The sequence below is a fragment of the Perca flavescens genome, chromosome 17, assembly GCF_004354835.1.
Source record: "Perca flavescens isolate YP-PL-M2 chromosome 17, PFLA_1.0, whole genome shotgun sequence".
Lineage (NCBI taxonomy): Eukaryota > Metazoa > Chordata > Actinopteri > Perciformes > Percidae > Perca > Perca flavescens.
This window is the reverse complement of record NC_041347.1, coordinates 6,012,317-6,139,888: the sequence shown is the minus strand read 5'-3', so window position 1 is coordinate 6,139,888 and position 127,572 is coordinate 6,012,317. Positions and strand designations below refer to the sequence as shown.

The 127,572-nt window shown below is 41.6% G+C and overlaps 2 protein-coding genes across 3 annotated transcripts; one reads left to right on the top strand and one right to left on the bottom strand.

The window, feature by feature from the left end:
* Window positions 1-21,191: 21,191 nt before the first annotated feature.
* vrk2 (VRK serine/threonine kinase 2) lies at window positions 21,192-56,899 on the top strand. 2 transcript variants are annotated; one of them, XM_028603132.1, is made up of 14 exons: window positions 21,192-21,267; window positions 23,082-23,216; window positions 26,169-26,224; window positions 30,462-30,531; window positions 31,381-31,468; window positions 31,924-32,032; window positions 33,491-33,583; window positions 34,298-34,430; window positions 40,371-40,491; window positions 42,036-42,094; window positions 48,292-48,470; window positions 51,332-51,457; window positions 54,950-55,129; window positions 55,605-56,899. In XM_028603132.1, exons 2-14 carry the CDS (start codon window positions 23,087-23,089, stop codon window positions 56,019-56,021), a joined length of 1,761 nt encoding a protein of 586 aa, XP_028458933.1. In that variant the 5' UTR covers window positions 21,192-21,267; window positions 23,082-23,086; the 3' UTR covers window positions 56,022-56,899. The 2 variants fall into 2 exon arrangements, with proteins under 2 accessions (XP_028458933.1, XP_028458934.1); XM_028603133.1 differs by having other exon boundaries at window positions 21,215-21,239.
* fancl (FA complementation group L) lies at window positions 55,969-96,062 on the bottom strand. The gene is made up of 14 exons (XM_028603134.1): window positions 95,699-96,062; window positions 94,474-94,532; window positions 92,862-92,922; window positions 92,271-92,327; window positions 90,337-90,434; window positions 77,695-77,791; window positions 72,617-72,685; window positions 66,940-67,090; window positions 65,666-65,749; window positions 62,488-62,533; window positions 59,984-60,065; window positions 59,039-59,155; window positions 56,550-56,621; window positions 55,969-56,161 (listed from the first exon to the last, which is right to left on the bottom strand). The coding sequence occupies exons 1-14, from the start codon at window positions 95,783-95,785 to the stop codon at window positions 56,129-56,131; spliced, it is 1,113 nt and encodes a 370-aa protein (XP_028458935.1). The 5' UTR covers window positions 95,786-96,062; the 3' UTR covers window positions 55,969-56,128.
* Between the last annotated feature and the right edge of the window lie 31,510 nt (window positions 96,063-127,572).

Sequence of the window (127,572 nt, the reverse complement as noted above, 5' to 3'; positions counted from 1 at the left end):
GTGTGTGTGTGTGTGTGTGTGTGTGTGTGTGTGTGTGTGTGTGTGTGTGCACACACACACACACACACACACACACTCTCTCTCCTCTTCCCTTGGCGTAATCTTTAATAATTGTAGCCGTAATAATCTTGCAAACAGAGGAAAAGGTCAAGTCTGGGAGGTGAATATGGGAGGAATGAGACGGGAAAAAAAGCAGAAACAACAGGAGAGTGATTGAGAACGAGACGAGAGGTAAACAAAGGTGATGAGACTGAGAGGAAAATGAAAAACGGGAGAAAAGTCAGCGTACTGTACGTTGCCATCTTTCGCCACTAGTCCCTGCTGTTGCATCAAGGATGAGTGATCCTCTCCGTCATCGGATTGGACACGGCACACTTTTTTCTCCCTCTCCTGCCTTTTTTTTTTTTTTTTCTCCCTTTTCGTGAAAGCCCAAGGTCTCCCAGGCAGCGTTGAATTCGTGTTGAACTACACATACGGCGCTGACAGCTGTATTGTTCCATTGCAGAAGGGAACAGCACGCTGTTCGCAACAATTGAGCTCCACTAACCATGCTTCCTATGGAGAACAAAGGTGACACTCTACTATAAAGCATGATGTGGAGCATCATGCATACAGTGTTACATAATGTGTACAGTGCGTTTATTATGTTCTCATAGTGGGCCTCATAAGCAGGGATGGAGTGCAGGATGAAAGCACTCATTTTGTTTGCTGATTGCTGAAATGAAAGATATATTTTTAAATCAATCTCTATTGACCATCGTTTGAATTTCAAGAGTGAGACATTGTATTCCCACCATGACTTCACAAATCTTTATTTTAAATTTTTTTTTTTGCACAATGTGAGTGTCATATTTGCAAAATCACACATTAAAAATAGTCGATGCAGAGTCTGGCTTTGGCAGTGTTAAAGAACAGTTCTGAAATGGCACAGTGGCACATTAAGTTAATTCTTTGTATCAGTCCCACCATTTATATGCAATATTTACACAACTGGTTAATGGCTAACACATAGCATATAGTAGTTTCAAGCAGATGCATTTTTTAGTGTTAGTGTGTCAGCAACTATATCTTCTGTGAAGCATCTGTAGCAAATAAGGAATGTCTGACAACAACTGTCAATTGCAATCCTATACTTTACATTTAATTAATATGAAATATGAAGTATTTATGTTATGTATGTTATATTCATTAATTATATTATATTTGTTTGTTTGTTAAGTATTTATTTGTTTATTAACACTTCACTCTTCATGCGAACTGAGCAAAATCTACCCACTGATAAATCCCATGACATGCAGCTGAAAGCTACAGTATAAATCAAGTAAGTGGACGTTGAGTAAGACTTGTTTGAATTGCTGTTCAAGCACAGAACATCCCATGATGTTCTGTGCTTGAACAGCGGCATGATCCAAAAAAACAAACCATATATGGTGATATGTATTTTCTTTTTAAACAATTGGATTAGGAAAGGATTAGCACTTCTTACTTCTTAAGAAAAAAACTCATTGGATTACCTAAAAGTACATTTCCACAAAGCTAAAAACAAGGCTTTTTTGGAGAGTTGTGATTTTTATGAGCTAGAAATGCGTGTACAACATTTTTTTTTTTTTTACACACTGTAAGGATTTATTTGTGTGTAATCATACACAATTACAGCTGTGTTATTTTATGAAATCAGTCATTCATTAACTGTTTTAACACCAGTTATATGACTCACGGGAGAACTTATAACCATTGGCAAACACATTAAGGGTGCTATGTTCGACATTCAGAGTCTGGGCCGAGATTGCCTGCATACGGTTCTCACCTCTGACGTAACATGCAAACGTGGATGTGGCTGAGCCGAAATGGCGGCGGCTAGCAGTGCTGACACATCGGTGCAGAATCATCCAGCTCCACATCGCGATGCATCGATGCAACAATTCATTTCAACACCCCTAGCCCACGTAGACTTTAAAGACACCAAAAAACACAGATCCAGTAGCGATCGCACATTTGTCAAAACAGGACATGAATTACCAGGGGCCACATGGGAATCTGCGGACGCAGAATTCCGCAGAGTCTTCCGCAGAGTCTTCCGCAGAGTCCTCCGCAGATTTCAAGCAAATCAAAATAAAACTCAGAATGTTAACACATCTCCATCCCCGAGCAGAAAAACAGTCCGCTAAAATCTTCAGATCTTCATTCTGCATCACCGCTGAAAACTTCCAAAAGAAATCTGCAGATTCAGTTTAGGTCTGCTTGTTACCTATACAACCCATTCTCACTCCAAACTCGTAAAATACAGACGTTTGGACAGTGGCTGTCAGCGTCTGTAGCAACGAAAAAAAGCGCCCTTCAGCGTGTTTGTAGAACGTACCGGGGAGAACAGCATGTACACAGGGTTTAGCGAGTACTATGTAAGGGGGAAATTCCGTGTAGGGAGGGTGGTTGGGGTGGTGGAAGGGTCAAACACAGGACTTTCACCCAGGAGACCGGGATTCGTGTCCCGTGTGTGTCTTTAACCGTGCCGTTTTTGCCGCGCGTCACGGAAACGTAAGCCCACCCACAAGCTTTTCCTTAACCTAACTGTGTCAAAAGGGTCCTGACCAAGCGCGTTCGTTATATGACGCTAAAGTAGACTTTTAGAGTCAATAACATCGACAAAGGAACCTGACCAAGCGTCTGTATTTTACGAGATGGGAGTGAGAATGTGTTGTACCTATAACATCATGTTATGAAATGCACTTTATCTTCAGTCTTACCTAAATCCCGAAACAGAAACAGCCATTCCAAACAAAGACCATTAATCCTGTCTGTTTCTATTGTATAGTATAGTATCCGTCTGGAAATACCACAGGCAAGCTCAATGTTCACAAGAACCGGATGGTGTTTCACAAAAACAATTGGGGATATACATATTCTCTCCATGAAATTCCAATGTCACCTTTTTCAACATTCATCTGAAGAGTACTTCAAGATTGACATACACGTTTTGATAAATTCTGACATCAAATCCCCAAATATGATTTTCTTTTTTTGTTTTTCTAACAGCATTTGGATGTCACAGACGCAAGATGCAATCCAGTTCACCCTGATTATTATTTTGGAGCTTAGATCAAAGAAGGAGAAGGGAATTTTGGATCACCTGTACCTGCATGTTTAGTCATTTAAAGGTTTGGCTTAAGTGGATCAACTGAGCTTTTGACTCATGATCATTACACCGATTTGGAGCCATTCAGTTGACGTTAGTTGATAATGGTTTCCGTGCTTGAGCTACATTCGACTGGTTGGTACTGTCTTTATATACTTTTTAATAAACTGTCTGTACACTTAAAAAGTTAAGGTTAAAGATAATTTTTTGGGCATTTCCGCCTTTAATCACTAGGACAGCTTAGATATAAAGGGGAGAGAGACGGGGGAGACATGCAGGAAATTGCTGAAGGTCAGATTCGAACCCTGGGCCTCTGCGTCGAGGAATACACCTCTACATTTGGGCGCATGCTCTATCAAGTGCGCTACCCAGGCGCCCAATGGTGGGTCAGTTTGACCTAAAAAACATTGTTTGTGTGTCAATGAAAGTAAACTGTGAATTTAGATATGACAGAAAAATTTATATAAAAGCATTGCCTTAAATTTTTAATATGCAGTATTTTGCATGCAAAACCAAAAAAACACCCTGCCACCTGCCTGTATTTGAACCCACGGCTGCCGCGACAAAGACCGAGCTGCTGCACATGGGGCGTACACTCCACCAGGCGAGCACCCAGGAGCCCTGTATTTTCTCTTTTTTTCTTTAGTTTAACTGACACACGCAGTCAGGACAAAAGTTCTGCATTCACACAAAATCCAGCAATGCAGCACCTTCCCAGTTCCCGCGGATGTATGTATTTGTATTTTGGATCGGAAATCGAAGATCGAAAGAAAATAACACGTATTTCTCCGATTCAGTGCATTGTTCGGCGCTCCCTCTCTTCATTTACTCTCTAGCTCGCTCAACCACCGCTGTGCTCTCTCTGTCTCTGGCTCGTTGAGCGGGGAAGAGGGCCCAACTTTTACGAAGATCCTACTGAAGCATGGGCAGTTAGTTTACTCAGTATATTCTGACAGGACTGGCTATTAGACTCGCTTTTTTTTTTTACTGGTAGCAACCAATGCTCTATCAAGCTGGACCCAAGCAATTATGAATATCATAGAGATTACATAATAATTCATATGAAAAAATTTAATTGCTGATATTATACATGATAAATGTATTGTATTTGTATTGTATTGTAAATGTATTTCAGATAAACTAAATGATTAAATGCTCTTTTGTGGGTAGAGAAAAAACTGATATCTTATTCATTATGCTTCTTTTGTTTTACATGGACATGACACGTTTCTACATTCTCTTATATCACAGATATCTGCGTCACATGACTCTGGTACACATACTTCCATAACAGACAGAGATAGACAGAATAACTGACTTAATTTCAAAGTAAACTTTTGTGGCGTGGATGAAGGCATGGAAGAAGAAAAGAAAAAGGAAAAGTAATGCAAGGCAAATATCACACAGCGCTGATTCACTGCGTGACCAAACACTAAGCCCAAGTTGAGACTAATGAAGTCTTTAATTCGGTTATAGTTTATTAATGTCAGAGACACTCCCCCATTAATCATATTATAACGCCCCTGAGTGTGCGTGTGTTCGCACTAATGTGTGTATAGCCTGCGTGCGTGTGTGAACGTGTGTCTCTTTGCGAGTGAGTTTGAGCATATGCCTGTGTGTTTCTATCGGTGCTTGCCTGTGTACACGTGTGTGTGGTGTGTGTGTGTGTGTGTGTGTGTGTGTGTGTGTGTGTATGTGGAGAAAGAGAGACAAGTGTGTGGCTCTCCACCAGCAATAATATTGCATACATTTTAAAGGACCGTCATTATCGCCGTGGGTTATCCCGCGGCCCCCCATCACAAACCCCACAAACCATTTTCATTCCAAACTCATTAATATGCAAACTTATTCAAATGAGATTGTAATTAAGCATCTACTGAGTGGGAACCCTTTTCATGATAATTTATGATAAACTCCTCGCCACCTTTGATTGAGATTGATTTTTGGCGCAGGCAAGACGACCTGAATACAAAGATACACCTGAGAGACCTGGAGGGAGAATAACACTTTTAAAACAGCAAACTTATTTCATGGCTGATTGTGCCACAATCATCTTGGAGGAGTAACAAAGATCTATTTGAATAATGCATTCCCACTGTGCTGGCGATGTGCTGAGCCTAAAAAGAAAAAAAACGAACTTGGGTATATCTGATTCTGGCATCGAGGTGACAAAGTGGTGTGTGTGTGTGGATGCGTGTCTGTGTGTGAGGTTTATAATGGAAGGTAAACCAAGCATAACTCTGTTTACCCAGCGTTTTATTACAAGGATTACAACCCTTTCTGACTGAAACTGACATTTTATGAAAATATTATTAGTTTTATGTTCAAAAAGATGGTCTGTTGGCCTTATAGTGATCATCATTTTATTTACCATAACTTCGCTAATTACATTTTCCTGTAAAATTTGACATTGCGTGTGCACATAACAAAAGCCAGCACAAAACTTGAGAAATTTGTTTTCCCACCATCAAACGGTTACATGCATACATACTTGCATGGTTTAGCACCTGAGAAAGGTACTCCAGTGATTTAGTGTTGATCTACCATAAAGTTGGCGGACTCACAAGAGACACATTTTTAAAAAACAATGGTCAAAATCAAGGCAGCAGAGGCTGAAATATCATGACCTTTACTTTAATGCTATTTTTTCCAAACTCCATGTACCCAGTTTATGAGGCATTCTGTCATAAATTAATGTAACTATATCATGTAATGTTACTAAGTCATGTAGACAAGCTGCTGTTTACGGTGAAAAAGCTTTTAATACCCACTGTACACTTCCGGATCGGTACCAAACTGCAGTTAGACAAGTTAGCGACTAGCTGGTGAACATAGTGGTGCATTTAGCAGCTAAATAGTCTGATATTTCCCTGAAGGAGTTGGTAGAGACTAAAAAAAAGAGCTAAAAAAGGAGTGACTTTTATTAATGAGGTAGTCTTACCAGACCTTCCTCCACAGCTCTGCGGAGTAAGGTCTGGCCTTTCCACAAAACATTCCTTGATAGCAGTAAAACGTCTGGTTTATTGGCTTTAAAAAAACAAAAAACAATCACAATCTTCTGAGGCAGTGCTAAGCTCTAAGCTTACGGTGCCCTCGGAGGAAGCAGTGGAAGAGGCCTACGACCACAAGAAACTAAGGTATGCTATGCTAGCAGCCGACACTCGGCAATGTGGCTGGAAAGCAAAGATCTGACCAGTGGAGGTAGGCTGCAGAGGGGTCATAGCCACATCAACAGCAAAGCTACTACTAAGGCAAGCAATGAAAGACCTCTCCAGAGCTGCTGAAAAGCCTGTGGCTTTGGATGAAGAGAAAGGACACCAAAATAATGTACAGATTTTTAGGCATTCTTCTATCAAATGGCTTGAAAACTAGTGCATATACAGTAGCTGCTGTAAATGGAGCGTGGCCCCAGACCCTCCCTAGGTTTGGGCTGAGCCCCCGAATGCTTACAGATTCTAGTCAGAATATGAGTCTGATGCTGCTCCATTGGGCTGGGATTATGGGGCGTGTTTCAACCGAACCAGGAAAGAAAATGCCTCTGCACTCAATTGGATAGACCTACAACCAATCAGAGCAACGGAGCCAGCTGATAAATTAAACTTTTGCCAAATCCCGTAGGAAGGACGGCAAAAACATCTTTCCGATGTCTTGATCGCGGTTCTCTGTTCCTCTTTTAAAATGAACGCGCTGTCGATATCTTCTATAACAGATGCCATGCCGGAATCTACACATCTCAATTCTCCAGCGGCAGCCATCTTTGTTGTAAACAAATTCAACCCAAGCGCTCTTTGGTGACATGGTTGATTACGTTACTGTTGATCATCTGTCCGTCATCATATAAAGCCTGCCCTGACAATTTGATTGGTCCAAACAGCTCTGGTTGGAGAATAGTCGCTCCACAACGGATCAAGTCCAGACCGAACTTACCGACCTCAAATGTTGTGAGCAGGGCTAAGTTCGGCTGGCATCCAGGCTAGGTGAACATAGTGGAGTATTTAGTAGCTTAGGCATTTGTACTTATACCTTTTCACATAACTGGAGAAAATGCTTTATGCTTCTGTAGCATAAACAATTCTAATTTGTACAGTACTTTTTTCCCATATTTCATATCAACATCATCTTCCTGCTTATTTCACAGCTTTGTTCTAGACTGTTTTTATGTTTAAAACCAAATAATCGCCTTTACTAAAAACCCAGTTCATCATCTGACGTGAGATCCACGTTCTAACTAATTAAACGTACTCCTCGGAACTGTGTGCGACCCACATCAGGATCCTAGCCCACCGTTTGGGAAACAGTGTTTTGGATGCAGATGGTAATCGCCTTGGTAATTAACACTGTGAGTACCAGTGGGGGATGAAGAGAAGGAAGGCATTGTTGTTGTTTGAGGAACATCATCAAAGACAAAGGCAGTCTCCGGCAAATGATAGTTGTGTAATTGCCCTGCGGTACCTGCGAGCCATATGACTGTACTCTCCGAGCTAGTTAGGAGGCCCAGGTGAGAGAACAGTAGGGCTGGATCTCTGCATCCCCTGTAGTCCCCCCCCCCCCCCCCCCCCCTCCACACACACACACACACACACACACACACACACACACCTGCATAAATTGGATAGAAACTTTGGGATCAACATCAGAGATGCTTTTGTATTTTCAAAAGTAAACTGTTTATTGGGGTCAGAATGATTTAGGGGTGGGACTTGGGATGAAACAAAAGAAAAGTGAATTGCGCTTTGTTTGTGCAACTAACTCTAGTTAGCATAAAGAGTAAATCAATAAATTCTTCTCTGGCAGCAGTGTTCCTTTGTTGTTGTTTTCTTTCCCTTTTTTTATTTTTCCAAAGACAGGTTTTTGTCGGAGGCTTAGAGGAGGTAAAATAGGTACGTCTTGTTAGTGTGAAGGAGCTTCAGGTGTTCACAGAAACACGAGTAAAGGTGAATACGAACACAGTTTTTTATATATGTGTGCTAGTTCCATCTTAATATTTTAGTTTTTCCACTTTATACTGATGTCCTCCATGCCTTTCATATTTCATATCTAATACATAAATTCCTACATCACATATTTGTGATATTTTTCAAGGAAAAGGTTTCCTTGAATTTACAGTCACTCTGGAGACACATGAGTTATGCCAATGTTCTTGACTCATTGAACTTTCATATCTTATACTGTACATGTGTCTTGTATTATGTGCTTGCATATTTTGCATTTTAAAAGACAAAGGAAGGCTGTTGCATCAAAAGTGTTTTGAAATGAGCAAGGTTCTATATGCTGATTAGGTAACCTTTTCAACTGTAAGAAGCCAACTTCTTTCTTTCTTTATTTCAAAAGTTACACAGTTTCACTTTAAACTCAAATCTTGAGTAGCAAATTGAAAAGTTCTTAACAATATTGGACAGATAGTCTAGCTAGCTGTCTGGATTTACCCTGCAGAGATCTGAGGAGCAGATAACCATAGTCCTCATAAATCCACCTGGGTTTAAAATTCCAACACAAAGAAAGAGGAAGGTAACTGACATCAGGCCGAAATGAACGTGATCCAGTGGAATTTCCAGCGGCACCGGAGTAATCCCGAACGTGGAACATAGTGGATATAGACTAGTCAGTACACTACTGGATGGATTGCCATGTATGCTGGTTCCTCACAGGGTGAAGTGTAATAAATTTGGTGATTTCCCCTGGCTTTACATTTTGCGCCATCATCAGGTCAAAATTTCAATATATCCAATACGCTCGGTTTTTCTTTTACCAAAATGGATGACATTCACTCTCACCTGTGTTTGTGTTTAGTACTAATTAGCAAATGGTAGCAAAACTAACACTGTAAACTAAGATGTTGTCCTCTGTAAACATTTTACTTGCTAAGCTTCAGCATGATAACATTGTCCCTGGGATCATGTTAGCATGCTGGTGTTAGCATTTAGCTCAGTATAACCGTACAGGCCTGCTAGCAAGGCTCGACTCTCTTGTTCAGTTATATCCTGAGACGAATCGGCCAGTTGTACAGTTCTGTATGCGTGAGTGCTTACTCTATTCTTTGCTGACTTTCCAAGCTGAATTAAAATTTTGTCTTTGAGGTTTTGCATTGTACAGCCATTCCTAATAGTAGTCTACAATTGCTTTTACTGGGAGCATGCCTCTGTTCCCACAGCCCTACGTTCCCACATTTTTAAGAATTTTTTTTTCACTGAAAATTAGGCCCTATGTTCCCACAGCCCTATGTTCCCACATTTCTAAGATTTTTTTCCAAATTAGGCCCTTCTAAGATTTTTTTCTCCAAAATTAGGCTGTATGTTCCCACATTTCCGTTTTCATGAATTTGTATCAGATTTTATCCTTGTTTCTCCCAATTTGGTAGCCAATTACACCCAACCTATTATCCAGTAGCAATGGACTACAGATGGAATGTAACCCTAACCCTAATTTTAAGAAAAATCTTAGAAATGTGGGACCATTGGGATGTGGGAACATAGGGCTGTGGAACCATTGGGCTGTGGGAACATAGGGCTGACCCCGCTTTAATTTAAGTTTAAATTAAGTGCATGAACAATCAAAACAAAATGTTACATCTGTATTATTTACATGTATGTTAATATAACCTGGATAGTAAAAGAAAAACATAAAAAGACCCATGTATATTACAGACCGATGCATCTGTCTCACTTCAAGTTAACCAAGTTGCTTGTGTTATTGGGTTAAGGACTGAAATTTATTAACATTTTGTTAACCTAACCAGCTTTGTGCTGAATGATATCTGAATCATGTCTTCTAAACCCCTTAGGAGCAATTAGAACACAAGCGATGACACATGGTTAAAATTACTTTAAGACAAAATTAGCCTGGCTGTGTGTTGTGTTGTTTACTGCTTGATTTACGGCTCCTAAAATCCCTTAAGACCATAAAAAGGATAATGTTAATAAGCTACTTGAAGAGACTTTCAAACACAAGAAAACATATGGAGTTTTGTGTTTATTGTCCTGCAACAACTTTAAATTTTTCAAAATATGTAAAAACTGTGTCAGGAGATTGGTATATTAGCAGGATATTGAAGCTGCCTGTTTGCTTTAAACAAGTCAGCAGAAGGTTAGAACATATTTTAACCCTTCAAAATGGAATAAATAGAGACATACATTTAGTAAATGCTTAGGGTATATTCTAATAACTTACAATTAAAGGTAGAAATTGTGCACCAGTCTATGAATGCAAACACATTTGATTCACTCCTCAAATTCGAACATATCAACAAACAAAAAAAATCCCCCTGAAATTCCTTCAAACTTTTACTAGAGTTTCATGGTATCATATGTGGACACACGCACTGAGGAAAATCTAGTGAGTGCCAGTCAAGAAATCAAGTATACGTACAGTAAATGTCCAGCTATTTCTGCATTTAAGATGCTGAAGATGATGTTCAAGATCTCTTTCAAACTGCAGTATTAATACATGAAATACTGCTTAGAAGTCATAGAACACTGGGATTTTCTTCAGACTGATTACTTTTGCCAACTTTCGACTTTGACACTACAAAGAAGGTACCTGTTATGTCCGTTTCACACAAAAAGAAGTTGGACCCACATGCAGGAGACAGGAGACGGCAGTCCAACTTAAAAGGTCTTTACTTGAAACAAGTTAAAGGCAGTCATACAAATTAAGTAAACTTCTCTGCAGCAAAATAAACATAGGCAAGGCTCAAACCTTCCATTCACCTGATAGACAATTGATCATGTCCATTTTCTCTTCTCACATATTCGCATGTGTGCAGGGAAATGTAGATTGATGAGAAACGTTTGACAGGAGAGCTTCCAGTGGATTTGTATCGATCATTGTCCGAAGAGATAATTGATATTGGGTGTTTAGCTGTTGGAGGGTATATGGCTACTGTCAGGATAGATTGAGTCTGTGAATGGAAAATGGTCCCAATGCTGCAGTGCAGATTTATTTTCAACTTTGGGCTTTGTCAATTGAGCAATTATGAGTATTGTACATGCTTTTGCGTGTCTATGTCATGGATGTACTACAATAATTTGATCCCGGACTCACCCATTCATTTGAATCACAGTTGTTCACCTAGTTCATATGCTAAAAAGAACACATTAGCTTCTGTTTCCCTGAAACTGCCAGTCCATCCCATAAACTTTACACTCCCGCATAATAAATCACTGCAGTAAGATTGTTTCACCTCAAACCTGCTTGCAATAACCACTCTGAACAACATAAAATATACACTGCACAGCTGTTGTTTTGTATGTTTTAAATGTGTCTTTGAAATGTGTGTTTTTTAATGTGTGTGTTTTTTAATGAGCCTTGTCGAAAGGAGAATTTCTGTCACTGCCTTGGGACAGACAATAAAGTTACCTATCTACATCAGACAACAACGTCACACATAAAATAAGTGTGTCTGGGCTCTGGGAAGGTTTTACAATATATTGACGCTGCATGTTACAGTGACTTTGTTTGCAGGTTCTGTCAACCCTAATGGAAGACGAGGGGGCTTTTTCTGAGTTTTTTGTTACAGTACTGTGGTTGGTTAGCCTGACAAGCCAGACCCACATCAAGATGTTGGGTCTGGGAACTCACCATTGGAAGGGCTCATTGTTGTCTTTCAAAATCCCTCTGCACGCAATAGGATAGCGCTACAACCAACCAGAGTGTTTTCCCACCAGCAGAGCTAGTTGATAGATTAAACTTTTGCCGTATCCGGTCGGATACACATCTTCCCTTTTTAAGAATGACTTCAGCGGGTTGGCCTCTGGCTCGCCCAATGGGAGCGTTCTCCCCATGTTGGCTGAGTCGTGCAGCGGCACGGGTTCGAATCCGACCTGCTGCCCTTTGCTGCGTGTCATCCCCCATCTCTCTCCCCCTTTCACGTCTATGACTGTCGCTATAATAAAGGGAAAAGCCCCAAAAAAAAAATCTTCCAGAGTCGCGGCCAAAGCCGATTCGAAAGACTGCTGTTTGCCAGCAGCAGCAGCCATCTTCTTTGTTTTCAAGTAGCAGGGAATTCACACGCAACCCTCGCAACTCTGCCGTCCTTATATTAAAGGAACATGCCGACTTATTGGGAATTAAGCTTATTCACCGTAACCCCCAGAGTAAGACAAGTCGATACATACCCTTCTCATCTCCGTGCGTGCTGGAACACTGTCTGAAGGTTCCAGCATTAGCTTAGCACAGATCCTGCAGGTAACTGGTTCCAACTAGCCTACTGCTCCAAATTGTGACAAAAGTGACAAAATAACGCCAACATGTTCCTATTTACATGTTGTGATTTGTAGAGTCACAGCGTGTACAAAAAACAACATAACATGAGACACAGCCATCTTCTAACAGTAAACAAACCGGGAACTATATTCTCAGACAGGCTTGCTGCGAGCATATCACTCCGCCCAAGTACTATATTCTTCCGCCTGAGAATATAGTTCCCGGTTTGTTTACAGTTAGAAGACGGCTGTGTCTCATGTTACGTTGTTTTTTGTACACGCTGTGACTCTATAAATCACAACATGTAAATAGGAACATGTTGGCGTTATTTTGTCACTTATTCGGAGCAGCAGGATTGCTGTAACCATTCACCTGCATGTTCTGTGCTGGCCTGATGCCGCTGAGCCGTCAGACAGCATTACAGCACACACAGAGATGAGAAGGGTATGTATGGACTTGTCTAACTCTGGGGGTTACGGTGAATAAGCTAAATTCCCAATAAGTCGGCATGTTCCTTTAAGCCCTGTTATGTGCTCCCCGCCCTGCTCTATTCTCCTTTCTCTTCTATACATGCATGACATATGGCACAAATTAAATTTCTGTCCTCTCGGACCCCCGGTGCAAAATGCAATAAAAAAAAAAATAAAAATAAATGCTCGGATTGCGTTGTTTCTTTTGTTATCTACTTTTGGCTTTCTTTTGTGTTTTCTTGCTTTGAGGATGGAGTTCAGGTAGTCTAGTTTTCGCGGCTTTGTTTCTGTTAGTTAGTTACTACTTTTTAAGTTAGGGGAAGAAGTTCTCAGACCTCAGACTGATAAACTGACAACTCAGACAGCAGAACGTTATCTTGAGTTGTTGACAACTTCATTAAAAGACCCAATTACCATCAATATTAGCTTGTTACTGGGGAGAAAACACAGTAACCAATAACATTGCCATGTGCTTGATACATCAAATTGACCATGGCGTGTTTTTTTTATTTGTATCTGGGGAAAGAAACAAATTGACTATGACGTTTTTTTTTTATTTGTGTCTGGGGAAAGAAACGAGGATCACTGTCAATCACAAACAACTCACAAGCCGTCCTCGTCATTGCACTCATATCTGCACTCGACTCACATCGGACAGGAAACAGGAAACATCACTGCCTCTATCGCTGCCACATGGAAGTTTTAAAACACTACGAGGGTAAAAAAAAAAACGAAACACCAGCACTGAACTGTCCGGGGAGTTTGTGTAATAGCTGAATGTTTCCTGCAACAACAAAGCGCTAGCTATGTCTCGCTCGTCTCTTCTCTTTCTCTCTCTCCTGTAAAAAATAATGCTGCATTCAGATCAACGATCTGACGGAACACCGTAGCCCAATTGTGAAATATAAAGTCTACTTGTGCTTTGTTGGGGGGTTTAAGAACACAACAAAGCGTCACGCAAATGGGCCGTTTTGTTGACACCGTTTTCCCCCGCCACACCACCCTGCGAAGAAATTGCCAGATCCCTTTTCTTGGTCTGAATGCCCCGTAAGACGGTAACAGAGACAATGAGTGAGATAGCTATTTGTAAAACTGTTATGTAATTTGGCTGTCATTTCTACATTACTGTTGAAGTAGAAGGCCTGTTGTTTTTTGGCAGTTGGTCCATGAGATTATTTTTATTGGGTCAGTGGTCCTTGGTTTGAAAAGGTTTGAGAAACACTGAATGACGGTGGCCCTCCCCAGATTCAACTGTGATCTATCGGTCAGTGTATTGATCAGCTGATCTGTCAGGCCAACAACATTGATCTGATATCTAGTCCAGTCTGAGTGGTCCACCTCTGAAATGATGGATAGGATGCATTATGATTTTATTGCAGAATTGATCCATACTGGTTGTTTATGACAAGCCTCTAAGCTGAATTGACTCCAATGCAACATTTGGATTGATCTTCATACATATTACTATGACTACTACTATCAATAGGACATAAAACTGTCAAATAATTGATTTAGATTTAGCTTCCGTCCAAATAGTATTAAAAAGTCTTGTATTTTCAAACTTTCTATACACTCTCAGCACTGCTTAATGTGTTTTTGTGGCTAATACCCACCAGAGGAAAAACTCATAGGTGCTTAAACAGTTGAATTCATTGGGAGGAGGCTGCTGAGTGGACGCAGATTAACAGAAATGAACAGCCGTAGCATCGCAATGTAAATCCAGGCGTGCATCTTTGTTCGTCTGGCGCAGCCTCTTCAATGCAATGTTTGCATAAAACAAAGCAAATTACAGTTAAACAGCTACATGTCTCCAATTTCCACTTGCTGGGCCACATCTAGAAACGTAAGGACTAAATGATGTTTGGTTTGGGGATTTTACATTTCAATTTAGCCCCAGGCCTGGAAGCCATTAAGGCCTAATCTGAATCCTGGTCAGTGCTTGCTTCCTGGAGCAGAAAGTATGGTTTTATTAGCATCAAATCATACACAGCATTGAGAACGTACCCACACACATATACACACACACGCTGGCATAGACCCAACCCACGTCCAATAATGGCGAAACAGCATCTCATTACTGGCCATTAGATTTATATTACTTTCATTTGAACTGGCAATACATCTCATTTTCATAAACGGAACAAAGTCACAACATGAAATAGTGACACAGCTGCATGATGGGAGCTGAGAGACAAGGCCAGGAACAAATGATTCATAAAATGAAAATTGAAAATGTCGTTTATGATATGGGGGCAGGATGTCCATAATTACTGACAAAATGTTAACGCTCACCAATGTGCTGACATATATGACTACTGTAGGTAATTAAGCACATACCTTTTGAGTGACTTTTGTCTTTTTTTATGTTATTGGAGCCAGCATGTAAATGTCTGAGTGTATGAGTGAGCGAAATGGTGGAAATGGAAAAGAGGGCATAGAGAGTAAAAACCCCCTGCATCTCTTTGGCACAACGTCCATACTGAGTATCTCTCGCTGATGGACACAGCACATTAACTGGCTCATTATCAGCCTCCCACCATATGGACTCCGGCCGGTGTGGGTCAGAGCCGTGGGCACCCCGTCTTGCGGCCCCCTAATTAGGACAATTATGCTATCTCCATCACGAGGGCCAGTTACACAAAATGGTGTCGCGCCCTCACCGAGATTGGTGTCACCGAAGCCCAGACTATGAGAGGTGGCGAGAGGAAACCGCAGTGTCGTTTCGGCGGGTGGCGCCGAGCTCACGGAGCAATTACCCCGGTCGAGAGGTGGCAGAGTCGGAAGGGGAGGGGAAGAGAGAGGTAGGGGGCAAGTGAAAAGAGAGAAGACAACAGAGAGAAAGTGGTAGAGATGGAGGGAGGCGAGGGTTAAAACCTGGACCACAGTGAGAGGTTAACAGTATCAATGAAGTTAACATCGGTGACTCTTGGATCGATTGGGTGCGAGGCTGTTCAGTGGTACCTTACTGGACAAGGACAACGACTTTATCGAGTCATTTAACCTTCTATTGGTCCCATTGAAGTGAAGAGTCTCTTTTAGTGGAGAACTGTTTGAAGGAATAGTTCAACATTTCAGTAAATCGGCTGCGGACGAAACAGGTGGACTGGTTATCCACAAAGTTCAAAATACACCTTCCAACAACTCTAAAGCTCACTAATTAACATGTATCTCTCCATTTTCAGAAGGGGGACTGCCCAGGACACGTGTATGCACATGAAAACTAGCATGCTTTGAGCATGCACCGAGACGTTTACGCTCAATGCATTGTTCCTTGCAGTTTTCTCCGAAACGCCAGCAGCCATACGAACAAAATATTCTGAGAATAAGCCAGAAGAAGTAAAGAAGAAGTAGAGAGCGGGTGTAAAGGAAAGCAGGCTGCCTTGCAACAGTAGTAAACACACCCAGGATAAACACAGACGTATCGCCAAACATTGCATTGCATTTGTGTACTCTTATGTGTGTATTAAATATTAACGTGACTATCGTTTATCTCCAAGTCTAAATGACTGTCTGCCTCTAAATGTTATGAACACTCTAATGGGCCGTTATGGCCCTCATGTTTTTCCACACTCTCCAGCAAAAATGCTTCTTCTTTCCCCAGTGTGGCGTCTCTCTCAACATACGGTATTTAAGGCTTCTCGTCTCGTCTTCCCAGCCGACCATGTTGAACTGAAAGCGCAGCATGCGCAAATAATAATTCAGAGGTACACGACCACATGGGGCGACAACTTGTAGAGCGTTTGACGCTCACGCACCTCGCGCCGGGAACACCACGGTGACCATAAACCTAGCTTAAGAGAGGCAGAATTCCACATCAGGAGGCAAGTTGGGTGGATGGGTCAGGACGCAGCAGCCTGTGCTCTGAGTGCACGTCCAAACTTCATATGATAACGTGCTTGCACCTTTGAATGCAGGACAAAAATACTAAATTATTTTGGTTTGATGAAAATTAGAAGTTGGACTGAGTGGCAAAGTATGGGCTAATTTCATTTCTAAAGCTTGAAAAATTTGACAAACTAGACTGAATGATACACATACAATATGAGATCAGTTTATGCGATGCATGTAAAGTATAAAGGCAGATTATTCATGTTTTCCTATAATTTGTATTTGTCTCACACCCATGATAGTCTGCCTTGTAATACCGTTTTACAGACCCCACCATCCGAGTACATTGTTGGCCATAATTTAACGTTAGTCCATCTAAATATCAATATATTTTAGCACTCTATAGTTGTAGCCTACATATTTTCCAGTATAACGTTATGATATCATTTGAGAATGTATTGTCGGTCAGATAAAAGTCATAACCCTAACCCTAACCCTAACGTGTCATGACAAAAACCGAATGACACTTAATGACAGAAGCGTTATGTCATAAACGTTTATGACTTGTTTTATAATGTTTATGACACATTCATGACAGTGTCATGTCACTCTTATGTAGATACCTTCAAGTAAAGTGTAACCCAAAATTCTTGGTGTATTTTGGCAAATTGACAATCGCCAAAAAATACTTTTTAAGTCTACAATTAGATGTGTGGTCTTCTGTAGGTTTAATTTTGGGGTTGAGGCAAATATTAGGTTAATACAAAACTTTTTAGGTTAATACAAAACTTTTTAGGTTACGGTTTTGTAAAAAATAAGCACAATAGGTCACAGGTTCAAATCTGTCTGGTTTCCTGGGAAGACAAAAAACTTGCAGGTCTGTATTACCAGCAATATTTTTTAAAGGTATTAATTAACACCACACTGAATTGGTGATGTACATGTTTGTAAAAATATGTTAGGGAAGGCCTATGCAATTAAAAGCATTCCTGGGCCAATTAGATATAAGCTCAGTTAATAGCAGGTATTCAGACACCGTAGGCTCTATCGTGCAATAATTAGGCCACATTCATTGTAAGTGTTGTCTCATTGATCTTCAGACAAACAGCACACATGACTTAGAGCTCATCTTCAGTCCAAAGCAGACCCCTTTTTTCCCCAAGATTTTTCTTGTGACTACCTGATGTTCAACCAGTGATGTTTTTATTTTCTTTCCTTTTATAGCAGAATCCTTGAGTCTTAAATTAGGCCCTGAGGGTACCTTCAGATCGATAGGCTCGCTGCAGGTGCATGCCGACAAAAACACCAAGACAAAAGCATTTTCCCTCTCCTTTCATCGGCATAAAACAGGCTTGATTGGGAGCCATGAGCGGAGAGAAAAATGTGAGTTTGTGTCCACCACCGGTTCCAGCGTTGCATTTGTTCCTGCAGCCTGTGTTCATTAGCCAGGCATGGTATTGACCATGTTGTACAGCAAAACGGAGATCAAGCTGGGTTACAACAGGGACGCCTGTATTCCCGAAAACAAACTGTTATTGATTTGTGTGAGTAAGTTGAATAAGCAGTATACAAGAGGCTGCTTTGAAGGCCCAATCCCATGTCAGAATCCAGCAGCCCCTCTGCTTCCATTTAACTGCATGTTACTGCTAACACCGGCTGCCCTTATTGACTATTTGGAGTATTTATGCATAGGTGGAGTCCACTTTAGTACTGAGTGTAAAACGGGCGTACTAGGATCTTTGTGAAGCTAGAATGTGGATGACACCATGGAGGCTGCCTGATAGCTTTTTTACAAGGCTGATACACAGGAGGATATCTTTTTAAACTGAAATTACCTACACCAATATCAATACAATTGAACCATTTTAGTGCCAAAACGTGAGAAACACTCTTGACAGAATGTTAAGTCCTCCATAGTCTGGCACTGCCAGATTTATCTCCACAGCGCTGTGGAGTAAGATCTGGTTACATCACAAATCCATTCTAGGATAGGAGAAAAAAAACTCTTGGGGTTGTTTGCATTTCTTTAAACCAATCACAATCGTTGAGGGCAGCGCTAAGCTCCGGATGCAGCGACGGTGGCTCTGCAAAATAGTCTCGGGCAGGAACTTGTTTTGGTGGAACATTTGCACCGCGCAAAAGAAAACGCCACATACAATATCAAATTAAGTTAACTGTTCACACAATACAGTAACACAAGTTTAAATTAATTTAAATAATTAAATTAACTGGATACATGGTTAAACCCATAGGTGTAATGTACGGGGGTAGGGGGGTTACAACCCCACCTAAGTTTTTGTTCCTTTTTAAGGTTTTTGTAGCTGTTTTTAAAGTTGTTGTCGCGGTTTCAATGTTTTTGCTGCTTTTTCCGACGTTTTTGCCACTTTTTCAACATTTTTGTTGCTTTTTTGAATATTTGTTGCCTTTTTCAAAGTTATTTTTGACATTTGTTTTTGACGCCATTTCTAATACTTTTAAATTGTTGTCGCTTTTTCTGTCATTTGTTGCGTTTTGACATTTTTTGTTTCTTTTTTTTTTTTTTTTTTTTTTTTTGACAATTTTTCCATGTTTTTGCACTTTCTTCAATGCATGCATACATCCCTGGACTTCCCTAGATAGTTGGAGATCTCGCATCAAGCTTTCTCCGTTGCCTACGTAATTGGCCTGAAGTTTATATTTGTGCGTTGGTGTGTGCGGCGATCTCTTTTAGAGAATAACAGGGCCGGCATGTGTGTGTGTGTGTGTGTGTGTGTGTGTGTGTGTGTGTGTGTGTGTGTGTGTGTGTGTGTGTGTGTGTGTGTGTGTGTATGGTAGAGTCAGTGAGAGAGTGATTAGCTTCAGAGTGAGTACCAACTCTAGAGTCATAGTCAGAGAAACAAAGTGTCTCCCTGTTCTTTCTGACCATGGTGGAAAATCTGTAGCAGGAAAAGTTAACCCCCTCCTTGATTTCACGTTGTTTATGGAGAAGGAGAACCAGGAAATGACTAGGGGGAAATGGAACGCTACCAAGCCCCAGCCGAGCGACGTGTGAACAAAGCCACGCCTTAGATTTAACGCAGAAGCATAAATCATGCTTTAGTCCTCTGAAATTGCATTTAGACCATTTTAAGATCTTACAATCTAATCCCCAATGGATTTATTGTATTGGAATATCAGTGACCGGGAAATGTAATCAATAATGAGGCATTTAAATTAAACATTTGTTTTGAATATTACTGACTAATTGAATGAATGAATACACTTTTATGCAGGGACAAACTTCATATTGAAAGTGAAGGACACAGCCTAGCTGAAACCAGTAAACCTATTCTATTGCGAGAATAAAATGACACTGATTAATAAAAGCAGTCTCTGCAGTTTAGTTGATATTCAAATGGGGTTATGTGAGATTTATTTGAAGATAGGTTCATTGTAACAGGTTAAATCATCATTGTGTCTTTTCAGAGCAGCCTTTATGCTCTTAGCTCCAGAGCAGAAGCCAATACCATACATACTTAACACGACCCTGTGACACCTTTTTCTGTTTAGAGGATGTCACAAATTCCTACGTATTAAATACCATGCAAGAAGGAAGTAAGGTCACTAATATCTATTCTAAAGTGACATAATGAAAGTAATATTTAATCAGCAAACAGCAGGTTTGCTAAAGCTATAGCTTTCCTATACAATACGACATTTTTTTTCAACTTTTTTGTTTAGCTTTTGACTCCTTAAATTATTTCGAAAACTGTGACAGTTGGACACGAGCCTGAAATGTCCAACCTGAGGGGGATTTTTCTTCTTTGTTTAATTTAAATGATTGTATGTGACAAAATTGTACAAGAAGAATGCAAAACGAGTGCAACAAGTCAAAGAAAATAACATGATTTTGTGTAACAGAAATATTTTTTTTCCTATCTCTTTAAATGTATTTTGTGATTCTCTTAGGCTTACACAATTGAAACTTTTTTTTTTTTATAATTTATGAATTTCCAAACTATTACATGAATCCCATCCTTTTGTTCCTGGTCTTTATACCATGTTGATGAAGTTCATTTTTAAATAAAAATAGTAAAGAGTGTTTAATAAGTTGTGTTTAATGTTAGATAGATAATCCAATCTGTATAATAAGAATGTTCCACCTTCCAAAAATCTCTAAGACATTCGAAATAGTAAATTTACAAACCAAATGATTTGAAATATTTAATAATACATGCTTAGCAGCATGTAATTTCTCAGGTAATCAATTACCATAGAATATTACACGTACAGCCAGTATGCCTAAATGCATAATACTACATATTCCCGCCTCTACTGCTTTCCTATTGGCTATTGGGTTGTTGAGAAACTTTTTCTTGCATGCCATTGGCTGTGCGGGTTAACGGGAGGGACAACTTTTAGGAAGGAGCAGATTTAGTTACTGTTTCCCACCGGGCCATCGACGAAGTTAATGGAAGAAGGCAAGCTAGACATTTCAGGAAGACATTCGTTATAACGTATTGATAACGACAGGGTATATATATATATATATATATATATATATATATATATATATATATATATATATATATATATATATATATATATATATATATATATATGTCTACTCACAAGGCTCAACTGACGACGTACGTACGGCTTGGATTCCCTCCGGAGGTCGGTGCACATTAGCATAGCGTCAAGTCTGCTTCTTACTATTCAAGTAGCTAAACGTTAGCTGCTAATTAGCTAGTTGGGTACTAACCATAGAAATAGAATGTAACGTTACTCTAACGTTAGTTGACCTAACGTTGTCTTCTAACGGTAACGGTACCCCCCAGAGGTTTTTGAATCCAAAACTTCCGCCTGTCATCGTTAACTGCAGTGTGTTCAACAGTCTTACCTAGCTAGCTAGATTGTCCAGCTATTCTGTTGTCATTCTTGTCTTTCGTGTAACTATATTAAAGAAACGTTAATACTATACAACTGTTAGTTCCGACCAAGTCATGTGATTAGATAAGAGGCATTCCATTAGTTCTGATATAGATATATCATGTTGTATGCATAGATATATCTATGGTTGTATGTAGCTAGGTCTGGGCAATATATCAATATTATAATCGAAATCGATATGAGGCTGGCTAGATATAGTCGAAAAGTGTGGATATCGTAATATCATGATACGATATTTGTCCTTTCCTGGATTTACAGGCTGCATTAAATTAAAGTGATGTCATTTTCTGAACTTCCCAGACTTCCTAGCTGTTTAATTATTTGCCTTTACCCACTTAGCTAGTCATTGTATCCACATTAGTGGTGATTATTTATCAAAACTGTCATTGTGTTAATATTTTGTGAAATCACCAATAGTCAACCCTACAATATCACAGCAATATTGACATTGATGTCCAAGTTTTATGTATGTTTTATGTCTATAGTACTGTATCAATCAATCAATCAATCTTTTTTTCACATGATAGTTTAGTTCTGAAAATAGCACGCAGGCCAAATAAAAATAGCCTAATGCAATAAACAATATTAGGCCTGCAGTTCAGGATATAAAATTAAGCAGCCTAGTGTGGCTTTTAAAGGAACACGCCGACTTATTGGGAATTTAGCTTATTCACCGTAACCCCCAGAGTAAGACAAGTCGATACATACCCTTCTCATCTCCGTGCGTGCTGTAACGCTGTCTGACAGCTCCAGCATTAGCTTAGCCCAGCACAGATCCTGCAGGTAACTGGTTCCAACGAGCCTACTGCTCCGAATTGTAACAAAAGTGACAAAATAACGCCAACATGTTCCTATTTACATGTTGTGATTTGTATAGTCACAGCGTGTACAAAAAACAACGTAACATGAGACACAGCCATCTTCTAACAGTAAACAAACCGGGAACTATATTCTCAGACAGGCTTGCTCCAACCGCATCACGCCGCCCAAGTACTATATTCTTCCGCCTGAGAATATAGTTCCCGGTTTGTTTACAGTTAGAAGACCGCTGTGTCTCATGTTGCGTTGTTTTTTGTACACGCTGTGACTCTATAAATCACAACATGTAAATAGGAACATGTTGGCGTTATTTTGTCACTTATTCGGAGCAGTAGGATTACTGGAACCATTCACCTGCATGTTCTGTGCTGGCCTGATGCCGCTGAGCCGTCAGACAGCATTACAGCACACACAGAGATGAGAAGGGTATGTATCGACTTGTATAACTCTGGGGGTTACGGTGAATAAGCTAAATTCCCAATAAGTCGGCGTGTTCCTTTAAAACAACCCCCCTTTTTTTTTTTTTTTTTTTTTTTTTATAAATTTGTTTTGAATAATAGCATATTGTTTAACTGTTTCAGAAGCCTACAATTTTGTTGGTGTGGTTTGGGATCAGAGCATCAGTTTTGCATATTTCTTTACTGTATAACATTTTTGCTCTTTACTATATAATAAAGCTCATATTTTCTTACACATACTTTCTGAAACTTCTGAATCAGTTGTCATGGCACCGCCAAGGAAGAGGGCGTTACCCAAACCTCTCCCAGAGGGCTTCATACTGACCGACAGCGAGAAGAAGAAATGGAGGCTGGGGAGAATCATTGGTCAAGGTGGATGTGGACTGATCTATCTTGGTAATGAGAACACTGCGTCTGATGACACACCTACACACACACACACGCGCGCACGCACACCATGTACAATCACACTGTCCTAAGCATGTGCATGCATGCAGACTAGTAGAACACCTCCCTCTCTTTCTCTGTTAGATACACATTGGGCCTCATTCACATCTGTTCTTAAGAAGAAATGTCTTCCTAAAACCCACTTACGCAGTTTTCACGCAGAGTCTGACATCCACCATTGTTTTCTTATTTGGGATTTGTTCTTAGGTAAGAACAGAATTTATACATGTATGCTTCGTCTCACAGTTAACATGCACTGGACACTGTGTACCATGGATCTCTGAGGTTCATCACTGGTTTTAAAGCCCTCACTCACCATTGTGAACTGTATGAACGTGTTGGATGGCCTTCTCTATCAACACAGAGACTTCAACACTGGCATATCTTCATATACAAGGCTATTTTAGGTCTACTTCCATCCTACCTTCTGACTTATATCAGTATAAATAGTATCGGGACTTACAATCTTCGTTCCCAGGATGTTTTCCTTCTGTCTGTTCCAAAGGTTAGAACTAGGTGTCACGATACCAAAAATTCAGTAGTCGGTGCCAATACCAGTAGAATAACATGATTCTCAATGCCGATTTTGATACCACGGTAAAAAAACGGATTTTCTAAGATTCCATTTACTTTAACTTGAAACACTTCTTTTATTAAAATTTTTTGAAAAATATCAAAATGTCATAACAAGACAAAACGTGTAATAGGCCAATGGTTTTCTCAATGAGTCTCTTCCTCGTTAAATAAAGGTAAATAATAAAAACATAATAATAATAATAAAAATCTACACACACACTAAAGAGCCCACCTATGCACATTTCAGTACTGACATGTATGTACAAAAATAATAGGGCCTAGTTATTGCCTTTTCTTCAATATTCAACAATATTTTTGTATATATTATATAATACAATATTATCATGTATAATATTTTTGAATAATATTTTCATTATTTTAGAAAGCAATTAAATCTTTTAAATTAAATAAACACTACACATTGGACGCTTTTATGCCTACAGTTCGGTGCGATTCCGGGGTGAAGTTGAACGTTTGTTGCATTTTTCATTTGGTTCGGTTTGCTTTCAAACTGCACTTTGTCAAACACACCGAACACTGTAAACACATGTCACGCGAGCGAGTCGCTTGTTTATTGGACAGAATATCAGAGTGAACACTTCTGACACTTCTCAGAAATAATGGAGCAACACCACTATAGCAGCTCCGCTGCTGCAGACCTCTGTTCACAGATACACACAAACACTCGGAGAGGAATGTTTTCCACAGCTCTTTATTTAATGACCGCATCAGCAGTGAATTGTCCCACAGTTCATCTGGAGCTCCCTCGCTCCCACCTGGCCCGAGGCTCTCGGTCGCGAGGGTAGGAATTCACGCTGTCCAGCTTATCACACAGTGTTCACGTCTTTTCTCTCAAAGTCGGCCATAAAAAGTCCTCTTGCTCCGGCTCGCTACTGCTTTTAAAGGGGAGAGTATGATTAGACAACTCGCTACAGCTGTAACAATCAGTCCCTCCCTGCCTGCTCACCTGAGCCACCACCTCCTCCCCACACTCTCTCTCCCCGCACCTCCACAGCCACATTTATAACGTCTTGGGTTTTCTGGTTCTGCGGGATAATAAGTCTTACATTTAATATGCTAATAATAAGGCCTTAAAAGTGTTAAATTTCAATTACAAAGTATCACATTTTTTCTTGTCCTTTTGGAAGGATTAGATAAATACCGTAATGTCGTAAATAAATATTTTGTGTGGAGTTACATTTAAGATTCCTTTTTTTCTATTGATATATTGTATGCTCTAAATGCAACAAATATTATATACATTTTATGTTATTAGAGTACAAACAGTTTTATTAAATTCCGGTTACGTTACATGGTAAATACGTCTTTTCTCGGCCTGAAAATTGTTTTACATCATATGGTCGTGAAGTTGGCCTGAAAATGTAATCCTAGGTGGTATTAAAAAGATCTAAAAAGTCTGAAATTAACCTGGAGAATCCTGGGGGTACCCTGCGTAGACTTTTCCTAGGACAAATTTAAGAGAAAATGTAGGAATCTATTGGTGAATAAGGCCCATTGATTCTGGGAGACACTGTCTGTACTGTGATTGATCTGTTTTTCTCTTGGTTGTGAAAGCAGTTTGAACAGATTAGACTGCTACAAGAATTTCAACTTGTCATGTATTTCATAACAGCTCCCTATCCCTCTAATCTATACAGGCCTTTCCAATAGGGCTGCACAATTAATCGCAATTTTATCGAAATCGCAATATGGACTAGTGCAATATCCAAATCGCAGGGGGGCGCAATATTTGTTGAAGGCAAAATGTTTCAAATCGTTCTGAATGAAGTAGTGTGGCGCTGCAGAGACGTTCCCAGCGTACAAATCCGATCCTACAGACTAAAGAAAAATCTTTGTCGTGCAACCTCTAGCTCACCCAGTAGAGTGTGCGCCCCATGTAGGTGGAGTTTGAATCCAACCTTTTGCTGTGTGTCATCCCCTCTCTCTCTCCCCCCTTTCCTGTCTATCCACTGTCACTATCGAATAAAAGGAAAAGCCCCCAAGAAGTTATCTTATGAGACAAAAATGATCATTCCCTCCAATATCGTGAATCAAATCGCAATCGCAGTAACAGTCAAAATAATCACAATTAGATATTTTGCTCATATTGTGCAGCCCTACTTTCCAATTAGCAATAACTCCCAACATTTACAAATCCATTAATGCTTAATACAGAGTTTTGTTAATTTTTTTCTTGGTTTTGGATATATTAAAAAAATCCAAAGGGCTGACCTAGTCAAAGAGTTGAGACTTGACCCAATGTATCACAACTTTGTAGACTGCGTTTTGTCTGACCTCTCTTTTCTTCCTCCTGTTGTCCCGAAGCCTCACATGATGTGGACAGACCTGTAGCAGCAGACACCGACTTTGTCATAAAACTGGTGAGTACATTTAGTCTTGCATCTTAAAGCGGAGCGGAAATAATGTTTGGAAAATTTAAGTGTATACTGCTCTTACTGTACTCTGTGCTGGAAGCAGAAATCAGCCGTTACCGTGGTTATGGACAATAATTTATAATGTATAAATTGTTTACAGCAAAGTGATGTTTCCCCTTTTTTATGTTTCAACTTCAACAATCATCACATTATTTAGTTTGAAGTCAGTGTATAAAAGTATGTGAGAAAATTGCAACAAATGAAGACCAAAAATAGCAAAATGGAATTTAAGTCAGTGTGATGGATCCTCCAACTTAGGGGAAGTAGAGTATCCTACAGCGCACAGATGAGTTACACACTTTTACATCACTTTTTGCTGAATTGTAATATCCACTTCTGATTAACTGGTTTGGAAAATCCTTCACTATGTGAACCCTTCATGCGAATTGGCAAACTCTGGCTGAGCGAATCGATTGAGACTGCAGTGGCAGGTTACTTTAGGCGTTGGACTAGGGATGAACGATTTGCGGAAAAAAAATCTAATTGTGATTTTTCCTGCCAGATGTTGGGATTACGAATAGACTTACGTAGTTTTCATTAATTTTTTTAGCTAAATATTGCAACTTCTACGATCATGTTAAGGTGTAGACACATATAGCCGACGGGCGAACCGTTGACAGAAAACCGCGTCGATAAGATCAGTCGTGTCCCCGAGGTCCAAAAAACTGCCACAGAACAGACCAAAAAGACGAGAGGAGACGAGACGTAATACATCTCTATAACAGCAGGCGGCGCTAATCTGTAATGTCGCCCAAGAAATGAAAACCGGCAGCTGATTGGACGAACGCGTCACATGGGTTTGTTTTCTCCGGAAATCCAAAGCCAGACTGTCATGGCGGCCGTTCAGAATACGATCTCATATTGTACTAAAATAGTTCACTGAAACATGTTTCTGAAAACATTTTAATCGAGAAATAGGCCGTGCAGTTGCTGAATCTGTCTTCATTTCAGCTCAACAAAGGTCAGTTTAAAAGATTTTTGTCAGATTTTGAAGACTCTAGTCACCTCATTCCGCTCGTCATTTCCGGGTGAGTCCCGACGGCCCTGCCGCCAACCGAACATGTCAGGTCGGCCAAAATGAACGCCGACAGCCCCCCAGACGGACGACGACACGGGACACACCGAACAGATTCGAGTCACTGACCTCGCCAGACTGTCCCACGGCCGATAATCGGCCTGATGTGTCCCGGCCCTTAAATAAAGTTTCTGACATTTCTGTAAACAATCTGTGATTGAAACATCATTCCAACATTTATCTTATGAAAAAAAACTGTAAATATAATAATGAAAAGAGGAATCAAAAATGTTAAAGCTTTAGTGCATAACTTTTTGATATTAATGGACATTACATTACATTATTAATGTTACATTCAAGCCATTGCCAAATGAGTTGCTACAAAGCTAATTAAGACTATCAGCTCCACACAACTCTCTCTGGATTTCTCAGTATGTTCAGAAGATTTTGTCTTCCGGTGACTTTCCCGCGCAGAAGCTCGAGTGAAGATAAGCTAAATACCTCATCATGTGTTTCTAATCCTCCGTGTCCTCCTTGGCTACTAGCGACTGTGTGCGCGATCAAGGAAGGCTTGTGTGATGTCGACGTGCCGACATTTTAGTTGTCATTAATTAGAATTCCTCATGGGGGCGACAGAAACTACGCACAATATATTAAAATCAAATGTTACACCAAACAAGTAAACTAAATATTTCACATTCGATTAATCGCGTTCTTAGCGATTAGCTTTTTGCTTTCTTTCAAATTTTTCATTTGAAAACGATTAATCATTCTGCTCTACTTTGGACTGTATTCAGATTGCAAACTAGTGTTGTAAAACACAGGACTTGCGTGTGACTTTATGTCCCACGTGTGATGTTTCCTTTCCACGTTTGTAGTTTTCCTAAAACCAACCCCGTTCTTCTTTTCCTAAACCCAACCAGTTGTTCTTTTCCTAAACCCAGTCCGTGTGTCACGTTTCCTAAACCCAACCGTAGCTTCGGGATAACACGTAACCTCACGATAACACGCCACATGGCTTTAGAAAGTGCCACGTGGCGTGTATGTTTACACTGTGACGTTGAAGACTGCCGTCCGCTGTATACAGCGTAGACATACACGCGGATAGCTCATAATGCGTACAGATAACAAAGTGGCGTGTATGTTTACGCAAAGTCATGATATTGCATTGCTCAGAAGGGTAACATATCCCGGGCCAATGATGAAATAGGATTTCGTGCAATGACAAAAAAAAAACGATAGCCCACCCTCGGTCACCGATTGTTAACCGACTGCAGCCACCTGAGTCTGGGAGGCTCGAATACTCTACTTCATACTATCCGCACAAACCATATGTCATACAAAATCGTTGCTGGTTGCTGGTGTTCTTCACCACTGTTTTAGAAGAAGGAAATAATGTCAGTAACCGGTGAACTAGCTTCTTTTTGCACCTGCCAGATTCCACACTAACCCCTGGCCATAACTATAAATGATGTCTTACCTTTTCTGTTTTGTGATGAAAAGTTGTGTTCAAAGGCAAGCTGCTAATTTTCACTCCAATGTCTCTGTGTCACTTTTTGGAATAACTCCTGACAGTCTACATGGTAAATGGTGTCAGTCATCCAAATTGGCCAATGGTGTCTGTGTCGTTCCCCCGCTTTGAAAATGACTGTAATAAAACACCTAATGGAAGGCAACATTATCCACACTCGTGTAACATGAATAGGCATACAACCAGCACGCTAGATTAACTTACATATGCATGATTATTGTGCCCCAGTCACAGAATACCACCTATAAATACAATCTATTAAATCAAATGTTATGATCACAGCTGAATTGTGTTCACGGATTAGGGAAACTCGTTGAAGTTAGAGGGGAAAATCGAGGGAATGAGAGAAGAGGGATTCTCCATTTCACTTAATTGAATCAAAATAAAACTGTCCTGGATCAACAACAGTACATTTCCTTGCCTTTGCCATTGCCTCACATTCAGCGCTGCCAGATGTTCTGCCGAATGTCCCTCACCTTCCGCTCTCCTTCCCGCTCTCAAACTCTGTTCGCTTTGGGAAACAACAAACTTTGAGCTAGCAAGCTACAAGCTGAAATCGTCAAGTTTCAAAGAAAATTTGGATGGTCTGCTTGGTTCTTTCGGGGAATGATTGTAAAGATTTACAAAGAATATGTTTTTCTTTTCTTATTGGGACGTTTTGGGACCGATTGGTGGGGATTGCTTTGGACAAAATGCATACGTCGACAGCTTTTGTGTGCAACTAAGATTTATTTTAGTTTTATTTGCTGGGGTGCCAGCCAGGAAATATTCTGGCAAAAGTTTGTAGTCAACACACTCAAATGTCAGCCAACACAACGCCTTGTTACGTTTTGATTTCAAGTAGGCAAGTAGCATAAAGACCATAAACAACAACTTTGGTTTTCTTATAGTTAGGCAGTGTATTAACATACAAATTAATAATGCTGATAACCTTAAAACAATAACAAGACTTAATAACATTTAGTCCAGAAAAACACAAAGACAAAATATAATCCCTAAACATAGAGCTGGGCAGTATATCACTATTATATCGATATCGTAATATGAGACTAGAATCGTCTTAGATTTTGGATATCGTAATATTGTAATATGGCAAAAGTGTTGTCTTTTCCTGTTTTAGTGATGTCATTTTCGGAACTTACCAGACTGTTCTGTGTGTAACTGTTGTATTATTTGCCTTTACCCACTTAGTCATTATATCCACATTACTGGGGATTATTTATCTAAAATCTCATTGTGTAAATATTTTGTGAAAGCACCAATAGTCAACACTACCATATCGTTGCGGTATTGATATCGAGGTATTTGGTCAAAAATATCGTGATATTTGATTTTCTCCATATCAACAAAATATATAATTCCCAAAACACAGTCAATTGTTCATTTTTGGCCGAATCAGGCACGAGCTGTCGGCCTGATTCAGTTCAACAGGCGAGCCATGCAGCAAAATGCAACAGTCAAAACAGTCAGTCCCGTCAGTCAGCTGATCGGTACAACGTTACTAGTTTTTCCCGTCACTGACCCTACAACCCCTACTAATGTCTCTCACGACCCAAATTTGTGATGTATGCCAGGGCTTAGTGCTTCTTTAACCAGTGATAATCAAAAGTGTTAATAATGTGCGCTTTAATGTGCAGGAGTACCAGGAGAATGGCCCCCTGTTCTCGGAGCTCAAGTTCTACCAGAGGGCAGCCAAACCAGAGAGCAGTGAGTAGCAGCGCCCGTCCAGCGTCCCGGCAGCTCACTGGCGCAGGAGTGTGTTTGACTGATGAAGTGGCCGCAGACGCAGAGGCTTTGCTGCCTGCAGCACAGTAATTAATAATAAGCCAAAGCAAACATGCACCTCAGTGGCAGTTAGCCCCCCTCTCCGCGCTTGTCTGAGCTCTCCAACACCAATCGCTTGGAGAGGTGCGAGAGAGAGGAAGCCACTCACACGTAATGATGCCCGGGCCTCCGCTGAGCCCCTGACCACCTGCCAATCTGGTTGAGAGCCAGTAAGGCCAGCCGCCATCAAGCCCTGAGCCAGGTCCACTGCTGTGTGTGTGTGTGTGTGTGTGTGTGTGTGTGTGTGTGTGTGTGTGTGTGTGTGTGTGTGTGTGTGTGTGTGTGTGTGTGTGTGTGTGTGTGTGTGTGTGTGTGTGTGTGTGTGTGTACCCTCAATACTGTAAGATTGATATCTGCATGCATGCGTTATTACACTTACAAGGACAAATTGGAATTCTGGACAAAACATTTTCCCACTTTTCATAGAGTTTAGGGGCTTTGGTTCAGATTCCTCTTTGGAAAAGGAGAGCGTTGGAGTGGGGGCTGGGTCAAGGTTAGGGAATGATTAGACTCTGAAATCGTTGGGATAAGTAAAATCAAACGTTTTTTTCTAGTTGCCAACCGTTCTCTTTAGACCGACTGTCAGAACAACTAAGTGGTCCAAGGCTCCAGGGGTCTCTTCTTTCTCAATTCAGCTGCTGTGGTTTAGAGTTAAATTTAGTTGTTGGTTTTGACTCCTGTAATTCATTCAGGAGTGTAAAAAAAAGTACACCTCTGCTAATCTTGTTCCAGTGGAAAAATGGAAGAGAAGCAGGAAACTGGTCTTCCTAGGCATCCCAACGTACTGGGGATCAGGACTTGCGGAATATAATGAACTCAGGTATTGATGAAGCCAGCACTTGGAGGACAAATATTATCAGATGATTAGACACATGTCTGCTCCCCTTTTGAATGATATATATATATACATACACACACACACACACACACCCCCTCCTTACAGTGTCAGCATTCTTCCACATTCTGTTCACATAAGATTTTTTCCTGACTGTCTAACTTAATGCTAAACTCTTTGACAAGTATAATATAATGTTCTACATGTTAAATAATGAATAGCTTTTGCTTGTGGATGTTATGTTAAAAAGTATCCTTAAGTTTAACTGTATTTCTACCATGGCTACCTTTCCTATAGTAAGCTTATCTTCAATGTGTAAATTAAATGTTTTTTTTTTTTTCTCATAGAGCCATGTACATCTAAGGAATTGGGAAATGGGAGTTTTATTCAGAATCTGGAAGAAAACAATCTGACCTGTGATCTGTTCCTCTCCCTCTCAGGTATCGTTTCATGGCCATGGACCGACTGGGCACGGATCTTCAGAGAGTGTGCGAGCACAACGGAGGTCGACTAAAGACAGCCACCGTTCTCCAGCTTGGTCGAGGACTGGTGAGATCATCTTCATAGAAAAAAAGTGGCCGACTGTTTTTATTTTTTATATGTTCAGTGATTAAAGAAGCTGGATGGAGCTGGAGCTCAGGGGCCACTTTAACAGATAATGACCCCTCTTAACCGTGAGGTGAACAGAACAGTGACTGTGTTTACATGCACATATTATTCCGGCTTTTTCCCTTGTTCCGAAAAAGAGAATATTCCAAATAAGCGGTTTACCTCGCTAATCAATGAAAATGAATATTCCTCTAATATTCCCGTTTACAAGAAGCCGCGCAAAATAGGATTAAGTAAATTAAACTTGTCTGACTGTGCAAACACAGCATCTCTCTTTCATTCCTTCAACCACCTTCTTGAAAAGCTCGCTGTTGCGATGTTGATATCCAAGTCTTTCGTAATGTTTGAAAGTAGCTGTGTTTCTCCTTCTGACCAGAGATGTGGGCTTTTCTTTAGGGCATACATCTCTACCGCAACAGCAGCCATAGAAACGCACAGAGCTGACCGTAAGCCTTAAACAGGCAAGAAACTGTCAAAACTGTCAAAAAATGCGGTGAAAAACCCCGATTGAAAAGCATATTCCGAATGCGCCGACATACGTGTCTAACGAATGCTTTTAAAATGTAATAATATTGCCTTGATCGGAATATCCAAATGGAATATTGGGGTTTCCGCGGGGTCTCAAAAAGTGTCGAATTTCAAAATCATAATTTTAGGCCTGAAAAAGTCTTGTATTATGTTCTAGGTCTTAAATAACTTTAAACGGGTCTTAATTTTCCAACGTCCATGTAATGCTACCTCTAATGCTCATTGAAAAACTTTTTTTGTATTATTCTGTGGTGTTGTAGTTCTTTCTTTCCATAGTCCAAATATAATTCCCTGTATGTGTACTAGGGGTGGGGGGAAAAAAAAATCAATACAGCATAGTATCGTGATATTTGTCTTGGCAATACTGTACTCTGATGCCAAGTATCAAACTTGTATTATATAAATTGCACATGACAATTTTTAACTTTTTGGTCCTATAATGATATAATAAAATCAATTGCTTTGCCAGTCCACTAGATGGACTGGACCATTAAATTGAAGTATCGTGATAATATCACATCGTGGGTCCTCTGGTGATTCCCACCCCTACTATGTAAAGATTATTACTCTGTGCTGCTTTTATTCAATTTGAATTCATGTATTTCCTTTGCATAAGTACTTTAGTGACTCTGCATTTCAATGTACTTTATTGTCATGATATAAGTCTTACATTTCATTCATAATTGCCCTAAAAAGTCTTAAATTTGACTTGTTGAAACCTGCAGAAACCTTGAATATGCTGTTTACAGGACCTGTATCCTGTGCATGTAAACATACTCATTGTGCATTCCCTTCCATTTCATCATAATCTGCTAATCATAATTGTCATTCTTTTGCTTGCGTGTATTCTCTGTTTGTGGCCCGTGCCAGGTGGATGTTCTGGAGTATATTCATGAGAACGAGTATGTCCATGCAGATATTAAAGCTGCCAACCTCATGCTGGGCTGCAGAGACCCTGAACGGGTATGTCTTGCGTTAATTATCCTGCATGTGCATAGTAGTGCGGTGTGCTCTATTCTACAGAATATACACCTGACCTAACACAATCAAGGGCTATGATGCTGTGTGCAAATTATGCTATTTTTTAGCAAATGGTTTTAATGAGGATTACGTCTCTGATAGGGACAGGGTAAATTCCCTTTATTGGTTGAAGGGCTTTGCAATTACAAATGTGCAGTGGTGGAAGAAGTATTCAGATAATTTACTTAAGTAAAAGTACTAATACCACACTGTAAAAATACTCTGTTACAAGTTAAAGTCCTGCATTGAAATGTTAATTTAGTAAAAATATGTAGGAAAATGTACTATGTACTAAAAGTAAAAACCCTCACATTTTAGAAACTGAAAACGAAGAAAACCGTTCTGTCAATCAACTAAGCGTTTTAAGAGGCTAATCATTTCAGCTGGACTTGGAGGCCGTTGTATTGTTGGTTAGTTTAATTTATAATAAAACATCATATTTTATACACTACATGTGGTTTGTGTGCAAGAACAATCTTATTTTGTAAAGTACCTAGTAACTAAAGCCGTCAGATTAACGTAGTGGAGTAAAAAGTACAATATTTCTCTCTGAAATGTAGCGGAGCAAATGACATGAAAAGACTTAAGTAAAGTACAAGTACCTCAAATTTGTAATTAAATGGTGTTTGTGCGTGTGCGCGTGTGTCCGTCCTGTAGGTCTATCTAGCAGACTATGGGCTGTCCTACAGATACTGTCCTGATGGAGTCCACAAAGAATACAAGGAGAACCCCAAGAAGGGCCACAATGGAACCATCGAATACACCAGCCTTGATGCTCACAAAGGACTCGGTAGGCCTTCCACATTTATAAGGCTAGTACTCGGGCATGTTAACAGTATCTATACATCAACCCTATCATAAGCTCTGTCCTTTTTAGTAGGACGTCTTTGATTGTCAATACATGTAAAATAGTCTTGTCTCTCCGCCCCGCCGCCCTCTGTCTGCCTCCCTTGGCTGATATTGGGAACACATTAACTGGCAAATTGCCTACATGCTCCCTCTCTTCATTGACCATCGATTCTCCATCCGCGTCCCCTGCTGAATTCCCCGGCACAGTCTCTGTTTAACAATTCTCTAATTAGCTGAAGTCATAACCTGCATCGTGTATTCATCCCCCATTAATTAAGGGCCCTGATGTTTGGTTAAAGGGAGGCCCAGGCCACAGATAACCTCTATGAGCTCCACGCCAACCAACTCCACTACCCTCCAGTTCGATATTGTGAGTTAGCATGGCTCAGACTGCCTAATCCCCACTGTAGTGTTTCTATCAACACAATCGATAAGTAAAAGAGGGGCAGAAAATGTCCTGTCAGCAACAACTATCGGAAGTAATGTCAATTTTAATATGATTTTGAAAAGAGTGGGAGAAAGGTGAGCTATAAAAATTGTGATACAAGTTTGTTTTGCTACTCTACATGAAAAAACACATTGAAAAAGTAAGCAGCCATCTTTCCACCAAGTGCTCTTATTGGAGCTACAAGAGTGCTGCAATCCTGACGTAGTTAATCATCATTTTAAACCCATATGCCATATTCAGACCAGTAAACTGCGATCCGGCAGTTCGCCGCAGGGTTGTGCGGTGGTGGGAGTGTCACAGAAATGGCCCATTTGTGTGATGTCCTGTTGTGTTATTTAACTCGCCTACATTTTCTAGATGCACTATATTCCCAAACTATTCAACCGCTTTGGAAGAAGTTTTGAAGGGCTAACCGAAAGATATTTATCTCTGAATTCCTTCCACACCAACATCTATTTGAATGGTTTTCAACTTCTTATGGCTTCAGAATATACCCGATAATTAATTTTTGCAAAAAAAAGCCAGGTTTCCCCCTGCGGCCCCCACCGCCACAGCCAAAACGCATTCAAAATGAATGGGCAGACCTGCGTTTGACAGCCGATGCGGGCACTGTGAATGCAGGTTTACACTAATCTTCCGAAGAACTGAAGAAACCTCTATGGGAAGACAACAGTAAAGCCTGTATCTCCCTAAGGTATTGTCATCTTTAAGTGTTCAAGTATTTTCCACTGCGCATGGAGATTATGGCCGAGGGCCAGATCCTTATCGGCCCTTCTCTGACCTGATGGCACCGATCCCCGCTAAGATGTTGACAGGTTGCCATGGCGAGGTCTGGTGAATGCAGCTGGCGGAATGGCAGGCCTTTGAACCGAGAGCTAAACTGTGTAATTACCACCATTCGGTGGGCGTCCGGCGGACAGAAGACCGTCTCCAAACGACAAGACTGCAAAGCGGAAGGGGTTAAGAGTGTGACACTGCTGAATGCTTTAGGGAATCTGAATAACAATAGGAGATAATTAACAACACCATCGCCGCCTCACCTCGCTGTCTAAAGCGTGTGGAGAACGTATGAGCTGTGCGTGCGTGTGTAGCTGTGTAGGTGTTTTTGTATTTGTGTGTGTGTGTGTGTGTGTGTGTTTGTGTGTGTGTGTGTTTTACAAGCATGTCCCAAACTCTGTTTGTGTGTATGTAAATGTCAAATGCATATCTCTCTGCACTGTCCTGTGTCATTGCTCATATGAGGGCAAAACGCATTAAATACAGAAGAGCAGACTCACAAAACACCATAATGAGCTGTGATAACGTGCCCGGAACACGCACAGAGGGCAGCGCCACTTAATGTACTCGCTGATCTTTTTAATTGTTAATCTATTATGGCACTCTGGGATTTAGCAACACTTTTTCCCAGTGTTGGTATCGCATGTATTTTTCCTCTTCATTCTCCTTTAACAGGCTCTCAGTGGCAATGAAGTGTTGTAGATTATTTACAACAATGGGAAGCACTGTAAAGCTGACTAAATGCATACTGTACACCCACAAGGGCAAACAGACCTACTGTAACTCTTATTATCAGAGATGTTTAATGAAGTGTAACAGACAATGGCAGTGTCATGTTGGGACCTAACGTATAGTGGAAACTTGGTACTGTTTTCGCTACATGTTTGTGCATACCTGTTGGGTTAAAAAAGTGGCCATGAAAGTCAACTCTAGTTTTACTAGTGATGACATGTCTGTGCTTGGCTTGCTCTGAACAGGGATCCAATAGTTTAGTCAAGTGGTTTTATTTCTGGCTTTATAGTCCGTGCAACATACAACACCCTCGATCCTAAAGCCGTGATCTGACGTCAAATACCTGAAAATCAAATATCACGATATAGCTCTATTGATATTGCGACGATATTGTAGGGTTCACAATTGGTGCTTTCACAAAATATTTACACAATGAGATTTCTGATAAATAATCATGATTAAGGGTAAAGGCAAGGGTTCTATAATAATAGAACAGCTAGAACAGTCTGGTAAATTCAGAAAATGACATCACTTTACTGTAATGCAGCCTGTAAAACCAGGAAAAGACAACGCGATATCTAGTCTCGTATAAAGATATCGATATATTGCCTAGTCTGACTACACAATATTTGTCTTTTGAGATAATCTCAGATCAGATTAGTCAGATTGGGTAGTAGATTAGATTTAAAATTGTAATGGCGTATTCATGCCGAGCCGTCACTGTACGGGGGTCATGGTCTGGTGCGCGCAGAATACACCGTACGTAGATTGATGCACCTAATAAGGAACCAAAGTTCACAAGTGTGAGTTCCACCTGGGAATGTTTAGCCGTATGGCGTTAGCAACAGGTGAGGAGGTTAGCACAATACGCTGATGGCCGTGCCAGTCAGTACACTGTGTACACACGATGTCAAGCACAAATGAAATGCGGGAGCTGGAGACCCGCCTGCAGATTCCCGGTCAGCTACAACAGCAACGGAAAGAGTTGTGTATAGGACAAGGAGGGTGTGTCGGCGTTGCTCCACCGTTGTATAGTATATGAATGGAAACACATCCACCATGCCAGCAAACATTCATTACCCAGATTAACTGTGACTTCTGTGTCCTGTTACACCCCTAATAGATTTATATATTGACCAAAAGATATGGCAGACTACACGTTGGACCCTGACCAAACATAGCTCGAGGTCTTTCCCGAATTGTGACCTTACTGATCAGTAAGATGGCCACGTCTGACGTTACTGTTTCGTCTGACCGCACCAATAACAGACGTTAATGTATGCAATCACAGTTTTATGAATAAAAGTGCATCAATTAGGTATGATGCTCCTGACCGGATGATGATGGTCTAATGGTCACAGGTTCAGTAAAGTAAAATAAAAATGATTCCTTTTTTATGCATTGCCGTGTCTACAGTTGAGTGCATAGAAGAGCGCTTTGTGCTCATGATGGTCACATCCTGAAAGTTGTCAAACTAGCCGAGGGAATGTGTCAATTGTCTTGCCCTATGACACTACACGGGATACCAAACCAAAAACTGTTGCACATAATATTCATTTTCATTTTAGAAAATGAATATTGCGCCCCATGACTGTCGCTTGAAATGGTGCATGTAGTCTGATTTTGGCATTAGAGCCTGAATTTGGAAAAGGAAGCTGGCCTTTGACAGAAGTGTCTGCCAGAGTTAATGTATTATAATCGATTAAGACCGTTTCTCAACCTTTGTCTGCCCGTTGCATTGGAAGGTAAAAAGAAATCTGATTATGTAGTTATATAATTATGATGGAATTCACATTAAGACTGCAGTAGTTGATGAGAGCTTTTGCTTGATACAGTGACGTTTATTGTATTCTTCCTTTTAAGAGCAGAAATTACACATTTCAAACTCATATTAAAAGGCCCACTTTGCTGCTTTTAAACCAGCTATGTGTCATCTTTGTTTGGGCAGTGTATTTAGATGAACGGCGTTTGGCTTCCCTCCACGCACAGAGGAGCGGAGCAGCGGAAGTCTGCTGAGCATTGCTCCGCTGCTCTGTTCCTACACACTGTTCATCTAAACACACTGCCCACACTGCCATGACCCAGAGCTGGATTTAAATCTGCAAAGCATCTCTTTAACACAAAAGAAAATCTCTTTAAATTCTTCTTGGAACACCCACGTGGTTTTGTAGCCTCAAAGTTGAGTTGTTATACGGGTTTGTGATGACAACATGGAAGGACATCGGCTAACATCACTCCTCTCAAAGGCCCTTCCTATGGAGTCAGTGTCAACATCAGTCTTTAACCAGCTCTCCCATTCTGGTCTTGGGAGATGATCCTCATTGATTGTTGAGCCCCCTTGCTGGGTCCAGACAGTTTATTGTTCCCTGCTAACTCCATAGTTTGTTGTTAAGGCACACCTCCCAACATTTATTTCCTGGAAGTGATTTCCTTTCATCTTGCACTCTTCTCATGAACACATCCCTACAACTTGATATTCTGTGCCATGTTGAAGATTCCCAGATATGATTGCTATTTTTTTTTTTTTTTAACTAGGCCTTCTTATAATACAAATTTGTCAACGTGTAATCAGGTTACTTCCCACCCATTCAATGTAATCTGGTCCTGTGTGGCAGTGACCACGCTTGTTCTTTAGACCAGCCGGTTGGCTGAGGAGAATCAATGCTAGCTGCGGCTCAGGGAGGAGATTTCTCCCCTCTGATGGAGCCAGTCGATAGGTAATTTCTCCGGAGACGTGTGGCAGCCGTTACAATATTGAGCTGCTAAAACTCCCTGGGCTCGACCCCTCCGGATGGACTTGGTCGACAAGTATTGATAGACCTCACACATTAATGTAGACCCCTGCAATCACACACTCGCAACAAGACGCAAACACACTCTAGACTCGTTCTTAAAGAAGTCTTAGCACATGGGATATCACACTGGTATTATACAGCGGCAACACAATTCTTGATTGGCCAACGGCACATTCAAATCAAATGATTATGATGCGATGACGACCGAACAGGTAACTGGGTTGTTTACTTGTTTATTTACTTGCCCGACGTGGCGTTTCACTTGCCCCGGGCCATAGGGCAACCCTTTTTGTTGAACCCTGCCCACACAACCCCACTTCAAAGTATCTGAACTAAATACTTGAATAAATACAGGTAAGCTAACTTCAAGAGAGACAGCGTGCAAGTGTGGACTGAAGTGTAAATGTAACCCAAAAATTTAGTTTGAGCATGAATCTGATTGTTACTGTACAATCATCTGGTTTATCAGTGAAGTGTATGAGCGAATCTTCAGAAATGGAGTCTTTACAGTGACAAACACGCTGACGGCTGATTTATATGAACGGGTATATCGACAGGTCCACGTTATATACATCTGGTGTATGAAATGTCGGTCTCCTCACTGCCCTGCACTTTTATACACTATGATATTCTGGTCAGAATTTTATACTAGAGAGAATTTAATGTATACACAAAAAGGAACCAAAAAGCGAGACAAGCTCTCATCTTTGACATTTCTTTTGAGACACGATACACTGGCAGTTTTTGCAACTTCAGCCATATCCCTTCCTTCTGCCCCTTTCTCATCTTGTTACTGCACTTTAATACATACTTTGCCATTTGCAAGTACATTTACAAAATGTGCACGTTTGTAATATAGTGTAATTCGCAATAATTCTGTAGTCTGTAAATAATTTTAATAATGTGTTTGTTTTTTTTATCTACGGTGTATGTACACTGTTTGTTGGAAAGCGATGACATTTTGTTACATATGTGCCAGCCTGCACATTGTGTCATTGACGATAACGTTGAATTGAATCTGCTACCTTAGGATGGAACCACCGTCTGTAGCACAGCAGCCTTCAGTAATATTGACTATTAAGATGGAAAACAAATCTTCTGACAACCTTGTCTTTTTGTCTCTTTATAGCTCCATCTAGACGTGGCGACCTCCAGATTTTGGGTTTTTGTCTTCTTCACTGGTTATGCGGGTCTCTGCCTTGGGACAAAGTTCTCAAGAACCCAACTCAGGTCCAGGAGGCCAAGGCCAGGTCGGTCTTCACTTGTACGGTTTCTACAGCCGTGACTTAATGACCTGTAACAAAACGTGTAGCCATGTACTACAATCAAGGGATGTGTCCTAACTTACAGTTTATACTCTTCATTTGTTCAAGTACACGCAATAAGAGCCTGTGGGTAATTATTTGGGTAGCAAAGACTTGCACTGAGCTGAAATGGAGTCCTGCCCTAATTAGGGTTGGGTACCGAAACCCGGTTCCACTATGGACTCTTTTATTTATTTTTTTTCTTTCTCCCTTTTCTGCCGAGTGGCGCACGTGCCCGCTGTCGGTGTGATGCGAGTGTCCGCGCTATTCTTGGACATGCACTCTACAATCCCTGCTGATAAGACGGCTTTTTGTACACGCTCTGAAACAGATGTAAAAATATCACACTTTTTCTGTAGTCTACCGTTAGCTAGCTATCATAAATGTAGGCTACTTTTAAAATGCCATATTTTCCCTCTGGGCTCACCAAAACGGACGTGAAAGCATATTAACCATTCACTGACTGCACGTGATCGCTAGTAAACATTACACTTGCTCTGCTCAGGACAAGACCCTGTAGCCTGGTGGTGGGGGAGGCAGGACAGCCTCCCCAAATTGTCTGTCCTTTCAAACTCCTACCTGTGTGTGTACAGGCCTCTTGGACACCATCTGAGAGAGTTTTCTCCTGTGCAGGAGAGGTGTAGTATTTTGCCAGAGAAGGCAAATATGGTCATTTTTCTGCTAAAGAACTGCGAAAGTTTGCAGCTGGTTGGCATACCAACTCAACATTTATTTTGTTGTTACTTGTTAATAGTGTAACTGTTATTTGTTAAATTATTGTAGTTATGTGTTAGGTGACTTAGGTTTTCTTATTATATATTTAAGTACTTTAAAACGTTAATATATTGTTCAATTTAAAAAAAAAACTCCATAAAAAAAGCCTTTCTTTTGCCATTTTTCAGTTTTTCAAGAATCTGTTTAGGAATCAGTTAGGAATCGGAATCGTTTTAAAAGTACCGGTTCGGCATCGGAATTGTAAAAAATGTATTAATTTACTCATCTACCAAAATGCATTTGAATATTTTTAAATACTTCTCATGGCAATTATTGATTTATGCGATTCATGTACATTAATTCATCCCGAAGCATATTTTATACATAATTTTATTCGCATGACATCCCTGGATATAACGTTACAACATTTAACACACTCCTAAAGTTATTTTTAGTATGATTGTAACAGCGCTGGGCTTCCCTATGATTGAATTCGCTACATAATGGTATATGGTAATCGTAGTTTACTCATCTAATCCTAAATAAGCAAGTTAGCGAGCTAGCGCACCCCGCTCCCTCCGCCTCACTCCTCAACAAATAATTAAAACAAATGAGTGTATTGGCTGTCAGTGTTTATTTTTTTTTATGAACATTTGCTTTGACTTGGATTGGGCGTGTTCTCCCGCTGCGTTCTTCCCACCCTAATCTCTACCCCTGACCTCCATCTCATAATGTTTCTGTCCTCACTGTTTAATCTCCTCCTCCTCCGTCCTCAGGCTGATGGATAACCTGCCAGACTCAGTCCTGCAGCTGTCGATGAGTGGAGCCAGAACAGGTAAGCCCCGGCCACAGGACGTCATTTACACTATTTACGATAAACTGAGAATTTGGAAGTAATATTGGTGCGTTCCATTTGTACTCGGAAGTTGGATTTTCTGAGGTCAAAGTCGGAAATGTGCCCCCTGACCTCGGATTTCCGAACTCGGAACTCTGACAACCTTGCAGTACCCCGAACTCAAAATCCAACATGGCTGCTCCGTGCATCAACAGTAGTGAAAGCCGTAGTAACATACAGTTTATCCGCACTTCTGTCTTTAGAAAATTAGAAAATTAACGTTCGCTAACGAGCAGCAGCCGGCCGTTCGGTCGCTCCGCTCCCACTGTAGGGAGAACGGCTGACAGCCCGGGAGAGGCTCTGTCTGGTTAACACAAGTTTTTAGCTGTGACTGTCCTTCCTTTGCCGTACCTGAAGTTGCTGTGTTTTGGCTGCTGTCTGTAGATTCCTTCATGCACAACTTGTATTCTTTCGGATGTTTCATGTGCAGGTGTTTTGGCAGCGGCTATGTTGTGTGTTGTTCAGGGGGGCAAAGGGCAGAGCCAAGACTAATTCAGCTAGTGGGCTGACATGCAAAGGGCATATGGCTAATGGCTGTTTTTAGTGATTGAAGCTTTGTTAACCATTTTCTTTATTTTCTGAGCCCAATAGATGGCGCTCTCTATTGAACAAATGGTTAAAAGCACACTGAATTGCCATTCCTTGAGCCTTCTTTTTTTGTGTGCCACGTTTGGGCTCAGAAAATAAATACAATGGTTCACAGAGCTTAATGAAGCTTTATTTGGCCATCAGTAGCACACTACAACAAGATTCCTGTATGCATAGACAACATATTTAAGACTGTTTCCAGTCATAAAAACTAATCATGAAAAGCATTAAAAACAAGGATAATTTTTGGTTTGTCACGTTTTCCCCTTAGCGAATTTGTCAGCTAGCATCTAAAATGTAGCCTGGCTCCGCCCTCCTACGTACTTCCGCTTAATTTTCATTTTCCTTCAGTACTCCAGTACTGCGGTATATTCTTGGGTTTTCTCTGGCCAAATATTTGGTGGTCCAATCAGCGGACAGAGGAAGCGGCTGAGAACGATGACGTTGAGGTTGTGACGTGCGCTAGTTTGAGTTGTAGTTCCGTAATGGCGGCGGAGAAAGATGCGGTCTGTTGTGGCAATGCTGCCGAATATCCAGAAGTTAAAGCCCGAGCAAGAACAATCTTTGCTGAGTTGTGTTGGTGGCCATGATGTTGTGGCCCTCCTCCCCATGGCAGTTTGATTTTCCAGGTCGCTACCTTAGTGGTGAAGGCTAACGCTAACGATGCTAAACCGATAGTTGTTGTCGTCTCCCCTCTTGTTAGCCTGGTCCTACCAGAGAGTACGTAGGAGGGCGGAGCCAGGCTACCAGAGTGGCTCTGGGCAGATCCAATAGTTTTAAACTTCAACAGAGTACCCGCCTTCAAGGAAGTTAACACTTGTCAATGGAGAGTGGCCAGAAGCTGTATAAATGGAATGGACCAGAGTCTGGTAGGACCAGGCTATCTATATTTAAGGACAAACTAGGGCTGGGCGATATATCGATATTAAAAATATATCGATATATTTTTAAATGAGATATGGAATTAGACCATATCGCATATATCGATATAGTTCAAATGTGATCCTTGCTCCCATAGATATATACACAGATGTCGCCTTGAGGTTCTAAACATACGTCAAAACCGCCGCCATCTTGGAACAGAGGTCCGAAGCATTCAGATCAACGCTAAAGATGCCGGACTTTTGTACTGCTTAATTATGTTCGATAGAGGAAATGAAAAGAACAAACAGCAATGAATAACATTTAACAGGTGACAATGTGTTTTATGATTATGTATGCCGCCTTCGACCAGCAACCTGAGCTCCGGCGGCAGCGGGAGGCGGAGAGCTCCGTGGCCGGCCGCAGCGTCTCTTCCCCGGTAAAAACACAGCTTTGCCTCGCTGCTGCGCTGGGTCCCCGCTGATCCAGATCGGACCAGCCAAAGACAGAGTGGTGATCGGTAGGATCTTACACGTAGTCCAGGACGACCTGTATGTCGATATCGGCGGAAAGTTCCACTAAGTGTGCCGGCGGCAGGCGGACGGAGAGAAGCTACAGCGGGGCAGCAGAGAGCGTCTGCAGCTGCAGGATCTGGAGCTCAGTGCCCGTTAAAATGACATGTAACGATAAATACATACAGAAATAAATAGTGGAGGAATGAGCCTGGACATTTCAGTCTGTTTTAAACTTCACCTTGAAGCAGAAACTTTTAGTTCAGAAGGGTGAAGTTTCCGTTTGGACTCAGATCTGTGAACCGATCATAATAAATATTCTTTGTATTAACACATTAATTAGTTTCTTTGTTTTGTAGTCGATAGTTCATCTTTTAGTTTACTTAAGTGGAAGCAGTATCAAGTGGAAGAATGGGACTATAAACCTAGGCTTACAGGCATGAGGCATTACATTTTGAACAAAGTAGATTATATTAATATCAAAAGCTTAATTGACCTTTGGAACGAATCACAAATATGGAGCTTTGATTTCAAAAAAGGTACTCCTGTTATACAGTATTTAGGTTTACATTTTATTGTTATTTGAACAGCTGAGCATTTAATCATGAACCAGGTGAAGAAACCGGTTTATTATTTATTTGATTTTGCTACTGTTTCTATGAAACTACTTGTGACATGTCATATTTGATTTTGGCTTTGACTGAACATTTGCTCTCACTTTGCGGAAAAAAATATCGGGATATATATCGTATATCGATATTCAGCCAAAATATATCGGGATATGACTTTTGGTCCATATCGCCCAGCCCTAGGACAAACTACGATTCACATCACATAAACTGCACTCTAATGCTGTGTTTCCACTACATGGTTTGTCCTCTGCTCGACTGGAATTACTTTTGGTACAAGGTCCTTTTCTCTATTTTGTTTATCCACTGTGGATAGGACCCGTGGTATTTTTAGCTGATCAATATAGCGCTGCTGCGTGAAACAGCTGTAATTTCAACGCTACACTTGCTGTATCCTTACATTGGCAAACTAAGAGAGGAAAGTCTGCACTTTGTCAATTGTACACTGTAGAGTACACCGCAGTTTGTGGCTTTTTTTTTTTTTTTTTTTCTTAAACTTGGGGAGGGATGTGGATTCGGATAGCCTATGGCCTATAAGGTAGATCAAATCCTCTGTTTGCATTATCACATTTTCCCCATTGGACAATCTCCACCATCTTTCCTTCCCCAGCTCCACCCTCTTGTCAAAAATATCATCTTGTCCGGTTCCAAAAAGTCAACGTGATGTCGACGGCCAATTAGCCAAACTCGAGGCTTCAAAACGGCATTCCACACACCGCCAGGTGACGTCGCTTCTGCTACTTCCACTAATTTTACAGTCTATGTCCAAAAGTCTGTAGAAACGAGTCCAAACGTGGCCGGGTTGGCTCAGTGGGTAGAGCAGGCATACACATACTGAGAGGTTTATGCCTCGACGCAGAGGTCCAAGGTTCGAATCCGACCTGTGACAATTTCATGCATGTCTTCCCTCTCTCTCTCCCCTTTCTCTACTAGCTGTCCTGTCAAGAATTAAAGGCGGAAAAGCCCAAAAAATAATCGAGTCATTCAGACTAAATCCTCCTCCTTCCAAAGCTTTCCACCCACAATACAACGCTCCGTCTCTCCCTCAGCTCCCCTCAGCTCCTGAATAACTTTTGTACCAATTAATAGGCTGTCCCATTGACACGCCTTTCAAAGTTTGTCGTGTTTTATCTCACGTCTTTATAAGGAGAGGTCACACCTGTGTGAGGGCTTAGTGTGTGATGTATGTTTGGGACCGGGTGCTCCTCTGCTGACAAGGCCCGGCTGCCCGCCACAGATAAGAGCCAGGGTATGCATCAAGTGTGTGTGTGCGTGTGTGTGTGTGTGTGTGTGTGTGTGTGTGTGTGTGTGTGTGTGTGTTACAAGTTCTACCGCAGTATGTGTCATACACATTATCTGGCCAGTGTGTGATGCATCGTGGCTGTGTATGACACACACACACACACACACACACACACACACAATGCATATCCATAGCTGTGTGTATGCCTAATCTCTGCGGGGAGATACATTGCCAGCAGTGTATTATCTGGACTGTGAGACCTTCAGGTTCATCTTGCCTTTGCCGCTGCATGACTCAAGTGTCCCAGAAATGATTTCATACCGAGGATTCAGCTTTACTAAAGATAAAATAGTATTGCTGTGTACTTCTGTACTTACACTTGCTATTTTGAGTACATAGTGCGTTCACACTAACAAAGTGTGTCCAAATGCAGTGCGCTACGAGTACCCAGATGGTGGACTCTTAGCAGTCAAAACGTTAAGTGTGGAACATGGATGGAAGGTGTGGAACGATGGACACTACTCGCACTAAACGGTCGCCATCTGTGGCTACGGAGGGGAAGCTACAGGGCCACTTTATACTAATGAATGTGGCGGGTGAGGAAGCTGCAGCATTTAGTATTGAAAGGACGAAACACAAACTACACAAATGTAATATATACGAGAGGTGTGACGAGATCTCGTCCCCTGCGAGATTAGCGATACGCAAGTGCAGAATTACGTTGGTACTACCGAGGACACGCGCAGAGCTGCGGTTCGGACGGAGCGAAAGTTACACTTGCCTCTGCAGTTTGTTAAAGTCACAGTGAGACGCGGCAATGCAGTAAAGCGGACACAGTGTGGTTACACTTCTCAAAACTTCACGCAGACACCGTTTGCGGCAATATAATAGCAAGATTGCCGTGCAGTTAATAATGTTACACTTCCGAGGAAGACAAGTGTTCTCTATTGCCTGGTGACTGACTGACAGGCTGTGGGTGTAGGGCATGCCAAGGGAACTTTTTATTTCTATAGCACCATTCAGCAACAAGGCAATTTGAAGTGCTTTACATAAAAAATTAAAGAGTTCATGAAAATAAAACTGGCTAAAAAGAATAAGATACAAATACAAGAATAAAAGTGTGTGCAGTGTGAGAAATGAATAATTATTTGTTTTATTAGGTTGTAGGGATGGGTTTGGGAGGAGAGAGGGGAACCGCAGTTTTTAGGTCTGATGAGGTTAGTTTTACAGGAGAGAAGCCATTTGAGTCTGGCAAAATCTTTCACCGTGCTCATATTTCATTTTGTGACTTTCAATTGAATTAAAGACTATTTTTCCAATCATATTTCATCATTTAAGTTTTCTTTAAATAGTGTTAAAATCTAGTTTTGTCTCATGAGCTGAGTGTCTCGTCACACCCCTAATATATATACATGTATATATACATCTCAAGAAGTACCACTATACTGCCATCAGTTAGTGAGTAGTCTATATCCTTGGCGTTCCACTTCCGGGATTGCACTGTTGCCGGCAGAAAATCTGCCGGATTTTACTCATTTAGGCCGGATATCCATTGCCTTGGGCTTCCTTTGTGTTGGCATTCTAAACTCCGGTGGATTTCTGAGGACTATGGTTAACTGCTCCTCAGATCTCTGCAGGGTAAATCCAGACAGCTAGGTAGACTCTGTCCAATCGGAGTTTTCTGTTGCACGACTTAAATTATTGTTCCATCAAAACAAGTTCCTTCCGAGCCTATTTTGCAGCGGCACTGCGGCTTTTCGCCGGAGCTTAGCACCGCCCAAGACGATTGTGATTGGTTTAAAGAAATGCCAATAAACCAGAGCACATTTTGAGCATCCCCGAATGCTATGTGGAGTAGCCAGACCCTCCCTCAGCGCGCTTTGGAGGAGGGTCTGGCAAAGTGAGACTAGTTAGTGAGAAAAGAAGCCGGGCAGACGACGGTAGGTGGATGTAATGCTCCGCCTGGCTGCAATTGACAGTTAAACAAAAGAAGAGTCATTTTCTGGTCAGTGCAGAACGGCCGTGTGCAATTTGAGAAAACACTGCCCTGTCGAAATTTACAAACTACACAGGACATAGTGTACACAGTGTACGACATGTAAGCGTACTCACAGAAGTATCCGAATTGAGACACGCTAAATGCCTCAAATAGTAAAATCAAACCATTGTCTGATAATGGCTTGTGCAGCAGATGACACATTATCAAATGGCCTGATTGATCTGGCTTGGTCCGTTATTTTCTTCAAACATTCTGACTTAAATCTTTGACTTGTTGTCAAACGTTGACTCTCTTCCTGTCTTCAGATGAGGTGGCCGCATTACTCCGTTATGTGAAAACTCTGGACTACCAAGACAAGCCAAACTACCAGCATCTCAAACAGCTGTTGGCCAGTGATGTCACGGGAAGACTGGACTTCTCCATGCCGCAAGGAGCTGCAGGGGAGTCCACCACCAAGGGACAAGACCCCCCCACCAAGGAAAAGGTGAGAACATGACGAGGTCAGGGGCCTGTTGAAGGAGGCGAGCATAACTGTTGGGCTCCATCTGCTCCGTGCAACGCCCGACGGCTGAGGCACGTATTTTGAGGGGAGCGGAGCCGCTTCTGGAACACGCCGCGGTGCGTCTGGTGGAATCACAAGCATCGTCTAGAGTTGCCGCGTTCAGCTCCGACCGCCGCGGCGCTGCTGCGCCCGGTGGAATCCAGGCTTTAGGCCGCCCACTCATTTACAGATGTGACTGGTTTAAGTTGAGTTCCATATCGTCTCAAGTCAAATAGTCACAAAACACATTGGGGTGGCCCACCCAACTATTGTATTTGCTGCCCACGAATATTGTGACCCACTGTTATAACGACAGAGATGAGTCATGTCATGTACTACTCGTCAGAGTCAGCTTTTGTTAAAGGTCCCATGACATGGTGCTCTTTGGATGCTTTTATATAGGCCTTAGTGGTCCCCTAATACTGTATCTGAAGTCTCTTTTATATAGACCTTAGTGGTCCCCTAATACTGTATCTGAAGTCTCTTTTATATAGACCTTAGTGGTCCCCTAATACTATATCTGAAGTCTCTTTTATATAGACCTTAGTGGTCCCCTAATACTGTATCTGAAGTCTCTTTTATATAGACCTTAGTGGTCCCCTAATACTGTATCTGAAGTCTCTTTTATATAGACCTTAGTGGTCCACTAATACTATATCTGAAGTCTCTTTTATATAGACCTTAGTGGTCCCCTAATACTGTATCTGAAGTCTCTTTTATATAGACCTTAGTGGTCCCTTAATACTGTATCTGAAGTCTCTTTTATATAGACCTTAGTGGTCCCCTAATACTGTATCTGAAGTCTCTTTTATATAGGCCACAGAGAAGGGGGGGGGGGGCAACGTGGAGGGTGGGGGTGTGGCCTTGACCAACTGCCACTTTGCTCGTTTGAAAGCCATGATGCCTCTCTCTCTCATGGGTGGGCCAAATTCTCTGGGCGGACAAAGCAGAGAAAGGGGAGGTAACCTTGCTCCTTATGACCTCATAAGGAGAAGATTCCTGATTGGTCCATCTGAGCTTTCATTTTCTCAAAGGCAGAGCAGGATGCGATATTACGAATCCCACTATGGCCACGCCAAGACCCGCCCTTCAATAGCGTTCACACACTACTATTGGCCAGGCGTCCATGCTTACCGCAACCAATCAAGCTGCTTCGTGGGGCGGGTCTTGGCGTGGCAATAGTGGGATTCGTAATTTTGCGAGCAGGATACCCAGGGCTCGTTTTACACCTATCACCATTTCTAGCCACTGGGGGACCATAGGCAGGCTGGGGGAACTCATATTAATGTTAAAAAAGCTCATAAAGTGACATTTTCATGCCATGGGACCTTTAATTCACCTGGAAATGCAGCATGGTATGAAAGTCAAATGAACAGTGTGCACGCCAACCCTAACTGCTAATTTCCACCAACTGCAGAACGGCGGCGGAGTCATTAGGTTTCCATTAAAGTCCTTTTTGTACATCTTGTATGATGTACTTATTTCTTTCTGATACGAGTATTAATATTTCTATATCCTATATACATTTTTAAAGTGGGTATGGGGCACATACAGTACAGTAGACTATAGAGCAGTGTGGAATTTACATATGGTGTTGTATAGTGTTTTAGGGGGTGTATGTGTCCTTGCTACAGAAAGTGTAAACACTTATTAGCTTATTAGTTTGAAGCATTTGATAACCGGTTTTTATTTTAAACATAAATGCAGTCAATCAGTGGGGTTGCATTCAGTGAACATTCAACGACTAAAGTGTTGGTCACAAAGATTTCCGTTCCCTCCGTTGAGGCTCTTAAACCCCCCCGAGTGCAGAAACGTGACAGCAGTAAAGGGCAGGATTAACCTGCAGGTGTATAGCTGGAGAAGGATTCCCCTCCAACTCACCAGGATCACTTCTTGACCCCTTCGGGCCCAGCGAGTGCCCTCTCAATGGCCCAATTTGAAGAAGTTGATGACACACACTTTCCACAGCACAGGGTGTCTCCAATTATGCTCCCGATTTGCTCTCCTCTCCTTGTGTCATTTAATTTCCATGCTAAAGTGCTGGCCAGTTTGATCCCTAGTTAAACAGAAGTGGCCATTTACTGGCGGTATAGCGCAGAGAGTAAATGTCAGCAGAGATAAAGGCCGTCCAGCGGGCGCGTTTACTCAATCATTTGCCATTAGTGTTGTATAAATATATCATTATTTTCTGGATGATTATAGTCGGGCAAAGTTTTATTTAAGAAAAGTCAAACAAAAGAAAGCAACCTGACATTTTAGTGCCATCTGAAGGAAGTTGCTGTACAAAAGCAGCTAACACTGGGTTCAATTTCCACCTGATACTGTACATCTGTGCAACATAAGCTATTTGCACGACAATAGTATTACTAGGTGTGTAAAAAAACACGTCTGTGTTTCGTGTAGCACACTCACACGGGATAAGCAAAGTCTGTATTTTACTTAAACTTACAGTACTGACATTATCCCCCACATATGATGGTAAGGCTTTCATTCATAATTGCCAACGCAGCCAATACAACCCCGAGTCACAGATAGCCGAATCCCTCTGGACTAATATTATCACACAACCTCTGTGCTTGGCGAAACTTGGTTGGTAATTTGCGGCAACATTTTTTTTTACTTGATAAATTACAGACACGGCAGATTCACAGGATATAAGATCACAGAAGACTTCCTCAAGTATTACAAACTGCTGGAGGTGCCCAGGTAACACTAGTCCCGTGTGTTACCGGTGGTATTCAGTGGTAAAAAGAGCAGGACACGGAAATGTTGTGGATGGAATCATCCGAGCATTGTCTCAACAGAAAGCAGGACGAGCCAGAGGGCCCTCCAGAGCCAAGGCCGTGGCCACCGAGCTGGATGATGAACAAGAGGAGGAGAAGATGAAGTATAAACCGGCGCCAGCTCGCCCCAGACCTCAGTCACAACCGGTAAGCGCTGGGCAACGTATCCATATTATATCAGATATCGATATATGAGCAGGGTTTCCGCGGGGTCTGTAAAAGTCTTAAAGTCTAACATCTCTAAATCAAAATTGTGTTCTAGGCCGAAAATCATTTTAAACAGGTCTAAATGTTCTTTGAAATGCTCCCGCGTGCTCCCTCTGTTGTAGTTCTTTCTTCACAACTCCAAATATAATTTTGCTGTATTACGATTACTAATGGGACCAACATGCTTATATTGCAGCTGCGTGTCTTTCCAAACAGATTATGTTCTTTGATTTTTTTGTCATGATATACAGTAGGTCTTAAATTCCATTTGTAATGGTCTTAAAAAGTCTTAAATTTGATGAAACCTGCAGAAACCCTGATGAGACTAGATATCGTCTTAAATTTTGGATATCTTAATAACGTGATAGAAGTGTTGTCTTTTCCTGGATTTACAGGCTGCACTAGCTATTATTGTCCTTTACCCACTTAAGCTTGATTTATACTTCTGTGTAAAATCTACGCCATTGTTAGGTACGTAGAGACCCAAACCTACGCCGGGCCCTACACCGTAGCCTGATGAGCACTTCTTGAAAAATGCGGGGGGGGGGTCAATACAGCATAGTATCGCAATATTTTCCTTGGCATTACTGTATTGATACTCTGATGCCAAGTATTGAATTTTATTATATAAATTGCACATGACAATTTAACTTTTTGGTCGTATAATAATATAATCAATTGCTTTGTCAGTCCACTAGATGGACCGGACCATTGAATTGAAGTGAGAGGAAAACACAGAGGGCAGGGGCACTTGACACAGCAAAGTCTTTACTTTCATAACCCGTTAGAAAGTCTGGTGATGGATTTGATATGTTGTGATGAGACATTTACCCAGCCTGAGGTTAGATGGGTGGGGGAGGGAAACCAAACGAAAAAGAAAAGCCAGAGAAACATGAACAGAGTCAATCAACCCTCAATCATCGAGGCTTTTCACAAAGGCATCAAAATACAGTCAACGGTGGCCAGACTGTACTGTAGTTTTAAACTAGACCGAGGAAACCGAACTAAACTTCAGAATTAATCAATGAGTTAAACGCCCAGAGTCTCTCTTAATCATGGCGCACATGCCTGAAAAATAAAGCTGTCTGCAGCTCTGCTGGGTTAAAAGTTTAGAGAATGTAATTGATAGTTTCCTTCTAGATGCCTTATTATGTCACTCGCCTGCAAGCCATCTGCTATTAAAGGAAGACAGAGACCTAAAGAAGGCCTGTGTGCCGAAATGCGTTGGTGCGTATTTTTTTACCCTTTGCTATGCATTAGCCGCATTGAGTTTTCATGCTGGTCTGATACCATCCGCTATTAATCAGAATGTTAATTTTTATGACCCAACCCGCCCACTGTATATCAATGAAAGTTGATTGATCTGATTTATTGATCTCAGCATGCTCTTGTGTAATATAGCGGTTACTGCCACTTTGTGGCCACTGATGGGTAATGCAACATATGCGTCTCCAGTCCATAAATATTTATGGGGGGGGTGATAATTTAGTTTTTTCTTCGAGCAATATCGTCGGTAGAATTTCAATATCGCCCAACCATAATGTAGGCTATATGCTTTCGCGACATACCAGGATGCACTTGTGTCGAGACACAGCAACCATTCATCACAACAAAAAGCCTTTTAATTTGGCCCCGCCTACCTCCTACATCAGGCGTCTATTCCAGAAGGCAGGCAGAGAGCCTGAAACGTCATGTAACAGGATCCCCACATGGTCTTAAAAATATTTCAAAAATCTTTAATTTAATATTATAAAAATAAGGCTTTAAAAGTATTGAATTACTTTTTAAAATGTCTTCATTTTTTTTCTTGTCCTTGTAGTAGGATTATATAAATGCCAGTATGTCATGAATAAATATTTTGTGGGTAATGTTTGAATTTACTTCATTTTGTACTTTTAGTTTCATAGCATAAAAGCTCTAAACGTGAAAAATCTTTTGTTATTAGCATATAATCAGGTAACGTAACTTACTAAATACTTCTTTTCTCAGGCTTAAAATCCACAGATATTCCATTATATGGATGTAAAGTTGGCATTAAATCATCCTAGGTGATGTTAAAAATGTCTTAAAAAGTCTTACATTTAATTTGGAGAACCCTGGGGGGTATCCTTTATCAAATAATGCATGTTCTCAAGTAATTGTTAGAACTGTAATGGTTTTATTAAGTACTCATATTGGTTCTCGGTTGTCAAGTACCCAAATGTAATTACTTGGTGTAAAACAAAAATTGATATTGATGCACCGAAAACCCAGAGTTTCTCTCATCTCAGGGTTAAACCCAGAGTTTTCACTAAACCAGAGGCCTGTACTACGAATCAAGATCAACATGTCCTGGATTTCTTTCAGTTCCCCGGCTTCACCAAACCTAACAACCACGGTCTAATAAGCTGTGTCACAACTAGTTCAATCAACCCAGGCTTTCCCAATCCAGCGGTGCGCACGTTCACATAAAAGAGGCGGTGTTTGCACAGCACGACCAATCGCAAACATCTACCAGAGCAGCATATTTTATATAAGAAGAGCAAACTATAATTCTACATAAATATGAAGAACACAGACTCGGTTTTTCAGGCAAAACGCAATACAATCGCTGCTTCCTAAAACAGGAAGGAAAGCTGGCAAAAAAATAGCAGACGCTGTAGATACGTAAATCACAACTCTTATTAGTATCACTTCCTCATCAGTCAGGCACCAGATCTGACCATAATTATACTTGTGTTTTCCATAAACAGCTGTTGCTTTAGCCTTTTATTTCAGTAGCAACCCTGGAAGTGGTAAGTGATGAGAGCAAGTAAAATATATAAAAACATAATTCAAACAGATATGCGCATTGGCAACACGCGGCTCAAGAAGCTGACAAATATGTAATTCCTTCCGCTGAAAATCTATATCTTTCATAAAAATACCCCTCGGGGAAGGTTAACGGGGTTGTCGGTCTTTGTTTTAACTTGAATGAGCGCACCTCTCTCTTGCACTGAGCTCCACCGGATCTTCTAAGAACGGTGATGCCGTTATCAATCGAGTATTGATTGGTCGGTAGGCGGTGCTTTGACACCGGTTGATCTCTGATCTCCATATAACCTACTCCCGACCAGAACAGATCCAGATCCTCAGGGTGTTGGACCGTTGACCGTTCCCAAAACACCGGTTGTCCAATCAGTCTAGCTTTGCATTTTTTTGTTACGGTGATTTAACCCGGTAACAAGTGATCCACCGCCGTGATACACAAAACCCTCGGTGGACCCTGAAGTTACCTTGTTAATGCCAAAACTTGCTTCGTAGTACAGACCTCAAAACAGGGCACATTTAGGGTGTAAACACAGATACATGTTAATCATATCATTGAACTCAATGAGACCAAGTAATCCAGTCAAACTAAAATATTTATGAATCAATAATGAACTGCTATTTTTTCCTGTTTGCTCATACAAGGAAGAGGGAGTTGTGCCTGCTGTCAGCAGATCATTGAGGCCAAGAACTGTGGTATCTTATGAAGAAGATGACAGTGAAACGGAGGAGGAAACCGAGGAGGAAGAGGAGGCCAGACCCAGACCCATCCCTGCATGCTATCTGAGAGGCCCTCCAATCGGCCCCAGAGCTCAGCCTAAACAGGTGTGAGGCCAGAGCAGCCGGGCTCCGCGTAGGACTGCTTTTAATTTGCTGTGTAAAAACTGCATTAACACCTTTTGCTTCAGACAAATGTTACAAAACTGGCTCCAACCAAGTACTTTATTGTCAATAAGCCTTTGTAAAAGTTTTAAAACTTTCAAATGTCTTTTTCTCAAGTTCCTCAAGAACGTTACAAGGAAATACACCAGCATTCAGTTGGTCAATCAATCTTTTACATGTATTACAGTCGAGTTGTTTAAAGTGCTCGTATTATGCTCATTTTCAGGTTCATAATTGTAGAGGTTATATCAGAATAGGTTTATGTGGTTTAATTTGGGCTTTTTCACTTTGTAAACTTGTAACGTGCACAAAAAGATATATAACGCAATAAAGGAAAGGGGAAAAAAGCCAAAAAGCATAATATGAGCACTTTAAGATTATACTGTCAGTTCTAAAAGAGCATACACCTCTTTAACAGAAAACTAAACCCAAATGGAACGGCAGGAAAACGGACGCCCGCACTGTGACATCAGAGAACCAGGAAGGACGACTCCACGCACAAAGGACCAAACGCATATCGACCAAGTGTGACGATCAAACACGCGCAGACTGCAACACGGGCTGGGCCGGTCTAAAGGAGGCTCACCCTCGGGCCAAGCCGGTGCTCCAGCACAGAGAAGGCCACAGCCATCAACAGTGTTGCCACGGCAACCTGTGTTACGAACACCGATACGGCTTTGGTGAATGGGACGGTTCTGCTGCGGTCAGGGGTCCAGAACAGGAAGCTGGTCCCGCACAGAGGAAGGGGCCGTTTTCTTGGTTTCTCTTTGTGGGTGTCTTCCTTTCCCTGGGTGCTGCTCTCTGTGTTTGTCATAGTGCATTTAAACCCACTTGAACTTTTTTGGCCAGTGTGTGGGGGGGTCTACTAGTTTCCGCATGGTCTCTCAAGCCGTTTCCCAAAAGTCGAGGTGGCCGCCGTCAGGAACACAAAGCCACCTCTCATCACTTCTGGGTCGCCATTTTCACAGTAATAGGCTGAAAGAGAAGGAGAAGTTTATTCTGCGTATTCAGAAGTGAGCTCTCATTTCACACTGGACTGTAAGATGAAGGACTCCCAAATGCACTCAGAAAAAAAATTAATAACTCATATACACAAATAAAACTGCCTTTTGAATTAGCGGTGTGCTGCATTGACAGATATCCAGGATTGTACTCCTTCATCACATAAGGAGTAGCGTGAGTGAAACGGACTGAATGCAGCGTATAGTTGTGCGAACACACTCGGCAGCCTTTCAGCAAACGAGAAGCCGACGTGGCGTACAAAGCCATGCTAATTAAGCCTGCTGAATGTCTATTGAGTGCGCGGGCCCTTTATGAAGCCCGGTGGAGCAGCTGTCAGTCACACTGTGAGACGCACACGTACCTTGCTGCAGTAAGGACACTCTCCAAAAACAATGTTGAAGCTCTGCCTGCTGGAGGGCAGCGCTCGCAGCCACTGAAGCAAAAGGACAAAGAAGAAAGGGAAGAGAGAGAAAAAAAAGAAAAGACCACTTCATCAAATCATTACCCTGGATATAATGTGTCGGTGTGTTAAGTGATAACACTTGTTTCAATGTACACATATTACTGCACACTTTATCCGTGATTATCTGACATGTAGCATTTTAAAAGGCTTTTATGTGGAACTTTGAGTCTTTCCTGCCACTTTTTGTAGGTTTTAAAAAGAGATGAATATCCTCAGTCTCATTGAATAAAGAGTATATAAACAATGTACTTCCGGGTCAGTTCTTTCCTCACACGGCAGCCAGATTCTTGCAATATCACAAGATCACACATGAATCCATCTAGTCAGGCTTCAAGTAATGCGTCTGCAGCGTGCTCTGAGGAGCTACTGGCGTGTGTGTGTGTGTGTGTGTGTGTGTGTGTGTGTGTGTGTGTGTGTGTGTGTGTGTGTGTGTGTGTGTGTGTGTGTGTGTGTGTGTGTGTGTGTGTGTGTGTGTGTGTGTGTGTGTGTGAGAGAGAGAGAGAGTGAGTGAGTGAGAGAGAGAGAGAGAGAGTGAGAGTGAGAGTGAGAGAGTGAGACGACGCGGAGCGGCAGCTGTTCGTTCAAAACAACAATGGCGGCTCCTAAAGACGTTGGCGTAGATCGCTGCAGCAGCATCCGTTCTTCTGTTTCTTCATTGAAAGAAGAGCAAAGAACGGAACTGAAGGCTGTTCTCCATGGATGGATACGATGTGTTTGCACTTTTGATCGACAAACGGCTAATCCAATCACCTGCCGGGCATTTTTTTGAAAGTGCCTGCCCTTTACCAAACGGTTTGGTGTAACAAAGCATTTGGCGCGTCAGGTAAGGTCAGTTCGGCACCATGTGGGGGGAAAAAAAGACAATGAGAGAGCACACACCCGTGGGAGAGGCTCATAAGAGTTGAGTTTTGGGATTTGGTCTCAAATATAAACCATAGCATAACTGTGCAAACAGTTCTGACATTGAACGTGCGCCTCATGTACTAAGGCTCAGGTTAGATTCCGACCCGAGGCCCTTTGCTGTATGTCATCCCCCTCTCACTCCCTCGCCCCCTTTCCTGTCTTCAGCTGTCCTATCCATTAAACAGCACTGACACAAAATATGTAAGGTTTAATGCCCGACGGCAAGGCCCACGCCGTTACAAAGTCCCTTAATAACGGACAGTGGACACCTTGAAGGGCATTAACCCGCTTATACCATGGTCACTTGCCAAATAAAATTTTTAAAACAGTTTATATTTGTATTCGTTTTACAATCAAAATCTAAAGTTTTTCAAAACGATAACTGTTTGCCTGGCTACGCCTGAGGGTTTGACTAATACCTGGGACAATCATTCCCATCCCATAAGATTCTTATACAATGCAAATGTTATTCCCTGCACCAGGAAATAGGAAGGAACTTAGATACGACTTGCCAGCCTTAGCAACGGGAGATATTTATACAGTTCGCTCAGCTCGTAGAACCCTTCAGCTCAACTCCGAGCCATAAAGCTAACGCTATGCTAGCGAGATCCAAAGTAAATAACATTGTGTACAGTTGGCTATTAGTCAAAATAATTGTACAGTATATTTAACAACAAGACAAGCTAGCTGTCCAGCACTGATACTTTGACTGCCTGTTGCTATGGTTACTCACAGCTGATGTAGCCAGCGCATTTATTTATTAATTTTGAACTGTAAACCGTCAGTTTCACCCAAACTCCTTTACTAGGTGTCCTACAACATTTTTTTATCGACACCCTGCAGCCAATCAGAATCGAGTATTCACCCAGACCATGGTATATGGCCGCTACAGTAGCTCGGGGGGGATAAAAAACCCCTACGGGGCGCTGAATTTGATGGATTCGCAAATGAGACCGCAAATGAGACTCGCTAGCTTGCCCCGCAGTCCCGCCGCCTTAGTCCCCGCCCCTAGGAGACTCCTCCGTTGGGCTCCGGAGAAGGACCTTCAGTTCGAGGCTGTAGCAACGCGAATATCAGCCAGCGCAAAACTCCAGTCGCCGGCGGCCAGCAGGAGCGCTGTCAGGGTCTGACCTGCGGAAGGCCAGCAACAGCGTGGGGAGTCGGCGCGGCCCGGGATCGCCTCTCCCCACCGGTGTGCGCTCGCCATTGTTGTGGTTGTTGACCCGGAAGTAAACTGACAACGCAAACGTCTCTTGGGAATATCCTTGTGTGTCAGGAGTATTCACTTTTGTCTCGTGAGTCCCCTAACTTTATGGAAGTGCTAAATACTAAATCACTGGAAGAGCCCTTTAACTTGAAATTCTTTGTTATCTCTGTTATCCACGAAGTGCTTGTTATTTCATCGTGCTGAACTGAAACACCGGCCTATTCACTGTGTGTGTGTGTGTGTGTGTGTGTGTGTGTGTGTGTGTGCGTGTGCGTACCTCATATAGACAGGCCTGGTGGAAGGGCTGGCCACAGCGAGGGTCATTACACACCTGATCAGGGATCGCAGCTTCAAGACGATAGGAGTAACAGATCCCACACTCAACGCTGAAACTCTACACACACACACACACAAATAAATATTCAGCTTGCTTTCTCCCATTCAGTATGGCTACAGACTCCTAAGATTTGGCTCCTGTGTAAACACTCAGTGTTAAACAACCCCCCGTTAGCTTAAACTCCAGTGCTGACATCACCCTGTGTCACCCCGAGCTCTCCCTTCCTCTGCAGGCACACCGTCACAAACTCGCCTTTTTCTCTCTCCGCCCTCGTTTGCATTTTGGCATAATGAGAAGCTCCTGTTTTTCTGGAGCGATCCATTAAGAGAGAGGATGGCAGGTAAAAAAAAAAAAAAAAAAACTCAACATCTGGTCAACTCAACTTTTTTTGCACTCCTCTGAATGTTAATGAAGCTAAGGCATTAATCACCGCGGCGACAGCGGATAAACACGACGCCCTTTTAACCCGTGCGCAGAGAAGGGAGGGGAAAGAACGAGTGTTAAAAAAAAAAAAAGATAAGTGATTTTTGCGTGATTAAAGCGATTTGATAGAGCAGAGAATATTGCCATCTTTGTTATTCTAATGATCTTTTCTGTAAACAACCCAATTAAAAAGGAGAATTTGTGCCCACCGCATTGGAGAGAGAAAAAAAAAAAACTAAACAGGGAGAGAAAGAGAAATATGGAAATAAACAGAAAAATAGGCGATAGCGTATGTCCGCCCCCTTATAACTCGAAGCTCAAAGAGACGCACAAACAGGAGTATGCATGCATAGATGTAAACACACACACACACACACACACAAACACAACACAGCTCCTTGAGGTAACAGTGGTGGGAATGGACATGTTTGAAATGGAAAGGGGGGCAACTGTGTCACGTACAGATTTTTCGTGGGTGGCAGGTGACGGGAATTCGATCTCCAAAACATCCCGGAGGTTGTGCAAGACGCTGCAGTCCGGGTTCCTGCCAGCAGACCACAGACAGCTTCTTCACACACTAATTAAGCACATGCAAATGAGCCTGCCAAGACACTGGAGGATGATTAGGACACTTTCACCATTGGTTCGAAAAAAAAAATATTTAAATAAAAAAAAAAACAGCATTTCTGCTGCTTCAAACGGAACAGTGATGGAGGATGATTTGTGATGCGAGGAGGCAAATGTTGAAACCTCTGAGATTTTAAACATGTACTTTACCTTAAAATTAAGTGGAACTGTGTGTTTTTTTTCAGGGTGATAATCCGAGTGATTGTAAAATGGTGAAAAGAATAGGATTGGACGATATGCTCAAAGTCGACAGATCACTCGAAAAGACCAAAATCGACAATGAATGGATCTACCAGTGGCGTAGTACTCGAGACCGGTCTCCAGAATCCTTTTTAAAAGGTCTCGTCTCGGAATCGAGCGTATTTTTGGGAGCGTGCCTATGTTCCCACAGCCCTATGTTCCCACATTTCTAAGTTTTTTTTTCTCCAAAATTGGTACTTATGTTCCCACATTTCCTTTTTCATACATTTTTATCAGTTTTTATCCCTCTAACTCTAAAAAAATATGGTGGGAGGATAGGGTTTAAATTGCAGGGAAATGTAGGAACACAAGAAATATGGGAACCATATTGGGAACATAGGGCCTAATTTTAAGAAAAATCTTAGAAATGTGGGACCATAGGGCTGACCCGTATTTTTACTCGCTCTCGTCTCGGTCTCAGATAAAGAGGACTCAAGATTTTATTTCAAGACCACATGGCAGTAATATGAGGTGAATGAAGAAGAATCTTAATCTGTTTTCTGTGTTTTTTTTTATGGCAATGTGGATCCTTTGAGATTAATTTGAGCAGGGCCTATGGTTAGCATTTTCCGCATTTGATCGTGTCATGCAGTCTGTGGTCTTGGCAATGCCAGACCTTCCTCCACGGCGCTGCAGAGAAGGGTCTGGCTAGTGCTCTGGTTTTTTGGCATTTCTTTAAACCAATCACAATCGTCTTGGGCGGTGCTAAGTGCCAGATGGAGCCATGATGCCTCTGCAAAATAGCCTCTGGAAGGAACTTGTTTTGGTGGAACATGTGTACGTTAGGGCTGTCAAAATTGCTCAAAAATGACGTTTGAATATTCCCTCTAAAATAACACTGAATGTTCGAACAATTCGAACGTCTGGTTGCGCATGCATCCAAGGTGGCGCGCGACATGGTGACGTCAAAATGATGCAATATCCGGCCGAGCCGAGGTCGCGCACGGCTCTTTTTTTTTTAAGCGGCGCACGACAAAGCGGAAACAGGAGGCCTGAACGAGTTTGCCAACAACCGGATGCCAGGACTCTCAGAGTGACTGCAGGTCTCTCCTGTAAACTTACTGGGTTAAGAGGAGTTCTTTTATGGTGAATGAAAGGCTCGATCCGATGAAGTAGGTCAGCAAATCACATCGAAGCATTGACGGCAACACTGCTGCCAGTTCTGCCGTTGTTTACCTTTTTCTTCTTCTTCTAGTCCGTAGAAAGGGCAGCGTCGGTAGCATTTGCTCATTAGCGCCACCGCTGTTCAGGAGAAGACTGCAGCTAGTGTCGCGACCACCAGCGCAGGTATAAATAGTCACGGCAATCTCATGATGTCACATTTGTATGCGCCAGCTGGGCTGCGTCCAGTATGTAACGGCTTTCAGGCGCGCTAGCAAAGCAGACAGCCAGACAGCCCCTCAAAATTCTTTTTTAAAAAACTATTCGAATATATATTCGAATTTAGAATATTCGTTGACAGCCCTAGTGTACGTTCAAAAGTTGTTTTAGTAGTACACAACTCTGATTGGACAGACAGTCTAGCTAGTAGAGGTGTTGAAATTAATCAAATGATGCATCGAATCGTGGACATGGACGATGCTGCATCGATAATCGGCCGGATCATAATCGATTATTTCTGTTTACAATTTAATGTAGGCCTAACAACATTTCTGTTTACATATTTGGTTATGTTTTGCACATTCAGGAAGTGCCATGTGCTCAGTGCTGTATAGTTTTATGTAACCAATTTATTTAGCATTAGAGCACTACAGAATGTTTGGTTTTTGAAGCTTGAAAAGCTATGAATTAAATATCCTACATGGCTTTAATAAAACGTGTATGTATTTGACGCATCGTGATGCATCGAGATATTGAATTGAATCGCTGACATGATAATCGTAATCGATTCGGGAGATGAGTGAAGATTCACACCTCTACTAGGTGAAAATCCCAACACAAGAGAAGCGGAAGGTAACTGACATCCGGCCGGAAATGAGGGAGAATATGATATTTTGATCATGATGTGACTCTGCTGAAAGTCAGTCAATGATTAGACGGTATTATCTCACAGTCCAAAAGGCCGAGGTAAAAGCTTGGTGATGCAGAGAACACCTTACCACAAGTGCATGTTGGCGTTCAGCTTATTCCTCAGCGGAGTCACCACTGCAACAACACACACACAAAAAAAAATGGAATTATTGGTTGTTGGCTGTAAACTGTACTACTCCTAAAAGCCTTGAATTGGATTTCAAGCACCTGCAGATGCATTATTACTTTACATCAGCCCTCAGAATAATTTGAAAAAAGAAAAAAAACACACACTCTGCATAGCCTCAAACGCTGTCTCTTATTTGACAAGCCAACCCCCCGTTGGTTCACCGCTGTCAGAATGAACCATGGCTGCTTCCTTCTGTTCCACAGGGGAGCTTTGTCTCCACGCAGCACTCATCACTTTCATTTTGTTTGTTATTCCTACATGCAAAAAGCAATATTTCTGCGCGACCCGTCGCATTTGAGGGTCAGCGCCTGCCTCCCGTCTTGGTGGCGGAAGTGTGTATGTGTTTAATATCTTTTTTTTTTTTTTTTTTTTTTTAAGTTGCATTGCTAGGCAACAGGCTAGGAGTCGCATGACCTTGGATTTACAGAAACAATGGCCGACAATTGACGGGGACTTAAATGGAAAGCTGAAGCCCCGTGCTCGCAGAATGAAAACTTGCCATTCTGAAATGACAACAGACAATAGGCAACGTTCAACCCGCCTGGTTGGAGTCGAGACTTGGACATCACTAAAAAAGCAGAGCTATTCCTTCTTTTTTTGTTTTTATTCACGCCTGATGGCTTCTCGCTGATCTGATGTGAATAATAGTGGGCACACTGTACTTTATTGCCTGGGTTGATCCTCAGCTGGCAGATTTATGTGAAAACAGACATTTGGATGGCAGTGATATGGTCTTATGAAGAGCCTCGGGACATTAGTGATGAAGCAATTCATCTATTTGTTTTTAATATATAAATAAATAATTTATCTAAGAAAAAATGGCAAATGTGTGTATGTTTTAGCTTCTCAAATCTAAGGATTTTCTGCTTCTACCTTTTCTGTTGCTGACCAATGTAAATGGAATATTTTGGGGGATTTCGTTGGATAAAACAAGGAGTTTGAAGATCAGGTCACTTTGTGCTCTGGGGAAAAAATTCTCAGTATTTTCTGACATTTTTATACCACTGACATTTTATATAGACTACAGTAATAATCAAAGAAGTATTAATCGATTGGGTTAAATAACCCTGGATGCATGCTCAGTCACGCCAACATATCGGATGACAACATTTCTGATAGAAATCAATTCATTTCAATGGAATTGCTGCAATCTGGGGAGATTTGTTGGTGCTTTTGCATAGAGTTCAATTTTGGGTCAACTTAAATTTGGAAATTTGCACCATTTACCAATTACAAACTGTCTTGATAGCAAGAGCGTAAACTCCACAGAGAAAGGGTCCCCATCACTTTTAAAATCCCAATTTTGTTCCCCCTTCACTTCTTTTAATCATGACAAAAGGCATCACATACAAGATCAACTCGTTCTGTTCTTACCTTTCACTATAAAAGTCCTAGACTGCGTAACTGTGTGCATATTCACAGGAAAGCATTTTACATTTTTGTGTCTTTTATTCGTCAAGCCTACAGTGTATAAAGGCCTTTAGTCAGACATAATTCAGAGAAAGTAATGTTCATCGCAGTCATCTTCAAATATTAGCCTGTGTTTCAAACAGCACTGTGAAGAAGTGCTTGCTGGTAGATGCTGCGCTAATCAGACGTATCTGCGGTATACATATTTACATAAGTTCATACATTTTTTTATGAACTAATTTATTCCTAATAAAAAAAAACAGGGAATCAATCAAAGCTAAAGCAGCAAAGGGCAGTATCCCTGAGACAAAAACAGATGCTAGGTTAATATAAATAAATGTTTTTGATTAGGGTGTGTAGGTAGTCCTTACTGTATGTCACTAAGCTTCCAGTGCCAGCTATTTCATGAGGTGAAGTGTTTGAACCACTTTCTGCTGTTACCATTCTCCTGCTTATTGTCCGTTTGTCAGTTAAAGGCATGGTTGGTAATGTTGAAAAGCTAGCAAGATTTGAAAGTACCCCCCTCCCCAAACATTGAGTTTTCTCCCCATTCTCCGGTAGATTTGCAGTGCATTGACGACGTACATGGAGCTCTGGCTCGTACGCGGGAGGGGTAGAGTACGCGCAGCGGGGTAGGGAGGCATTCCATTGGTTCTTTCCAAGCCGACGGCGAGGCAGTGATTGGTGGGCATTTTCACATGTTTATGGCAGCTGCAGATGACATCTTCTTCGCTCCTTTTTCAGAGCCCATAAGTTATTTATAGCTGTCGGGGTGTAAAGACCATTTCAAACAATATACAGTATAAAAAAAGTGTACATTGAAAATAGCTACCAACCCGGCCTTTAAAGGCCCTGAACACCCACACGGGTGATCTCAGATAGAGTCAGACCGATATATCGGCCGATATTAGGCATTTTCCAAACTATATAATTTACAAATTATAATGACAAATTATTCTGATAAATGAATATTAAAAAAATTAAATAAAAATGGACTGAATGGAAATAACTACAAACAACTAATAATAATTTTTTTTTTTTTTAATATATATCAGCCGATATATCGGAATATCGGATTTTTAAATCATCAAATATTTGTATGGGTATGGGCATTAAAAATCCTTTATCGGTCGGGCTCTAATCTCAGTTATTCTGGCTGATAAGACCTCTTCCCGGGACTCTGTGGCTGTGTTTTAGACTGATTAACTGACATCTTCCTGAGCCTCCAGTTAGCTCTGTTGCACCTGTTAGGGCGGGACACATGACTCCTTTATCATTCTTATTGGTAGATGAAATTTGCCAAGTAATAAATTCCCATCTACCCACCTTCCCCACCTTTGACCTGAGCAGAGTCTAATCAGCCAGGAGAACTGAAAACACCTGTGTGGGTGTTCAGAGGCTTTAAATCAAGTTGCATCGGTGACTTTGATGACTGTCATCTCAGTGTGTCTCCTGAAAGTCCTAGAAGAACCTAAAGTAACTACTTATTTACAAACCTCATGGCCTCGAGGTGAAAGGTTATTATTTTAACAAGGAGAAGATTTCACATGCTCTAATACAGTGTGTCAGTTTGGGGGTGTGTATAGTGCAGATACACTTTGTGTGCTCTTGCATTGCCTGAAAACGCACTTTCAAGTGTTGCCATGTCTCTGGGGTTTCCTACCCACCATGCTCGGCTCCCAGCAGGCAGCACTCTGGCAGCATCTTAGGGTGTCTGGGATCCACCTCCACTTTGATGGATACGTTGTTTCCTGCGCGCGCACGCACGCACGCACGCACGCACGCACACACACACACACACACACACACACACACACACAATTTACTTTTTTGTTCATTCGGATTGATTCTTGTTTTTTGTTAGGGCTGGGCAATATATTGATATTATATCAATATTGTGATACAAGATTAGATCTTAGATTTTGGATGTCGTAATATCGTAATATAGCAAGTGATGTCATTTTTCTGAACTTACCAGACTGTTCTATTATTTTACCCATTTAGTCATTATATCCATGATGGTACTGATGAATATTTATCCAAAAAATCTATCTGTGTAAGTATTTTGTGAAAGCACCAATAACCAATAAGCTACAATAACGTCGTAATATCGGTATCGAGGCATTTGGTCAAAATATTATTCTATTTGATTTTTCTCAATATCGCCCAGCTCTAGTTTCTCTATCAGTTGCATGATCGATACATCGACCTGTGTGGTGCAGTGAGAGACTGTGCAGTTTGTGATACTGTGGTATACGTGTGGCTCGGGTGGTAGAGCGGTCGCCTACCAATCGGAAGGTTGGCGGTCCGATCCCTGGCCCTGCAGTAGGGCTGCACGATATGAGGAAAATAATTGCGATTATTTTGACTGATATTGCAATATGATTCACAATATTGGAGGGAATGGTCATTTTTGTATCATTATTCTCATTGAAAGAAAAAAAAAAAAAAAATATATATATAAAGATTGAAGTGTGATTTTTTTGCAAGGATCTGTACCAAACAAAGATATTTTTTCTTTTTTTTATGATTTGTAGGCCGGGACGTCTCTGCAGCACCACAATACTTTATTTTAGAATAGTTTGACGCATATTTTGCCTTTAACAAATATAACGCCCCCCTGCGATTTGGACTAGTTCATTTTGCAATTTCAATAAAATTGCGATTAATTGTGCAGCCCTACCCTGCAGTCCCACGTCGAAGCGCAAGACATCGCGCTGTGTGTGAATGCGTGTGAATGTTTATCTGATGAGAAGGTGGCACCTTGTATGGCAGCCTCGGCCACAGTGTATGAATGTGAATAGTTCCTGTACTATGTTAAAGCACTGGGAGTAGTCGTTAAGACTAGAAAAGCGCTATATAAATACAGCACAGTCCATTAACATATAAACTGTCTGGACTTGACTTTGCTGAGATCTTCTTTCATACAGTAATACAGTACCGATGGCGATCCGCCTCATGGTGTCGGACAGGCTGGCTTTTTCCGGCTCCAGGATCCAGGTCTTACTGTCAATCTCGTCCAGGACGTCCCAAAACTCGGTCAGGGACTCCAAAATCAGCAGGAACTGGTTGTGGAGCTGGTCCAGAGTACTCTAAACAAACCAGACCAGAACAAGCACAGCACTCACTCACAATACTAGAGAAAACTGACGTTAAGGCTGTGCGAATTTTAATCGCAATTTTCGGCTCATAACGATCACATAAACAATGTAAGTGAGAAAATTACTATTTTGCACATTACATTTTGCAAGTAAACTTTTATTTTGTCTTGTGTTCTGAATGAAAACAAAAAAAAGTTCAAACGGGAAAAGTTATAAGGGAAATTTCACAGTTCAAGTTAGAAGAAACAGTTCAACATTATGGGAAATACACTTCTTGCTTTCTTTCTGAGAGTTGGATGAGAAAAATTCTTTCAATTTCATGTCTGTTATTAAAGTATAGGGCTGGAGCCACAAGGTGGTTAGCCTAGCTTAGCATAGGACTGGACGCGAGGGGAATTAATTTGCCATGTGTCTTGTTTGATTAGTCCGAAACAAACATATCAATCTCTCATCGCAATCTCGAAAAATAAAATAAATAAAAAATGCTAGTGACTCTAAGGCTGTGCTTTGAGTTAAATGCTAATGTTAGCATGCGAACATGCTCACAGTGACAATGAAAACATCGTGATAGGCAGGCATAATGTTTACCACGTTCACCGTCTTATTTGAGCATGTTAGCATGCCATCATTAGCTAATCAGAACTAAACAAACAAAAAATACAGCTAGGACTGCTGGGAATGTTTGTAGTTTTGCAGATGTTGGATGATGATGGCACTATGGAATTTAAGGAGATCAACAAAGTCCGTAGCATTCATCCTCTGGGAAGTATTTACCCTCCTGTTGTGCTCGGGGCAAAATTTGACCCATTTTTTAAAAGTTTCCATATCAGAAATTTGGGTTTCTTTCCACCAAATTGTCAAAGAAACTAACGTGGATGGTTCCATACAACCATTACTCTTCACAGGTAAAATAAATGATCAGTTCACTACTTTTATTGAATTTGGGTGTTTTATTTAATTTCATAGCATTTGAAAAAAAATCTTTTCAAAAATATTGACAAAAACCTCAAAAGGGTGACAAAACAAAAGGCTGGGAAAAAAAGTTTTTATTTAAAATTTTGACCCAGAAAAAACTAAGTTGCGTGGTCGACGGGAAGATAACACAAGGGTTAATGACTTTACTAAACTTCATGGCAATCCATCTCATAGTTGTTGAGCTATTTCAATGCTGCTAGCTTGGCTACAGACGCCAGACAGTATGAGTTTCCTGCTTCTCATAATGTGAGGATCTGCTGCTTGCAAGTAGTGAACGTATTTAGGTTATGACTTTTGTTTGGACAAAACAAGTAACTTAGATGTCTACAGTACAGCAGTTGTGCGCTGGAAAACTGATGTACATATTTTATGCTTTTCTGATATTTTATAGACCAAACTATTAACTGATAAACAGCAAGACATAACCAGCAGATTAATGATAACAACGGTAATAATTTCCTGCAGCACTCCGATGAAGGTTAAATGAAGCTCAATAAAGTACAGAATGCCTTACAGCATGGAAACAGTAAATTGTGAAGAGTGACAGAAGGGCAAAGAATCCTTCAAATGTATTATGTTTATAATAATTACATGGAAACACCACACTGAGGAGCTGTACATTTCTGCTTTTGAGCAACTGGAAAACAAAGGCAACTGGAGTGAACTAAAAGTGAAGATAGCAATTGACCAGTTGGTTAAAACTGTAACAACTCAAGGCACACACGCACACACACTGAAGAGAAAGAGAGGCTGATAGAGGTGTCAGAGACCAATACAGATGGAATGAGAGGAAAAGAATTAGGGGAAAAAATGAACCAAAAATTATGGGTCATTGTGCCAGCACAGTGCACACAATTAAGCATCGTCCAGGTGCTGAGAGCCTCAGCAATTACAGCCCAATTAATGGCAGTGGCATGATTACGGTTACAGCTCAGGATAACTATGCTAGGCCCAGTTTAGAAAGAAAAGAAAAAAAAGGAAGAAGAGCTGGTAAATGAATTCCTGCTGTCTGTATCTGTAAGAAGAACACGAGTGAGAGCCGAAGGCTGTAAGGAAGTATGAAAGGCACTGAATCTGAGCTGAGATCTGCGCCTTGGCCATCTCAATCAGTCCTCTTCATCTATTTATGCCATCTCTGACTTCTCTATACAGGAAACAAAGGTACAAAACACAATCTGGCCAAGTGATCACTAATTACCTCTAATAGTGAGTCAGTCAATGCACCATGGAACTGTAGAAAAGTCTGTTTGTGTTCGTCTTGAAGAACAGATCATATATATATATATATATATATATATACACACACACACACACACACACACACACACACACAGTATATGTACTCCCTATATGCTGACTGTGTGATGAATTGACAGAAAAACCAACAGTATGTTTGACTGGATATGTTGAATGTTTCCACCTCTGATGACGCAGAGTTGGGAACTAATGCCAAATAAGAGGTTATGATTGTGACTGATTTTACAGTGGGTTACATGTAGGGCTGGGCCTGATATTTTGGGCCTGATCATATCTCTACTTTGAGATTTGAGCTTCAGTAAGTTTATTTTTTTCTTATTCTCCCTTAGTTTGACAAATAGACACAAAAGTTCAAAACTTTAAAGGTTGTATCCCTACGTTGTGTTTAATTATGTGTATTAGTAAATGTACATGTACGTATGACTTATTTATTAATTATCCCGTTGTCCTTCTGAGATGGCCATGGCAGTTTAGACTAAATGTTTAATGCGCCCATATTATGCTCATTTTCAGGTTCATAATTATATTTTAAGGTTGTACCAGAATAGGTTTACATGGTTTAATTTTCAAAAAACACCATATTTTTGTTGTGCTGCACAGCTCTCTCTCACTGCTGCAGCTCCTCTTTTCACCCCGTGTTCAGGTCTCTGTTTTAGCTACAGAGTGAGACCTCTTTTCTTCTTCTTCTGTACTATCTTGGATTGCACTTGCACATGCTCAGTAGCTCAGATGTAGATCATGTCAGCTAGCTCCATAGACAGTAAAAGAAAGGCTGTTTCTCCTACTTCGGTCAGTTACAAGGCAGGATTAGCAGGGAGACTTCTTCTAAACCAGGGAGCACATGTAAGTAGTTCTTTGCTAGATTATGGTGAACTTCTGTTGTAGCAGTGCTTTTCCATTGAGAACAAGCTAGCATGCTAGCGGTTCCGGTTAGCCAGCTCGTTTCGGCTACTGACCAGAGACACAAAATAACACATAATAATGGGACCATGTTGACTGTGTGATGATGTGTTAGGCTATCTGTTCTTTTCAGATGCATCATGATAAGAGTTTTATCCATAGCTAACAATAATAATATATGTAAAGTTTACAGCATGATATAGGATATGTATTATATATCACCTACAGAACTGGAAAGGGGATTGTTTGGATACCCAGGTTGTTGTTTTTTTTCTTTGCTGCATTTATTACACTCAAATTTGAGTTAAATGACTAATTAAAAAACAACTCCACATATATATGTCAATCCTACAATATCGACATCAAGGTATTTGGTCAAGAATATCGTGATATTTGATTTTCTCCATGTCGCTCAGCCCTATAATATATATATATATGTGTATATACACACACACACACACATATATATACACGCACACACACATATATATATATACACACACACACACAAGCAGTAAGTCTAGCTGTGATCTGCGTTCAGCAGTGGCTCTGGTGTCCACTACTCACCATTCCATAATTCATGCAGTTTTTGGTTGTTAAAAATCACCTTTGTATTGTCTGCTAACACAAAGGACACACGCACAGGTTTATTTCTCTTCCCATTCTAGTTCCACCCAAATGCACAGAGTGGCATGTCTTGGCCCTGCAACAGAGCAGGCAATAATTACTCATTCAAATGAACATGTCAGGACTGCCGACAGACAGGCCCCTCCCCCCCCCCCCCACACACACACACACACACACACACACACACACACACACACACACACACACACTTTACACATCAGACAAAAACACACTTGGCACAGATGTAAGCACACACACACACACACTTCATGTTGCAGTGTGGGAGAGATCCATCACCGGCCCAGCAGGCCGACAGGTTCCATACGGTAGCGCTGTTCTAAGCTGGTCCTCACTGTACGCCTGCCATGTATCAGCTCAACGACACACACACACACACACACACACACACACACACACACACACACACACACACACACACACACTTCTCTGCTCAAATTCGCTTTCTCACTGTTCTCTCCTCTCTCTGAATTTTTTTGATTTGCCTAGACTGTCATACACGCACATACATAGCAGTACTTTTTATGATGGACAAGCAACGGCTGGTGTGACTGTGAAAAAAAAAAACAATACGTGTGTAAGTGAGTGAGTGTGTGTGTGTGTGTGTGTGTGTGTGTGTGTGTGTGTGTGTGTGTGTGTGTACATGCATGTGTGTGTGTGTGTGTGTGTGTGTGTGTGTGTGTGTGTGAGTAAGTGACAAAAAAACTCTGAGGCAGTGACAGAGATGAAAAGCAGAGCCAGAGTGAAAGAAGCAAGACGGCAAACAACAATAACGAGGAAGCAAAGAGATACAAAGATCCCACAGCTGGTTTCACATCAAAACAGTTTTATGCCAATTAGAGTAGACTCAATTTGAGGGGCTGAAATAAAACGTATAAATAAAACAGGGGGAGAAGTGTTTTGTCAAATTATGCAATAGGTAGCACAGGATGAGTCAAGTGTATTTGTATTAAATTAAAATCCAATGGACATTAGTCATTATTCGTGCATTTTTATGTAGCCTTTTAGGGATTTAATTACAGTGCCTTGCCTAAAATGATGAGGAAATGTATGAGAAGAAGAGAGAGAACGCATACTGTACATTCACAATAGGACGATATGCTTTTGTCCCGATTCGATTCTTTCACGATACATGGGGGCCGATTTAATTTGTATTGTGATTTTCATTTATTGCGATTCAATAGTATTGAGATTTTCTTTGACTTCTTTAACAAAAACAAAAGTTGAATAATACACTTATAGACACAATATATCATGAGACATTTCTAAAAAAAAAAAAAAAACAATAATTGTTTAATAATTGTTTTCTAAAAAGAATGCACATCACATTTCTGTGTCTGTTATTATTTAATTTGTAAAAAAGTACATAACATTTTCTGAATTTGGTCAGAAAACGGACATGATGTAGTCGGCGATACTGTTTAAACAGAAAATATTTAGGTGAATCATTGGCACACAAAAAAAAAAAAAAGATTCTACGGAAAATAATTGATTTTAAAAAAAAAAACGACGCATTCGATTTTCTTCCCCCACCCCTTATTCACAAGCTGCATGAAATAAAGGTTAGTCATTCAAAACAGCACACAGTAGCTTTGGCCTTTACATGCTTGCGGACCATTGTGGCAAACCTTTAATTGACTGTTGTATGAACCCAAAGAACTTCTTCATTTCTGTTCAGCATTTCAAAATAAAGTGTTGGGATGGAGGAATAGTTTGGGTGGATAGTGTATCTGTGCATACCTGTGGAGTCCAGGTCATGGCCAGAGGGACCGGCAGGTCTGCTGAGCATTCAGGAGTCTCTGCAGGGTGCTGTGGGTGGAAATGATACTGTAACAAGACATTTAGGTATCTTAAATGTAAGACCTCCTTTAAAAGTAAAAGCTCAACGATCGGTCATGTCAGCGGACAAAATCGACAGTCCCAAGTAGGCATGGGCAGGTATGAGATTCTGACGGTATGACTGACAACCTTTAGCAAAAATATCACAGTTTCACGGTATTATGGTTTGCAATTACAGCTTTAAAATGTATTATTTTGAAATGTCTGGGTAAAAAAACAACTGTATTTTATTTTGAAACACACTGCACACTTGCAGGGAGAGGGATTTTATAAACTGCACTTTCTGTCCTTGAAGACTCATAGAAACAGCTCTTACCGCAGGATCGGTATGACGGAAAATGTTAGTGGTTTGGAAGCCGTGACTTCTTAAAACCCGCGTTGTACCTTGAAACCGGTAACCGGCCCACGCCTAGTCCCAAGCTTGAAATGAGAGGCTACTTCGGTTTAGCTTTGTCTGAAATCAGAGGCCATTATTATGGAAGTAACAATGCATCGTGAAACGGCTAAAAATCAATATAAATGTGTAAAGATTACAAACGGTTGAGATAAAAATAAAAAAATAAAATTAATCGCAATGCAGTTTTTAATCGACCTAGGGCATGATGTACTTCTGATTTCAATTGTTTGGCTTCAGACGTCATTTGTTTATTTGAAGAGATTTATTTTTTCTTCTATTTATTTTGTTATTTGGAGGACGGATTTGTTTTAGAAATCTAGTTATTCATTCTTTATTCAGTCTTTGCTATTTAATATTAAAACAGAATTTCAGTGTCACTTTTGAAAGGTGGACACATCAGTTGATTTCCACAGTTTATATATAGTGGCACTCATAAGTTAATGAACCCATGCTAAAGTTGACTAAAAAGAGGAATAAAAAAAATCATCTTTTGGAAATTGATCTTAATGCCTTAATTACAAAAAATTAGAAAGAAAAAAAAAAACAACCTTTAAAGGGGTGATAGAATGCAAAACCGATTTTACCTTGTCATAGTTGAAAAATGTCAGTTTGGTGGGTAAATAGGACATACATAGAACCTCTAAATCCCATTGACAACTCTTTCCTCTGCAAATCTCACAATTTGAAACTGCCTCTGAAAACGGGCAAATCTCAACGAGCCGCCTAGTTGACATCAACTCGGTGGCTCCTCCTCATCTGGCTCTAGTCTCTCTCTTTGTCACACCCCAACATTTACATAGGCTACACAACTGACCTGATATCAGGTAGTCTTCTGAATCTAGGTCGTGCAGATCTCTGCTATTCCATTACAAAATTCACTTCTGAAATCAACTATGTAAAGCATAAATGTATGGGCCGTTTTACAAAAATGTATGGCAAATTTTGTCATACATTTCAGTTCAGCGGCCGGTGCTGCCTGGGTTGCTACATCGGCGCCCTGCCTTTCCTCCGTCACAGACCCCGGCCTGCTGTGAGCTCGATTGAGCTCCGTCACGGCCGGCATACCTGCGCAAACTCAACCTTTCTTGGTGACTGGACTACCAAACGGCGGTGGCCTGACAGAGCTCCAGGGCCTGCAGCTCGCTGTTCTCCCTCCCCTCTTCCTGCCAAATGGCCGGTGTGTGACTGAGAGCGCGGTCAGCGAGCTTGCTATGCCCGCAATCTCTTACCGCAGGTTCCAGTTAATCTTATAATGGATATGTGTGTTGAGTTATTTAAAGGGGTGATAGAATGACTATATAGGGTATTTCACACTGTTCCTTAAGGTCTCCTAATGGGGTATGTAACATTGGTTGGGCTGAAAATGGCCTGGTTGATATTTTATTGGCCCTTATTCATCCCTGTATTTTGGCCCTATTTGTAACAAGAGCTTTTCTTTCAAATATGGTATGCTCATGAATATTTAGATGAGCTGCGCGCTGATTGGTTGAGCGAATCCCCATACACACACATTAGAGAAGCGACAGAATCTCATATTCCAGACACTGCAATGTTTCATTACCAAATTCACTTTTTTATGCGAGAAATCAACTATATATCAAATATGGGCCGTTTTACGAAGACTGATGGCTAATTGCAAATTAGGTAAGACGTGTCGGACTTTACGAGCTCCACACAGTCTGACGAGAAAGCGGCAGCCTGCTGGGCTTAATACCCAGGGCAAAGTCACCCTTTGTGAATTACCGCACTACCGGGGCTCTGCGGCCGGCTGCCGGCATAACTATAATATATTTACAGTTTGAATTTCGTCACGGCACTTATATCACAGCTACCCCAAGGTCTTACAAAGCTAACCGTTGTGTCCAATTTCAATTTAAGGCATTTTTGTGTATACTTATGCCCCCTGTATTTTAAGGAAGAACATTTATTTATTTACGATACATTATTCATTCACAAAGAAAATTGGTGTCCTTAAAGGTTGGATTTTTCCTCATTTTGTTTTAATTAAGGCATTAAGATCAATTTCCAAAAGATGATTATTTTTATTCCTCTTTTTAGTCTGTAAGTTAAATTAAGGAACATTTTTCAGTCATTTGTCTTCAACTGATTGTGTCAGAAAATCGTATCGTGAACCTAAAATTGTGACTTGAATCGTATTGTGAGTTGAGTGTATCGTTACACCCCTAGCCATTATAATGTAAGGTAATTCTACAGCTTCTTATTTTTTCATGCCTGGCCTGTATTAGCAACCTGACTATTTGTTTGTGCTTATTACTTGAATACCGTCTTTTATTTAAGAATGTACAGTTAATGTTGTTTGAAGATTCCCCTTCTGTTTTCTTTGTCAATAGTATGATTTTAGATTATTGACTTTCAAATCTATTTTCAAGTCCTCCCCAGTCTTACCACCTTTTGTTTGATGTAAACAAGTTTCATCCCAATCTGTGTTAAGTTCCTGTTGTCATTATTCGAAAAAGGAAAATGGTCAGCAGAGAAAATGAGACAGATGTTGCATTGATGGAAGTTTTGTAATTTACACTGCTGTGCTAAAATTTAAAAAAAGAATGTACAGTTAACCCTGGCATTAGTGCTGGTCATTTTTAATACGTTGCCAAAACGTCCTTAAGCCCTTGATAAGAAGCTTTGGTTGATACATATGAGCCAGATATGCTCTCTCTCTCTCTCTCTCTCTCTCTCTCTCTCTCTCCCTGTGCTCTTCCTCTCCCCCCCCCCCTCACCACCACCATCCAAGCCTCTGTGTGTCCATGCCAGTACTGGGCCTGCTGAGGCATGACCTGGCGCTGGATTTGGTTGGAAGCAGCTGGAGCGCAGGTAAGACTCCAAGCTATTTTTACCCAATGCCAGAAGGGGGTGAGGAGGGCCAGGTGGGCAGGTGGACACAGAGTGGGGTCCCACTACCCTCCCTGGTCCCACCCCCCCCCCCGCCCGGTGGATGTCATCTGGGCTTAGGTAAGCACCAGCTCACCATGCCTAGAATACGCAGCCCCACTGTGAGATACTAACACTCCTGCCAGCTACTAGAAGCTCCGTTCTGATTGAGATTTTAGATAAGAGTACTTTTAACCCATGCAGTGGTTGCAAAGAAACTCCAAGACAAATGCTTTTTGGGTTGCAGGCGATTTTCTTGTTGAAGAACCACACTTGGCCAATGGAGCAACCACCTACAGCTCTCTTAATACATCTATACAATTTACAGACCAACTTTCCGGTACAACTTTGACCTACCATGCTTGCCGTAGGAATGAGCATGAGTTTTCTTGGGCAATGAGAGACTACTGCATTTTTTATTTTGTTTTGACTGCTGCTCCGGTTTCTCACTTTGTTGAAGCAATGTCCCTGTGTTCTCAGATCTCAGCAACAACTCTGTACAATATTGTCATTACTTATAGAACCAATGAAAATTAGAGCCAAGATGTAATGAACTGGAATTATCCTTTAGGGTTAACAGGAGGTAATCATTTCTGACGGTACTGACATTTGTATAAATATTCCTTTAGTAGAGTAGTGTTCTTACAATATGGCCCTTGGACTCGTTGGGATCCTTGAGCCTATTATGGCGGTTTTCCATTACATGGTACCTACTCGCCTCGACTCTACTTTTTTGGTTTTCCATTACGAAAAAAAGTACCTGGTACCTGCTAACAGGTACTTTTTTTAGTACCTCCTCAGTCGAGGTTCCAAGCGAGCCGAGAAGGTGACATGAAACCCTGCAGGCTTCAGATTGGTCGGAAAGAATCGTCACTGATCACTGCATTGCGTAGAGTCGAGGCGAGTCGAGCAGGTACCATGTAATGGAAAAACGCCATTTGAGGGAGTTACTATTGGCACGAGGAGCATTGTTATGTCGCAATAATTGAATTTATACAACATTTTTTAGATTTTGAGAATGTAGAAAGTACACTCTGACATCTCTAGCATCCGGTCTAGATGCATCTACAATTTGATTTTCCAAAAATAAACCAAAGCCATTATGTTTTCCTGGGACAAAATGTCATTAAGCACACCTCCTTGTCACCTCTTATCTGACAATTTGGAGATCTGTGACATGGAAACATTCCAAACGCTCCGTATTACGCTGCTATTTCGCCAGCCTACATTTACTTCTACCTACAGTAGGTAAAGGGTTTGTGTACTTCTCTCAATAGCAGCGAGCATAGACAGCAGCTATGCAGATGAGTGTGGGTGTATTGCTTTTTCTCTATGCATAGAGGAAGGTTTTCCATCATGCTGAGGTCTATGTGGAGATGTTTTATCTGTGCTACATCTCAGTCACAGCGGGTTATCATGTCTCTCCACACCCTCTCCAGTTTGACCTAGATTTAGGGGTGCAGATGTAAATCACTGATTTGCTATCAGCAAATTGAACATCCCAAATGCGGTTGGTGAAGTCGGCCTGTTTGGATTTGAATTGGCTGCAGGTCAACATCAAGCTGCAGAGTATTCCATTCGATGATGAGTAATTTTCTGTGTGGAAATTATCCAGTCCTTACAGTAAACTTTGTGTGTGTGTGTGTGTGTGTGTGTGTGTGTGTGTGTGTGTGTGTGTGTGTGTGTGTTTTACCTTAGACTTGAGTTTAATAGTGAGAACGTGGTGCCTTCCACAGGAGTCCTCCGCCTTCAGTCTCAATGTCCGGAACTCTGTGTCTATGAAGAGCAGCCTGGAGACACATGCACAATAAATCAACATGCATTCACAGAGAAAAGGGTACACAACACTGGGAACTGACAGCAGCCATCATCCATCATTAATCACAGCAGCAGAGATATTGTAGCACATTGAGGCATCAACTCTGCCTTTAGATTTATCACTCTGGGTACCAAACACAGTGGCATTACAGCACATCAGGCTACAGCTCCACATGCACGCCCCAAAAAAAAAAAACAGGTAAGACATAACTACAGGCTTTTTTTCTCGAAAATTCTGATTTGCATTCTTCTCCAGCAAGTACCTTTTTAAAAGCTCTAATGGAGGAATATAACGGTTACGAAAATAATGCTTACTAGCAAACTGTTTTTCTTCATTTAATTATCCTAACAATAATATAACCGTAAGCACACATACTGACTGGATGTACACTGTGTACACTAGTGCACAGTAGTCACTAATCTCAGGGCGCGTCAGCCAGCATATCTCCTGATAGATACAGGCCAGCCATGAAATTAGTAAAATGTAACAACTTAATGTTTCATTCACACTCACACACACACACACACACACACACACACACACAAACACACACACACACACACACACACACACACACACACACACACACACACACACACACACATCGTAGGGAAGCATATTGCTGTCGCCAGATGAGTGACAACTTTGTTCGGCTCATTTTCTGTAACCAGTGTCGCATAGAAAGGTATGTTGGGTGGAACTACTACTTGCTAACTAGCCAGCCATCCGCAGCGGGGCGCTCAGTGCCTCTGCTTCCCCCATCCCGCAGGGAGACTTCTTTGCCGAGCGAACGGATGACAGCCCGGGAGATGGACAGCCTGGTTAGCCATCTCCCGATGTCCGCTGTCGCCCCCGGCGGGGCGTGAAGCAGAGTGAACGTAGGCGCTGTGCTGCCGCTGACAGATTCGGGCGACACTTTGGTTGTAGATACAGTATCAAAGAAACGGTGTGTATCCGGTTTCCCCTTTTTGAATGACAAATAGATTACCGCCGCCTGCTGGCATGGAGAGTTTTTTCCTCTCACGCAGGCAGCGATGGAGTGCTCGAGTCCTGGACTCAGAGCCGAGTCTGACTCGAGTCGCTCTTGACTCGTGACTCAACTTGGACACACGCACTGACTGATGAACTCAAGGATTTATTAAAATCGTACTTTTCACGCGTGTGTTTCCAGGCAAAATAGAATAGGATAAGATGTTTATATGTCATTTAGACACAAATACATATTAATAAACAACATGTTGATGTTTCAAAGTCTCTAGGTTTTGACATTAATGCAGAGATAAATGTAATAATAAAAAAAAAATGATTTTCAAATATTGCACCTCGCCGGCCTAATAGGCAGTGATGGAGCACTCGAGTCCTAGTCACTATTCTCTGGACACGTGACTCGGACTTGAACTCAGATAATGGTGACTCGACACAGACTCTTCTTTGGTGACTTGGACTCGAACGCTGGGGACTTGAGACTTGACTCGACAGTTGGTGACTCGACTACAATGCTGCACGCAGGCGTAGAACGTACGTGCTAGTTGGCCGTCGGCTGTAGTCTTTGCGGTGTGTTCAAGAGCAACCTTTTGGCCAAGACACAGGCGACACTACCATCACGACTTTCAGCAGTTACAGGGGGTGGATTCAAGCTCTCATAAAAAGGATGTGTGTCTCTGTGACCTTAAGGTGGGTTAACATTTTCAAGCTTGAGTATACCAGTAAATCAGACCCTTTCCTTCCTGAGCTAATTACAACCTATTGAGGCTGAGGACAAAACACTGATGTGGCCCGAGCGTGCACCAGCACCGCTGTCAGATTTACTGCTGCTCCAGCACGCTACGAAGGAGTCACTTCCTCCCCCTCTCAAGACCTTCTCTAGTCCACTGAGACCGGAGGACAAAAGACTGATTGGAGACAAAAGGATTTGGACGGTCCTTTCTCCAGATTTACAGTACATTACGATGGATGCTCTGCGCCGAGGCGGACGTGGCTGTAAATCTGCTGAGGATTTATGGAGTGTGTTAGAGAGGAGTGATGTGAGCAGTGTGCTCAGAAATGACACACACACTTAGGGAAGTGATGGAATGATGGGAGTCGGTTTCCAATGTACCCGAATTCATTAAAGTGTCTGCTTGCTTACACACACTTGCAATCAAATGCCAGCGAAGGGCAACGGTGCCCAGGTGTCACATGGGCACTACCTACCTACCTACCTACCTACCTACCCACACACACACACACACACACACACACCCCAATTCTACTTCTCTTGTTCTTGCATGCTGACCTGATACATCTCTGTTCCCACTCAATTTCACCAACCACCCCATCTCTCTCTCTAAAAACATCTGCATATTAAGATCTTGCAAACACATTGTCCTATTTGCTCCTTCTAACACACACACACGCCGATTAGGGTTGCACATACATTGTTTTTTTATTGTCATCGCGATATCAACTGGCGCGATAAACACATCGCGTTAAAGACGCAGATTTTTTTGTGTTAGTTGAAGGAAAATATCAGTAGAAAACTGTCCTTTAAAATGTAACTGTCATTCTCTTAGTGGTGCCTTTTATATTCAATTTAGTGCTCAATAAGATAACGGAAATTATTTCCCTTCATTTGTTTTAAATTCAACAAGCAATGTGTTGTCTTTTAGCAGAATATGGAAAGCAGCAGAAATGCAGAACTGAGTACACTTTAATATCTGTTTAAATGCAAGTTATCCAGATATTCAACAACATTATCGTATATAGCTTATTTTCCTCATATCGTGCAGCCCTAGTGCCGATATTAACGTCACCTATCAGGCCAAAATAATCTAGCTGCCGCATAGAACTTCTTGAATAGACAAGACCCAGGTTGCTTTATATCCTCAGGTACACATTTACAAAGAGTGCAGGCCCATAAAATACCCATTACTGCTAAACAGCAATAAATGCACAAATCTGTCAAGCATGACCGGTTAATAGAACTATGCAAGTGAAGGAAGTGACACGCATCCAAATGAACGACTCAATAAATAAGAATAAGAAGTTGGATCTGTGAAATAAAGTGCTGGTGATTTGCCGAACACATGAATAAAAGAATGGCGGTTCTCTCAATTAGAAAATCTGTTTCTCTTTAACCCCATTTCAGTCATGACAGCTTAGTGAATCACTGCATGTTCCCATGTATTTTTGCAGTTCCCAGTCTGTAAGGTCTGATGGGCAAACACAGTTGTAGGTTTTTTACAGGTTTTAAAAAGCCAGCTATTAGACATTATACTGTACCAGCTTTTTAAATCCACCTGGAATGAAATCAATGTTTTACCACTAGGGTTGGGTATCGTTTGGGTCTTTTCTGATACTGGTGCTAAAACGATACTTTTAAAACGGTGCCGGTGCCTAAAAGGGGCCTAAATCAAAATATATATAATATATTTATAATATATATAAACAACAGTTTGCAACATTTAAGAATGGCTTGTTTATTTCTAAGGCCATATGGTCAAAATTAAATGATTGATTAATAATGTAATAACAGCAACTTATAACAATAACTTATTTAACCAAGTAAATTGCTGGTAAACGACAAAAACAAGCACCAAATGGGAAAAGGGTCATTTCCAATAACTTTGAATGCACCACAAGGCTGGCAATTGCAAGTCAACGCACCGTCTGTGTTGTTTTTCCGACAATGGCAGTTGCAGTCAGACTGTTATGTCCCGGTGTACTTTACACCGCGTAACGTAAGCAGTCAGCATTTTAACCATTGTGTTTAATCCAGCTACTAGCTAACGGTAACGTAGCGTCCTGTGCAGCAATGCTTCTGAAAAAAAATAATAAAAAAAGTCAGGCTCCAAAATGAGGCACCGAAATTTTCGTTCTTATTCGGTCTCGTTACTACCGTTTACGTCGGAACCGGTGCCCTAATGGCACCGCGTTTCGGCACCCAACCCTATTTACCACCCACTGCTCTACCGGTCGAATGGTATCAAATGCGCACACTGCTGTTGCTATGAAAGGTTCCATGAATATGACCATGTATAAACTGTATGTTTTGAGTAGGGCTGCATGATATGAGGAAAATATCTATTTGCGATCATTTTGACAGATACTGCGATTGCGATATGATTCACAATATTGGAGGGGATGATCATTCGCTGTATGTATTATTGATAGCTTAATCATTTTATCTCCTTTTAGGGTGACCCATTACCACCAGTCCAGGGACAGCAGCGGTAAAATAGCCTCCATGCTAATTCTGGCACATTTTACTTTTATGTATTATTAGGGTGCATTGTCCCTGATCAATAAACCTGAAATAAATAAATAAAATAAATGTTTGTATAAAATAGCGTGACTTATGCGGGGATCTGTACCAAACAAAGATGTTTAGTCTGTAGGATACTAAAGTCCTTTAGTCTGTAGGATACAATTTGTAGGCCCGGGACGTCTCTGCAGCATTTTTTTATTGCGCCCTCCCCCCCTGCGATTTGGATATTGCACTAGTCCATTTTTGCTATTTAAATAAAATTGTGATTAATTGGGCAGCCCTAGTTTTGAGTTGGGTTAGATAGCACTTTATCCAATCCAAATCAAGTATGAATCTTGTTGGATCCAAATCATGCTGTATACCTAATCAAATCAAATTAGGTTTCCGCTTTCAATCTGCAAGCAACTACAGTTAAAAAATATAAGTAAAACTCAACACATGTATTCACCTTTAGTTGCCTTAGAAGGCAAAAACACTATAGTTTTGCATGAATGTCAAACAGGGAAATTCTCCTGAAATTGATGCAACACAATCAGATAGATTATTTCTCTAGAGAAGAGTTGCAACACTGTTGAGTCTTGTTGAACTACAAAAAGACACCAACCAATTTTTGGCTGCGTACAGACACCCAAAAATAGACAGCACATTAACCAGTAAACAATCACGTTTCCTTTTATCTGTTACGGAACTCATTTAAATGAACTACAGCTGATATAATCTGCTGCCGGCCAGTGATGTTCGGTATTTTAACTGTAGGGTAAGCGGCGATCAGCAGTGGCTAAAAATGAGAAGCCCCCTAAATGTATTCCACATTGCTCTTACGGTAAGTACCATAGAAATTAAAATTAAAAGAAATGAAACTTAGTGAATCCAGATATTTTATCAAATGGAAACTAAACCTTAAATGGAACCTATTGGAGCCCAACCCAATGTTACCGTGCATTAGACTTTGACCTTCTCAGTCATTATGGAGTCAAGTATAACCTTAGTACGGTATCAACAGTGGATGTGAAAGAGTTAAGGAAAAATAAGACAGTAAGGCAGTGACATTTTAAATAAAACATGGGCAGAATAAAAAAAAAATTAAAAATAAATCTCATGATAAGAGACATTATTCACTTTTATTTCATACAGCAGATATAACGTAACTTATACCACTTTTTTCACTCTGTATTAATAGAAGAAGTACTCGGTACGGACCAACTTTAACAAACCGTATCGGCAGTGAAAAAGTTTCATCGGTGGATCACTGACACACACATTTCCATCTCCTCTGCTCTGAGGTCTCACACTCAGGATAACAGGGACGGGCTGCCGTCCCTACTTGGCCATGATGGAAACAGCGTGACCGTCAGATGTCCTGCTGGGAAGACTGATGAGAGCATCCCATTTGCAACTCCACAGCCAAGTGAGCTGCTTCCAGACAGTGCACACCACGCACATTTGTGCTTGTGTGTGTGTGCGCATGTCTCGGATTTATTTTTTATTTCTTTTGGGGTGTGTCGACAAAGTGATTAATGAAGGGTGAGATCAACACATGTGTACTGTAGTGTTTGTGTTGCATGAGAAATTCACAGGCGAAATGATGGCACGCACGAGGTACGATAGAGGAAAGTGGAGGACGACATAAGTCGCATGCACACAATGTATGTGCAAATCAAGTGAACAAACAACCCCCCACACACACCGCTCAGAGACACCTATATATATACACATTAATCAGCCTGGTTTGTCTGTGCTAACCAGGACATTCTCATTACTTACTGGACGTAACTGTTTAAATCCCAATACTATTTCTGTTTGCATTTACATCCCATGATTATAGGAGTCATTTACTAGCTGGCCTAATAATATAGAAAAATTAAAATGGAAAAAAAAAATCCATGTTCGCGTCTAATTCCTCGGCCCTGGGCCTGGTTGGCCCAACAGAGTCCTGCTGTCAGAGAGCTGCTATAACTGGCCTCACAAGAGTAGCAACACAATGTGACAGAGTGATAACACTGTGATAAGAGGAGACTTGGTACGTACACCGAGAGGCTGTGAACACGCAGCTGTGCCCGTAATGAGCCCCGGAGCTTCCAGGGCCACGTTCGGTGGGCCACCGAGTGATGGCGGCTGACCTACTTGACCTCATTTTCCATTAATTAACACATGGTATGCCATCTCCCGCCAATTAAGATGACCACACTCTCACATGCAGGAATGGAAACACACACACAGAGAGAGAAAGACTCACTTACCTGGCCCAATCAGCAGACAGAATTACAGCTGAAAACCCCTGGTGGCTATTAGCACGGCCCATACCAATTAAGACGCTAAGCGAATCTCGAGTGCTTTGGAGATTGAGGCCCACTGTGTATAATGCCTCCTAACCGTAACACGACACTGAAAATGATGTTGGTCCCATTTTCAGCATAAAGCATACCTCCCCCTTCTCCTATTAAAACCTGAGAGTCTTCAATTAGGGCCATTTGCATTTTGCTAATATCATAATTGTAGCCGTGGTCATTAATAGGAAAGTGGAAAATGAGTGTAGTAGTCAAGGCTTAATCCGAGCTGGGGGAGAATAGATATCTTCCCACTAACCACCACCACCTCCACCCCACCCCCCCTTCTCTCCTTGATGAGTGGAGACAACAGTATTAGCTGGGCCTGTCAGCAAGCGTGGGCTGAGAGTTATTAAATGTGACCTGGATTTAACTATAACTCAATAACTAAAAATAAGGAAGTCATTAGGAGCCATTTGTTAATGTGGAGCTGTGTTGTTGCAGGCTCTCCAATCAGTTTACACTGCTAGGGGACAAAAAAAAAAAAAAACAAGGACTGGTGTATAAAGCTGTTTAGGTTCCTAGCGATATATACACTTCGGTATGTTAATCTCACCTCTGGGGAAAATACATGAAAAGCCAAAAAACATCTATATTAATAACCTTGCAGTTGTCTTGGCTAGTGAGTTGCCTATAGCCTAATTCTGGCCCACAAATTCTGAGATGTACAGCAGTGGGAGAAGAAGTATTCAGTCAGTATGCAAGTACTAAACCACACTGTAAATATACACGGTTACAAGTCCTGCATTGAAAATGTTGATAAAGTAAAAGTATGTTAGTATCATCAGGAAAATGTTCTTAAAGTATTAATTGTAAAAGTATACACATTTTAGAATCTGGAAACAATCAAAAACGGTGTTTAATGGTCTAATCATTTCACCTGGACTTGTAGGCCGATATAATGTTGGGTAGTTTAATTTATAATAAAACATAGTAACTCTATGTGTTTTGTGTGCAAAAATTGTAATTAGCAGAGAAAAAAGTACAATATTTCCCTCTGAAATGTAGTGGAGTAGAAGTAGAAAGTGGCGAAAAGACTCAAGTAAAGTACAAGTACCACAAATTTGTACTTAAGTACAGTACTTGAGTAAATGTAAGTAGTTTCATACCACTGCTGGTGTACAGTAGTTCCCTACTGTATGTAGCTTCTACAGAGAACAGGAAAAGCACAGAGTTGATATCTAGATCATGGAGGAACAGGCTCCATCGGCGAGCAACTCTGCAGGCAAATGACTTCCGTTCCGTACCGTGGGACCATGCAAGGGGGGGGGGCATGTGATTGTGAACATGACCATTTTTTCATTACGATTAATTATTCTTCCGATTTGATGGTAGCTTACTGTAAGCCGATTTTAACCATTCACATTTAGTGGCTATTCCTTCTGTAGCATTGCAGAGTAGTTTATGGTTACATCTACAGCTCATCTGTTGGTCAGTGTTGGGAGATACCTGCCGTAGAGATGTTTGCTTTCTCTCCAGTATAATGCAACTAGATGCAACTCCGCTTGTGGTGCTTTGAAAAACTCAACATCAGCGTCTCTTTCCAGAAACCATGCCCCGGTTACTCCGGGGCATGGCACTCATGGACGAGAGCGAAAAGATTTAAACATTAATGGCGTCCTCCTTGGCTGACCTGTGGCGTTAGCTAGGTCAGGTGAGCTAGCAGTAACGGTTAGCTATGAACTATCAGAATCAGAATACTTTATTGAGCCCCCTCAGGGATCAGGGGCTAATCTCTACAAGCTAGCTATGCAGGAAGACATTCAGACATCCGTACGCTGAACTGGTAGAAAGAAAATAGTTCCTGAAAATGCACATAACCAGGTCTGTGGATTATCTTGAGTAACCGGGTCATGATTTTGACATGTTGAGCACCACAAGCCGAGTGCCATCTAGTTCCATTATACGGACATCATCAGTTCCATTAAACTACACTGGCCAACTCACACCAAATAATTTAAATTAATAAATAGCACTACAGGTAAAAATAAAAAAATAAATACTTTTGATTTTGGGGTGACCTGTCCCTTTAAGGTAGCCTGGCTCCGCCCTCCTACGTACTTCCGCTCAATTTTCATTTCCCTTCAGTACACCGTCTGGGTTTGCGGTACATTCTTGGGTTTTCTCCGGCCAAATCTTTGACGGTCCAATTGGCGAACAGAGGGATTGGCTGAGAACGATGACGTTGAGGTCGTGCACTAGTTTGAGTTGTAGTTCCGTAATGGCGGCGGAGAAAGATGCGAGCGAAACCACTCGGTCCGTTGTGGCAACGCTGCCAAATATCCAGTAGTAAAAACAATCTTTGCTGAGTTTTGTGGGTGGCCAGTTTTAAGCTTCTAACAGAAGACCCGCCTTCAAGCAGTCCCTCCAGGATTTTGCGATGTCACGGTCGTGCGTATTCATGCAAATTCAACCAATCACAGCGAATTTGGTGCGACTTGCAATTTTAACCAATCACCTCAACTTTTACGCAAATTTGACCAATAACCTAAAGTCAGTACTTTATCAAACCACATGAATGTGTGTCCCAGGCCAGGTTAGGAAATGAACTAACAATGTAAAGATCTACAAGCCGCTGACACATATGTTCAAATTTGATTTATTCAATAAATTATTATTTTTTGTCTTAAATCCACCAGCCATTTTGATATTATACCAACATTTACAGCATCATGAGCCTTTTTTGTAAGGTTCCTAGGAAATCTCAGCCTAGAGTAATTTTATTCTCCCCAAAACAAGTTTCCTTTTTATTTTTAAAGAACTTTAAAAAAAAAAAAAAAAAAAAAAAAAAAAAGACATTGCAACTTTTATTTGCATTGTTTACAAAAGCTCCCGCAAAATCAGGCATTTTGGGCCGCAACAATCTCAAAAAAAGGCCGCGAAATCCAATCAAGGAAGTTAACACATGTCAATGGAGAGTGGCCAGAGTGGCCAGACTCTCTGTACAAAAGGAAATGTACGAGAGTCTGGTAGGACCAGGCTACCTTTAAGGACCCCCTCAAAAAATCTGATGATGCCCTTTGTGAAATGAATGCATTGAGAGAAAAAAAAAACATTGTTTCTTGCTTGAAATCTTGCACTGAGGCAGTGTATAGAATGTGAAATGTGAGAGTTTTAGCATCCACGCTGGAATAAGGACCCAAATAACCCTAATATTCCGGTTCACTTCAATCCCTCTCTCATGTGCTCTCGCTCACTTGTTTCCCTCGCTTCCCCATCCCTTGTTTCAGCTGAGGGAGAAAAAGATAGAGATCATGTCTGAACCAGACTCCACATTGTTTAGGGACATCCATGTGGACCATTTACGTTTAGACTACTTCTTCTACAACGGACCGAAACAACTGCAGATTTGCAGTAGTTATCCCTAGATTCCACCAGGCGCGTTTTTATTTAAATGAACATTAAATTGACAAAAGCATCCCTTAGGACATTAGAACTGATGTTAGCAATTAATTGTGGTTACACAAAGAAACGGCGATTACTTAAAAAATATTGCAATTAGACAATGATGTAATAATTGCTACAGGCCTAATGAAGACTGACAACAATGCAGCATGCAGGGGACAGCACAGTCTCAGCTGGATTAAACATGATGCAGACTCTAATCAAACTCTCAAACTGTAAGAAACGGGAGGCTTAACTAGCGTGCATGACAGCTCTGGTTAGGCTCGGCCTGGTAACAAGCCAACGCAACCAGCAGTCGACTTCACTCACGTTCACAGCACAATGCTTTAGTTGGGAGGAAGAATCGAGCGTTTGTATTGCATTACATGTGACATATGGGTATCCACTGATAAAATAAACAAAACTTAATCAAGAAGCAGAGCGTGATCCTTTTAAGGGGATGGAGGAATGAAGGGGTGCCGTCAATCCAGGAGTGGGCTTGAGATGGCTACCGGGGTGGCGCCGTTTGAAAAGAGGTCATATAAACGGTTTGCCAGGTTGGATGTCTATACTAGAAAATGGGGAGAGTGCCTGAGCTTTCTGGAGGGCTCCTAGTAGGGCTGCTCGATTACGGAAAAAATAATAGTCACGATTATTTTGGTCAATACTGAAATCACGATTATTTAACACGATTACTCATTAACATTTGGATATAATGGATAGTGTCTAGGGTATAATCTGTTAGTGTCCTTTATCTCACAGAAAGAGTCTTTGGATCAGAATACAATCGGTTTACTACTGAGTCGGTTCAGCTTTACAGATATCACACATAACGTTACACAGCTAATGAACACACACATAACACAATGTGCATCTCACATCACATGTTCACTCACTATGACCACTACTACTGTCATTACGAAACATTGTGCCAAAAATAACAATAATGTCGCCGTCAGCGGGCTTACTTGCTAGCTAACCTTAGGAAAAATCCAGCACATAGACGGTACCATAGAGTAACGTTACGTGAAACAGGTGATTTAACGTCCCTGCTCATTTACATACAGTTTAACAACAAAACTAAATGCTGAGGGAACATATTACTGTTTTTTCATGTTGGTTTTGAGCAGTATGCCTATGCACCCCCACTAAGCTGGAAACAATTTTAAACAGTAAGTGAATACAGCGTGTCGGGGGAATACAATGTTTACTACAGGGGGGGCAAAGGCAAAAGGACCGCAGGGTTAGCTAACGTTGCCTTTTTTTTGCTCACCAAACGCTGCTGCCATCTTTAATGAGTTTGCCGAGTTTTTAAATTCCAGCGGATGATATGCACAACACTTGCCTCCCTGACTGGCTTCGGGAGGGGCGGATGTGCGCGTGCGGATGTGCGCATGTCATTCAGAACACAAGACAAAATAAGAGTGTTCTTGCAAAACAGAACATGGCAAAATAATCGTTTTTTCGTGTTTATAATATTTTGGTGATCGTTGGGAGCCAAAATCAAAATTCAATTAATTGCACAGCCCTAGCTCCTAGGAAGCTTTGTGCGGGGGATAGACCGGCATGATGGGCTTATGGTGCTGTCATTTATGCTCATTATCTCACCATCTATTTGGTTATTATTTTGTTTTGAATATTGTGGTCACTGGGTCATCTTTTCTTGATTTTAGTGTGTGTGTGTGTGGATATGTTCATGTTGCAAATTGTATGTTTTTTGTGTTGTGTTTAAATAAAAATAAAACATTATGCAATTTAATTACAGTGGAGAAATTATGCTTTCCCGTATTCTCTCATTTGCCATATCTACAATGTTATAATTTCGGATTTTCATCTTAAAACGTGGCCATAATGAGATAAACGTATTTAAGAAAAATCCCCCCGCGCTAAAACGTTCAGATTCCCAGTGTTAAGCAACACTTAACCGGCCTTCTGTGATTGGTCATCTGCTCCAGGTCGGCAGGACTGTAGTGTTTTTTTTTTTTCTTAAAGCCACTGCAAAAAAAACGGATGCGCTAGATAAAGCCGTTTTCACACATACAGGCAATTTGCTTCTCGTTCATATTATTTTAACTTCGGGCTGGTATAAGGAGCCGACGTGCCAACACTACGCTCCCACTACGATCAAAGAAACTGGCTACACCGGGCACGAGAGCAGCGCATAGTGCGTCTTCTATTTTTTTACGCAAGGTGTTACACAATATTGGATCATAAAGTGTCATTATTACTTTTAAATTAAACTACCGATACACAGGAAACCACTTAAATGACTGAATGAGCGTACTGGCAGTTTCATTTTGAGATAACAGCTAAATTGATGTTTTCACAGCGCTGTGCAGGCTCCAAGCAAAACTGGAGAATCTACTCCGTTGATCTTCTGTGCTTATTTCGAGGTCAAAGTCAGACTCCGCCGCCATGCTGGCTGCTGCTCTGCACTTGTATACGGATATTGCGAGACACTTTAACTCAGTTAACTCTGTAATATATCAGCCTCTTTTACACTCTTTGACTAAACATCTGGTTTCAGATACAGTGTAAGTGCTCCTAGAAGTCACTTACTTGCCCCACCCAAGGGTCTCCATCTCAGAGATGAGCTGAGAGTAATACTGTGGAGGAGGGATGGAGCGGCACTCCCGATGGCTCTTCAGACCCACTTCCTGCAACGACAGAGAGGAGGATTCTTATTTTTTTATCACCGCTCTGCATCTTTTTCTTTCTTCTAAAAGCAAACAACAAGAATACTAGGGGCGGGGACGATATGCTTTTGTCCCGAGTGGATTCTTTCCGATACATGGGAGCCGATTCGATTTGTATTGCATTTTTCATTTATTGGCGATTCTAGAAGTATCGCGATTCAACGGTATTGTGATTTTCATTTCCAGCACACTTTTGGCAACAATGGAACATGAGACATTTCTAAAAAAGAATAGTTTCCTAAAAAGAATGCCCATCACGTGTCAGTGAGTCTGACATCTAATTGGTAAAGAAGCGCATGACATCCATCCATCCATCCATCCATCTTCGTCCGCTTATCCGGTGTCGGGTCGCGGGGGGAGCAGCTCCAGCAGGGCATGACATTGATTTTCTGAAAATTCTGCTTTCCCTCCGTTTTGCTGGAAACGGATATGATGCAGTCGCCGTCGGCGATACCGTATAAAAAGAAGAAAAAAATTGGTAAATCACTGGTTAAAAGAAGAAAAAAAGATCACGATTTTAGGGAAAAGAATGGATTCTACAAATTGTCAAAAAAAAATTAAAAAAAAAAAAATCACGATACGTACGATTTCCGATTTTGAGGAAAATATCTAATTGCGATTATTTAGAATGATATTGCGACTGCGATATGATTCAGGACATTGAAGTGAATGATCATGTTTGTATCATTATTCTCATTTTCTTAATCTTAAAAAATGTAAATGATTATAGTGTGATTTTGGCAAGGATCTGTACCAAAAAAGGAGGTTCTCTTTAGTCCGTAAGAAAGGATTTGTAGGCCAGGACGTCTCTGCAGCACCACGATACTTCATTCAGAATGGTTTGACACATATTTTGCCTGTAACATATATTGCACCCCTTAGCGATTTGGATTTTGCACTAGTCCATATTTTGCCTGGCTCCGCCCTCCTATGTACTTCCGCTCAATTTTCATTTCCTTTCAGTACTCCGTCTGGGTTTGCGGTATATTCTTGGTTTTTCTCCGACCAAATATTTGGCGGTCCAATCAGCGAACAGAGGAAGCGGCTGAGAACAATGACGTTGAGGTTGTGACGTGCGCTAGTTTGAGTTGTAGTTCCGTAATGGCGGCGGAGAAAGATGCGGTCTGTTGTGGCAACGCGGCTGAATATCCAGAAGTTAAAGCCTGAGCAAGAACAATCTTTGCTGAGTTGTGTTGGGGGCCATGATGTCGTGGCCCTCCTCCCCACGGGGTTCGGGAAAAGTTAGATTTTCCAGCTCGCTCCCTTAGTGGTGAAGGAGACTGCTAAGGCTAACGCAAGCGATGCTAAGATGATACTTGTTGTCGTCTCCCCTCTCGTTAGCCTGATCCTACCAGACAGTAGGTAGGAGGGCGGAGCCAGCCTACCAGAGTGGCTCTGGGCAGATCCAATAGTTTTAAACTTCAACAGAGTACCCGCCTTCAAGGAAGTTAACACTTGTCAATGGAGAGTGGCCAGACTCTCTGTACAAATTAAACGTACGAGAGTCTAGTAGGACCAGGCTAGTCCATATTGCGTTTTCGATAAAATTCCGATTAATTGTGCAGCCCTAACCCCCACCCCTAATAAATACAGAAAAACTCCGGGCCAACAAATCGTATGCCTTTGTTTGGTGGCAAGCACATAGGTTTCTACACTTTTCATTCATCTAACAAAATATACATGTATGCCTCACAATCAAGGCTATTGATAGTGCCTGAAGGTTCCCATTTACTTTCTGTTCATAAAGCAACAGTGTCAAAGTGACCGTGCCAGCCACTGTGTCTTTCTCCTCCTTACCAAGATGGTCTTCAGCTCCAGAATGAAACTGACAAGATCAGCCGACTGCTGCAGCCTCTGTGAGAAGTCAAACAAGAGAGAAGAGACACCCTTGAATGGGAGGATAATGAAGTGACAGTGTTCTTTTCTTCCTCTAGCCAGCCATTCAAATCAAACACAGTGTTTGTGATTAATGGGGGCTGCCACCGGCTTTAATAATTAATGATAGCTTAAAGGCTGTGAAAATAATGAACTTTGCAGCCCGGGGTGAAATATCAATCTCATCCAAATAACCCTGAGGGGCAGCATAACAAATAGGGACATTTTCCAGGCGATGTTAATTAAACAGTGGAAAATATTTTTTCTCTGCCTTCTGAGTGAGGCGAGCATGACACCGAGTGCAAGAAGGATACCAGGGGCGCGATGCAGAGAACACAAAAAAAGAGCTAAAAATGACTTGACACAAAAAATATATAAAACACAGAACAATCATCAACCTGATCTCAATTAAGAGCTGGCAGACACAACACGATAAAAATAAATAGTAGGATACCATTTTTCCCGCAAAATACAATTGTGTTGTATTTCCTTGGGGATCCATGTGGAGCTTACCTGCTTCACTATGTGCTCATACCCATGCAATAGGTGTTTTAACTGCCAACAGCAGTGCAGCCTACGAGAAACAAATGAAGAGTTACACAAACAACCAAAACAGGAAACAAAACACATTTTCTGTTGATGCAGTCAGTGGCATACTCCTCCATACTTGCTTGGGATTTAGAATGTCAATTTGTAGAGCTGCAAAGATTAGTCAACTAATCGACTGTGACAGTAAACTGAATATCAGTGAGTTGTGGACAAAACAAGACGTCATCTTGGGCTTTGGATCGACATTTTATAGGCCAGACACCTTGACAGATTAATCAACCATGAAATAGTCTTTAATTGCAGGCCTATACATTTGTAAAATCAGCTGATTTCTGACAGCATCAATATTAGGGTTGGGCATTGAGAACCGATTCCTTCTTGGAATTAGGGCTGCAACTATCAATTATTTTAGTAGTAGAATATTCTATCAATTATTCCATTGATTAATCGAGTAATCGGATAAGAAATACTTAGTAAACAGCAATAGTAAATATTTATTATTGCTGTTTACTAAAAAAAAGAAACCTGTCGCTTGTATATATATACAAAAGACAGGTTTCCTTTTTTAGAAAAAGCAACATTTTTTATTGCCAAATTCCAAGACCCTTAAAAAAAAAAAAAAAAAGAAATACACATTACAATAGTACATTTTTGGTGGCCCAAATGTTAATATTTTTCACCCCATTCCCCTTCTTTCCTCTGTCTCTTTGCACTGGATATGCAAAAGAGCTGTTCACTGACCAGAGGGTAAATGTGACTGTATGAAGCTTACAGCAGGGCTATTCAATTTTACTACACTGTTCTCGGGGCCACATTTTCAGAAGCCTAATACACAGTGAGGAGCGTAGATATATCTATGGTGAGGAGCAGAGTGATAGTATGGCTCTGGTGAGGAGAAAGAATAAAGAATGCATGATGATGTCATTCACGTGCATATTAAGTAGCCATGCTGGGGGGAGGAGCCGGTTTGTCTCCGGCAGCAGCTAAGTTTCCAAAGATTAGTAGCAAACTAATAAACAGTTAGACTACAAACCGACAGCTTTCGTTTTAGCTTGTTGGTAAAACATCGCTATTAGCAGAGTAGCATGCTGTAGGCTAGTTGTGTAAAACATTGCTATTAGCAGAGTAGCATGTTGTAGGCTAGTTTTGTAAACAGCGCGGTGGACGAGAGCAGCAGACGTTAGCTACCTTGTGTCGGGTTGGCTCCGTGGAATGGATGAGTACACTGGACGTTTGTTACAGAGGTGATGTAGCAGCATGTTTGCAGCTTAAAATGATCCCAAACTTTCTGTCGTTTTCTCTCGCCTGTCAGTAAGCCGTACAACCTTAATTACATTGATTTAACGAAGCTTTGAGGCAAAGAATTTTGCTTCGAGGATTTCTTGTAATCAAATTTTTCAATTTTCAAAACTTTCCTCTTATTTGTGAAATAAGCATGTGACCCGTTTCAACTCCACCCCTCAAAGAATTGGAATCGAGAATAGATAAGCTATAAGAGAATAAGATAGACAACCCTACTCAATATGCCCGGGATAGGTGGCAACCTGTAACGAGAAGATGAGATGACAGTTTATACCTGGCCCGTTTAAATTGGCGATCTGGTGGGAGTAGTATTCTCAATCTGAAGTCCCGTTCCTGTAAGAATCATAGCATGGATGTAAATAACATGAAAGGCATAAAACATTTTTAAAAGGGCGCTATGTAGTTTTGGCTATTTCTTCAGTGTTTTCTCGCTTTTTGCTCGCAGGTTTCTCTATAATGCTTCCCCTACAGCTTCGGAATAGATATAACTGCTGACTCCTCGCTCGGTCAGTCTGCCGTTTCCTCTTTCTCTGTTCCTCCGACAATGCTTTCCTAGCTTTCTGATTCTTTTTTGGTGTCTAAGCCATGACGATAGTGTGAAAAACTCCATCGCTACCTTGTTCTTATAGCTAGCCGGTTCTTGTATGTGTGCAGTGCCGTGAAGTTATTCATTACATCGCAAGACCTGATATCACGCCATACTTCCTGGCGCTGGGGCCGCCGGCTCGCCGGCCCAAAGTTGCAAGGGTGGTTTTTCCGCTCTAGAGGGAAGCGAGACGACCACCATTCAACCCGAAAAAATAACTTCGAAGCTATTCAGTTAAGGTAAATTAAGCTAAAATAAAAAATAAAAAAAACTGACCTAACTTCACCAATGCAGTCACAAGTGCAAATGTCAGCCAGCTGCATTATGTAGCTAATTAATTGTTAATGAAATGTTTTAAAAGTTGGTATATGAACTATAATAAAAAGAATACAATGGAAAATGTAACCTACCCTAAATGGGCAATGTATCTCGGGATAGACAGAGTGTAACTTAGAAACTAAAGATCATATTTTTCGAAAAAAACAAACATGAACGTGTCATTTTAGTCTAGATACATTACAAAATAGCAATGAATAATTTTACCATGAAATGTATTTATGCTTGCCCCTTTAAGGGTTAATAACCTCTAAAAGTGACTCAGAAGTGGCCTGCCGAACTCCACTGAGAAATGTAACAATATAAAGGAGGTTGTGTTACCGTAGCGGTGCGTTGTAACGTCAATGTGTGCAATTCGATCATAAAACAGTTGACAAAAACATTTGTTTCTTAAGTTCCCGAGAATTACAAGTATGCCGAATTTACCAGCGGTTCATAGACAATCGTGACATGTCTGCAGTTGTATTCTACCAATCATGTAAATGTGTCGATATGGCGAGGGATTATTAAATCGACTTCTTTTTTTAATGTAGTTTGGTGAATCGTGGAAAAACAGCCCACTCACACATTAACTTACCTGGACTGTGATGAATCCGTCGTAGATAGTTTTCTCCTTGTTGAGGGGTAAAAGCAGTGGGTTGTCTCTTACCAATGGACTCTCCATCGCACTAATCTTAACGTCAATTAGTCAAGTTAAGCCAGCTGTCAAACCAGGAGGACTGCTTCCTTAGCTAACGTTAGCAAGCCTGACAGGACAGACTAGCAGCGCTTTTAATAATTCTTTTTTTTTTTAATAACTCGGCTGCCTGAACCACACATTTGAACTTAGATACGTCAATTAAAGCTGTTAAATCACAAGAAGTCACTCGGTTTTAGACACGACAACAGTCAGGACAAAGTCGATGTTGAAACTCCCCGCATCCCGCCATGAAAAAACAAAACCGCTGACGTCACGCGGCTGCCTTCAGCGACTTATAAAAATATCGGAAATCTGACAAGGCACTTGGTTGGTGTGACGGATGAATGAATTTACTTTCGCGTCATTTGGTTGTATATTCATTGTTTAACGTTGACCGTTGCAGTGGATACAAGGCCCATCCAGTCGTTATTTGTAATAACCATAATCACTTCAATTCAGTCTCTGATTTAAAGTTTCCAAAGAAATACCGTGTTACTAACATAGGCATTTGAACGTTGCATTATCTGTAACACAGACATAGCTGAAAAAAAATAACTTTTAGAGAGCAGTTGACAGTCAATATTTGGAACTTCTAAAGCTCCCTTTACCCTTCTTTCTTTTCTGTAGGCTACTAGACATTCTTTTTTTCTACTGGTCTTTCATCGTCTCCTGCTCAGATTATAACTGTGTGGGAAGATACCTTATATACTCTCTATGGAAGATACCCAGGTTGTTCCTGAAAGAGAGAATTTGGGACTGTGACTTAAAACTGACTGGAATATGAATAACCACAGAACAGTCAAATTATTCTACTAAAATATGCCATGAAAAGTGATATCAGGTAAAAAGCAGAGTGAGCTCACTTGTGGCCCAAAGCTAGGAAATTGCAATAAAATTAATAGGATGAAGCCATTTTTCCTTATGACATAAGGCTATAGATTTATGCAAATTCACCATAGTTGAGTTGTTTTAGGTGTCATCTTCAGTTTATGAATGTCTCTCATTACATTTCTTTGCCACTTCTGTCTCACTTTCACTTTTCTTTTTGGAATTATGTCGTAATAAAGTTGAAAGTTAAATAACATACTTATTTAGTAGGCCTATGTGGCAGACATGGAGAATGATTCCACTCCTTATAAAGTGGTAGTATTTTCAATTGCATTAATTAACACAAGTAAGTAAGTAGCAATTTTCACAAACAGGAATCACAAAGTGCTTCACAATAAGATGACCTTTCATTTCTGGGATTGCACCGGTGCCGCTGAAAATTTCGCCAGATGTCCCTCATTTTTGGCCGGATGACCGTCACCTTCCCCTTCCTTTGTGTTGGTTCTAACCTCCGGTGGATTTGTGAGGACTAGGGTTAACTTCTCCTCAGATCTCTGCAGGGTAAATCCAGACAGCTAGCTAGACTATCTGTCCAATCTGAGTTTTCTGTTGCACGACTAAAACAACTTTTGAACGTACACGCGTTCCACCAAAACAAGTTCCTTCCTGAGACTATTTTGCAGAGGCACCGTTGCTCCGTCCGGCGCTAAAGACGATTGTGATTGGTTTAAAGAAATGCCAATAAACCAGAGCACGTTTTCCTACCATCTAGAAGTGCTGTGTGGACAGGCCAGACTGCCACTTTACCGGCTTTCCCAGAACTCTCATGGGACTGCTCTGACGCTACCCGGTCAGCGTACGCCCCCAACCACCAGCAGTCCTATGAAGGAACCTGCCTGGCTGTCTTCACAGGGACCCGTGGAGGCCGTGGACGGAGGAAGGGACGACATGGCCCTCAGCGCCATGTCCCTAGTCAGTCTCTCATTGGACCCAAACCCAAGCTGCCCAGCGGACCTGAGCCCAAGCTGCCCAGCGGACCTGAGCCCAAGCTGCCCAGCGGACCTGAGCCTGACCTAACCTGGGTACCTGAGCCTGGGCCAACCTGTGTCCCAGAGTCGCTGCTCTCCTGACCCCGGGCCGACGTGCGCCTCTCCTGACTCTGAGCTGACGTGCAGCTCTCCTTACCCTGGGTTGATGTTCCGCGGCCTTCCCGAGCCCAGGCTAGCTAGCAATTACCCCGAGCCCCGGCTAGCCAGCATCCTCCCTGACTCTAGGCTAGCTAGCAGCTCCCCTGAGTCCCAGCTAGCTAGCAGCTCCCCTGAACCCAGGCTAGCTAGCAGCCCCCCTTATTCTCAGCTGGCTGACAGCCTCTCTAGTGTCCCCGAGCTCTCTAGTGTCCCCGAGCTCTCCAGCATCCCCAAGCCTTCTTGTGTCCCAGAGCCCTCTAGTGTCCCAGAGCCCTCTAGTGTCCCTAGTGTCCCAGAGTCCTCTAGTGTTCCCGAGCTCTCTAGTGTCCCCGAGCTCTCTAGTATCCCCGAGTTTCTTAGAGTCCCAGAGTTACTTGAGTCCCGGCCGTGTAACGGCCCCCTAGAGTTACTTGAGTCCCGGCCGTGTAGTGGCCCCCTAGAGTTCCTTGAGTCCCGGGCATGTAGCGGTTCCCTAGAATCCCAGCTAGCTAGCAGCTCCCCTGAGTCTAGGCTAGCTAGCGACTCCCCTGAGTCTAGGCTAGTTAGCAGCTTCTTTGAACCCCTACTCGCTAGCAACCTCCCTAATCCTCGGCTGGCTAGCAGCCTCTCTGATTCCCTGCTGGCTGGCAGCCCCCCTGATTCCCTGCTAGCCGGCAGCCTCTCTGGTGTCTGCGAGCTGCCCAGTGTCCCAGCTCTTCCTAGAGTCCCCGAGTTTGCCAGAGTCCCTGAGTTTGCTAGTGTTCCCAGGTGGTCCTGTGTCTCAGAATCCTAGCTGGCTAGCAGACACGAAGAGCCTCGGCTGGCTAGCAGCATCCCTGCTTCCTGGCTGGCTAGCGGCCCTCCAGAACCTTGGCCGGCTAGCGGTATCTCGGCACCCCGGCTGGCTAGCGGCCTCCCTGATCTGCCGCTGACGTGCAGCCGCCCAGACCCACCGCTGACGTGCAGCCGCCCAGATTCTCCGCTGACGTGCAGCCGCCCAGACCCGCCGCTGACGTGCAGCTGTCCAGAGTCTTCCAATCGTCCAGAGTCTGCGTCGCCCGACCTCCCCGACCTCCCTGAGTCTGCGTCGCCCGACCTCCCCGACCTCCCTGAGTCTACGTCGCCCGACCTCCCCGACCTCCCAGAGTCTGCGTCGCCCGACCTCTCAGAGTGTGCGTCGACCGCTCTCCCAGAGTGTTTGTTTAAGGGTTTCAGTGCCCAAGTGACTTTGCCGGTCTACGGCGCCCCAGAGACTGCCCCGGTGGCTTTGCTGGTCACCGGCGCCACAGAGACTGCCCCGGTGGCGTTGCCGGTCTCCGACGCCACAGAGACCGCCCCTGAGACTTTGCCTTTGTCCTACTACCCAGAGACTTTGCCTTTGTTGGCGGTCCGGCCGACTCCTGTTCCTGCTACCTTGTTGGCGGACACTGGTTCAGCTGACCCGTCGCCTGGCTCCAGCCCCGCTGACCCGTCGCCTGGCTCCAGCTTAGCTGACCCGTCGCCTGGCTCCAGCTTAGCTGACCCGTTGCTTGCCCGGCCCTCGGAGGGTTTTAGCCTTCACCAGCCTGCCAAGTCTCCTGAGGGGTTCAGCCTGGGCCATCCTGTTCGGCCTCCTGAAGGGATCCGCCTTCGCCGCCGGCCTCCAGAGGGGCATCGCCTTCACCGCCGGCCTCCAGAGGGGCATCGCCTTCGCCGCCGGCCTCCAAAGGGGCATCGCCTTGCCCCGAGTGACTCTAGTGCCTTCCTCGCCCCTCCGGGGTTGATTTATTTTGACTTTTTGGGTCGTCCCTCCTCTGGGCCCCTTCCGCCCTCCCTGGTTTGTCTTTTGCTCATTTGTTGTTTTTTGGACATCTGGGATTTTTGTCTTGTCTTGTTGGTTTTACTTCCTGTCTTGTGTTTTCCCGCCTTTTTTGATTACTCTGCCCAGCCTAATGTGTTTCACCTGTTTCCCAGCCCTTGTGTCGCCTGTCTTGTGTTATCTCATTACCCTCTGTATTTAGTCTTGGTGTTCCCCTTGTCCAGTGTCAGATCATTGTTCATATTTTTCTGTGTGTGCCTGTCGTGTCTCCCGGTGTTAGTTCTTGTCTGTTTTTTTTTGCTCCATGGATTTCCTTTTGTTTAATTTTTTTGTATTTTTTTTTCCTGCTGCGCTCAGGACTTCCTTGGTTTCTTTTTGTGTTTCATCATTAAATCCTCGTTTTCAACTTACTCCTGCCTGCTCGCTGCATTTTGGGTCCCCCTTTCCCTGCTACACCCTTAACAATATCAGATTCCAGCGCGAACCGTATGTGGTTTCGAACTGGCCCGCATGCGCAAAATAACAATGACATCAGACGCAGCACACTGTTGCACTAAAGTTAGGGAGGTTATGGAGGAAGTAAGCATTTTCGCTTTTATTTCAAAATGTTTGTGTAATGGCAGCCGTAACATTAATGAGCAGGTGCTGAGGAGAAGAATGAAGACACTGCAGCCCTGTTCTCCTGTGTCTCCGTTCTTCCATTTCGTTTGTTGTTTTTTCCAAAACAGAGCGGTTACGGTATGATCCTTCTTGTTTGGAATGAACTGAAGTATCTCCCCATACACTAATTAGGTCTAACACCTCCCTCTCCCTCCACTGACTTGCTCCATCACATTGATCTCCATGTTGTAGGCCTAGTCAAGTTTTTGATGTTACTGTCTGTGTCTAGGGCTAACTCCCGCCAGCGCATAACTGACAAACGTCGATGTCGATTGACGTAAAAGTCGCATCAAATCCGCTTTGGTTGTTCACATCAGACCTGGGTCTGATTCAGGACTACATATCGAAGGAGTCTGGGTCAAGATTTGAGTGTTCGGATGGATACCAAGAACCAAGCCTGTTGGGTCCGTTTCAGACAGATATTTAGACATGGTTCGGGCTCTGTCACATCAGTGCAATAAGGCATTGAACATTTTAAATTTAAAAAAGCTTATGTAGGTGCGCGCCTGTGTTAAAGTGCGCTTGTTTCCCCGTGTGCGTTGATGCGCTCATCTGTTGACATTTCCGAATGCCTTCCTACAGTTGCTTAATAAAAGCGGGCTTTCCACACAAACAAACGTACATGTGTCATTAGTATGAGAGAAAACATGAGATTTTAACTGGGTCGGGCTCGGACAGAAATATCTTAATGCCTGTCAGGCTCGGGCCAGGCTCAGTTCCTGCTCTGTGGGACGCGGGCCGGGCTCGTACAGAAAATGCGTCCCGATCCGCACTCTAGTTCACACTGCTTCTGAAGAAATCTGACCTGGTCACTTGACCCCCAAAAAAATCTAGATTTGGGCCACATTTGCCTGCAGTCGTAGCCTTAGTCTGAAAGGGATATGCCACCGTTTGTTGAAATAGGGCTTATCACGGTCTCCCCAACACATTGTTTGTGCATGCATTGTTTTAGTCCGGTGCAACACCGGCAGCGCCGCCGCTAGTTAGCTTACTGTAGTGAATAGAATCCTATGTTGCCGGTTAGCATGTTGTGAGTAAAAGTGAGCCAACAAAAGACAAAAAAACAAACTAATTACTTGCACTGAGACAAAAAAATGCGTTGGCCCACCTATCTACAGCCAGGGTAGACTGTGATAAGCCCTATTTCAACAAATGGTGGCGTATTCCTTTAACTAGTGGGTTTGTGTTTGGGCCAAAGATAACCTCTGTTTTCACAAAAACGTAACCAAAATGCCATTAGGTGATTTGAACAGGGGGGAAACCAATCAAATGGACACCTTGTGATTCTGGCTCCCGCTTTTTCGTCCGGTTGCTAACTTGCATCCATCCAGCTAATGTCATCCTTAACCATTTAAGCATATACAATGTCAGCATATGGCAAATGGAACTATGGAGATATAGCAAATTCCCATTCTAATCCAATCCGAAACATGATAACAACAAAAGCGCACACTTGTCCTTCAGTTTTCCCTTTCGAGGAAACCGTATTCACTCGTGGAGCTGTGAGGAGAGAATAGGAATGTGTGATTATACTGTACAGAGCTGGTGAGGGGAGTGTGTCAATGCGTGCACACTGTGCCTGGAGAGATTGATGTTTTTGTCACCCACCTGCTTCAAAGCTGTAAAAAAAAAAAATAAGCGGATGCAAATAGAGAAACCTAGCCAGGCAGGCTCACAAACAAAAGAGGGGGAAGCTCACTGCCTCTCTTTGCACATCTCTTTTTTTTTTTTTTTTTTTTTTTTTGGAGGAATATCTGAGGTTTCTGTTGTGACGCACACTGGGCTCAGATGAACACTAAATCTGAGTCTCATGTCTGGGAGAGGGTAAGTGCTGAATGCCTTTTTGTTGGTTCTCTTAGGGAAATGGGAACAATTTAAGGCTTTTTGTTGTTGTTTTTTTAATACGATGCATCAGTACAGTGGCAGTGGGAGAAGGAAGCAGCAGCGCTCTTCCCTCCCTCTTTTCTCTCTCTCTCTCTCTCTCTCTCTCTCTCTCTCTCTCTCTGTCTTTCTCTCCGGCTCCCTCTCTCGTTCTTGTCACGGAGAGCAAAAAAAAGTCTGCAGGCTTTGCAGCACGGCCGGCTTTAATGGCATTCCAGTTTGCAAAAAAAACCAAAAAAAACAAGGGCGTCAAAATGTAGCAGCAGAGGATAGCGGAGGGGCAGATGCACATAGGCGGTGAGCTCTCTGTCGTCTCCTGTCTCTGTCTGCCTTTTCCTTCTCTCTCTCTCTCTCTCTCCATCTGACCGCTCTCCCTTCTTTCCGCTCTGCCTCCAGCGCCGGGCTCTCCGTCTGGGAGAGGAATGATCTATGGTGCTTTGTTTATCACTGGCCATGGTCACTTCTCTGGAATGCAATTGGCTGGAACTACAGCGTGTGGGTCCTGCACCCTGCGTCTCTCTCTCTCTCTCTCTCTCTCTCTCTCTCTCTCTCTCTCTCTCTCTCTGTCTCCTTCTCTCTCTCCTTTTCTGTCTTTGAACAAGACATGGGCAGGGGTGCCTTGTCCGATGTGCCTTTTTTTTTTTTTTATCTCTCTCTCTCTCTCTCTCTCTCTCTCTCTCTCTCTGTTTTTTCCCCTCTTTCTTTCTTTGTGGCGTTTTGCATGTATCTGAATGATAATGGGCCATATCGTTCCCTGGACCTGTGATTGACTGAATGGCTTGACAGCAAAAATGTGTCAAAAATCATACATGATAATTTGTGCATGCCCAGTTGTAGATTATCTTGTGTTTTGTCCTTTGTGAGCACCATTTTGGTTGTTTATTTTGTGTGTGTGTGTGTGTTTTATGTTTAATCTGAATAATGTACCGCATGATTTCTAACCACACTGGGAGGGTTTGCAGTTTTCATTCTCATTTCTGAAGATGAAGATGAAGAGATGAATTTCCACCAGTCAGATATTTTAGACTAATAGACAAAGCGTCCTCTATTTAAATTTGTATGGGGGAAACCTCTGTAATATGTCAGCCTGTTACAAACACACACGCATTTGATATAGCCTATTTTCTCTCTGACAAAAATGCTCTCTCTTACCAAAGTCTTAGATGTTGAACACAAATTTGTAACATTTTCTTTCTTTCTTTCTTTATTTCTTTCTTTCTTTCTTTCTATACCTGCTACATTGCATACAGGATTAACTAATATACTGTATGAACACAGTAAAAAATAATCCCATTTGTAGCCTTTACTGTACATATTATCACATTAGAAGTTTCTCTTTATTCAGGATCCATTTCAACTCTTTTTTAAGGCGTGACTGATGCATGCATCAGTGTGTGTGTGTGTAAGTGTGTGTGTGTGTTTGTCATGAGCTGAAAGCATGACGCACGCTTATTAGCTGGCACACACACTGACGTGACAACATGCTAATTCTTCCTTTATATGCGTTATAGAATACCATGTCTTGCTACAATGACAAATTAAGTGAAGCAGGCACCAACTCTCACTTGTCTCTCCAAATATGTTCACAAGTGAATGTGTGTGTGTGTCTGTGTGTGTGTGCGTGCATGTGTGCGTGATTGTGTGTGTGTGTGTGTGTGTGTGTATGTGTGCGTTTCCATATAAGTGGGAGTGCGGTGTGTGAAGTCTTAGCCGTGGATTAAAGGCCTCACAGATAGGCTTGTATCCAGACTGCTGTCTGACATGACTTGATGGGATTACAGGAGGCGGTGTCTGTCCTGCCACCCACACCCCAGCCCATCCCTCAATGGGTGGAGGAAACACTGTGGAACTGGGGGTCACTGTGTGTGTGTGTGAGTGTGTGTGTGTGTGAAAGCAGCCGTGGATTGCTCTATCTCTTATTACTATGCACATTCCTCTGACTAGACCTGGTTAGTCTCCAGGTGATGTTTGCTATGAGTGCTTATAGGCAGTTAGTACTGCATGCATAGTGTTCATATTCGTTCATCATTTGCCACTCTCTGTTATCATACGTAGAGCGGCAAAGACAAATCGATTAGTTGGCAAAAATAAATATTTTTTTCCCCAGCTATATACTGACTGTGTTTACATGCATGCACAACCATAGTAATTCTAATGTGCAATTCTTCAAATGATATTCCCTCAAAATGTTTCGCAACCGATTTTCTGAGAAAATTTAGTGTGTGGGTGTGTGTGTGTGTCTGTGTTTGTCTGTGTGTGCGCATCTTTACACAATGAGATCTTACATACAAAAACTAAATCATTTTTTCCAAGTATACACTGACTATGCATGCACAGAAAGAGTGTGATGTTAAAACCAATCAGCAATTCTTCAAATGATATTCCCTCAAAATGTTTCGCAACAGATTTTCTGAGAAAATTGAGTGTGTGTGTGTGTGTGTGTGTGTGTGAGTGTGTGTTTAAAGCAGCCATGGATTGCTCTATCTCTTATTACTATGCACATTCCTCTGACTAGACCTGGTTAGTCTCCAGGTGATGTTTGCTATGAATGCTTATAGGCAGCTAGTACTGTAGGCATAGGCGTCATTTACAATTTTGATTAATTGTTCAGTTGTTTTGTCAACCAAATATGGCAATATTGTTCCAGCCTCTTGCTTCGATGACTTTATATATTTTGTTAAGTGGAATACTTTTGTGGGTTATGGACTGTTTGTCAGGACAAGATATTTAAAGACATCACCTGGGGCTATAAGAACTTGTGACAAGCATTTTTCATTTTTTTGGACATTTTATTGACAAATGGATAAATTGAAAAAAATCAACAGATCCATGGATAGGGAAATTAATACTGTAGTTATAGCTGTAGCCTTCATTTGGAATCTAATTGTTTACAGTCACATATATAGCCTATCAGTCTGGGCCTAACGTGTGTGTGTTTAATATTGCGTTTGGTGTGTTGATGTGGCAGCTCTGTGAGGGAACGCAAAGCATGTTTAAGAAGATCAGTACAGGTAGCACTGGAGTTTTCTGGGGAAAAAAACACACTGGGCCCTATTTTTAACGATCTGAGCGCGTGGTGTGAAGCGCCCAGCGCAGGTGCGTTTAGGGCGTGTAGTGTACGAATCCACTTTTTCTAGTTTAATGTTGGAAATAAGGGTCCGTGCGCCATGGGCGTGGTTCAAAAGGCTTGTACTCAGTGTCTTAACCCTTGTGTTTTCCTCGGGTCGATTTTGACCCATTTTCAAAGTTTTTTATATCAGAAATATGGGTTTCTTTCAACCAAATTCCTCAAAAATAATTCTTTAAATGCTTTCAAAACAGCATCCTGACTAAACTTTGACATAAACCAGTCTGCGATCCACTCAACATCCTCTGATCTTAACTATCAGTCGGAATCATTCATAATTTCTGCTTTTTTTTGGTTATAATGTCATATATATTAAGTTTATTGACCATGAATTAAAAAAAGGTTTTAAAAAAAGTGACAAAAACTTTTAAAAAGTGTCGAAAAGACACAACAAAAAGTTTTGACCTTAGTAGGACAACAAGTTCATGGTCGACAGGAAGACAACACAAGGGGGAATTAATCATAGGTTTGTGTTTTTGGGCGTAACATGCTATTAACCAATCAGAGGGTGATCTCCCATTCCCTTTAAAGGTGCTCTATAAGCGGTGTTGGGTGACGTCTTTTCTTGTTGACGTTCAAAGTATTGTCAAACAAAACGAGGCTAGCTCGCCCCTCGGCGCATTGCTATTATGATGGCGGATTTGCTAAGCTAATATTTTTTATTTGGAATCTTTTGCATGTGTGTGTGCTGCTGCGCGTCCCTGTGCGTGTGTGTAACAAGCATAGTGTGCGCGCGCTGTGCACGAGCCTAGGCGCATTTTACTAATGCGCTGTCAAAACAACACATGGTAAATTATCATCACGAATGTGGTGAACAGTTTCAAATTAAAAAAAATTCCCAGCTATATACTGACTATGTTTACATGCATGCACAAACATAGTGTGATGTTAAAATAAATCTGCAATCTTTGTAATGACATTCCCCTCGACATGTTCAACAGATTTTCTGAGAAAATTGAGTGTGTATGTGCTTCTTAATGTTCAATTATATAAAGTAATTACTTGGTGCAATAATTTATCAGTGCAATGTGCAAAAGGTGTTATTTAGTCAACGCTGCTACTTATATTCGCACTGTACTTATGTACTTTATGTTGTAATTCACGTTGACGCTGCACTACAACAGAATTTGTACAATCCATTTGAAACAATTGTTTTCAACCTAATCTTACTTCACTTCTACTTAACGTTTTTATTTATTTATTTATTACTAATTGTTACTTGATGTTCGTGTATGCACTTATTGACTTGCTCTTTTCTTACTGTTATTTCACCTTGAATTTGACTGTGAGCAACTGCAACTAAATCATTTCCCCGAAGGGATCAATAATAAAGTATTTGGATGACTCTGGTGATGATTATTATCAATTTAAGGCGCTGACACACCGAGCCGATAATTGTCCGTTCGACAGTCTGGTGAGGTCGGTGACTCGAGTCTGTTTATTTATTGAAACACGTTTCGGTGAACTACTTTAGTACAATATGAGATCGTATTCTCAACGAGCCGCCATGACAGTCTGGCTTTGAATTTCCGGAGAAACCAGACCCACGTGACACATGCGTCCAATCAGCTGCTGGTTTTAATTTATGGGCGACAATACAGATTAGCGCCGCCTGCTGTTATGGAGACGTATTACGTCTCGTCACTTCGCTGTTCCGAGGCACTTTTTGGACCAACTCGGAGAGACTGATCAGTCCGACTGGCTTTTCTGCCGAGGGTCGGCCGTCTGGTCGGTGTGTTTGCAGCTTTAGACAACGCAACTGTACATCACGATATCTCGACACAATGGCGATTTTAGACCCTTTTTAGGGGGGGGCTCTAGCCCACCTAAATTTCATCTCAGCCCCCCTAAAAATTATAATAATAATATATAAATTTTAAATCAATTTTAGTGCTTCAAGTTAGAGTTTGCGAACTTGTCAGTGACAGAGGACACACAATTACAGGTTCAAAGAAACAGGTTTAATATCCTGTGTTGCTGTCACCAATGCTATGCACCTGTGACCCCGTCAAGGAAAGTTCTATTTTTTATTTATTTATTGTTTACACCTCAATATCATTTCATTTGATTCAGGTAGTCCATAAAGGGACTTTCGTAGTTTTTTCATATGTTTAATATTTTTCATTTATTTATTCTCTGTTATAATAATAAATATATATATTTATCACTGTCAAAGTTTAGTCAGAATAATGATATAATATTGAATTCAGCACTCAAAAGTCAATGATATTGATAGTGATGATAGTGAACTGATCATTAATTTGACAACCGTTTGGTTGAAAGAAATCCAAATTACTGCTACAGAAACTTTAAAAACGGGTCAAATTTGACCCGAAGACAACATGAGGGTTAAGCTTTTTGAGTGTTATTTACTTTTCACCTGCTCTAGCTTTTCCAGCATTTTTAGGCAGAGATATGGTAATAATAATGGTCCAAAATGATGTGAAATTCCATATTCTTTAACCCTCTTACTTTAGGTCTAAGGGCATTTTTACACATCTTCTTAAACTTACCGCTTTAAAGGTCCTATGACATGCTGTTTTTTGGATGCTTTTATATAGGCCTTAGTGGTCCCCTAATACTGTATCTGAAGTCTCTTTTATATAGACCTTAGTGGTCCCCTAATACTGAAGTCTCTTTTATATAGACCTTAGTGGTCCCCTAATACTGTATCTGACGTCTCTTTTATATAGGCCTTAGTGGTCCCCTAATACTGTATCTGAAGTCTCTTTTATATAGACCTTAGTGGTCCCCTAATACTGTATCTGAAGTCTCTTTTATATAGACCTTAGTGGTCCCCTAATACTGTATCTGAAGTCTCTTTCCCGAAATTCAGCCTTGGTGCAGAATTACAGCCACTAGAGCCAGTCCCACAATGAGCTTTCCTTAGGAAGTGCCATTTCTGTGTCTGTAGCTATTGAGGAGGAGGGAGGGGGGGGAGGGGCAAGGTGAAGGGTGGGGGTGTGGCCTTGATCAACTGCCACTTTGCTCATTTGAAAGCCATGATGTCTCTCTCTCTCATGGGTGGGCCAAATTCTCTGGGTGGGCAAAGCAGAGAAAAGGGAGGTAACCTTGCTCCTTATGACCTCATAAGGAGAAGATTCCTGATTGGCCCATCTGAGCTTTCATTTTCTCAAAGGCAGAGCAGGATACCCAGGGCTCGGTTTGCACCTGTCACCATTTCTAGCCACTGGGACCATAGGCAGGCTGGGGGAACGCATATTAATGTTAAAAAACCTCATAAAGTGAAATTTTCATGCGATGGGACCTTTAAGGTATTTGCATAGAACGGATCCCTAAGTGTTCTTATCAAAAAATTCAGAACAAAATCAGCTTTCTGTCTAGTGACGCCCACATTGTTTCCAGAGCAATGTGTAAAGAGATAATGTGGCAATAAAGCTGAAACGCTGACGTTTCGCTTTTTGAAAGTCCTCATATCTTTTCTTGAACACAAACTTTAACTTAGGATGTGTGGTACGAATTGCTTCGCCGCTTGAAATGAGTTCACCAAAGTCTTTAGGTCATGCATATGATTAAAATAGTGAATAAATGTCGAGACATTTTTTTTAATATGAGTAGGAGCGCTGTCAGACATCGCGTGGACGTGCCGGTGCGTCTTTCGTCCTCAGAGGGTTAACTGAAAAACGTGACATTTGGTGGCAGGAGGACCCTTAAAAATCCCTCCAAATACATGCACCTTAGGGCTCCTGCACACTGCCTGCGTGGGGTGAGCGTGGCGTTTCTGTTGTGTGTCAGCTGCATGGCTGCTGCGTGGCGGCTGCGTGGCTTTTTCTGTCTTTGTGCACCAGAAACGTGTCTGACGCGGCACTGCTGCTGCTGCTGTACACATGTATGTTTCCATTGATAAAATGAAATAATAGCGTGTTCTTCAACTTTATTTTGTCAATATTTTTGTGTTTGTACATTTGTTTGCACATATTCCGATATATATATATATATATATATATATATATATATATATATATATATATATATATATATATATATATATATTTTTTTTATATTTCAATTCCCCTTCCTGATATAATAAAGTCCATGTTATTGTTTTATCAGAATCCAATTGAAATACAATTTAAAAAGGAGTTCAACAGATTTTGCTAAAATGTTAAAAGAATAGCATTTATGTCAAAACCTAGAGACTTTCAAACAACAAAATGTCATTTATTAATATGTATTTGTGTCAAAATTTCATATAAACATCTTTTTGTATTTTATTTTGCCTGGAAACGCTTCCAACACTTGGTCCCGTAGGCAGTGTGCAAGCTCTAACCTGTTAACATGGGAGCCGAAATAAAAACGGACACACCACGCAGCTGACACGCTCACGCCACGCAGGCAGTGTGCAGGAGACCTTAGTCTTCCACAAACCTAAGGAAAACACTGGTTCACATCAGAATTGACCCCCCTCCCCCTCCACCCTCAAAAAAAAAAAAATAAAGCTTGTGAAGAGGCCAATACCAGTATAGATTTTGGATTGTGTTAGTCGATATCAGATCACTCAAACAAAAGATCGATTTTAATTGGAGAATCAATTATTTGAACCCAGCCCTGCTTAATAATAAAAAAAATTAAAATGCCCTCCAGTAGTCCCATATTCTCAAAATATATCTACTACCTCATGTAACTTCATTCTCTTCCTTACATGTCCTTTTGTCTTCTTTTTATCACTCTCGTTTGTACTTGCCAATTTAATATGTTATTCCATATGCTGTATTATTGGACACGCTCCTCCATAATGCATGCATTGTAACAAGAATCCCTCAGTAATTGTAGGACTGAATGTAATACAGGGTTTTTTTTTTTTTTTTGGGGGCATGTGAAATAGCCTGCTGTGATTCTCCATGTGGCCCCGTGCAGTGTTGGAATGAACCATCCCTGCTTTATACCAATGCCGTGGCCCAGAGTAAGCTTCACTTTAAAGGATCAATTCTTTTATTATTGAAGTAGGCCTCGGTAGTGCCGGCTAATACATTCTGCATTGATCTCCCCCCCCCCGCCCCCCGCACCCTCAAAACCTTTATTGCCATTCCTTCCAGCGAGGCTCGCATTTAAAAAAAAAGAAGAAGATATCTTCGGCAGAATAAAGATTTTACAAAGTGACCGGAGGACAAGTAAGCCTATAAACTGGGGTATTCACATCTTAGTGGGGAAAGGAAAGACAGAGGGCACAACGAGGAGCCGGAGTTGCCAGCAGGCATTTGGAATATCATTACCAGCTTTGCGGGGAGAAATTGAAATCATGAGCATAAGGAAAGTACCTGGTAATTAAAAGAGTCTCGCTGCGCCGAGGCTTTGATACCTGCTCGGGAAAAAAAAGTACACGCAGTGTGTGTTACTGCCTGGGTGTTGATTCTGTGGCTGCACACGTTTCGGAGAGGTTTGACATAAAGCAGAGGATGTGAGAGTGTGTTTTGGTCCCTTTTTTTCTCCTCTGTCTGGAATATGTCTGTTGATGACAAGCTGTATGCCGTGTGTGTGTGTGCGTGTGTGTGTGTATTAGCATTAGAACAATACAGTCTGATTCTGATACTTATATTTTTGGATTTAGGCTGATATATATATATATATATATATATATATATATATATATATATATATATATATATATAAATAAGTGATATTTTATGCAACTTCATGTACACAATTTAGTACATTTGACTGCATTTAGAACTTGAGCCAAATAATGAAAAATAACACAAGTACGTAGTTTTTCTTTCTTACAGCTTCTAAAACAACATATGTGTGTGTGTATATGTGCGTGTTTGTCTGTGTGTTTGTGCATGTGCGCGGGTGCGTGCACGTGCGCAGGTTTGTGCGTGCGTGCATGCGTGTGTGTGTGTGTGCGAGTGCGTGTGAGTGTGTGTGTGCGTGTGTGCGTGGATTGAATGGATTGCTTTATCTCTTATTACTATGCACATTCCTCTGACTAGACCTGGTTAGTCTCCAGGTGATGTTTGCCATGAGTGCTTATAGGCAGCTAGTACTGTATAGGCGTCACTTACAGGGGTTACAACCCCCCCAATAATTAAAACTGGCCAGTTGGCCCCCCCAAACAAACTTATTATAATTTCCTTTACATAAATGGAGCAATTTGCATCATATCTTGATGCAGAGAAGGCACAAATTGTTGCAGAAAGATTCACCAGAATGCAGAATGTGATGTGTATGACATTCAAAATTTCAATTTTGCCCAAAAGTGAAGAGCTCAACCCCACCCGAATGTTGAACCCACAGTTATGCCCTTGACTGTATGAATAATGTTCATATTCATTCATCGTTCGCCACTTTCTGTAACCATATGTAGAGCTGCAATGATTATATAACTATTTTGATAATCAATTAATGGGTTTGAGTCATTTTTCTTTTATAAAACAAAGATTAGTAATTCCCTGATTCCAATTTTTTTTTAACAATGTCTTTATTGAGTTTTCCACTACACTCACAAGATAATGTTATGTGGTAATATATGGTGTAGTAGAATACATTGCAACTTCTGTTTAACAAGTCAAACAACTCTCTTAACCCTCATGTTTTCAATGTTTTTTTATAACAGAAAATATGGGACGTTGAAATTGACGCTGAAAATGTAGAAAAATCAAAAGAAAAACGTTAGGAAAAGCAACAAAAACAATGAAAAAACTGTCAAAAACACTGAAAGAAGACCTACAAACTTTAGAAAAAGCTCCAAAAAGGTAAAAAAGGGCCCAAAACATTGAGTCACAAAAACATTGGGAAAAAGCCATAAAAATGTTGAAAAAAGTGACCAAAATAAAAAATAAATATTATAAAAAATATAATAAAAAAAAAAGAGCTGAAACCAAAAATGAAATTATATGACAGTATAGTATGTACAGATCAATGCTACCTCTGGCAAAAATTATGATATGCATAAAAACACAAATAGTCATATGAATTGCACCTTTGACATCACCCTCCGAGACATGCCTCAGTCCTTTCTACCTTTTGGGAAATATCTTCTAGTGTCTTCTCTCCTCTGTGACAGTAAGCTGAATTTCTTTGAGTTGTGGACAAAACGAGACATTTGAGGACGTCGTCTTGGGCTTTTTGGGAAACACTGATGGACATTTTTCACCATTTTCTGACATTTTCAAATGTTTTCAAAATTAAGTCTTGTGTTCCTACATTTCCCTTCAATTTAAGCCCTATCCTCCCAAAACAGTTTTTAAGGTTAGGGTTAGGGGGATAAAATCCGATAAAAATTTATGAAAAAGGAAATGTAGGGCCTAATTTTGAAAAAGATCCAAGAAATGTGGGAACATAGGCACGCTCCCCTCTGACTTACCTTTTAAGTGCAGCCCTCCTCCTTCATTTTAGACATAGCTTAACTATTTTATGTATATATGTTAGGCTACTGTTGTGAACCCAAGACTTTTGTGAACTCATTTCATGCGCCAAAAACAACTCTGTAGGTATGTTTTCTGAAGAGATTTGAGAAATTTCAAAAAGGAGTGTGTCCAATAATACAGCACATGGAATAACATATTAAATTGGCGAGTACAAACGAGGGTGAGGAAAAGAAGACAAAAGAAGGACATGTAAGGAAGAGAATGAAGTTACATGAGGTAGTAGATATTTTGAGAATATGGGACTACTGGAAGGCATTTTAAAAATTTTAATAATTTAGCAGGGCTGAGTTCAAATAATCAATTTTCCAATTAAAATCAATCTTTTGTTTGAGTGATCTGATATCGACTAACACAATCCCGAAATCGATCTTTGGATATAGGCCTTTTCACCATGGATGGGGGGTCGATTCTAATGTGACCCAGTGTTTTCCTTAGGTTTGTGGAAGACTAAGGTGCATGTATTTGGAGGGGTTTTTAAGGGTCCTCCTGCGAGATGTAATGCAATGTCACGTTTTTCAGTTAACCCTCTGAGGACGAAAGACGCACCGGCACGTCCACGCAATGTCTGACAGCGCTCCTACTCATATTAAATAAATGTCTTGTCAGACATTTATTTACCATTTTAACCATATACGTGACCTGAAGGCTTTGGTAAACTCATGTCAAGCGCCGAAACAATTCGTACAACGCACGCTAAGTTCAGGTTTGTGTTCATAAAGAGATTTGAGGACTTTCAAAAAGCGAAACGTCAACAATTCAGGGGGGTGCTGATGGTGCGGTGGATATGACCCATGCCTTCGGTGCGGGAGATCTGGGTTCAATTTCCACTGCGATACACCAGCCAATGTGTCCCTGAGCAAGATGCTTTACCCATAGTTGCTCCAGAGGCGTGCGGCATCTGACATATACAGTATAGCAATTGTAAGTTGCTCAAAAAATAGAAAAGTCTCACCTAAATGACATGTAATCTAATGTAATGTTTCAGCTTTAGGGCCAACTTATCTCTTCAACACATTGCTCTGGAACAAATTTGGGCCTCAAATTACAGAAAGCATAAGTCTGTTCTGAACATTTTGACATGAAACACACTGGGATCAGTTATATGCAAATGCCCTTACAAAGGTGAATTGAAAAAGAAATGTAAAAAAAATAAATAAAATGCCCTTAGACCACAGAAGGGCTAATTGGAATGTATTGTCAGACTCATAAAGAACCCAAGAACAAAGAACACATGCTACCGTCATGTTTGAACCCAACGCGTCTGACGGTTTGCGGCCCCGCGGAGCAGCCGCAAAACCCTTTGACGTGGCTGTATCCAAATCAAAACCCCGAGGCATGCGTGCCAGACCCTTATTGAACAAATTTGCGCCAGTGAAGCCAGCAGTCGAGGACATTAATGATCTGGACTCAGCGGGGTCTGGCGCTCGGCGCCCGCAGGCTAACCGCTCGATCCCCAATCAATAGCTTTTTATTAAAATTGTTTGCGAGGCAACACAAATCCATATTGTTTTGCTTCGGACAGGGGCGCCCGTGTGAAATATGTCGGACATATTTATATATTTCTTTCCAGATGAATGCGGAAAAACGATTGGTTGATATGCATGAGGGGAAAAAAACAGAAGGGCCAGTGGTTTGGCATTATTGGAATATCCATTTCAACATTGATTTTCATAAGAGATGCATTTGTGATCATCTTATTTTCTCTTCCCTCAATAGGGTTGAATTACATCTCATATTATCCCAGGTATCAAGGCAAAATTAATAACACAAGTCATTATAATACTTATGTCTAATGACATGCTACGAGGGCCCTATCGATTCAGCCCAGATGCATCTATAGGGGAAGTGGCTTGGAGCTTTGCCTGGCAACAGTCGCTGCCAGCGTGCTCAGCTCAGAGTGTGGAGTGGCAAAAAATAAGATCAGCAACAGCAGAACACAAGCCGGAATCCGCAATCCACGTTCAGTGTCATTTCATATTTAAAAAAATCCAATCTGTGGCCAACGATTGGGCCAACGATAGTGTCTGCTTTCACCGGTTTTCCTCGCACGACGTGCCTCGAATGTAACCCCGTGACGCTACAGTAGCGCAGGCACCGACTGTGCCTGAAGTTTAGATTTATTCAACAGTGTCTGTCCCTCAGCGTTGCGCTGCTTTAGTTATTATTTCTTCTTTTTGGAAATCCACATGAAGATGAACAAGACAGGAAAGCCATGGATTTTTTTTTTTTTTTTTTTTTGCAAAATCATAGGCGTAATTTACAGGGAGGATCAAAAATGGAGATCTCACCCCCCCAAAGTTACGCCCCTGTGCAAAATTACAGCGTGACAGAAAATACACAAAAACCGAGACATCAATACATTCTAGAAGACCCATTTTTTGGCCGCTTTCATTAGATTACCGTCATTTGCTCTTCATGTACTGTATGACAACCTGCACAGTGTCTAAGACATGTATTATCTGTACTATTGCTATTGCTGAGTGGCCATCTCTGTACGTGTACATGTGTGTGTGAATCTGTCCTCGGCTGGGTTGTATCTATAGACATTTTAAATCCAACATGACACACATTCTCTCTGTGTTCTACAGATGTCGGTTCCCTGATTTAGAACAGAGTTAGGCAAAAAAAAAAAGAAAAAAAGTTTAACCCCCGTTTTCAGTGTTTGTTATATCAGAAATATGGGTTCATTTCAACCAAATTGCCCAAAAATAACATGGATGCATGGGTGGAAGCCATGCAACGTTTTTCGCAGGTAAAATTAATGATTACTTTCATTGCATTTTGGGTGTTTTATTCAATTTAATAGCATTTAATAAAAAAAAAAGTTTAAATGGTATCAAAACAGTGTCCTGACTAAACTTTGACTTAAAAAAAGCATTGAAATAAATGACAAAAATGTGTCAAAAGCACCAAAAAAGGCAAGGAAGGACAACAAGTTCATGGTTCAAGGGTTAAATGTCGCCCCTTTTACCTGGAACGAAGTACAGAAGGACTTGGAATGGACAGTGGTGATCACTTTGGGTGCGTTCAAACAACGTCTTTGCATTTTCCCTTCTGATTTACTGTTTTTACTTTATTGATGATATTTGATAGTTTCAGAAACATGTATACCTGTGTCTGCATTAGATATCATGCAGGCCTATACTCTTTTGCAGCATGTTGCAGTCATCGGTTTAGGTCGTCTGTGTTGGTTATACTATTCTTAAGGGAGCCTTCTTGGCCACGTCTCTCTTTTGGAAATAAAGTGAAATGAGTCCTTTACCTGCTTATGTATATCCAACTTTGTTTATTAGGATAAACGCCTTAAGATGTATCCTCTCGTTTTCGGGGGGGGTTCATTTTAGAATTAATTTTATCCCTTCTGTTGTCTTCCCGTTGACCATGAACTTGTTGTCCATAATTGAAATAGAAAATTGAACTTTTTTTTGGGTGCTTTTCCCGACGTTTTTGTCACTTTTTTTTTAATTCATGGTCAATGAACCTAATTTACATGACATTATACCAAATTTCTCAGTTAAAAAAAGCTGAAATCATGAATTATTATATAGTTAAGACCACAGGATGTTGAGTGGATCACAGACTGTCAAAGTTTAGTCAGGACACAGTTTTGAAACCATTTAAACATTTTTGTAAATGCTGTGAAATTAAATAAAACACCCACAAATTGAATGTAAGTATTTTTTTAAAATGTTGTATGAGTTCCAGACAATGCACACCCATGTTATTTTTGGGCAAATTTGGTTGAAAGAAACCCATATTTCTGACACCTCTGAAAACGGGTCAATTTTGACCCGAGGACGACACAAGGGTTAAAATTCTGGTCCTTACTTTTAGAGCCTTGCACGGCACAAGCTCCTGCTCATCGTCACACTTCTTCACGCTGTCTGAGGTCATCAGGTCAGATGTTGTTAGCGGTCCCCCCTCCCACCCCCCCGCCCTCCCATTTTGTAACCAGAGGGGATCGATCTTTTCAGGCAGTGGCACCGATGGCTGTGGAATGCACTGCCGCTCTCTTTACGCTGTTCAAAATGCTGTTGATTCTTTTAGAAAGCAGTTGAAGACTTGGCTATTCATACAGGCTTTTAGTTAGACAAGGGCTTTATGGCTGTCTAATTTCATGTACCTGTGTCTTCTATTTATCAGATTCCAATTTGTGATGTTTTTATCTGTTATCTATTACTATACAAAAAGCAAATAAAAAATTACAATAACACATGCATAGTTCATCTTTACATTACAACCACTAAATGGCCAAGATGGCCAATAATAAGTAAATAAGTAAACAGTAGAGTGTGAGTGGATTACTAACTACAGTCAAATATTAACATTAGGTATAAAACAGTAGGCGTAAGGATTGACTGAATCATTATTAACAGCAGTTAATCTTAAAGTGAGCAGACAGGGCAAAAAAAAAAAAACAAGTAGTGAAATGAAATGCTTAAATACAAGTAAGAAGAAATATAAAGATGGTGAGAAAAAAAATAAAAACGGAGACGTGTGAGGAGAAAATACTGAGTAGGTGAGGGGAAAACCAGGCAGGAGACAATCCATACGTAAAAAAGTAAATAAAATACATATATAAACACAATATTTTACGAGCATGTAGATGCGTGTACAGTATGTATGGCTGATTCCATGCAATGGAAGACATGGAGTTTTTAGATGCTCGTGTCTGTAACACTACTTACCTTCGGCATTTCAATTCCTCTTGCCCCTCGAGAATTTTTTATTTCAACTCATATTTTCCCGATTGGCTCCACCTCGGCCTAATGAGTCTTCGTGCACATATTCATTATGCAGTCATGCATTTGATATATACGTCAACGTCAGTGTGAATTTTATTGGTGTAGGCTACTGTAGGGCCTTGGAAAAGAATACAACAAACACAACGAGGCAACCGACAAAAAAACAAGTGCGACCATATAAATTCACACACGTATACACGCCTGCATAGACACAATAATTCAATGATTTGTCAACATATTGGCCTATTCAGCCTTTTTGTTCCCCAATAAAAAGGGAAGACAGGCTGAGTCTGGTGCCTCTAAAGGTGAGAGGACGGTAAAGGTGCAGTTGCAAACAAGCACCAAAAGAGGGCAACATGATGTCAGCATTGTCCCCCCACCTCCACCTGCACCACCACCGCCACCGCCACCACCACTACCTCCTTCTGTAGCTGAGTGCCAGCCGGTGAACAGGGAAGAGGGTGTGTGTGTGTGTGTGTGTGTGTGTGTGTGTGTGTGGGGACTGTAGGTGCCGGGTTAAACGTGTACGTAATAATAATTTACATTTACGCCTGGAACGGCTTCCCCAACGCGCTGTCTGTCAGTCTGCAGTTCAAAGCCCCCATACCCCTCCACTCTCCCAGGCAACAAAGCCAGCCGTCTTGTCACACAGGCGGCGGATAGCGCGGCGGAGTGGATGAACTTCTTCACAGTCAAGGTGTCATTATGGGAGACCTTGCCTCGGCGCCGCGGCCCACTTAAACCCCACCACCCCCAAAAAAAACAAAAAAGGGATGGTGCTGCCATTGGGTAGAGCAGTGGTGTAGTCTAATGTATTGCATTGGGTATACTGTACTGTATAGGTATGAGCCTATATATATTAAAAAAAAGGAGGAGGGGAGAGGGGGGGGGGGGGGTTGTTATATCATAGTGGGGATCTGGGTGTCCTCCCCCAGGAAAATTTTCAGTGTCAAAGACTTCATTTCCTGCATTCTGACACACTTGTATGCACCAATTTACGGAGGAAATACCTTTATTTAGCCTATGAGATGAAAAAACAACACAGACGACAATTCAAAATATATGAAAAATATAATGGAAAGTATGTTGTTGCGTGTCATTGGGTATTTTTAAGCGGGTATATGGAAATCCTGGAGCTTTCTTAGTGGTTATACTGCGTATACCTGCGTATCACTTAGACTACACCAGTGGGGTAGAGGTAGAGGAGGTGGGGAAATGAAATGTGCCACTCTACCTTCTTCTTTCTTTCCCCCGTCGTTCTCGGAGAGCGGGTCTTCCAGAACCCCCCCCCCACCTAAAACGTGGCTTTTGGGCCTCGGGGACAAGGACGGCTCAGATGCAGAGTTGCTTCCGCGACGCTGAGGCGATTATGAACTTTGAGTCGCGATTTGACAGATGGGCATTTTGCTCTCTCACTCGGTAAGCGTTTCGCCATCCCTTTTTCCTCGCGCCCCTTTATGAGGGCCGATGCTTATTGAAAGAAAGAAAAAAAAGACACCAAAGAGCAGTAATAGACCACATGCTAACTGACACCTTTTGCCATCCCTTGTTTTTTTTTTTGTGCCGTACCAATCCCACAGCCCATTTGTTCTATGATGTGACAGCATTGATGATAGGGTGACAGATGTCTTACCAGCCCACCCCTCGGTGCCAATGACTACCCCTCCCCCCCCCCAGCCCCAGCCCACCCCACCCCATGCCCCCGACAAACACACACACACACACACACACACACACACAAACACAGTACGTCTCACTATCTTTGTGGGGACCTGTCATTGACATAATGCATTCCCTAGCCCCTTACCCTAACCTTAACCATCCCAACTGAATGCCTACCCTTAACCCTTACCCTCACCCTAACCATAACCTAATTCTATCCCTAATCCTAAAACCAAGTCTTAACCTTCAAACTGCCCTTTAATGTTGTGGGGTCCAGCATTTTGGCCCCACAAAGCTGTCGGGACCCCACAAGTATACTGGACTCCCGGTTTTTGGACCCCACGAATGTAGTTAAACGAGAACATACACACACACACACGCACGCACACACACATGCGATTTTAGGGGTACCAAATATATTAAGCACAACTGTTACAGACCACCAAGCCTCTATAGGTTTGGTTCAACAACAGATGAACACATACACATTAGTTAGGTACCTAAACACGCTGTAACAATAAACACAAGAATACTCATTCAGTGTTAACCTACATTTTATTTATTACTGCATGTGAATAATACCCCCTCTTTGGGGATTAAGGTGGGGTTATGAATGTAGGAAAATATTTGCCAAATTTAGGGGGGTAAAAGTATGTGAGTATCGTCAGGAAAGTGTATTTAAAGTATTGAAAGTAAAAGCTGTCGATATGTCTTCATCTTTGTGCTACATGTGTAATTGCTGTCTAGCTCTGGGTGTATTTTTCTTTTTATTTCTTTTTTTGAGCGGAGCTGCTCGGGAAAGTAAAATGAATTTTGGGGTGTGAACTGACAATAAAAGTTTTTGTACTTCAGTACAGTTAGTCTCCACAACCTTCCACTCCCGGGATTGCTCAAAATTTTCGCAGGATGTCACTCTTTTTGGCCGGATGTCCGTCCCCTTCCCCTTCCTTTGTGTTGCCGTTCTAACCTCCGGTGGATTTCTGAGCACTAGGATTAACTGCTCCTCAGATCTCTGCAGGGTAAATCCAGACAGCTAGCTAGACTATCTGTCCAATCAGAGTTTTCTGTTGCAAGACTAAAACTACTTCTAAAAGTACACCATATTCCACCAAAACAAGTTCCTTCCGGAGGCCATTTTGCAGAGGCACCGCTGCTCCGTCCGGCGCTTAGCACCGCCCATGACTATTGTGATTGGAAATTGTTTAAAGAAATGCCAATAAACCAGAGCATGTTTTTTTTTTGTTTTTTTTACTCCCATCCCGGAATGCTGTGTGGACTAGCCAGACCCTGCTGTGCCGCGCTGTGGAGGAGGGTCTCGAGGTTAGTACAGTACTTGGGTGAATGTACTTAGTTACATCCCACCACTGCCTGCATGGCAACAGGGGCCACAGGGCCTGGAGGAGAAGCAGGGACGCCTCGGTGGTGACATGCATTCTTCTTATTAAAAAAAACAAACCCAGCTGCTTATATGTAACACTAATATTTGTTAGTGTTATTAATAGGCACCAGGCCCAATTACATGTACTGTAATTGATTTCACGTGCAACGGTGTAGTGGTAACAACTGTGATGCATAATACTACAGCACTGCTTCTACTGTAGAACAATTCAATTACGTTGGACACGCTGCACAATTAGACTCGTGGGAATAAGCAGAATATGACTCGCGCGTGCGCAGGGATCCACAGCTGAAACTATCAGTTCGATAATCCATACGTTGATTGACAGAAAAGGAATCAGCAACTAATGATGATACGATATGATACAACTTTGTTGTCAGTTTACATGGAAATTCATTTTGGACTCTTGATCAGATCATAAGGAGAACTTTAAAGACTTCGACATACATTAACCCTTGTGTTTTCAAAGTTATTATATCAAAAATATGGGTTTCCTTCAACCAAAATTGCCCAAAATTAACACGGATGCATGGTTGAACGTCGTATGTTTTTCACAGGCAAAATGAATGATTACTTTGATTGAATTTTGGGTGTTTTATAAAAAATTTTAGCATTCGAAAATATCTTTTTTAATGGTTTTAAAACAGCTGGCTAAACTTTGACATAAACCAGTCTGTGATCCACTCAACATCCTCTGATCTTAACTATTAGTCAAAATTATTCATAATTTCTGTTTTTTTGTAACTCCAAAATTAGGTATAATGTCATTTGAATTAGGTTTATTGACCATGAAGAAACAACAGTGACAAAAACGTTTTAATGAAAAGCATGGCAAAAAAATGCGTCATTACATCGTAATTTTCAATTTTGTACCCACAAGGACAACAAGTCAGTGGTCAACGCGACGACAACACAAGGGTTAAAGACATACAGTCGTGCTCATAAGTTTACATACCCGTGCTAAACTTGACTAAAAAGAGGAATAAAAAAACATCTTTTGGAAATTGATCTTAAAGCCTTAATTAAAATAAATGAGGAAAAATACGACCTTTTAGGGACACCAGTTTTCTTTGTGAAGGAATAATGTATCGTAAATGAATAAATGTTCTTCCTTAAAATACAGGGGGCATAAGTATACACACCCCTATGTTAAATTCCCATAGAGGCAGGCAGATGTTTATTTTTAAAGGCCAGTTATTTCATGGATCCAGGATACTATGCATCCTGATAAAGTTCCCTTGGCCTTTGGCATTAAAATAGCCCCCCCAACATCATCACATACCCTTCACCATACCTAGAGATTGGCATGGTTTTATTTCAGTTAGCCTAATAGCTGGTTTGATTTGCATTGAGAGATGATCTTATGGAAAGTAGCCCATGCCAATCTCTAGGTATGGTGAAGGGTATGTGATGATGCAGGGCTATTTATTTAACAATAAATGAGCGAATGAAATGAGAAAATAGTTGTTAGATGAATCAATAGTGGAAGTAATTGTCAGTCGCAGTCCTAGAGAGATTATTTTTTAATTCGGTGCGTCTGCATGAAGTCCACGGAGTGCACGGCTCGGAGGTCTGGCATTAGATATTGAACATCCTTGTGGGTTTTTTTAGGACTCTCGGCCAAATAAAGCATGCACTTTGAAGAAGTGACTTTGAGCTTTTGGGAATTGTGACGGGCATCTCTTTCTTTTTAAAAATTTTTTTTGGTGTGGCCGGGTTAGCTCAGTTGGTAGAGCAGGCGCACATATATCGAGGTTTAATCCTCGACGCAGCGGCCGCGGATTCGACCCTTTGCTGCATGTCATTCCCTCCTCTCTCTCCCCTTTCATGTCTTCATCGGTCCTGTGGAATTAAAGGCCTAAAATGCCCCCCCCTTTTTTGGTGTTGACCAAACATTTGACAAATAAATTAAGAAATTACACATCAGATTAATCGATAATGAAAATAATCATTAGTTGCAGCCCTTACAGAGACGACCAAAGCTGTGATTGAATCTTTTTTATTGCTCGGAAAAACAAAATCAAATGCCTGACACTCTGCTGACCTCGCACGCACGCACGCACGCACGCACGCACGCACGCACGCACGCACGCACGCACGCACGCACATTACATGCAACACTGTTGTCTACTCCTAAACTTTCAATTTGTGCAAAAATACACTTAAACACACGTATACACCTACACACTTTCTCACACTGACTTCTGCACTGCTGTGTCCGTATACACAAAGATTTCACACACAAACACACACAAACACACACACACACACACACACACACACACACACACACACACACACACACACACACACACACACACACACACACACACACACTGTTCCATCTGCACTATCTGCATCTCCTCCTGTAATATTCCTAATCCCACGCATGCACACTACACAGGCAACAGCAGGTGCGTTTAGGCACACTGTATGTAAAACAAACTATTTCTTATCGTACGAACACTAGAAACAAACAAACTCATTAGAAATACATATCCTGCTCCCTTTTTTTGTTCTTTGTGATATTTTATCTAGGCTAATGTGGAATGGATATTCAGCGCAGACTTCTGCTGAAGTCGTCGTTTCGTTTCACCAACACACACATTTATTACTATTGCCTTTCCCCCCCACACTTCTTGCCAGTTTTTTGTAGAACATTTAGCTAATTGATTATCACATGCCTTGGCCTTATCAGCAAACTGTTATTTTGTAAAATGAATATTCAGGAGAGATTTCTCCCCTCTTTGCCTTTGTAGTACATTATTTGTGGACAAAATATGCAAACACGGAGAAAGGCAGCTCTGCTTTTTCTGCCTCGCTGCCTAATTACATTTTGCGCTCGCACCTATACAGAGACACGACGCGTATTTATAGCGGAGGAGAATGAATTCACACACTCCCCCAGCTGCAATCGCATGCCAGGCTTCTGCTTATGAAGTGGCTGCCCCCCCCCACACACACACACACACACACACACACACACACACACACACACACACACACAACCTTCTACAAGAGGAAAAGAGAGATTGAGCTTGGGAGTAAAAGAGAGAAAGAAGAGGGAGAAAGGAGCTTAATCGCTACTGTCTGTTTCATGCCCCACCCCTGGCTCATCTCCTGTGTGATCAATTTGACTTGTTTATGTTTATGCGCCGTCGTACTTGCCGCCGTCGCCATCTTTGCAAGGGAGCCTCGTCAAGGGAGAGGAAATGGATGGCAGCAACGGAGGGGGGCGGGGAGGGAGGAGAGGAAGAAGAAGAAAAGAGGAGAAGGAGGGAAGGACCGACCGACAGGTGGAGAAGGCAGGATGGGGGGGGTATCAGAGAGTGAGGGATGGAGTGACAGAGGGGATTTTAGCTAAAAGAGAGAGAGCAAGGAAGGAAGGAGAGGGAGTGTGGGTCTTATCTGCAACATCCCCTTGTCATCATATATGTAGATGCCTTTTTGAAGTTTGCGGTGTGTGTGTGTGTGTGTGTGTGTGTGTGTGTGTGTGTGTGTGTGTGTGTGTGTGTCCACCCGCGCACTACATTGACTAAAAAACCACGAGCACCTTTCCTGCTCCCCGTTAGGCTGCGGCGGCTAATCGCTCTTGGCAGAACACACTCTCGCTTTAATTTTAGCCATAATGACAACGAGAGGGGCGAAATGATACTTTAAAGAGCAGAGGAGAGTGGAGGCACAAAAAAAGAAGAAGAAGAGGGGAATGAAAAGGACAGAGAGAAGAGAAGAAGAAGAAGAAGAAGAAGAAGAAGAAGAAGAAGAAGAAGAAGAAGAGAGGGAGCGAGAGCGAGAGAAGCTGTGAAGGTGATTAGTTGTACTGGCGGATCTTGGCGGTGGAGGAGGTTGGAACACTAATCCTTGCTTTGGTTGGAGACATTTTCGCGCAGTAGGTCCCTTCTTTTTCCCCCCCCACCCCATCTCTCAATTTTAAGCCCCGTGTCAAGCTCAAGCCCTTCTTTTCCAGCGCTCACTTGCTCTCATTTCCTCTGCCTTCTGGCAAGCCCTGCTATTTATAAGAAAAATCATTTTTCTTTCTCTCTCTCTCTCTCTCTTTTCTCTCTCTCCCTCTCTCTTTCGCCTTTTAATTCTTTCCTGGCGTATTTGATTTTCTGCCCTGCTTAGAGAAGGTGCCCAGATGAGTGGCAGCCAGCCAGGGCCTCGTCTCTTCTCTTCTCCTCTCTCCCTCCCTCCCTCTCCTCGCTTCCCTCCTCTTCCTCATCCTCCCTCACATGTGGCTTTTTTAACAGGGCCGCCGCCGTCAGCACACAAACGCATATCAAATTTACATTGAACAACGGTAGCGGGGCTGCTGCCGCTGTGTATCGATGACTAGCTCACGTCCGAAACACATTCCTTCCATTTTGCATAACCAGTGTAGCAATGTGAATTGGCCCTCTGCCCAGACAATAAGCCATCGATTTTGCAGTATGACATCATTTATGCAGTGCATTATTTGATTGTTTTGGCTGGTTTCTAATTTGATGGATCTCGCTGGTGTCTCTTAAAATCATCGCATCACTTTTTTTCTGCTTAATCCGTTGAGCTGAAAAAAGAGAGAGGGGAAATGTATGTGTTTAGCACGCCAACAGCTGATGGAAGCTTTTACTACGACTACAACTGCTTCAAATGTACGTATTGAGCAACGTTAATCAGGACGGAATAGCATATATATCGTAGCTTTGGCCTGCCTTGCTTCACCTAAAGAAAAAGGCACTTTTCACGTATATGTACATTCATGCCAAAAACTCCAGGGCCTGTCAATGCTTGGGGCCGGATATCATCCAAACTGCCATTGATTTGTTTGTCCTTTGGCCCTTTTCCACGGTTTGGGAAATGAATCATGGCTTCGTTTTTTTGTTGTTGTTGTTGTACGTTTTGGCATCATCCGTTTAATCCATACGCTCCTCGTTTTCCATAAATAACAGGGCAGAACTCGGCTTGGACCGGCATATAATGCCGAGCGCTTTTGTTCTCAAAAGGATGACAGCGGTGCTCGAGGTGCTTCACACACGCACGCACACGCACAAACACATCCTTAACCACGCTTTTAGAGGTAAATTCAATTTTGGAGAAAACACCGCAAAAAAGATACACTGAGAGATGCACGCATTTTTAACAGTCACACATTTCTTTATTCATATACTTTCACTGGAAAATCGAATGCAGTATAGAGGTGGAAGAATAATGTCTTGTCATGTATCGTGCATCATGCATTTCTGTTTTGTTTTGCTTATTTGTTTTGTTTATGTCACTACTATGTGTACCTTTTAATGTAATGTAGTGAATGAGCGCTGTATGACTGCTGATTGTCTTCGTAGAGTCTTATGTTACCTGCCTAGGGACTGCAGATGGAAAGTAGTTATTTTAACTAATTCTGGCATATTTACATGGTGTTTTTATACAACTATGTTCATAAATATGCATGGTCCCTGTCAAATAAATCAATAAATCAATAAAAAATACACTTCCATATCTGCGAGGCTACGAGTTCAATTTTCACAATGTATGCAAGGCACTAACTGAGGAACACGTTACCGTTTGAATTATGAAACTGACTAATAAAAGGTTTAAGTTACACAGGTCTTACTGTATTCATAACCTTTCAGCTCCTCTGTGCTTCCTGCACCTTTTTTCTCCATCTTTCCCTTGCAACGGTGGGCAAAATTAATTTCCCTGACCTTTGCCTGGCCTGAAAAGCACGGGGTCAGAAATCCAACATTCATTATGAAGCTGTTTTATTTCACTGTAAAATATGTGCAACTGGATAACGAGAACTCGGAGAATCCAAGTATAGATTTTTATTTCATGATGATCCTAGGGGAAAAAAAGGCAGAAGAAAAATAATTAAAGGGGAATAAACAGTAAACAGCCACCTGATCAGATGGGGGGGGGGGGGTGGTTCTGAAACAGTTCTGAAACAAATGACTGAAGTGGTTGTGTTTTGCTAATGAGTGTGTGTGGGGAGATGAGAGATGCAACATATGGAGTGGTACGTTGTCATTAAACAATCTGTCTTTTTGTGCATGCTTGAATGTAAATGCCGATATGCAGACAGTTTACATACACTTTTGAAAATCCCATTACCTGCAAGCTTTGAGGCTGTTTCAGCAGCGGGATTTTAATGTTTCTCGCTGTAATCTCTTTTTAATTTGGAGCTAGCTGCTATATATCAACCTCAAACCTAAATTGGTCCTCTTATTTTTTCAGAGAAGGGGGTTGGGGCCCTGTATGCATTTTCTCGAGGTTGGTTTATACAGTAATGCACACCAAGGCAATTGTGCCAGGTGTGTGCCATGGACGTAAATACTGTGTAAGCATGATAATTGTGCCACTTAGCAAGCCCAAGCTGTGTGGGTTTACCTCCAAATAACCTTCCCCAGCCAGGGAACCTGTGGCCACCAGCTGCCATGTAGCAGTGTCAGGACTCAGAGCTCTGTTTTTAATATGCTATAGGCTGGGGGGGGTGGCAAAACTTGCAATGTTTAGACCTACAGATTGGATCTTTGGATCGCCCTGTATACGTTTCTATAGGGCAGAATAATGTAATTGCTAAACCTCAGTGGTTGAATTGAGGGTTGTGGCTAGAAGAGATAAAGCTACGCGACCCACCCCTCGCCGGCGCAGTTGCTAGTAGCCTAGGAGGACACGGAGGATTAAAAAAAAACACGATGGACCCTTCAGAAAAGGTAATTATCTTCACTTGAGTTTCTGTGTGTGAAAGTCACCGGACGACACAATCTTCTGAACATCTTAAGTCATAATGAGAAATCCAGAGATAGTTCTGTGGAGCTTAATTAGCTTTGTAGCAACACATTTGGCAATGTCTTGAATGTAACGGACGCTCATTAATATCAAAAAGTTACGCACTAAAGCTTTAACTAGTTGTTTTGGTGCCTAAACTTAACTGCGGTCGCCGTAGCTGTATCCCTTTTAGCCTCAGCCAGAGCTGAGCTAGAGCTAAAAAGTTAGCTAACGTATACACTTGACTAAAAGATGAGGAACTATAATGGCAACAGCCTATTTTTTCTTTGATATACATGCTAGTTTTGCTAGCTTCAAACTCAGAAAGTTGTCCAGGATTAGTTTACTAGCTATCTTGTCACGGCAAGTTTTTT

Bases quoted from the DNA above. Each gene is read 5' to 3' on its own strand.
- vrk2 (XM_028603132.1), top strand. From the start codon at position 23,087: ATGGCACCGCCAAGGAAGAGGGCGTTACCCAAACCTCTCCCAGAGGGC. The intron at 40,492-42,035 runs GTCGGTCTTCAC...CTCCGTCCTCAG, and splicing joins GTCCAGGAGGCCAAGGCCAG to GCTGATGGATAACCTGCCAG. The intron at 48,471-51,331 runs GTGAGAACATGA...TTGTCTCAACAG, and splicing joins ACCCCCCCACCAAGGAAAAG to AAAGCAGGACGAGCCAGAGG.
- fancl (XM_028603134.1), bottom strand. From the start codon at position 95,785: ATGGAGAGTCCATTGGTAAGAGACAACCCACTGCTTTTACCCCTCAAC. The intron at 77,792-90,336 runs GTAAGTGACTTC...ATGTGTCTCCAG, and splicing joins GAGACCCTTGGGTGGGGCAA to GCTGCTCTTCATAGACACAG. The intron at 65,750-66,939 runs GTACTGTATTAC...GTGCGCGCGCAG, and splicing joins CATGAGGCGGATCGCCATCG to GAAACAACGTATCCATCAAA.